We start from the raw sequence: 144,179 nt of genomic DNA, 5'->3' as shown, positions 1-144,179 counted from the left end.
TATAAACAACGATTCATTCATTGATTCTAATAAGAATGTTGGTATTTGTTAAGCGCTTACTATGTGCAGAGCACCGTTCTAAGCGCTGGGGGAGATACAGGGGAATGAGGTTGTCCCAATGTGAGGCTCACAGTCTTCATCCCCATTTTACAGATGAGGGAACTGAGGCACAGAGAAGTGAAGTGACTTGCCCACAGTCACGCAGCTGACAAGGTCTATCGTATTTTTTGAGCCCTTTCTGTTTGCAAAACACTGTACTAAGCGCTTGGGAGAGTACGGTATAACAACAATCGGGCACATTCCTCCCCTCAACGAGCTCATCACAATCAGTCCTAGTTACGGAGCGTTTTCTGTGTGCACAGCACTGTTTTAAGCGCTTGGGAGAGTATAATATAAAAAGGTTGGTAGACACGTTCACTGCTCACAAGGAGGTTACAGTTTAGAGGAGCTGCTAGTACTAGTAACATTGCAGAATATTTTTTATTTTTTGCTTGTCACTCGGGCTATAGTAGTGTGCAAATACGTGAGTACTGAATTTCGATTTAAAAACATTCTGACGACTTTACTTAAAATCACCATACTGATAGTCAGTCGTATTTATTGAGCGCTTACTCTGTGCAGAGCACTGTACTGAGCGCTTGGGAGTCTACCTTATAACAATATAACAGACACATTCCCTGCCCACAACGAGCTTACAGTCTAGAGAATGAGCTACAATAATCTATTTCACTGTCAGTCAAACAGTGGTATTTGTTGAATGCTTATTGTGTGTAGATCACTGTACTAAGCGGTTGGGAGAGTACAATAGCATAGAGGTAGTACGATCCCTGCTTACAAAGAGTTTACAGCTATGGTCTACTAACCAATTAACAGATGGATTTTATTGAGTGGTTATTCTGCAGAGAACACTGTACTAAACGCTTGTGCAGAGGTTTGCTAGTGCATTAGAAAATCCTGAAGCACTCAAATATTCATCCTGCCAAAGGGCTATAGAGAGAATTTGCTCTGAAAAGGTTTGGGGAGGATGGGTGGGTGGCTGGAGACAGATCTAGAGATCTTTAGGAAAGGTGGCTTAGTAGTAATAATGTCGGAATTTGTTAAGCACTTACTATGTGCAGACCACTGTTTTAATTAATTAATTCATTCATTCAATAGTATTTATTGAGCGCTTACTATGTGCAGAGCACTGTACTAAGCGCTTGGAATGAATAAGTCGGCAACAGGTAGAGACAGTCCCTGCCGTTTGACGGGCTTACAGTCTAATCTGGGGAGACGGACAGACAAGAACAATGGCAATAAATAGAGTCAAGGGGAAGAACATCTCATAAAAACAATGGCAACTAAATAGAATCAAGGCGATGTACATTTCATTAACAAAATAAGCGCTGGGGTAGATACGGGGTCATCAGGTTGTCCCACGTGAGGCTCACAGTTAATCCCCATTTTACAGATGAGGTAACTGAGGCACAGAGAAGTGAAGGGACTTGCCCACAGTCACACAGCTGACAAGTGGTGGAGCCGGGATTCTTAGTAGATAGAGCATGGGCCTGGGAGTCAGAAGGACCTGGATTCTAATCCCGGCGCTGCCACCTGTCTGCTGCGTAACCTTGGGCAAGCCACTGAACTTCTGTGGGCCTCAGTTACCCCATCTGTAAAATGAGGATTAAGAGTATGAGCCCCATGTGGGACAGGGACGGTGTCCAACCTGACTAACTTGTATATACCCTAGTGCTTAGAACAGAGCTTGGCACATAGTAAATGCTTAACAAGTACCATAATAATAATTATTATTATTATTAAGTTAGGGTGAGCCTCTTACCAGATCCCCACAGGGCCAGACCTCTCAGGCTACCTTATTGTCAACTCGGGTAAGTTCATTCATTCATTAAATCATATGTTTTCATTCATTCATTTATTCGATCGTATTTATTGAGGACTTACTATTTGCAGAGCACTGTACTAAGTGCTTGGGAGAGTACAATACAAACAATAAACAGACACATTCCCTGCCCACATGATCTAAGAGTCGGGGGGTGGGGTAGACATTAACATAAATAAATAAATAAATAAATAAATAAATACATAAATACATAAATAAATGACATATAAATGACAAAAGGAGCAAGTCAGGGAGATGCAGAAGGGAGTGGAAAAGTGAAATTCTGTTGCTGAATTGTACATTCCAAATGCCTAGTACAGTGCTCTGCACACAGTAAGTGCTCAATAAATATGAATGAATGAATGGATGAATGAAAAAGAGGAAAGGAGGGCTTAGTCAGAGAAGGCCTCTTGCCTGAGATGTGCCTTCAATAAGACTTTGAAAGCGGGGAGAGCGATTGTCGGATTGGAGGAGGGAATGCATTTCAGGCCAGAGGCAGGACGTGGGCGAGGAGTCGGCAGTGAGAGAGATGAGACAGACGAGATGGAGGCACAGTGAGAAGGTGAGCATTAGAGGAGCAAAGTGTGCTAGTTGTGCTTTATCAGGAGAGTAGCGAGGTGAGGTTGGAGCAGGCAAGGTGATTAAGTGCTTCGAAGCCAATGGTGAGGAGTTTCTGTTTGATGCAGAGGTGGATGGGCAACCACTGGAGTATTTTGCAGATGGGGTGACACGTCCTGAACGTTTCTGTAGAATAATGATTCGCGCAGCAGAGTAAAAGTATGGACTGGAATGGGGAGAGACTGAAGGCTGAGAGGACAGCAAGGAGGCTGATACAGTAATCCAGGAGGGATAGGAGGAGTGACGGTATTAATGTAATAGCGGTTTGGGTGTCTCTTCACTTGTTTGTGTCTCCGTTTCCTTATCTGTCAAATGGGGATTCAATACCTAATCTCTCTCTTACTTAGACTGTGAGCTCCATGTGGGACCTGATTATCACGTATCTACCCCAGCATTTAGTACAGTGCTTGGCATTCAATAAGCACTTAACAAATATCCCAATTATTATTATTGTTATTCACCCAACTGACAGGTGTGTCATTAAAGCATTCATAACCTTTTTTCCCTCATCACTCCAATCAACAAATCAGTCAATCACTCACACTTATTGAGCACCTACTGGTAGAGAATTTTTGTGGTATTTATAAAGCGCTTATTGTGTGTCAAACCCTGTGCTAAGCTCTGGAATAGATACAAATTAATCAGGCTGGATAGAGTCCCTGTCTCACAGGGGGCTCACAGTCTAAGCAATGCTTCACGACATCGCTAAAATCCGCCCTTTCCTCTCCAACCAAACTCAGTACAGTCACTCCTCCTATCCCACCTGGATTACTTCACCAGCCTCCTTGCTATGTCTTCTCAGCCTCCTGTCTCTCCCCATTCCAGTCCATATTTCACTCTGCTGTCTGGATCGTTTTTCTACACAAACATTCAGGCCAGGTTTCCCCACTCCTCAAGACCCTCCTGTGGTTACTCACCCACCTCCACATCAAACAGAAACTCCTCACCATTGGCTTTAAAGCAATCACCTTGCCCCCTCTTACCTCCCTTCACTTCTGTCCTTCTACAACCCGGCCCACACACTTCGCTCCTCTAATGCTAACCTTCTCACTGTGCCTCCATCTCGTTTATTTCGCTGCTGACCCCTCGCCTCAGGTGAGGTGACCTGAAAGGCCCTCCCTCTTCATATTCGATAGACAGTTACTCTCCCCCCATTCAAAGCTATACTTGCCTGGCAGGGGAGACACTATGATAATGTAGGTGGTTTTTCAGTACGTCATGGGTTCTATTCCTAGCTCCGCCACTTGTCTTCTGGGTGACCTTGGGCAAATCACTTCACTTCTCTGTGGCTCAGTTATCACATCTGTAAAATGGAAGTTGAGACTTTGAGCCCCACATGAGATAGGGACTGTGTCCAACGTGATGCGCTTGTATTCATCCCAGTGCCAGGACACAATAAGCGCTTAAAAAATACCATTAATAGGAATAATAAGAGTAATAATAATAAAGGGACATCTCTTCCAAGAGCCCTTCCCTGACTGAGCTCTCTTTCCTTTTCTTCCACTCCCTTCTGCATCACCCTGACTTTCTCTTTTTATTCATTCCCCCTCCCAGCCCCACAGCACTAATGTCCATATCTGTAACTTTATTTATTCCTCTTAATGTCTGTCTTCCTCTCTAGACTGTAAGCTTGTCGAGGGCAGAGAATGTATCTGCTACATTGTTATATTGTACTCTTCCAAACCCTTAGTATAGTGTTCTGCACATAGTAAGTGCTTAATAAATATGATTGACTGCCTGACTGGCTGACCGAGGGTCGGGGGGGGGACAAGTACTGAAAACTCATTTTGCAAATTGAGGAAATTGAGGCACAGAGAAGTTAAGTGATCTACCCAAGGTCACACAACAGGATTAGAACACAGGTCCTCTGGCTCTCAGGCCCATGCTTTTAACCACTACACCGTGCTGCACTTGGTAGAATACAACCGAGTAGGTGACATGGGCCCCGTTCTACAGAAATTTACAGGCCGATCATTTACAAGTACTGAGTTGCTGATAACAAAAGTCCAGAAAATAAATAAGTTTAAGTCAATCAACTAAGCAATCAATGGTATTTATTGAGCACTTACTATGTGTGGAGCACTGTATTAAGTATTGGAAAAGTACCGTACAACAGAGTTAGCAGACACGTTCCCTGCCCGCAGTGAATTTACAGTCTAGAGGAGGAGTCAGACATTAATAAAAATAAATAGATTTAGGGTTAGGGTAAAGGCTAGGGCTGAGATCAGGGTTAGAGTTAGGGTTAGGAAGGATTCCGGCTAGGTTTAGGATGTTGTAAAACGCAGGGATGATGCTTCTGAACAATATCAGGCTATCAGAAAATTGAGGCGCAATAACCATTAATTGCATGAGTTAGGAGACAGGTGGTTCAGAGACACCATTAATTAATTAATTCATTCATTCAATAGTATTTATTGAGCGCTTACTATGTGCAGAGCACTGTACTAAATGCTTGGAATGTACAATTTGGCAACAGATAGAGTAATACAAATTCCTATGTTACTGTTAGGTCCACCACTAGAAGAATATGCTATACATCTTTACCCCTCGTTGTTATTCTAGTTTATCAAATACCTTAAAGTTGCAAACGCAAAGGAAAACACACAAGTCGTTATGTGACACAGTACTGTACAACCTGTTTGAAGAGTTTGGACAGGAATGGGAAGAGAAAGATGATTCAGAGAGATCCAGGGAAGGCTTTTCTACTTCAGGGGAGAGTTCAGCCTGCAAAATTCATTCCTCTCAATCTCACCTACTCACTATGCCTTCTTCTCAACACTCCCACTTCTGAAGTAGAGGCTGGGAAGTCTAGCAGTATCACATCTTGACCCTTGGTCTCTAATGCTGCACATAGTAAGCGCTCAATAAATACTATTGAATGAATGAATAATGCCACGCAAGGTTAGCATCCACGGTAACTGCCGCCTTTCCTCCCACCCCAGAGGGTCCCTGCTCCCAGCATGGTCTATGCCTACTGGGCTGGGCATAAAAGCTGCTCGCCATGCTCGACATGCGGTTCATGGACTGCGTCTAGCCTGGTTAGGTTGGATCTACCCCCTGCTTAGTATGGTATCTGGAACACAGTAAGCACTTAACAAATACTACTTTTTTAAAAAAAGACACATTTCCTTCCCTCATAAAGCTTATTGTCTAGTAGGGAAATAGGGGGAAGGGTGGGATCAAGAGTTCAGAAGTGGGAGTGTTGAGAAGAAGACACAGTGAGTAGGTGAGATTGAGAGGAATGGATTTTGCAGGCTGAACTGTCCCCTGAAGTAGAAGAGCCTTCCTTGGATGTCTCTGGATCTTCTTTAGGTTCCCATTCCTGTCCAAACTCTTCAAACAGGTTGTATTCACCTGTGGTCATATCTTCTTCTCCAGGTCCCTTCTTGACTCACTGCAATCTGCTTTCTGTTTCCTTCTTTCTCTGAAAATGCACTTCCTTATTGTATATATTAAGCACCCACAACACGCACATTTGTTCATTTTTTAACTCTCATGTGTAGGTGTTTATTATGTATTTCATATTTTGTTTAATCGTCTCCTCCCTCCTGTCTGAAACACTCCCAAGTGCTTCTTGGAGAGCTCTGCGCAGAGTTGGTGTTCAGTAAGTACTATTGATACATTTTGTTTTTAATCATTTGTATCTATTCTCGTACTCTTTAACTATGGTATAATTTGACACTTCATCTCTGCTTGCCTCTTCTAAAGACTGTAAGATCCCCTAGAGCAGGACAGTGTGTGTTCCCAAACATCTCATACAGTTCCCTGCCCACAGGAGATGCCTAATGAATGCTGTTGCTGATGGGGAGGTCACTGAGTCAGCAGCAAGGCCTTGGGAGTCAGAAGGACCTGGGTTCTAATCCCAGCTCCGCCACTTGTCTGCTGTGTGACCTTGGGCAAGTCACTTCACTTCTCTGGGCCTCGGTTGCCTCATCTGTAAAATGGGGATTGAGACTGTGAGCCCCACGTGGGACAATCTGTTTACCTTCTATCTACTCCAGTATTACTCTCGTAGATACTGGGAAAGACACATGTGAAGTCATATTTTTCATGTCAGGCCCATAGATTTGCAGAAGTAAATCTAGGGCCAGCGGAACCTAGAACCTTCATATTCCCTGTCAGGTCACTCCAGACATGGATGCTCCTTCTGAGACCCAGAACACAGAAATGGAGCATAAGCCTGGAAGTCAGGAGACCTGAGTTCTAATCCCTGATATGCCGTTTGCCTGCTCTGTGATCTTGGGAAAGTCACTTCTCTGTTCTTCAATTTCCTCATCTATAAAATGAAGATTAAATTACATTTCCCTTCCTCTTATGTGGGGTAGCTACTGTGTCTCATCTGTTTATATTGTATTCACTCCAGTACTTGGTACAGAGTAAGCACTTAACAAATCCTGCCAGATCACTGTTTATTGCTGTATTGTACTTTCCCAAGAGCGTAGTACAGTGCTCTGCACACAGTAAGTGCCTAATAAATAAGATTGAATGAATGAAGGAATCTGCACCCTTTATTCACCCCTCTGTCAGCCCCACAGCACCTATGTACATTTCCATAATTCATGTATTTATATTAGTGTCTTTCTCCCGCTCTAGGCAGTAAGTTCGTTGTGGGCAGGGAACGGGTCTACCAAAATTCCCAAGCACCTAACCCAGTGCTCTGCACACTGTAAGTGCTCAACAAATATGACTGATAGATTAAGATGGGTGCCGAAAATAAAAATTCTGGATACAAAGGCATCCCGGGGCCCTCAGACATAACATCTCCTTGATTCTATTTATCATGATTATTATGTTGTCTTGTTTTTGTCCGTCTGTCTCCCCCGATTAAACTGTAAGCCCATCATTGGGCAGGGATTGTCTCTATCTATTGCCGAATTGTATATTCCAAGCACTTAGTACAGTGCTCTGCACATAGTAAGCGTTCAACAAATACTATTGAATAATAATAATAATAATAATAATGATGATGGTATTTGTTAAGTGCTTACTATGTGCAGAGCACTGTTCTAAGAGCTGGGGTAGATACAGCGTAATCAGGTCGTCCCACGTGAGGCTCACAGTTAATCCCCATTTTACAGATGGGGTAACTGAGGCACAGAGAAGTTACGTGATTTGCCCACAGTCATACAGCTGCCAAGTGGCAGAGACGGAATTCAAACCCATGACCTCTGACTCCCAAGCCTGGGCTCTTTCCACTGAGCCATGCTGCTTCTCTATTGAATGAATGAATGATTGAATGAACTGACTGAATGAATCAATCAGTCTGAACATCATATCATAGCAGGACAGATCAGCTAGAAACTGCAATATCTGGCATAAATCCGGATATCTGGCGATGGTGATATCTAGCTTGTGGGTTCAGCTCTCTTTGTAGGCTCAGAGGATCTTCTCTCCTCTGGAAGCAATAGGATGGTGAGCTGAAATGGTCCAGAGTATGGGCTGAGGGATGAAACACTCCCTATCAAATGGGCTCACTGGTAAGGTTGCAGGTGCATGTTTCGAGGCTGAGCTGGAAGTATGAGGCTTCCTTACGTTTGATTGGCTGGTTAATAATAATAATTGTGGTATTATTAAGCGTTTACTCTGTGCCAGGTACTGTGCTAAACTCTGGGGTGGATACAAACAAATTAGGTTAAACACAGTCCTTATCCCAAATAATAATAATAATAATGATTTTGGTATTTGTTAAGCACTTACTATACAATCAAATCCGGTTGGACACAGTCCCTGTCCCACACTGGGTTCATGGTCTTAATCCCCATTTTACAGATGAGGTAATTGAGGCCCAGAGAAGTGAAGTGACTCGCCCAAGATCGCAAAGCAGGCAAGTGGTGGAGCTGGGATTAGAACCCAGGACTTTCTGACTCCCAGGCCTGGGCTCTATCCACTAGGCCATGCTGTTTCTCTACTGGAATTTAGTGGAATTTAGTGTGAGCCTGCTGGGTGTGTGGGGAGGAGGAGGAGGAGAGAGAGAGAGAGAGAGAGAGAGAGAAAAGTTCCATCCTCTTGTAGGGAGAGGGTTAAGAGAGTTCATTCATTCAATCGTATTTATTGAGTGCTCACTGTGTGCAGAGCACTGTACTAAATGCTTGGAAAGTACAATTCAGCAATGGAGACAATCCCTGCCCACAACAGACTTACAGTATTGTGGGGAGGAGAGGCATCGATATAAATAAATAGAATTATAGATATATACATAATTGCTGTATGGCTGGGGCGAAGAGCAAAGGGAGTGAGTCCAGGTGATGCGGAAAGGAGGGGGAGCTGAAGAAAAAGGGGCTTAGTCTGGGAAGGCCTCTTGGAGGAAGTGTGCCTTCAGTAGGGCTTTGAATTGGGGAAGAGTGATTGTTTGGCAGATTTAATAATAATAATAATGTTGGTATTTGTTAAGCCCTTATTATATGCAGAACACTGTTCTAAGCGCTGGGGTAGATACAGGGAAAACAGGTTATGAGGCTCACAGTCTTAATCCCCATTTTACAGATGAGGTAACTGAGGCACTGAGAAGTTAAGTGACTTGCCCACAGTCACACAGCTGACAAGTGGCAGAGTCGGGATTCAGACCCATGATCTCTGACTCCCAAGCCCGCGCTCTTTCCACTGAGCCATGCGGATTTGAGGAGGGAGGGCGTTCCAGGCCAGAGGTAGGATGTGGGCCAGGGGTCGAGGGCAAAACGGGCGAGATCGAGGTCCAGTGAGAAGGTTAGCACCATAGGGGCGGAGTCTGCAGGGTTGTGGAAGGAGAGAAGAGAGGTGAGGTAGGAGGGGGCAAGGGGATGGACAGCTTTGAAGTCAATAGTGAAGAGTTTTTGCTTTTTGAGATTTTTGAAGAGGGGTTGCCGTGGCCTGAACATTTCTGTAGAAAGATAATCCAGGCAGCATAGTGCAGTATAGACTGAAGTGGAGGGAGGCAGGAGTTTGGGAGGTCAGAAAGAAGCTGATGCAGTCATCCAGTGGGGATAGGATGAGTGACTGTATTAACATGGTAGCGGTTTGGATGGAGAGGAAAGGGCGCATCTTGGCAACGTTATGAAGGTGACACCGGCAGGTTTTGGTGACGGATCGGATGTGTCGAGTGAATGAGAGAGTGGAGTTGGATGGGATCGCTTAATTGCTAACTTTTTGTCCAATAATACATCAAGTTGTCCTCTTAAATTAGATCAAAAAATCATATACGAGAAGCAAGGGAATAGAAATCAGAAATCCTTTGAGAGGCAGGTTTTCCCCCTTTCAGGATGTCCCCATCAATACTGATGGTACAGTCTGAAGCTCAATCCCAGTCCTGCTCCCTGCCCTTGGCTGACTCCACCCAAAAGAAGTGCTGGAGTGTGGCCGCTGTGTGGCCGCGACCCTTTGCCCTTCGCCCTTCTTGGCGCAGCCGACTCCCTAGTGGGTCAGTGACTGTCCAGGCTGAACTCATGAATGGGTTTTTCATGATTGAAAAAGAAAAAAATCCCCTGCTGGGATTCTGGGGCAATGGGTGAGTGAGAATGGCTGATAGGGAGCTTCAAACATCAATCAATCAATTCATAATAATAGTTGTGGTATTTGTTAAGTGGTTACTAAGTGCCAGGCACTGTAGTAAGCTCTGGGGAGGATACAAGCAAATCGGATTGGACCCAGTTCCTGTCCCACATGGGGCTCACAGTCTTCATCCCTATTTTACAGATGAGATAACTGAGGGACAGAGAAGTGAAGTGACTTGCTCTAAGTCACACAGCAGACAAGTGGTGGAGCCCGCATTAGAACTCATGACCTTCTGACTTCCAGGCCCGGGCTCTATCCACTAGGCCACGCTATGTCCAACTTGTTTAACTTGTATCTACCCCAGCACTTAGTACAGTGTCTGGCACATAGTCAGAGCTTAACATATCCCACAATCATTACTGTTCCCGAAAACTTGCCTCACTCAGTTTTGGTGGTCACAGCAGGGCATAAGCCTTTGAGATCTCAAATTGCCGGAGTAGGAAAAAGAAATTCTCCCCTCGGGGTTTTTGTAGTGATTAGGAGGAATCAAGGGAAGCACGAGAGTAGCAGTACAAAACTCAGAGGAAAATTTGACCCAGATATGCTGGAAGGTTCTTGAATCGGATTTGAGTTTTAAGTTTCCCAGGAACTCAGAGTGAAGCCTACCCTCACCTCTTTGGTTTTGAATTTCATTTCATGGCAAAGAGGTGGAAATATCTTACAGAAAAATACCATCTATCAAACCCTTACTGAAAATGGTAATTAAAAAATGAAAATAATTAGGACAGGTTGGCTAGGTACTAAGAAAAAAAGGGATTCATTCTATCGTATTTACTGAGCATTTACTGTGTGCAAAGTGCTGGGATAGGAAGTGACAGAGATTTCTCAATGCTTGTTAGTTTTAGGAATGTCCCAGTTGGATGAAATTCAACTTGTACATGAAGAAAAGTGTATCTATGAGGAGAAGGAAAGATTAGTGACAATGATTATTATTAGCAAAGCTATTTCGAGTTTCAAAATGCCCATAGAGAAACAGCGTTGCCTAGTAGATTTGGCATGGACTTGGAAGACAGAAGGACCTGGTTTCTAATTCCTGCTCTTCCAATTGTCTGCTGTGTGACCTTGGGCAAGCCATTTAACTTCTCTGTGCCTCAGTTACCTGACATGAAAATGGGGATTAAGATTGAGCCCCACATGGGACTTGGACTATGTCTAACCTGATTCGCTTGTATCTATTCCAAAGGTTACTACAGTGCCTGGCGTATAGTAAGCACATAAATACCACAAAAAGTAAGGTGCCATGTAGTAAATTAGTAATCTTCAGCAAGGGTTCCTAAACCTTTTGGTTTACAGCTTCTTCTGATTGGTACCTCTGCCTTCCCAGGGATGAAGTTAGCCAGAGAAAGGAGAGGGGTGGGATTCTGGATTCAGGTTTTTTTGATTTGTGGGCAGTAATACTTCAGTTAACACACTAGAAACAGGACAGAAGGGAGAAGCAAATTACAGTTCGGTTCAGAATCGCAACAAGCCTGTAGCACTGAAGAATGTTGTCGGTAGCTCCACTGGCTTGTTTACACAATAAATTGTGCTCTCTTTCCCATCTATCTTAGGCTGGTGCCTCTCCTGCTCCTGGTGTCATTCATTCATTCCTTTATTCAATCATATTTATTGAACGCTTGTGCAGAGCACTGCACTAAGGGCTTGGGAGAGTACAATATAACAATAAACAGACACATTTCCTGCCCACAACGAGCTTATAGTTCCCAGACATTAATATAAATAAATAAATTACAGATATGTGTATAAGTGCAGAGGGGCTGGGAGGGAGGAAGAGAAAAGGGAGAAAGTCACGGTGACACAGGAGGGAGTGGGAGAAGAGGAAAGGAGGGCTTAGCCAGGGAAGGCCTCATGGAGGAGATGGGCCTTCAGTAAGGCTTTGAAAAGGGGGAGAGTAATTTTCTGTTGGATTGGAGGAGGGAGGGCGTTTCCAGGCCAGAGGCAGGACGTGGGGCAGGGCTCGTCAGTGAGATAGATGAGATCAAGGCACAGTGAAAAGATTAGCATTAGAGGAACGAAGTGTGCGATCTGGATTGTAGAAGGAAAATAGCAAGGCGAGGTAGGAGGAGGCAAGGTGACGAACTGCTTTAAAGCCAATGGTGAGGAGTTTTTGTTTGATGAGGAGGTGGATGGGCAGCCTCTAGAGGTTTTTTTGAGGAGCAGGGTGATATGTCCTGAACCTTTCTGTAGAAAAATGATCTGGACAGCAGAGTGAAGTATGGACTGGAGTGGGAAGAGACAGGAGGCGGGGAGGTCAGAAAGGAGGCTGATGCATTCATCCAGGAAGGATAAGATGAGTGATTTCACTAATGTGGTAGCGGTTTGGATGGAGAGGAAAGGGCAGATTTTAGTGATGTTGTGAAGCCAGGATTGACAAGTTTTAATGATGGATTGAATATGTGGGTTGAAAGACAGAGAGGAGTCAAGGATAACACCCAGGTTATGGGCTTGTGAGACAGAAAGGATGGTATCTTTCTCATCTACAGTGATGGGAAAGTCAGAGGCATGGGTGGGAAGATTTGGACATGTTAAGTTTAAGGTGACGGGAGGAAATCCAAGTAGAAATGTCTTGAAGGCAAGAGGAGATGTGAGACTAGAGAGATGGAGAGAGATCAGGGCTGGAGATGTAGACCTGGGTATCATCCGCATAGATATGGTAGCTGAAGCCATGGGAGCGAATGCGTTCTCTCAGGGAGTGGGTGTAGATGGAGAATAGAAGAGGATGGAGAACTGAACCTTGAGGGACCCCCACAGTTAGGGGATGGAAGCCAGAAAGGAAAGCTGTGAGGGAGACTGAGAATGAATGACCAGAGAGATAATGACCAGGAGAGGACAGAGTCAGTGAAGTCAAAGTTAAATAACATTTCCAGGAGAAGGGGATGGTGCACAATGTCAAAGGCAGTTGAGGGGTCGAGGAGGATTAGGATGGAGTAGAGGTCATTGGATTTGGCAAGAAGGAGGTTATTGGTGACCTTGGAGAGGGTGGTTTCTGTGGAGAGAAGGGTTGGAAGCCAGTTTGGAGGGGGTCAAGGAGAGAATTGGAGAAGAGGAACTTGAGACAGCAGGTGTAGACAACTCGCGCAAGGAGTTTGGAGAGGAATGGTAGGCGGGAGATGGGGCGACAGCGGGAGGGAGTTGCGGGGTCAAAGGAGTGTCAACCACTTTTAGTTCTCAGATCAACAAAAATGGTATGGAGAGCAAAGTAATTTCAACAGTATTAAAAGAGCAAATCAAATGCTAACCCCTTTTTAACGTACAGACCACAAGTGCCCAAGTATAAGTAAATTTTTTTTTCCACTTTATCTGAGGGATAACCAGTATAAGCAACCCTTTTACAAAATGAATGACCTTTTGACAGTGATTACACTAAGTATTATTACTATATTGTTTATTGGAGGAATCTATACACCGATAAAGGTGAAAAAAGGATGAAGTAGTTTAGAAAATATACATTTATTGAACAGGAGATTAAGTTTTTGAAAACTATATGAAAACAGACTGGGAAGCAGTGACATAGGGTAGGGGTGTCAATCTGGTTTTTAAACAACTCAGATTCCAGTGCATAAATTGTGATGTATTAAGTGGGAAATGTTCAGATTAGGGGATATTTCTAGTCCGATTAAACTATCAATCAATCAGTCAATCAATCAATCGAATTTACTGAGCACTTACTATGTGCACAGCACTGTACTTAGTAGTTGGGAGAGTATGACAGAATTAGCAGACATGTTTCCTGCCCATGATGAGCTTACAGCCCAGTGAGCATTCTAGGTTATAGAAAAAGTTGTTGTCGAACTGACCAAACTTAATATTACAGTAGCAGAGTTTTATGTGCATATTTTAATGGCTGCCTTCTCCTCTAGACAGTCAGCTTCTTATGGGCAGGGAACATGTCTACCAATTCTGTTGTACTCTCCCAAGTGCTTAGTACAGTGCCCTGAACACAGTAAACACTCCATAAATAGGACTGATTGATTGACTGATTGAGGGGTGGGCTGATTGAGGGGTGGACTCAGGAGCAGCATGGCTCAGTGGAAAGAGCATGGGCTTTGGAGTCAGGGCTCATGAGTTCGAATCCCAGCTCTGCCACTTGTCGGCTGTGTGACTGTGGGCAAGTCACTTAACTTCTCTGTGCCTCAGTTCCCTCATCTGTAAAATGGGGATTAAGACTGTGAGCCCCACGTGGGACAACCTGATTCCCCTATGTCTACCCCAGTGCTTAGAACAGTGCTCGGCACATAGTAAGCGCTTAACAAATACCAACATTATTATTATTATTAGGAGTGAGAATTTGTATGTGGATTATTTCATATTTGTTAACCCAAAGTCAAATTTTTTCAGTAGGGGGTGGGGAGGTGTCTATCAAGTGCGATATCCAGGATTATGGGGTCTACCCTATTTGGGAGTGCCCTCCGGGGTTGGGAGGTACTCAATAGAAGGATAGTTCCTTTTCTCCCCTTCTTTCTCTGACAGTTCCCCTTTGATCTACATATATTTGTGTTTTTAGGGGACCACCCCTGTTATTCATTCATTCATTCAATCGTATTTACTGAGCACTTACTGTGTGCAGAGCACTGTACTAAGAGCTTGGAATGTACAATTCGGCAACAGATAGAGACTATCCCTGCCCAACAACGAGCTCACAGTCTAAAAGGGGGAGACAGACAGCAAAACAAAACAAGTAGACAGGCATCACTACCATCAATATAAAGAAATAGAATAGTAGATATGTACATATCATTAATAAAACAGAGTAATAAATAATATACATAAATATATATAAGTGCTGTGGGAAGGGGAAGGGGGTAGAGCAGAAGGGGGAGTAGGGGCAATGGGGGGAGGAGGGGCAGAGGGAAAGGGAGGGCTCAGTCTGGGAAGGCCTCCTGGAGGAGGTGAGCTCTCAGTAGGGTTTTGAAGAGGGGAAGAGAGTTAGTTTGGCAGATGTGAGGAGGGAGGGTATTCCAGGACACCTTGAGGACGTGGGCCAGGGGTCGACGGGATAGGCGCGAACGGGGACCGTGAAGAGGTGAGAGTCAGAGGAGCGGAGTGTACAGGCTGGGCTGTAGAAGGAAAGACGTGAGGTGAGAAGCAGCGTGGCGTACTGGAAAGCACATGGGCCTGGGAGTCAGAAGGTCATAGGTTCTAATCCTGACTCTGCTACTTGTCTGTTGTGTGACCTTGGGCAAGTCACTTCACTTCTCTAGGCCTCATTTACCTCATCTGTAAAATGGGGATCAAGATTGTGAGCCCCATGTGGGATAGGGATTGTGTGTCCAACCCAATCTGCTTGTATCCACCCCAGCACTTAGTACAGTGCCTGGCACATAGTTAAGTTGTTAACAGATGTCATTATTGTTATCATTATGATTATTATTATTAATACCTCTAAAGCCTCATGAAAGCTCAATTCAAACGTAATGTATTGCCATACTAATTTTAAAACAATTCCTTCCCATTTCTCAGACTATACAAACTTCCAAGAGTATATTTCTGTCAGTTTAATTTTTTTTAACATTTTTTAAATCACAAATTGTTTAATTCGAATAAGAATATGTTCAGCTGATTAGTAAACTGTTCAAACTACAATTTTACAGGCCTTCAGAATTCTACAAAAGACAGTAGAAAAAAGGCTTCAGTGGATAAGGGGATAAGGTAAGAGGTACATTCCACAATTTTTTCTAAAGATTTCTAGCAGAATATGTGAAAATGTATCACTTCTGGTACTAATCTGGGGTATAGACTTTCCTAGAAGATCTCGCCTCCCAATATTTTATGTGAAATGGATCAAATTTCTCTCTAGTGTTTTTTGTGAAGGTTAGTAAAACTAAGAATACCTAGAAATAAGTGCACGATATAAGTGCACTAATTGTGTTGGGGATGAATTCTTCTGAATTTAAATCTTTCAAACATTCAAGTTGACCTAATATGTTTACAGAACCAAGGAATCTGATTTCCCTATCTTTTGGGCTGGAGAGATGATTCAGGCAAACTTGTCTGGAGGGAGGAGAGATGTGAAGATTCTTCCTCCGGGAACAGAAACCACGTTGAGGGTTTGGCTAGCACAAGTCTGTAAAATGTCTGTAAAACGTGTTTTTCTAGGTGTTCAGAGCCCCAGTGCTGGCTGAAGCACATTAGCACGGTGTTCTACCAAGTGTGACCTGGTGGTGTTCTTCTGTCCATGCACAGTGAAGGTGGTAGATTTCGAAAGCAAAATTTTCTTTTTCTAGATTAGAGTCTGAAAGAAGTGGTGACTATGAGAGGGAGGCTAAAGAGAGGACCAAATTTATTGAAAAATGAGTTCAGTAAATGAGAGTTTGTTAAAGACAAGGAAGGAATTTCAGTTTGCAATTTAACACCCATCAACTACAAAATTCTTAAGCTACTGTTACTTCAAGTTTTGTTGTTTCTTTTAATCCTAGGATTCAAAAATCAAAGCATTGAAAAGGAAAATGAAATAGTATATGCTTCTATTGTTTACAGCACTACAATATCTAAAGAAGTTAAGAAAGTGTCAAGCTCTGATATCATATATGCATCTATCAAATTCTAACATGATTATACTACTTGGTAATTTTATCAGAATAAGGAAATTGTCTCCCTTCAAAAGGGGGTTTTCTTGTTATTGCATAAATATCCAGGAGTTTGTTTTTCAGGAACTTTCAGCCTAGTTAGGAAAAAAGCAAAGGTTTCAATTCATTGTAATAATGTTTTATTTAATTGTTTTGCTTAACTTTATTTACATGATCTGTAATTATCAAAAAAGTAAAAAATTGAAATATCTGGCTGTTGAATTTTGAAAAGGGTTATGTGCTGGTTGTTATTGTATAAGCCATTGTTCAAATGATTCCTTCTTTCCAGAAAATAAAAGATATTTGGTCAGTAAAGCGCTTAGTACAGTGCTATGCACATAATAAGTGTTCAATAAATACGACTGAATGAATTAATAAAGCAACATCTTTTGTCATACCAGAATCTTGTCTAAAATGTTATTCTTTAAACCTTAATAACCAGAAATTCCTTATTTTTAATTTTTAGTTTGTAGTGCTTTATATTTTCTGTCTATAAAAATGGAAGTACCCATAATAATAACAATAATAATGATAATGTTGGTGTTTGTTAAGCGCTTACTATGTGCCAAGCACTGTTCTAAGCGCTGGAGTAGATACAGGGTAATCAGCTTGTCCCACGTGGGGCTCACAGTCTTAATCCCCATTTGCAGTTGAGGTAACTGAGGCACCAAGAAGTGAAGTGACTTGCCCAAAGTCACACAGCTGACAGGTAGTGGAGCCAGGATTAGAACCCATGACCTCTGACTCCTGAGCCCGTGCTCTTTCCACTGAGCCACAATGCTTCTCTAGGCAATGGTTAATTAGTTATTAAAGGAAAAATAATTTTTAACTAGGTTCTCTCTATTTAAATCATTTAAAAAATGTCTATCTCTGCCTACTAAAGTCTTTTTAAATAGTAAAAAACAATAATTGATAAATTGACACTTCATATGTGGAGAACATTAGGCATGATTTAGAGGGGGAAATTAGCCATAACCTCACAAGCTCAAGATGCCTTGCAAACTGAGTGCGGCAGTAATTTAAGCACTAAACTATTTATTCATACTTCGTGAGTCATAGTTTTGTGGTTTGCAGAGCTCAGTTTCAGTACTTATGTGGTCACCTACTACTGCTTCTCTGACTAAAACATGTTGTGCCCCTTCAGCCCAAATAATTGACCTCCCAGGTGTAAAGGGAGTCAAATTTTAAATGAAAAGTGGGGGTTCCTTGATGCTCCAAATGCTTTTTCAAATTTTTTAATGCTTTAGTGGCCTGACGGGGTCTGGGACCTAATTCTCACCTTTTCTTCATGTTCCAAAACACTTTTTTAAATTTTTTTAATGCTTTAGTGGCCTGATTGGGTCTGGAACCTAATTCTCACCTTTTTCTTCATGAAAAATGGATGGTAGGAAAGCCCAGGAACCACACTGTTTTTTTCTGAGTAAAACTCCATTTGCTTCTTGTATCCATCCATACTTCATTCAGTAGTACCGTAGGTTTACTGTTCAAGGCACTTGGCAGAATGGAATAAAAAAAAAAGTTCTCTACACTCTAGGATTACAATCTAATACAATATGCAGACATTTACGTTTATAATTTTACAGTCTGAAAGAGTCTGGAACCTAACCCTCTTTTTCGGTGGATTTGCTTTGCATTGGGTTTTCTCAGAAATCCAATCCGGTGTAAAATAAGGGAAATGTGGTTATGGGTGACATTTTAATTTAGAAGAATTAATCAAAGTTGAACAGGAGGATGGTAGAACTAATTTTGTCTTTGACCTCAGTCTGAACTACACAGGAAAGCAGTGTGGTGTGGTAGAAAACACTCAGGGCTAGAAGTCAGGGTACCTGAGTTCTAATCCCATTTGCACCTTTGGTGCTGTGTAATTTTGGTAAGTCTCTTAACTTCTCTTGGCTTCCGTTTCCTCATCTATAGAATGAGGAAATAGAGAACCTATTCTCCTTCCTGCTTAGATTGGGAGAACCTTGTGTGGGGCAGGGACTGTATCTGATCTGCTTACACTGTTTTTACTCCAGGACAGTGCTTGGCATATAGTAAGTGCTTAATTACCACAATGATTATTATTATTCCCGATAGCCATAACCTTTTGTTATTCTAGCAAAATTGACCTTGGTGGACTTCTACCCTCCCCCGCCAGCTAACTCCGCCCCCACAACTCATTTTTTCACTTGATAGAAATTCATTCTTTATCTTTAACTTTTTTCTTTTCCTGTTCCCCCTCACCACACACTTTATTACAGATAAATGAAAGTTGTGACTTGGGCCATCCGTGTTTACGTGATGAAGTAAATGCTATTATTTGGAATTTACTTAATGCTTCTGAAAGTGCCTATTAAATACTTTCCATTAAGATGGAATTAAGGCTTAGAATTATTTCTTAATGCAGTTGGACGGACTCCCACTGAAATGATGCATGGGGGTTCAATTTATGTAGTTTCTCATAAGGCAGAAGGTTGTCAAACAACGCGTATGAGGAAGGGTTCAGTCAGTCAATCAGTGGTATTTATTGAGTGCTTAATGTGTGTAAAGAACCATATTAAGCTCTTAGGAGAGCACAATATAACAGCTGGTAGACACGTTCCCTGCCCACAATAAGCCTACAGTCTAACGTCATAGGCTTGTGTGGCACCCAGTTAGTGCTCTTGACCTTTACTGGACTACTAGAGAGGCAGGGTGGCTTACTGGAAAGAGGACGGGCTTGGGAGTCAGAGGTCGTGGGTTCTAATCCTGGCCCCGCCCCTTGTCAGCTGTGTGGCTTTGGGCAAATCACTTAACTTCTCTGTGCCTCAGTTACCTCATCTGTAAAACAGAGATTAAGACTGTGAGCCCCACGTAGGACAACCTGATTACCTCGTGTCTACCCCATTGCTTAAAACAGTGCTTGGCACATAGTAAGTACTTAACAAATACTATCAATATTATTACTCCCACTAGCGCAATATTCTATTATTAGTGGAGGGCAACCATGGGTGTAGGTTTTCAGTCTGGGTTTCATGCCGTGGTCTTTGGACTCAGATCCTCCTACAATAGCCGCACCTGGGACAGGATAAATGGCATCTGAATGTTCATTCAGGCCCTCAAGGAGCTTACTTTCAAATTCCACTTAGGAAACCACCTCTATCCTAAACACTCCCCTTACCCTCCTCATCCCCAAGAGTTTAAAAACAATTTCCAACTCAGCTTTCCTCTCTTCAACTGTTCACTTCCAATGGTCTCTTCCCCTCTGCTTTCAAACATGCTCATGTCTCCCCCCTCCTAAACTGCATCCCCTGTTGACCTCTCGACTGCCTCTAGTTAAAGTTCCATCACCCTAACTACTGGCCTTTCTTATCCTGGTTGTAACACAGGCACGCAGGCTTCTAATTATGCCCATTTTGTAACTTTGAGATCCAATCTCTTCTCTCCCTAATTTCATTTTCTCATGCCACATAGTTCTTCCTCCTGGTTGGACCAAGCTCATTGCGGGCAGGGAATGTGTCTGTTTATTCTTCTATTTTACTCTCCCAAGCACTTAGTACAGTGCTCTGCACACAGTAAATGCTCAATAATACGATTAATTGACTGACTGATCACATCCCTTCCACCATTCCTCTCCAAACTCCTCGAGTGAGTTGTCTTCACCCACTGTATCCACTTCCTCTCCTCCAAGTCTCTCCTTGACTTCTTGCGACCTGGATTTTACCCCCTTCACTCCACAGAAACTCCCCCCACCCCCAGCCAAGATCACCAATGACCTCCTTCTCTATTCCATCCTAATCCTCCTCAACCTCTGAGTTGCCTTCGATACTGTGGAACACCACCTTCCCCTGGAAACATTATCTAAACTTGGCTCAGTTTTTTTCTTTTTAAATGGTATATGTTAGGTGCTTACTATGTGCCAGGCACTATTCTATGCACTGGAGTAGACAAAAGTTAATCAGGTTGGACACAGTCCATGTCTCTCATGGGCTCACAGTCTTAATCTCCATTTTACAGTTGAGGTAACTGGGGCACAGTGAAGTAAAGTGACTTCTCCGAGGTCACAACGGCAGATAAGTGGTGGAACCGAGATTAGAACTCAGGTCCTTCTGACTCCCAGGCCTGTGCCCTTTCCACTAGGCCATGCTGCTTCTTTTTAGTAGTTTCCTCTGCTGCCTCCCACTCTCTATCTATGGGAATCCCTCAGGTCTCAGACTTCTAATCTTCCATTTGCACTCACTTCTTTGGAGAACTCATTCACTCCCACAGCTTCAACGACCATCTCTACATAGATGATTCCTGAATTTACCCCTCCAGCCCCAGTCTTTTACCATCTCTGCAGTCTTGCACTTGCTCCTGCCTTCAGGACATCTCTACCTGGATGTCCCACTAACACCTTAAACTAAACAGAACTCCTTGTCTCCCCCGCCAGATCCTGTCCTCCCCTCTCTTTCCAATAACTGTAGACAGTACCACTATCCTTCCAGTCTCACAAGTCCATAACCCAGTCGATGTGTCCTGTAGGTTCTACCTTCACATCACTAAAATCTATTCTTTCCAATCCATCCTTGGTGTTTCAATCAATCAGTGGTTTTTATTGAGTGCCTACCGTGTGCAGAGTATAATATTAAGTGCTTTGGAGGGTACAATTTAAGAGTTAGTAGGCAGGATCCCCACCCACAAGAAGCTTTGACTAAAGCATCAGCCCTCTTACTCTATCTCCTATCTTCCTGTCTCTCCCTCATCCAATCCATACTTCACTCTGCTGCCTGGATCATTTTCCAAACAAAACAAAAGAAAAAAAAGCTCCCCCCAGACCATCTAGTCCATGTTTCCCCACTCCTCAAGAACCCTCAGTGGATGTCCATCCACCTCCACATCAAACAGAAACCTCTTGCTATTGGCTTTAAAGCATTCAATCAGCTTGCCCCCTCCTACTTTATTTTGCTGAATTCCTACTACATTGCAGCCCAATCACTTCTCTCCTCTAATTCCAAACTACTCACCGTACCTAGGTCTCATCTATCTCGCTGCCGACCCTTTGCCCACATCCTCCTTCTGGCCAGGAACTCTCTCCCCCTTCATATACAACAGACCACCATTCTCCCCACTTTCAAAGCCTTATTAAAATTACATCTACCCCAAAAGTCCCTCCCTAAGCCCTCATTTCCCGCACCCCTTCTCAACTTCTGCATCCCGAGTGCAGTTGGATCTTTAACTTATAAACACTTGCTATTCACCTCACTCTCAGCCCCTCAGCACTTACACGCATATCTATAATTTATTTTAATGCCCGCCTCCCCCTCTAGACTGTAAGCTCCTTGGTAGCAGAGAACAGATTAATAACTTGATTGGACTCTCCCAAGCTCTTAGAACAATGCTCTGCCCACAGCAAGTGCTTAATAAATACCACTGATTTATTGATTGATCTACCCCAATCTTTAATTCAGGACTTGACAAATAGCGCAATCACTATAATAATCCAAGTCTTCTCCCTAACTGTTTTTAAGCTAACTTTGTAGATAGATTTGAAACGTGAAGGTTTGTCAAGTGATAAGTGTGAAGACTGTTACATAACTCTTCAAGGTTGATCCTTTTGATAGCCTTTCTCACTTTCCATACCCATATTCAGCTATCCATACTTACCATCTCCTCTGATTCTTTTAGTAGCCTTCGACATTAATGCTTCTCATAATTTTCATATATAAATTGTCATCGTACAAAACCCACCCCATTCCTCAAATCTCAGGGGAAAGAAAAATCCTAAATAGAGTAATTGTGTTTTTTTTCAAGGGCTTACCATGTGCCAAGCACTGTACTAAGTGTTGGAGTAGATGTAGAATATGCAGATTGGACACATTCTCTTTCCCACAGAGGACTTAAGTAGGAGGAAGAGCAGGTATTGAAGACGTGTTTTCCAGATGAGCAAACAGAGGCACAGAGAAGTGAAGTGATTTGCTCAAGTTGTCACGCAGCAGGCCATGGCAGATTCAGAATTAGAAGCCAGGTCTTCAGCCTTCTGGGTCCATCCTCTTTCCACGAGGCATTTGAAAACGAAAAGGAGGCCAGTCTCATCCTCTCCTTGTTCGACACCCTGAAAAGTATAGATTTGGGTGGTACTACAAATGTAGGAAGAAAAGGATTAGGGAATTGCTGCTCCAAATTGCTACAGCCAACAAACTCCCAACCCACACCAGGGCTCTGTCAGGAGAAAAGGTGAAAATTTTAAGCCCACATTAGGGGAGGATTTTTTTCCCATTTTTCAGTCAAGTTAATTAGGTGTTCTCTGACTCCGGACCTCCAGGGGAGGAATAGCAGGAGCCTCGGTTCCCCTCTGTGAATTCCTAGACTGCAGTCAGGTGCCGATGCCTAATTTATTTGGCCAATTTGTAAGGCTACTTCTGTGCCCTCTGAAATTCCAAGCAGGGCCAAGTTCACTCCTTCTGGCCCCAGAGGAACCTTTACTCTCCCTGGCAAATAAATGAGAGCTAACAGGAAAGGCGATACTAGTGCTGTGGATTCAGAATTCCCATGAAGATATCTGCCACAGTGACGGCACTTGCCTCAAGAGAATTCCGTTTGGGGCAAAACTCTTAGCAAATTCTTTGAAAGAATAATTTCCTGGTGTCGGGTGTCATTCATCCTAAATGCATTTCAAAAATGATGGTTCATTTGTAACTTCTTTCTTAAACATTAAAATCGCTTGTTTCCTTCTGTGAATTCCTAGTGATTAAAGTGATTGGGTTCATTTCCTTGACAGTGTTGACTGTTTAAAAAAAACACCTATCTAGCAGGTAGTATATGCCATAAAAGAAGCACTAGACTCATCCGTCTCTCTCCCTGTGAAGTCACATCCAGTGATCCCCCCAAAACTCTCTGACTTTGTGAGAGATAAGAATTCCGGTAGTCATTTAGTGCTTAGTATGTGTCAAGCACCGTTGTAAATGCTGGGGTAGACACCAGTTAATCAGATTGGATACAGTCCTGTTTTTTACAGATGAGGTAACTAAGGCCCACATAGGAGACAAGTGGTGGAACCCATGACCTTCTGACTCCCAGGCCCCTGCTCCATCCAATACACCATGCTGTTTCGGATAATGAGAGATGAGACTTACTCTTGCCCCTTACCCAGTTCCCCCAACCTCCCAGAGAGGATTACTGCAGCCCCCGGCAGCTAAAGGGAGCAAGGTTTACAGCCGCCTCTGTGCAATCTGATGCAATCTGAATATTCGAAACCCTGGAATGGAAGTGCTTGATGTTCAGCCTGGTGAAGTCCTTCAAGATGACTGGATAGCCAGCTATGGTTTCTCACCCCTCCTTCACCTCTGGTCTGCCCTAATAATAATAATAATAATAATGATGATGATGATGGTATTTGCTAAGCACTCACTATGTGCCAAGCGCCGTTCTAAGCGCTGGGGTGGATACAAGGTAATCAGGTTGTCCCTAGAGAAGCAGCGTGGCTCAGTGGAAAGAGCCTGGGCTTTGGAGTCAGAGGTGATGAGTTCGAATCCCAGCTCTGCCACTTGTCAGCTGTGTGACTGTGGGCAAGTCACTTAACTTCTCTGTGCCTCAGTTCCCTCATCTGTAAAATGGGGATGAAAACTGTGAGCCCCACGTGGGACAACCTGATTCCCCTGTGTCTACCCCAGCGCTTAGAACAGTGCTCTGCACATAGTAAGCGCTTAACAAAAATACCATGTGGGGCTCCCAGTCTTAATCCCCATTTTACAGATGAGGTAACTGAGAAGTGAAACCACTTGCCCAAGGTCACACAGCAGAGAAGTGGCAGAGCCGGGATTAGAACCCATGTCTCCTGACTCCCAAGCCTGTGCTCTTGCCACTAGGCCGTGCTGCTTCTACTGAGGGGCAGTGGCAGTGATGGGGATGTGGCCACCCCCTGTCCTCTCGGGGGAGGTTTCCTGTGCCTCTTTCTCTGTCCCCTGGAGGAGCAGCGATAGTGGAGGCACAACAACCCAGAGCCCTCCTCCGCATCTCCTCTCTCTCTCTCCTCCGGAGGGACGGGGTCAGCGTCAGAGTCTTGTAGGCCTCCTCTGCCTCCCCTCTGTCCTCTGGAGGAGCGGCTGGTGTGTCAGTCAGTCCTTCCTATTTATTGAGCGCTTACTCTGTGCAGAGCACTGTACCAAGCACTTAGGAAGGTACAATAGACTAATATAACAGATGTGTTTCCTGCCCACAACGAGCTAACAGTCGGAGGGGCAGGTAGACATTAATAGAAATAAATACAATCACAGATATAGACATAGGCGCCGTGGAGCTGGGAGGAGGGATGAATAAAGAAGGAAGCAAGTCAGGGCGATGCAGAAGAGAGTGGGAGAAAAGGAGGATTTAGGGAAGGTCTCGTGGAAGGGGTGAGTGGGGCTGGGTGCTTGGGCAGTGGGGAAGGATCCCCCAAATTTAGATTTTTTCAGAAGCATTCTCTCCATCTCTCAATCTCCGTGTCCCATTCTGCTTTCACCGCATCGGAAGCCTGGCAGATCTACCGATCAATCAGATCCTGTCTACTGGAACCAATCCGAGGACATGGTTGGTGAGCTTGTTGTAAACCAACCCCCTTCAACTGGGTGGAGGGAGATCGGATAGCTAGATGGCCAGGGATAGCCATAAGCCAAATAAAATCTAGATCATTTGTACCCATATCATGTACCCGGGCTGGGGAGTAGAGGGACGTTAAGTCTAACCCAGGGGCAGATTAGTGAGGGAATTAAGTGTACAGAATTCCTAGTGACTTCAGTTATTTCTGAAGCTCGCTTTGGGCAGGGAATGTGACTGTTTGTTGTTGTACCCTCCCAAGCATTTAGTACAGTGCTCTGCACACGGTAAGCACTCAATAAATACGATCGACTGACTGACCGACCGATTCGTGGAGACACTGGATTCTCCCATCCCCGCAATTGATTTCAGGATTATTTCTAAGTAAGAAATAAATCAATCAAATCAAATCAGCTCAGTGTGAAGTTTTACTTGGGATTTAATTTTGAAAGGAGAAGGCCTCCAGCAGGGAAAGGAACTTAGAGTGGAAGAAGCCCACAGAGATTTATGGGTTGAACTAAAAGTTAGAAATCCAGAAAAGGTATTATTTCCTTGCTCTCTGAATAAGCGCGCCTAGAAACAAGAAGAGAAAAACAGGATATCGTGGGAGCAGACAAACTTAATGGAATGTCAAATGAACTGATACAACAGAAATGTCCTGCTCACCATCAGAGGAAAGAAATTATGATGAGCCTCCAGAGAAGTCACGAAGACCAACGGAAATCCAGGTTAACTGGAGGAGTAAACATTTCCCATGAATTCAAAAGATGGGTTAGAGGAATCTTAAAAGATGCGCATTAGGTCAGAAGAGTCAAGAGCAAACTAAACTTTCTGTTTAGGCAGCTTGATTCATCTTTGAGTCGCTTTAAGGAGGTCCTTGACAACCTTTTTCCTTTACAGGGCGTGATTTCTTTCCTCTTTGATGCCTAACACAGAACCAGGTCTACAGATATTGCTGGAAGGATGAGTGTGCATAGTTCTTTCTTCCCTGGCATGCAGAGTACGAAGCAGTGTGGTCTAGTGGGAAGAGCGTGGGCTTAGGAGTCAGAGGACCTGGGTTCTAATCCCAACTTCACTACTTATCTGTTATGGGACCTTGGGCAAGTCACTTAAGTGGCTAGAGCCTGGACCTGGGAGTCAGAAGGTCATGGGTTCTAATCTCAGCTCCTCCACTTTGCTGTGGAATCTTAGGCAAGTCACTTCACTTAGAGAAGCAGCGTGGCTCAGTGGAAAGAGCCCGGGCTTGGGAGTCAGAGGTCGTGGGTTCTAATCTCGGCTCTGCCACTTGTCAGCTGTGTGACTTTGGGCAGGTCACTTAACTTCTCTGGGCTTGTTACCTCATCTGTAAAATGGGGATGAAGACTGTGAGCCCCACGTGGGACAACCTGATCACCTTGTATCTCCCCCAGCGCTTAGAACAGTGCTTTGCACATAGTAAGCGCTTAACAAATACCACCATTATTATTCTCTGTGCCTCAATTGCCTCATCTGTAAAATGAGGAATAAGACTGTGAGCCCTATGAAGGACAGGGGCTGTGTCCAACCCGATTTGCTCGTATCTGCCCCAGTGCTTAGGACAGTGCCTGGCACATAGTAAGCGCTTAACGAATACCATGATGATGATGATGATGAACTTCTCTGTTCCTCAGTTACCTCATTGGTAAAATGGGGATTAAATCCTCCCTCCGAGTTAGGCTATGAGCCCCATGTGGGACAAGGAGTCTGTCCAACCTGATCATTTTGAATCTACCACAGTGCCTGGCACATAATAAGCACTTAACAAGTACCATAAGAAAAGTGGGGAGAAGGGCTCACCCAGGTATCACTTTCATACCCTCTTCAGTGCTGGGGGGTAGTTGGAGGAATTGTTTGGAGCAGGGAGTCAGTTTACATCACCACTCCTGGTTCAAATCAATGAATCAATGAAATAACCATTGGTATTTACTGAGAGCTTACTGTGTGAGAGTACTGGGAGGGTAAAAGAGTTGGTAGACATGATCCCTGCTCTCAAGGAGCTTACAATCTAGTGGGGGAGGCAGACATAAAGATAAATTACAGATAGGAAAAGCAGCTAGGGATCAGGGCTTACAGGGCCCATGGGGCACAGAGAAGTTAAATGAGTTTCCCAAGTCACACAGCGGGCAAGAGACAGAGCCAGGAATAGAACCGGGTCTCCTCACTCCCTATCCTGGCTCTTTCTTCTAGGTCATGTTGCTTCTACAATTGATCAGTGTAATAAAATCCCTGGGAAGGGATTTATATTTTAACAATAAGGAAATTTCAATCAATCATATCCATTGAGCTCTTAACTGTACGCAGAGCACTATACTAAGCACTTGGGAAAGTACAATACAGCGGAGTTGATGGAGACATTCCCTCCCTGGACTGGAAGCTCATTGTGGGCAGGGAATGTGTCTGTTGTATTCTTATATTTTACTCTTCTGAGAACTTAGAACAGTGCTCTGCAGACAGTTAAGAGCTCAATAGATATGACTGACTGACTGGCTATCCACATTAACAACTGTTATTGAATTTGTTTTAAGACGATTGGTTACAAGAGACAATAGGGAGAGGCCTGAGAAAAGGAAGAGAAGACGAGCATTAGTCTTGAAAATGTTTGCAAGAAGGAAATACTGATGTGATTAAACGTAAACCTTAAGGAAGGCAGAATGACAGGTCGGTTTCTCCAAATAAAAATAGCTTTTGTGCCTTGATGACGAACCCTTGAGAACAATGATGACATTTTGCAGAGAGCAATGAACAGATTTTGTTGATGTATAGACTGAATTCGTTATAAATGTTCAGTACTCCGGAGAGTGGCCGGTCTTCCAAGTGATTTAAATGGACTGAGGTTACAAGCATTTTAAGGAAGATGGTCTTATTTAATTGAAAACCTAAAATGGGATGATTAAAGAATACTAACTAAATAAAAAAAATACTAAACAAGTCTCTGAAAACTCAGATTAAAAATTTGGAATACAATCAATGTCCACTTTTCTTAACTATGTTGCTAAGACCTTAAACAATAACAAAGTTAAATGGAGCAACATGGCCTAGTGGATAGAGGATGGGCCTGGGGGCAGATCCCAGCTCCGTCACTTGTCTGCTGTGTGACCTTGGTAGAGTCATTTAACTTCTTTGTGCCTCAGTTACCTCATCTGGGGTAAAATGAGGATTAAGACTCTGAGCCCCATGTGGACTATATCCACCCTGATTAGCTTGTATCTACCCCAGTGCTTGGAACATAATAAGTGCCTAACAAATACCACAAAAAATGAAAATAACCTATACCAGCTTTTATTTTTATTTAAATGAAAAGAGAGCCCTTAATGAGGTCTCACTCCATTTAAAGTGACTGCACTTGGAACAAACCCATGAAAAGAAACCTCTGAAATCAATCAATGATCAATCAATGGTATTTACTGAGCACTTAGTGTGTGCGGAGCACTATATTAAGCGATTGGGAGAGTACAATTTAACAGAGTTGGTGGACATGATCCTTGCCCACAAGAAGCAGGGCGGCTTAGTGAGAAGCAGTGTGGATTAGTGGATAGAGAACAGTCCTGGGAGTCAGACATGAACTCTAATCCTGGCTCGGCCACGTGTCTGCTGTGTGACCTTAGGCAAGTCACTTAACTTCCCTGTGCCTCAGTTTCCTCATCTGTTAAATGGGGGATAAGACTGTGAGCCCTGTGTGGGACAGGGACTCTGTCCAACCTCAATAACTCTTAGTTATCCTAGTGCTTAGTATAGTGCCTGGCACATAGTAAGTTCTTACCGTCGAAGGGCAGGGACTGTCTCTTTCTGTTGCCGATTTGTACGTTCCAAGCGCTTAGTACAGTGCTCCGCACATAGTAAGCGCTCAATAAATACTATTGAATGAATGAACAAATACCATTTTTTTAAAAAAAGGCATTTACAGTTTTGGGGGGTGGGGGGCTAGACATTAATATAAATCAAACAGTCATTTTGAGCACTTTATACTGAGCACTGTACGAAGCTCTTGGGAGAATACAATATAACAGAGTTGGTAGACACGTTCTCTCTCCCCAGGGAGCTTCCAGCCACTTGACCTGTCATTAGGTCTAGAGAGTGGGCTGGCGATTCCTTCCACCAGTGCCATGCTCACAGCTCAGCTCAGAAGGAGTTTAAAAAAAAAATACGGTATCTGTTAAGCGCATACTACGCACCAGGCACTGTACTGAGCACTAGGGTGGATACAAGTAAATCAGGTTAGACACAGTCCCTGTCCCATGTGGGGCTCACAGTCTCAATCCCCATTTTCCAGATGAGGGAACTGAGGCCCAGAGAAGCAAAGTGACTTGCTCAAAGTCACACAGCAGACAAGCGATGGAGTTGGGATTAGAACCCATAACCTTCTGACTCTCAGGCCTGTGCTCCAGCCACTAAGCCATGCTGCTTCATTACCTTCCCTGACTTGCCATTTCCTCTTCTCCCGCTCCCTTCTGCGTCCCCCTTCCACTTTGATTTGCACCCTTCGTTCACCCCTTCTCTGCCCCATGATCCTATGTACATATCTGTAATTTTAGTTTTTTATATTAATGTCTGTCTTCCCCTCTAGACTGTGAGCTCGTCGTGGGCAGGGAATGCGCCTGTTATATTGTTGTGTTGTACTCTCCCAAGCGCTTAGTACAGTGCTCTGCACACAGTAAGTGCTCAACAAGTAGGACCGATTGATGGATCAGTCAAATTGATCAGACCGGTGTGGTCCTTGGAAAATGAGTCTACCCTTTTCCCATCTCCAAGGCTTGCCTGACCATTGGAACGTCTAGGAATTTACCAGGGGATGGGTCTAATTATTCATTAATTAATTCACTCACTCATTCAGTTGTATTTATTGAGCGCTTACTGTGTGCAGAACACTGTACTAAGCACTCAGGAAAGTGCAATACAAGAATAGATAGATACATTCCCTACCCACAACGAGCTTCCAGTCTAGAGTAGGGGAGACAGACATCAGTACAAATAAATAAATGACAGATATGTACACAATTACATTAAGAGCTGTGGGGCAGAAAATGGATATAGTCCTGGCCTGGGAGTCAGAAGGACTTGGGTTCTAATCCCGGCTCCGCCACATGGCTGGTCTGTGACCACGGCCAAGTCACTTCACTTCTCAGGGCCTCAGGTACCTCATCTGTAAAATGGGGACTGAGAGTGTGATCTCCATGTGGGACAGGAACGGTGTCCAATCTGATTAAGTTGTACCTGTTCCAGTGATTAGAACAGTGCTTGGCACATAGTAAGTGCTTAAAAAGCACCACAAATATTATAATCAGTATTATTATGAGGATGGGATAAATAGGAATAATAATAATAATGATGATGTTGGTATTTGTTAAGTGCCTACTATGTGCAGACCACTGTTCTAAGCACTGGGGTAGATACAGGGTAATCAGGTTGTCCCACGTGAGGCTCACAGTGAATCCCCACTTTACAGATGAGGTAACTGAGGCACAGAGAAGTGCAGTGACTTGCCCACAGTCACATAGCTGCCAAGTGACAGAGCTGGGATTCGAACCCATGACCTCTGACTCCCCAGCCCGGGCTCTTTCCACTGAGCCACGCTGCTTCTCTAGTAAGTGCTCAAAGGGTAGGGATCCCAGGGAATACACGATGAAATGAGGTTCGTTCATTCATTCACTGTATTTATTGAGTGCTTACCGTGTGCAAAGCACTGTATTAAGCGCTTGGGAGAGTACAATATAACAACGGATCGACGCGTTCCCTGCCTACTGGCTAATTCGCAATTAAGATGTGTGAGTAGATCTTCGGCGCTGCGGGTTTATGAAATATTATCCAGCTAGCAACTGTTTCTGTGAACTGTTCTTCCTCAGGAAGTCTTGTTTCGCTCAGCGCTGCGATCCTGAGAGTGAGCTCAAGTGAGCTAAGTGTAAACAGGGAGGGCGGAAGAAATGCTTTAAAGACATACCGCAGTATCATCTGGCGTAGTTGAGAATCTACAGCAGAAGGAAGATCAACCCGGTTGCAGCAGTGAGAAGTGAGATGACTGTCCTGGCTCCGGGAAGATCATGACCCTAAGAAGAGAACCCAAAACTGGCCCAGGTCAGAGTGGATAATAAACCGAAGGAGCCATCTTTACCCATCTGTGAAGTGGAAGGGATTGTTGGACTTGCACTGGTGTTAGTGTCCTCCTCAGTACTTACACTTATCTGTGTTATCTTTGGGGAAGCAGCCGTGGCTCAGCGAAAGAGCCCGGGCTTGGGAGTCAGCGGTCATGGGTTCGAATCCCAGCTCTGCCACTTGGCAGCTGTGTGACTGTGCGCAAGTCACTTCGCTTCTCTGGGTCTCAGTTACTTCATCTGTAAGATGGGGATTAACTGTGAGCCTCACGTGGGACAACCCGATTACCCTGTATCTCCCCCAGCGCTTAGAACAGTGCTCTGCACATAGTAAGCGTTTAACAAATACCAACGTTATTATTATTCGTTCCTCTCCCACTTTCCGTCGACTCACATGAGTTGCTCCTCTCAAACCTCCCGTCTCTCCCCACTTCAGTCTCTACTCTGCTGCCCGGATTGTCTTTCTACAGAAACGCTCTGGGCACGTCACCCCCCTCCTCAAAAATCTCCAGCGGTTGCCTATCGATCTCTGTGAGCCTCACGTGGGACAACCCGATTAACCTGTATCTACCCCAGCGCTTAGAACAGTGCTCTGCATATAGTAAGCGCTTAACAAATACCAACATTATAATTATTATCTCCGTAACAAGCAAAAACTCCTCACTCTTGGCTTCAAAGCTCTCCAACACTGTCCCCCCCCCTCCTACCTCACCTTGCTTCTCTTCTTCTACATCCCAGCCTGAACTCTCGGCTCCGCTGCCGCTGCTAACCTTCTCATTGTGCCTCGATCTCGCCTGTCCTACCGTCGACCCCTGGGCCACGTCCTACCTCTGGCCTGGAACGCCCTCCCTCCTCAAATCCACCAAACAATCACACTTCCCCCCTTCAAAGCCCTACTGAAGGCTCACCTCCTCCAAGAGGCCTTCCCAGACTAACCCCCCTCCCCTTTCTTCAGCTTCCCCTCCCCACTGCATCACCCCAACTCATTCTCTTTGCTCTACCCCCCTCTCCCTGAACCACAGCACTTGTGTATATATATACATATCTATAATCTAGAAGCAGCATGGCTCAGTGGAAAGAGCCCGGGCTTGGAAGTCAGAGGTCAGGGCTTCAAATCCCTGCTCTGCCACTCGTCAGCTGTGTGACTTTGGGCAAGTCACTTAATTTCTCTGTGCCTCAGTTACCTCATCTGTAAAATGAGGATGAAGACTGTGAGCCTCATGTGGGACAAGCTGATGACCCTGTATCTCCCCCAGGGCTTAGAACAGTGCTCTGCACATAGTAAGCGCTTAACAAATACCAACATCATCATCTATTTATTTACATTAAGACCCGTTTACTTGTTTTGATGTCTGACTCCCTCCTTCTAGACTGTCAGTCCGGTATGGGTAGGGGTTGTCTCTCTTTACTGCTTAATTGTACTTTCCAAGCGCTTAGTACAGTGCTCTGCACACAGTAAGCGCTCAATAAATACGATTGAATGAATGAATAAATGAAAAAGCCAACCTACACACTCTGTGGAGGTATGTTTCATTCTCACCTCTCGCTATCCACCCCTTACTAATATCTTCCTTCCGGCCTGGAGCGCGCTCCGCCTTCTTACCTGACAGACCACCACCACTCTCCCCATGTTCAGAATCCTTGGGAAATCCTATCTTCTCTAGGAGGCCTAATAATAATTATGAGCAATTACCATGTGCCAAACACCGGAGTAGATAAGCGCTTAGTACAGGGTTCTGCACAGAGTAAACACTCAACTAAACGTCATTGACTGCTACAAGATGATCAGATGGGAAGTGATGAGGGAGAGGTGGGGAGTAATCAAAGAGGAAAGAGGAGATGGGATCAGAGGCAGGAAGAGGGTGGAGAATCTGAGAGCAGGAGGAAGATTTCCAGAAAAAAGGAGAGGAAATTTAGGATAGCGGCTTGAGAAGCGATAGGAGGGCTTGAGGAAGTTCTATTTTACTAAGAAAGAAGCCCCCTTTCAAGAATTCACCTGCAGTTTCCAGTCCTCTGCCAGTCTCGGCTATGGGAGGGAGAGTCAAGCCGAGGCCTGTCCATCCCATTCTTAGCTCGGCCAGTGGCTAGCGAGTGGACGGCCATCAGCTAAAAGTCAAAACTCACCTGTGCTGGGCAGCAGCGGTATGGGAGAGAGTCGAGGGCGGAGGCTCAAGTTGACTGCGTAGAAGGAGGCGGTGGGAAATCACTTCCAAATTTTTACCAAGAAAACTCCGCGGATCCACTACCAGAATAATTGCGAGATGGAGGTGGGGCGTTCTGGGAGAGATGTGTCCCTGGTGTCGCTATGGGTCGGAGACGACTCAGCCTAAGCCAAGGCAAGAAAGAAGCAGCGTGGCCTAGGGGACAGAGTATGGCCCTGGGAGTCAGAGGACCTGGGTTCTAAACTCGGCTCTGCCCATCACTTGCAGGATGACCTTGGGCAAAAGCCACTTCATTTCTCTGTGGCTCAACTGTAAAGTGGGGATTAGAGAAGCAGCGTGGCTCAGTGGAAAGAGCATGGGCTTGGGAGTCAGAGGTTATGGGTTCGAATGCCGGCTCCACCACTTGTCAGCTGTGAGACTGTGGGCACGTCACTTAACTTCTCTGTGCCTCAGTGACCTCATCTGTAAAATGGGGATTAAGACTGTGAGCCCCACGTGGGAAAACCTGATTCCCTTACGTCTACTTAGAACAGTGCTCTGCACATAGTAAGTGCTTAACAAATACCAACATTATTATTATTATTTTTAAATATCTGTTCTCCTATCTACTTAGACTGGGTCCCCCATGTGGGACACGGACTGGAATCAACAGGTCCCTTCCCCAGTGCTTAGAACAGCGTTTAACACATAGTAAGTGCTTAAATTCCATTAAAACGTTGAGGAGGTCATCAAAAATGAAGGAAAGAGGCAGAGGGGTTTCAGTTGGGAGGTAGAGGTTTGGACTAGTTGAATGTGGGAGCTAGAAAGGGAGGAAGAGAAGCGTGGCTGAGCAGAAGGGAAGCATGATGGAATTTGATGTTGTAGGCATCCACACAATCCAAGTGCTTAATACAGTGCTCTGCACATAATAAGCACTCAATAAATACTATTGAATGAATGAATCCAAACTCCTTTACTTCAACCTACACTAATCTACATAATTTCTCCTATCTGTAAATTATTTTAATGTCTGTTTCCCAGGTAAGACCATAATCTCCTTGAAGGCAGGGATCCTATCTACTAGACTGCAATCTTCGAAGTGCTTAGTACAGTGCCTTATGTCCTCCCACTTGGATTTGCATCCTCCCTCAGCCCCATGGCACTTAGGTACATATGCATATTTTATTTATTTATATTAATATCTGAGTCCTTCTGTAGAACGTAAACTCGCTGTGGGCAGGGAACGTGTCTAATGGCTGTTAGGTTGTACTCTCCCAAACACTTTATGCAGTGTTCTGCAGGTGGTAAGCACTCAATAAATACGATTCATTCATTCAATCGTATTTATTGAGCACTTACTGTGTGCAGAAGCACTGTACCAAGCACTTGGAATGTACAATTCGGCAACAGAGACGATCCCTGCCCAACGACGGGCACCCGGTCTAAAAGGGGGAGACAGATTGTACATGGTAATCTGTCAATATTATGGTGTTTGCACAACTGGGCCAGGACTGTGGATCCCACATGCACCTGAATGAAATAATTACGGTACTTGTTAAGCATATACTATGTGCCAAGCACTGTACTAAGCCCTGGGGTAGATACAAATGAATCAGGTTGGACGCAGTCCCTGTCGGACACGGGGCTCAAACACTCTTAATCCCCATTTTACAGATGAGGCAACTGAAGCCCAGAGAAGTGAAATGACTTGGCCAAGGTCACAGAGCAGACACTTGACAGAGCTGGGATTAAAATTTAGGTCCTTCAGATTCCCAGGCCTGGGCTTTATCCACTAAACCTCGCTGCTTTTCACCCAAACCGCCCTCCTGGGTGAATTTCCAATCAGTGGTGCATCTTCAATTTCGAAGGACAATTATATAACAACAACTACAACAAAGATGGTGTTTATTAAGCGCTTACTATGTGCCAAGCACCGTTTTAAGCGTTGGGGAAGATACAAGGTAATCAGGTTGTCCCACGTGGGGCTCACAGTCTTAATCCCCATTTTCCAGGTGAGGTAACTGAGGCACAGAGAAGTGACTTGCCCCATGTCACAAGCTGATAAGTGGCAGAGCCGGAATTAGAACCCACAGCCTCTGACTCCCAAGCCCGGGTTCTTGCCACTAAGCCACACTGATTGTTTGACAGTGAGATACGCTAGCAAGGGAGAGGCTGAGGGCATGGAGTTAATCATCAAGACTGTGAGCTCGTTGTGGGCGGGAATGTGTTGGATGATCTCTTGCACTCTCCCAAGTGCTTAGTACAGCGCCCTGCACACAGTAAGTGCTCAATAAATACGATTAATAATAACCAAAGGAAGAGAGAGTACGATAACCCTACAGGTCTGGGGTCTGAAGATCCCAGTGTTGATTGGGGTGAGGAGAGAGTTTGGGAGTGCGGCTGACCGTCGGAAGGTGAGACTGTTCATCCGTTCAATCCTGTTTATTGAGCACCTGCTGTGTGCAGAGCGCTGTACTAAGTGCTATTGTTTTAATGAGATGTTCATCCCCTTGATTCTATTTATTGCTATTTTGTCCGTCCGTCTCCCCCGATTAGACTGTAAGCCTGTCGGAGGGCAGGGACTGTCTCTGTTACCGATTTGTACATTCCAAGCGCTTAGTACAGTGCTCTGCACATAGTAAGCACTCAATAAATACTATTGAATGAATGAAATACTATTGAATGGAAGTGCTTGGGGGGGCTAGAGTATTCCCTGCCCAGAGAGCTTGCAGTCTACAGACTAGAAGGGAGTAATTGGACAGTGGTAGGTCACGGTTGGCAGAGGTGAGAGAGGGGCAGTCTGGAGAAGATGCCGCTTACGCGGCTGAGCTTGGTGAAGCAAGAGGGCAGCAGAACTGAGTTTTCCGCAGGAGTGGGCGGCCGAGACCCATCACCATGGAAGCCCAAGTCCCCTAGGGTGAAAGTGAACCAGCGCGGCTCAGTGGCTAGAGCCCGGGTCTGGGAGTCAGAAGGTCATGGGTTCTAATCCTCCAGTTGACTGCTGTGGGACTTTGGGCAAGTCACTTCACTTCTCTGGGCCTCTGTTCCCTCATCTGTAAAATGGGGACTAAGACTGCTGGCCCCGTGGGAAAAAGGAGTGTGTCCAGCTGATTAGAGCGTATCGACCCCTGCACTTAGAATAGTGGTTGACACGGTGTAAGCACTTAATACCATAAGAAAAAAAAAAGTGGGAAAAAGGTTGACTCCAGGAAGCCTTCCCTGACTACTTTCTCAACTCTCCATCCTATTTTCCTTCCCTACTTTGTCTGTATTTAGCACCCTCTCTCCCCCTGCCCAGATATGTTCACTTTTCAGGTCTCTCTCTTATCTAGAATTAATTTTAATCCCTGGTAGATGGTAAACGTGTCTACTTACTCTATTGTACTCCCTGAAGTGATTAGTACAGAGTTTTACACAAGTTTAGCATTGAAACTGTTAATTCTGTTGGAACTGTACTCACCTAAGCGCTTAGTACAATGCCCTGCACATAAATAATAATAATAGTACTTGTTGAACACTCACTATGTTAGAGAAGCAGCGTGGCTCAATGGAAAGAGTCCAGGCTTGGGAGTCAGAGTTCATGGGTTTGAATCCCGGCTCTGCCACTTGTCAGCTGTGTGACTGTGGACAAGTCACTTAACTTCTCTGTGCCTCAGTTCCCTCATCTGTAAACTGGGGATTAACTGTGAGTCTCACGTGGGACGACCTGATTACTCTGTATCTACCCCAGCGCTTAGAACAGTGCTCTGCACATAGTAAGCGCTTGACAAATACCAACATTATTATTCAAGCACTGTTCTAAGCCCTGGGATAAACAGAAGTTAATCAGGTAGGACACAGTCCCTGTCCCACATGGGGCTCACACTCATCCCCCTTTTAGAGAGGGGGTAACTGAGACACAGAGAACTACAGTGACTTACCCAAGGTCACACAGTAGACACAAAATAAGTGTTCAGTAAATACAGCTCCCTGCCCACAAGGAGCTTACAATTTACACAGGAGACCTTTGACACTGTCGACCATCCCCTCCTCCTCCGTACCTTATCTCACCTTGGCTTCACGGACTCTGTCCTCTCCTGGTTCTCCTCTTACCTCTCTGGCCGATCATTCTCGGTCTCCTACGCTGGAGCCTCCTCCCCCTCCCATCCTTTAACTGTTGGAGTTCCTCAAGGGTCAGTTCTTGGCCCTCTTCTGTTCTCCATTTACACTCACTCCCTCGGTGAACTCATTCGCTCTCACGGCTTTGACTACCATCTCTACGCAGATGACACGCAGATCTACATCTCCGCCCGTCCTCTCCCCCTCCCTTCAGGCTCGCATCTCCTCCTGCCTCCGGGACGTCTCCACCTGGATGTCTGCCCGCCACCTAAAACTCAACATGAGCAAGACTGAGCTCCTCATCTTCCCTCCCAAGCCCGGTCCGCTCCCAGACTTCTCCATCACCGTGGATGGCACGACCATCCTTCCCGTCCCGCAGGCCCGCAATCTCGGTGTCATCCTTGACTCGTCCCTCTCGTTCACCCCACACATCCTATCCGTTACCAAGACCTGCCGGTTTCACCTCTACAATATCGCCAAGATCCGCCCTTTCCTCTCCACCCAAACGGCTACCTTACTATTACGGGCTCTCGTTATATCCCGGCTAGACTACTGTGTCAGCCTTCTCTCTGACCTCCCTTCCTCCTCTCTCGCCCCGCTCCGGTCTATTCTTCACTCCGCTGCCCGGCTCATCTTCCTGCAGAAACGATCTGGGCATGTCACTCCCCTTCTTAAACAACTCCAGTGGTTGCCTATCGACCTCCGCTCCAAACAAAAACTCCTCACTCTAGGCTTCGAGGCTCTCCATCACCTTGCCCCTTCCTACCTCTCCTCCCTTCTCTCTTTCTACCGCCCACCCCGCACGCTCCGCTCCTCTGCCGCCCACCTCCTCGCCGTCCCTCAGTCTCGCCTATCCCGCCGTCGACCCCTGGGTCACGTCCTCCCGCGGTCCTGGAACGCCCTCCCTCCTCACCTCCGCCAAACTGATTCTCTTTCCCTCTTCAAAACCTTACTTAAAAATCACCTCCTCCAAGAGGCCTTCCCAGACTGAGCTCCTCTTCCCCCTCTACTCCCTCTGCCATCCCCCCTTTACCTCTCCGCAGCTAAAGCCTCATTTTCCCCTTTTCCCTCTGCTCCTCCACCTCTCCCTTCCCATCCCCACAGCACTGTACCCGTCCGCTCAACTGTATATATTTTCGTTACCCTATTTATTTTGTTAATGAATTGTACATCGCCTTGATTCTATTTAGTTGCCATCGGTTTTTACGAGATGTTCTTCCCCTTGACGCTGTTTAGTGCCATCGTTCTTGTCTGTCCGTCTCCCCCGATTAGACTGTAAGCCCGTCAAACGGCAGGGACTGTCTCTATCTGTTGCCGACTTGTTCATCCCAAGCGCTTAGTACAGTGCTCTGCACATAGTAAGCGCTCAATAAATACTATTGAATGAATGAATTAAAATAGATTAGGGACAGTGGCTATAAGTAGAAGATAGGAGTATTTACATATGTAATTTTGTAAGCTTCTTGTGGGCAGGAAATGGGTGTTTGTTGTTTCACTGGACCTTCCTAAGAGCTTAGTAGAGTGCTCTGCACACAGTACGCGTTCAATAAATATGACTGACTCGTGATTGATTAACCGGGGTATCAAAGTCATTACACATTTTACCATTAAAGCGTGAACTCCTTGTGGGGAGGGAACTTGTCTTGGGCTGAACTTCAAGTGCTTCATACAGCGCTCTGTCTTCAGCAGCTGCTTAATAAACACCACAACTACTTAACTACCATTCCTACCACTAAATGTTTTTCTAAGTCTCTCTGCCTCTGTTTACGTGCCTACTGAACTCTAATAGGATCCCTGAATTCAATTACCAAAGGTGAAAAATCAGTATAAGAAATATAGTCTATAGGGAGAATTTCACCTTCGGGAAAAGAAACAAAAGTTCCACTGCAATAAATGGTCAGGAACAAAAATCACGGGATTTAGTAAACATTTTTTAGGTTGGTTGTCCACATTTCGGGACGTCCCAAAGCAAAATTTCCCTGCCTCCAATCAAGTTAGCTGAGCCCGATGTGGGACAGAGATGGTGTCTGACCTGATTATCCTGTATATACCCCAGTGCCCGTCACACAGAAAGCACGTAACGAAGACCCCATTTATTTTTATTATTTTTTCCACAGTGCTTCTCAGTGAAAGAAACTAAGGGTCCGGATAGCCGTTTCTATCAATCGCCAATCACACCTACTTGAGACCAAGCAATCACATGATGGAAAGATTTTTTCAGAATCCAGGTTTAAGAGCTAAATCGAAAGCAGACTTATTAGTCAAGAAATGATTTGGTGGGCTTCGACTGGTACTTCTGGTCACAACTCAGAGAAGCAGCACGGCGTAGCGGATACAGCACGGGCCTGGGAGTCGGAAGGTGATGAGTTCTAATTCGGGCTCTGCCACTTGTCCGCTGCGTGACCCTGGGAAAGGCACTTCACTTCTCTGGTCCTGTTACCTCGTCGGTGAAACGGGGATCGAGCCAGTGAGCCCCACATGGGACAGGGACCGCATCCAACTCGAATTGCTTGTATCCACCCCGGCACTTAGCACAGTGCCTGGCACATAGCAAGTGCTTAACAAATTCCATTATTATTATTATTAACTTGGGAGAAAGAGGCTAGAGATCACTAGTTGGAAGTCCTGCAGCCTTTTCCAGGTAAGATTATGTCCTCCATCACTTGTCTGGATTTGTCCTGAAGTCCACTTGGGGTCCGACACCACTTGGAGGGCTGAGAGCACGGGGCGGCTTTTCTTATTTTTGATAGGCGATTTGGCTTCTCAGAGTAGCCTTGTGGTGCCTGGGATGGCAACAGAACGGGGGACTGAAGGGGACCCAAGAGCTGCTTGTCAATGAGGTGGGGAGGCGGTCGCTGGTGACAGGCTTTGGGGTCTACTGTCTGCCTAAGAGGACCGTCCTGTACTTACGGAGGGGCAGGTGGAAGGAGAAGAGCGAGGATGAAAAGCAGAGGGACAAAGTGAGATGATGGAAGGCTTGGTGGGGGGTTAGGGTGAATGAACGACTGGGGAACTTTTTCACTAGCTTGTTTCTCACTCATAATGACAGTGGTATTTTGTTAGGTGCTCACTGAGGCCTGGGGAAGATACAAGGTAATCAGGTCAGACAGTCCCTCGTCCACCTGGGGCCTAAAATCTAAGTAGGAGGGAGACTGGTGTTGAATCTCCATTTTACTGATGAGGTCACTGAGGCACAGAGACACCAAGTGACTGTTACAGGTGTCACAGCAAGGACATGGAGTTAGGATTAGAGGCCTTCCCAGACTAAGCCCCCCTTTTCCTCAGTTCCCCCTCTCCTCGCCGTCACCCCGACCCACTCCCTTTCCTCTACCCCCACTTCCCCGCCCCACAGCAATTGTGTACATATGGGCATATCTATAATTCTATTTATTTATATGGACTGTTTACTTGTTTTGATGTCTGTCTCCCCCATTCTAGACTGTAAACAGTGTGGGCAGGGATTGTCTCTATTGCTGAACTGTACTTTCTAGGTGCTTAGTACAGTGCTCTGCAAACAGTAAACATTCAATAAATACGATTCAATGATTCAATTAGAACCCAAGTTCTCTGACTCCCAGGTTCAGGTTGTTTCCACTAGGCCAAGCTACTTCTACAATACTGAGCCTTCGTTCACTCCTTTAGCCCTCACATCTGGTAGACCACTGCTCTCCCCATCTAAAAATCACAACTCCAGGAATAAGAATAATTCATACTAATAATAAAGGTATTTGTTAAGCACTTACTATGTGCCAGGTACTTTACTAAGTGCCGGAGTAGATATAAGCAGACTGGGTTGGACACAGTCCCTGTCCCACATGAGGCACACAGCCTGATTCCCCATTTTACAGATGAGGTAACTGAGGCCCCAGAGCAGGGAAGTGACTTGCCCCAGGTCACACACGAGGCAGGTGATGGAGCCGGGAATCGAGCCCAGGTCCTCTGACTCCCAGGCCCCTGCTCTTTCCGCTATGGCACACTGCTCCTTAATTATACTCTGCTGTCCTTATAGCCTTCTAATCCACCGGATTAATCTTTCATTTCCTCACGCTATTTTCCTACTCTTCTGCATCAATCTTGTATTTAGGTCCATACCCCTTAAGCACGGACCCAAACTCCATCCCCACAACACTCACGTACACATCCTCATTTCATTTTTAATGACATTTAAGTGCTTACTACGTTTACACTATGTGCCGCACTCTGTGATCAGGATAATCCGGCTGGACACAGTCCACGTCCCACCTGGGGCTCACAGTTTTAATTCCCATTTCCCAGATGAGCAATGAATAATGATAATTATGGTATTTAAGCACTTACTACGTATCAAGACCTATTCTAAGCACTGGGGTAGATACAAGGTTAATCAGGTTGTCTCACGTGGAGATCCCAGTTTTAATCCCCATTTTACAGATGAGGTAACTGAGGCACAGAGGAGTGAAGCGGCTTGCCCAAGGTCACACAGCAGACAAGTGGCGGATCCGGGACTAGAACCCATGACCTTCTAACTCCCAGGCCCGTGCTGTAACCGCTACGCCATGATGTTATACGCCACATGGAACCCCCAACTAAAGGCCAAGGAATGGGAAGACAGTGATGAGAGAGGCATTTGAATAATTTAAAAATACAAGAAATCTTACAAAGCAAGTGTTGGGAAACATTTTATAATTTATATAGAAATCTCAGTAAGAAACCATGTAAAATGACAGAAATATCCACCTTACAGTAAGAGTCCCCCCAAAAAAATCAAACACAGAATGTAAATTTTAATTATAAAACATAGGAATATGAACAAAACATATTAAAATCATCCCAGATTATTTGGCAACTGATCGCATCATTGCAAGAGACAAATTTGATCTTAAGAACAGTTTAATCTTATGAAAAACTAAACTTGGACATTTTGCTCTCATGGGAATTAAGACATGGTAAAAAAAAGACCGGCGTTAACACCAGCTCCATCTTTGAAATACCTGTGTAGAAAACATAACATAAAATGCGGAAGCTGTACAAATGTGAGAAGAAACGGTTTCAACGTCCAATGGATTGCTCTTCTTCGAAAAGGACAAATACTGAAAGAACAATTAAGTAAATTTCAACCTAACAGGGAGCAGGAGGTCAAACGTCCAGTAAGAGAAGTTTTTGCCAGAAGTGAGTTGAGTCAGCTAACTAAACTAGAACTATTTCTTTTTCTGAGGCTGGTAATAAAGTTACAGATGCAAATATAATCTAAAAACAAGTTACAGTTTTCATTTAATATAGTCACAATTGTGAACAGAAAAGAAACTGAATTCCTTTCTTTAGCTAATCTACTCTACTTAAATACATGCGAAAAAGCTCCTCCTGCCAGATCAGATTCGGAGAATTTCAAGACAGACAGAATCCTGGAAATTATTCCCTACTGATGACTGCATAGCATTTAAAACCATCTTCATAAAAAAAAAAATAATAAACTGAGATATATAGTAAAGGTCACAGATAAGTCCTCTGTAAAATAAATAAAGTGTTCATCATTGATTAGCATCATACACAGAGTAAAATACAACCTATTTTTACATGTTTATATACTGTACAAAGATTATCAGTTTAGGCTCCTTGGTGCCTTGTGGCCTGGAAGCTTTTGCATTAGCGATGTGTCACATTGGGAAATCCCAATTTTGAGTGTTAAAATATACAACTACTTTGTTTAATTCTGATACAAAGTAAACTTACTTTTTTTTTTATCTGAAATAAATGTACACAATATTCGATATAAACAATACTTTATAAAGCTGTTTAAAACAGAAAAAGAAAAAGCTTGCATTTATTAACTTGAGCACATGCATATCCCTTTTCTTTCAAAAAAAACCAAACAACAAAAAACAAGGAGAAACAAAAAAACAAAAAACAAAGAAAAAAAAAAGCCTATGACCAGAGAGACTCCTCCCTTGCAACTCCACCTTTTCTCAAACCAGGGGAGAGCAAGTGCTGGGCTTTACCGCTTCGCTTTCTTCCCTGGGGTTTCTTCACCTTTCTGCTGGCCTCTCGTGCGGATCGCCGGCGGGCTGGGCTCTCGTTTGCGTTTGGAGGGGGACAGCTGTGCCTTTGGCCTGGATGATGAACAGATGAAAAATGTCTCTAAGAATTATGGTCACATCTGTTGATCGTTCATTCATTCATTCAATCGTATTTACTGAGGGCTTACTGTGTGCAGAACACTGTACCAAGCGCTTGGAAAGTACAGTTCGGCAACAGATACACTCCCTACCCAACAATGGGCTCACAGTCTAGAAGGTGGGAGACGGACAACAAAAGAAGTAGACAGGCATCAATCGCATCACTTGATGCGATTGAGAATTGAGATTGAGAAGCAGCGTGGCTCAGTGGAAAGAGTACGGGCTTTGGAGTCAGAGGTCATGAGTTCGAATCCTGGCGCTACCACTTGTCAGCTGTCAGCTGTGTGACTGTGGGCTAGTCACTTCACTTCTCTGTGCCTCAGTCACCTCATCTGTCAAATGGGGATTAAGACTGTGAGCCCCACGTGGGACAACCTGATTCCCCTGTGTCTACCCCAGCGCTTAGAACAGTGCTCTGCACATAGTAAGCACTTAACAAATACCAACATTATTATTATTATTATTACCAATCTAAATAAACAGGATTATAGATATATACATCATTAATAAAATAAATACGATGATCAATACGCACATTGCTACACATATTGCTGTGGGAGGGGGCGTAGAGCAGAGGGAGGGAGAGGGGGCAACGGGGAGGGAGGGAGGAGCAGAGGAAAAGGGGGACTCGTCGTGGGATGCAAGCGGCACAGGTCCTCTACCCCATCTCTTACTGTAAAATGAGAATTCAAATGTCCGTTTTCCCTCCTACTTAGACTGTGGACCCCTTGTGACACAGGGTCTGTTTCTCACTGAATTACCTAATTCATACTTTGTATGGTGTTTGGTACATAGTAATCATTTAATACCACATTTATTATTATTATCGCTCTGACTAAACACTCTTCTTCCCACCCGATTCTCCCTCCCTTCAATATACGCTTTTATCAGTTGCCCGTAAGCACTCTGATACTCACCCCAACCTCTTAGCACTTATATATACACACATATCCAAATACTCTGCTGCTTTCTCTACCCGTAATAGACTTTAATGTGGCTTCTCAACTAGACTGAAGCCCACTGAGAGCACTGAGCAAGCACTCAGTACAGTGCTCTACACACAGTAAGCACTCAATAGATGCTTATGACTGATTAATTTGTACGGCAACAAGCACAGTAAAAGGCTGAAAAGCTCCTAAATTCATTCAAGAAGGCAGCATCTGCACAGAAAAATGAATATCCTTCACAGAACAGAAGTCAAACATAAGCTGTGTCCATTTACTTTGAGACTTACCTTCCTAATGGGGGAGATTTACTAACTTTTTCGGTGGTGGACAACTTCTCCTTTGATAATTTTTGGCGATTTCGAGGAGATGCTGTTTCTGGGCTACTAAGTTTAGAAGCTGCACGTGTAGTTGGTTTGCTCGGCTGCCTTCTGAAATAAATTGAAAATAAAAATTGAGTGCAGTGTGTGTACTGAAGGGATACAGTTTACTTACTATTCCAGGGAATCTAACCATTTTAACAATAAAAAACGGAAATTCTCGCCAACAGCCTTATTTCAAATCCCGAAACAAGTCCGGGGAATTCTGTAATAGGCACGAGAAGTAACGGCATGTGTCTTTACAGAAAAACATCAGGCCAGGAAAATTTGATCATTTTCTCGCAGAATTACAAAATCAGATAAAATGAAGATGAAATGAATTTGATGCCAAACAGAATCGCTAGTGATTTTCACAGACTTAGCAAAAATCAGATTTTTTAGAGTCAAATGAGTTCAAATCACATGACCCAGGCGCGGTCACAGACTAAAAGACACGAAGGCTCTTTGATCTGAAGGGCATCAAATCCAATGTGTGCTCTGTGACTTGATTTTACATCTTCAAGTGAAAGGCAGTACCGAAGTCCACACATAAATTACCACTTTTTAATATTTGAAATGCAATTTTGACAAATCATGGGTGGGGGGAGGGAGGTTTGAGGTGGGGAGGGTCCTGGGAGTAATGTCACTGGCGACGGAACGGAAAATCTGCTTGTTAAATCGAACGATCACACCAAGGTAGCTAGGGACAGCAGCTGGCAGCCCCGTCAAGCAATCCCAAGTCCTGGCTGGTGGCTGAAGCGATAGCGTGCTGGGAGACAGCATTGTCTAGTAGAAAGAGCACGGGCCTGGGAGTCAGGAGACATGGATTCAAATTCTGCTCTGCCGCTTGCTTGCTGTGCGACCTTGGGTAAGTCACTAAAGCTCCATGAGGATTAAACACCTGAACTCCCTCCCTTTCAGAGTCTGAGTCCCACGTGGTTCTGGATCTGTGTACAATCTAATAATAGTAACAATAATGGTTTTTGTTAAGTGCTTACTGTGAGCCAGGCACTGTACTAAGCACTGGGGTGGATACCCACAAATCCGGTTGGACACATTTCCTGTCTCACATGGGGCTCCCAGTCTCAATCCCCGTTTCACAGATGAGGTAAATGAGGCACTGAGAATAATCATAATAATGATGATGGCATTTGTTAAGCATTTACTATGTGCAAAGCACTGTTCTAAGTGCTGGGGAAGATATAAGGTTATCAGGGTGTTCCATGTAGGGATCACAGGCTTCATCCCCATTTTACATATGAGGGAACTGAGGCCCAGAGAAGTTAAGTGATTCCAAGGTCACGCAGCTAAGTGGCAGAAGTGGGATTAGAACCCATGACCTCTGACTCCCAAGCCCGGGCTCTTTCGACTGAGCCACAATGCTTCTCCAAGTGAAGTGACTTGCCCAAGGTCACACAGCAGACAAGTGGCTGAGCCGGGGTTACAACCCACAACCTTCTGACTCCCAGACCTGTGTTCTATCCTTATTCTGGTATCTCCCCCAGCACTCAGCAAAGTCCTTAGAACTCCATAGGCGCTTAATTAATGTCATCATCGTTACTAGATTTACAAGCATAGATGAGATGACTTGAAGGATGAATGATGGGGGAAATAACTGACTACGTATAAGAACAGCTGAAAGCAATCTCAGAGACAAAACGACATCTGCATCAGTTTGCTATCTCTCCGGCTGCATAAACAGAGAGGGTATAGCATGCAGGAACGGCAAGATGATTCTACCACTGATCCCATCTCCTAATAGACGATTACGATTAGTTCTGGGTATAGCATTCACTCAACAGTATCCACTGCAGGTGGAACACTCTGCCACGGGGAATTAGAAACAAACTAGGCTCAATTCCCATTCTCAGGGTTTTAAAAATTTAATGGGGGGAGCAGGATTACACCCACGTCCATCCATCAAGTAGACGAGAGAGACAAGAATCAGAGATAAGAATAGAGAATGAGGAATTACTGCAGTATCGCAAGGACATAAACCCACACTCATTCGTACTACCCATCCGCATCTACACGAATCTAGTGGGGCCTGACATTCCAAGACAGTCAATGGACTGAGAAATTAACGGAGTTACAGCCCCACTGGATACAAAGAGAGGACCCACGGCTTGCCTGCTGTGAAGAGTTCTCAGGCTAGGCCTGTACATGATGCTCTAGGTGTTGATATTCAAAGAGGAAATATTATTATTATGAATAATGGTAATTGCCAAGTGCTCACTATATGCCAGGCACTATACTAAGCAGTGGGGCAGAGAAAAGTTAACCAGGTTGGACACAGTCCATGTCTCACCTGGGGCTCACAGTCCTTATCGCCATTTTACAGATGAGGTTATTGAGGCCCAGAGAAATGAACTCACTTGTCCAAGGTCACAGATCAAAGGGTGGGGCCAGGATTAGAACCCAGGTCCTCTGACTCCCAGGCCTCTGCTCTTTCCACTAGGCTTTGCTGCTTCTCTCAAGCTATAAAGTATTGGGGGAATGCCTGGAAGGCTCAATCTTCTGTGTTAACCTGGGAAGGCCCAGTGGAAGAAGAGAGTTTTGAAGAGGAGGGATGAAATCTGATGGAGAACGGGCAGGAGGGAAGGTGCCTGGGATGGTGAAACTTGGTTAGCATGGCTAGTACAGGAAGGCAAGGAAAGAAATGAAGGAAGAGAGAAAGCCGGTGGAAAGCTTGGAAGCCCAACTTTGGGGTTCTGATTTGATCCAGTTGGCATCTGGACCCACTGAGGATCTCTGGGCAGGCAGGAATACAAGCAGGTTGATCTGATCTTGGCAGTCTCGTATTTCCTCTTGCTTTTATGGCACCTCTACGTGGATGCCCCGCCGACATCTCAAACTGAACATACCCCTAACAGAACTCCGAATCTTCCCATTCAAACCCTGTCCCACCCCTGCATTTCCCACCGCTATAGACAATACCATTAACCTCTCTATCTCACAAGCCCATAACTTCGGCATTATCCTCAACTGATTTCTTTCATGCAAACCACATATTCAATCTGTCACCAAATCTTGTCTATTTCACTTCACGACCCGTTCCTCTCCATTCAGCTACTACGCTGATCCCAGCCCTATCCTATCCCGCCTTGACTACCGCATCTGCCTCTTCGCTGACCTCCCTGCCTCCTGTCTCTCCACACACCAGTACATATTTCACTCTGCTGTCCGGATCATTTTTCTAAGAAAACATTCAGTCCACGTCTCTCCACTCAAGAGCCGCCAGTGACTGCCCTTCCATCTCTGCTTCAAACAGAAAACTCCTTACCACTGGTATTAAAACACTTAATCCACTAACCCCTCCCACCTCACCTCACCCAACCTTGCTCACTTTAGTTTGTTGGCTGCCTTCTCGTGATTTCTCTGCTCTTCAGTGATGTGTATTCTAATCACACATGGGTGGAAATGGGCAGCCTACGTTTTCACCCTGATTTTTCACTCATGGCTGAGGAACAGACAAGAGCATTCATTGAGCCCCTAGACTGAAGAAGGCCTATCCCAAGGGTACACACAGAGACCTGGTGATTCTGTGGACACCACTTAGCAAATTAGTTGCCTCCACTCTCCTCCCTCCCCTTGTTGCCGTTTTTAGCCTCACACTCTCAAATGGCTGTTTCCCCTCTGCTTCAAGTGTGCCAATCACTTCTCCCCTCGCAAAAAACAAAAAAAACTTCTGACCTAAGTGCCTCTTCTAGAAACTCCTTACCATCAGTATTAAGGCTCTCAATCAGTTCTCTTCCTCCTACCTTTTCTCGCTGCTCTCCTACTACAACCCAATCTGATCACTTGGCTCCTTGAATGCCATCTTACTCACTGTATTGTAATCTTGTCTATCTCGCCGCCAACCCTTTGCCCACGTCCTCCCTTTGGCCGTAACTCCCTCCTCCTTCATTTCCGACAGGCCACCTCTTCCACCTTCAAAACCCTCCTAAAAAAAATCACATCTCCTCCAAGAAACCCTCCCTGACTAAGCCCTCATTTCCCTTACCCTCTCCTCTATCTCATCTACCCATTTGGCTCTATACCCCTTACGCACTTTGATACTCCCCGCCAGACCCACAGAACTTACGAACACATTCTTATACTCGCTCCATCTGTAATATAACTATTGCCTCTCCTTGTGGATTATAAACTCCTTGTGGGCAGGGATTGTGTCTACCGTATTGTACTTTCCCAAATGCTTAGTACAATGCTCTGTACACAGTAAGTGCTCAATCAACGCCACTGACTGGTTGATGGATTTGGGAAGAAAGACAACTTGCTCATTTCTAGATTTGTTTCGGCTTCGGGTAGACAGGCCAGGGGGCGGTGGGACATCTGAGTGGGACTAAATGACTGAATGATTGAATGACTGGCACGAGATGGTTCAGAGGTGAGCCCCAAATTGCTCAAGGGCTAGAAGATAGGATCTGAGAGAAAAGGACTTTAAGGTTTCTCATGCAGAGTTAAAGGCAAGTTCTCCACCGCAGATAATACAAGTGGAAATAGACATACACTGTAGCCTATGGAAGGACTGGGATTGTCAAAGCCTTATTACCTTTGAGCTTCTAATCTTGAAGCTGATCTAGTTGTGGCTCTTAAGTGCTTTTCATCATCCTCTTCGTCCTCTTCCTCTTCTTCTTCCTCTCCGGACTCTGGCTCTTTCTTGTCTTCCATTCCCTCGGACACTGACTTTTGGCGTTTCCTTTCTGGCTCCGATGTTTCTGTTTGTAAAAAATCTGCCATGAGTATTGCACATTTCCCAAAGATCCCTCCAAACTCAATCAGTACAGAGAACTCAAAATTGGCTTGCGGCTAGATTAAGTAGTTCTCCGCTTCCTTTATGTTTCAGCACTTGCAATTCACGTTTGTTTAACTTCATTTCTCAAACACATTTAGTACAGTTTATTCATATGGGTCACAGCCAGAATTCAGAAAAATTCACTGGACTCAGAACAACATCTGGGATGCATCAATTTTGACACGATATTGTGGCAATCTGCACATATTTATGGAAAAATATTACTAGTTGTGACCTAGTTTTTTTGTCTCAATGAAAGAAAAGCAAAATAAAACTGATCGTGTAAGAGTGTGCTATGAAAATGTCAACAACTTTCAGTTCATTACAATCAGTTTCTGGGATGCATACCAGTTTCCTCTGACAGAGTGAAAGAACGTCTAGGCTTTCTTCCTCTCCGGCGCACCACCACGACGGTCTTGTCTTCCCCGTCATCCTAGGCATAATTAAATTAAATCAAACTAAAGTGGGTGGGCACATATATGAAAAGTAGATTTTTTTTTTAAATTTACTGGGTTGAGAGTTTTAAGGAAAACTGAAGAAAAAAATGTCACTTACACTGGCCAAGTTTCTTTCTTGAGGGTTTATTTCTTTATGAGAATCATCTTTGGGAAAAGGGAAGGGAAGGAATTACTGCATTAATGATTTAGTAAAGGAAGAGCAAATGCTACACAGGAGTGAGTAATTTAAAATGGCAATAAACCAAATCCGATTAGAGCAATATTATGACTTTTTTGTCAAGAAAAGATAATTCTAATGAAAAGCAAAGTAATCCACCTCTGGCTTCCTTCCTCCTCACTCTCTACATTTAGTTCAAAACACCTTAGCTTTCAAGCTTGTCCATTAGATGTTCTTTTCGGATATTCCCTTCCTCTCTCACCAAGTCCCACTATATCCACAAATCTCCCATCGATTCCCTTTGTTCCTTTCTCCTGCTAGCAATTCCAGAGAGAATGTAAGAGAGCATAAACTCCGGTCTGGAACTGCTTCTGGCATCTCATTCACTTCCTACCTCTTCAATGAAACCCATCTCTACTAACTGGGAAGGCTGGAGGGTGGGTTATCCTCTTCTAAGTCTAACTGAAAAAAAAAATGCCCAAATAAATAGGACCTATCCCAAACGGGTATCACAGCAGCAGAAACTAGGTTTGAAGAGGTTAAAAATCTACATCAAAGTGGGAAAATGTAACCAGAGAGGACATATCTGTAAAGTATAAATTTTGCTTACAGCAGAAGGGGCGAAATCTGACAATATTCCTTCATTTAAGTTAACAACATTCTGATGAGAATTATACTGTTTTATCTACCCTTTTCATTACATTAGAGGAACATCTTTCCTGAAATCTTAATCCCCCCTACCCCCGCCACCAAATTACATTTGTATTAGGGCAGAGGAATACTTCAGGAACCTACCTGTGGCGGTTATCTTCCCTTTACCACCAGATGGAGATTGTTGGGTCTACATTGAAAAAAAGAAAATTTGAACTAGAACATTCTACCAAAATTCCACGCCCAGGGAATAGGTAAATCCGATGAAGGTTTTAGATACTCTAATGAGAATGTTCTCTTGTAAAATGTAAAATGCAATACGCAGATTTTTCATACCAAATTATTTAGCTGAATACCTCTACCCGACAGAAGTGCAGCCAATTTGTTTATAAAGAGACAGACTGGGTTAAAGAATTTAGAGAAACGAGAGAAATGTAACCGCCAAGGTAATGAAGTTGATTTCGAAGCCTGAAAAGTCATAGTTGTAGCTCGTCAAACTTTTGAAGTTCAACTTCCAGACACCTGGAGGCAATGCGAAAGCCTCGGATCAGACTTGAAAGATTCTGTGGCAGTCAGAGTAAGTCGTGGTGGTGGTATAGGGAAAGGGGGAAAATGTTTCTTGGAAATTAGTGTTTGCCCTTATTAACCCATGTTTGATGATAAGGGCCGTCTCACTTGTATTGGCGATGGTCTTTGGACTTCCACTAGAAAGCAATCTCCTTGAGGAGTGGGATTGTGTCTGCTAACTCTATTATACTGTCTGTCGAGCTTAGTACAGTGTTCTGCATAGAGTAAGTGTTCAATAAATAGGATTGTGACTGGGCTCGCTTGCCCATTTCACCTGGTGGAGCTTCTGCAGATTAGTTTTACACAACAAAACCTCAACATCATCATCAATGGTATTTACTGAGTGCTTACTATGTGCAGAACACTGTACTGAGTACTTTCGACCTCCGTCCATCATTTTCCCTCCTGGTTTGGTGCTTGTTTATTCAAATTATGCTAATGTGTTTTAGTTAGGCCCTTCGGTATGCAATTACCGAGGCAAAAAAAAATATGAGAAAATACACCCCAATCAAGCTATCACAACTCCAAGGTTTCCCCTCAAACCCAAAACACTTGCTCGGATTCCTTTCCTGTCCCTCAAAGCTCCTGCTTCATTTCATTTTAGTTTCCCCTTGCAAAAACTCTGCAGTGGCAGCAACTGTTAGATAAGTCTGTACAACTTCTACATCTACTAATGATGTGTGTATATTTATAATTCTATTTATTTATATTGATGCTATCGATGCCTGTCTACTTGTTTTGTTGTCTGTCTCCCCCCTTCTAGACTGTGAGCCCGTTGTTGGGCCGGGATTGCCTCTATCTGTTGCCGAACTGTACTTTCCAAGAGCTTAGTACAGTGCCGATTAGACTGTAAGCCCGTCAAACGGCAGGGACTGTCTCTGTTGCCGACTTGTTCATGCCAAGCACTTAGTAAAGTGCTCTGCACATAGTAAGCGCTCAATAAATACTACTGAATGAATGAATGAATGCTCTGCACACAGTAAGCATTCAATAAATACGACAATGAATGAATGAACTTTTGAAGCCGCCAAACTCATTAGAGAATCAATCAGTGGTCTCTATTGAGTGCTTACCGTGTGCAGAGCACTTCATTAAGCAGTCAAGAGTGTGCAATGATGATGATAGTATCTGTTAAGTGCTTACTATGTTCCAGGCACTGTCCTAAGTGCCGGGTTAGATGCAAGGTAATCAGGTTGGACACGGTCCCTGTTCCACATGGGGCTCACAGTCTTAATCCCCATTTTACAGATGAGGTAACAAGCATAGAAAAGTTAAGTGACTTGTCCAAGGTCACACAGCAGACAAGTGGAGGAGCTGGGATTAGAACCCATGACCTTCTGACTCCCAGGCCCGTGCTGTGGCCACTAGGCCATGCTGCTTCTCTACAATAGAGATGGTAGGCATGATTCCTGCCCTCAAGGCACTTACAGTCTAATGTGAGAGGCAGATACATAAAGAACATGTACATAAGTGCTGTGGGGCTGGGGTGGGAAGAGGCAGAGTCACCGGGAAGGGTTACGCTGGGAAGGCCTCTTTTAGGAGGGCTTTGAAGATGAGGAGAGTGGTGGTCTGTCAGACATGAAAGAGGAGGGAGTTCCAGGCCAGCGAGAGGATGTGGGTAAGGGGTTGATGGAGAGATAGGTGAGATCAAGGTACAGTGAGGTGGCCGGCATTAGGAGCCAAGTCAGAAGTCAGCGCGCTGAGTTGCGGTAGGAAATCGGCAGATAAGATAGGTGGGGGGGGGGGGGGCGAGGCGAATGAGTGCTTTAAAGCCAATGGTAAGGAGTTTCTATAAGGTGGATGGACAACCACTAGAGGTTCTTGAGGAGTCGGGAGACAAGGACTGAACATTTTTTGAAGACTGACCTGGGCAGCAGGGTGAAGTAAGGACTGTAAATGGGAGTAAGTAAGTAAAGACTTGCTTTCTTTTGTTGTCTGTCTCCCCTCTTCTAGACTGTCAGTCCGTTGTCGGGTAGGGATTGTCTCTATCTGTTGCCGAATTGTACTTTCCAAGCGCTTAGTACGGTGCTCCGCACAGAGTAAGCGCTCAATAAATACAATTGAATGAATGAATGAAAGTGGGGACAGACTGGAGGCAGGGAGCTCCCAAGCTGTCTCTCCATCAAAAGAGAAGTTGTTTACCAACTTTTTGGGTGAGAGCTGCATACATTTAAATAGGTTCCGGGTCTTACGTCATGCCTCCTGAACAAGATAAGTGAAAAATGGACTGAACCACAGTGTTATAGTGAGTTCCCACTGCAGAGGATTAGTTTTACTGATTTCTGCAGGGATTTCGCCTGGCAAATTCAAAGACAAATAACGTTAGCTACCTGAAGAAAATATTTTTGAAACACTTACATTTACAACAGCTGCCTCTGTTTTTGAGTCCTCTTCTAAAAGAAAAAATAATTAACTTAGAAAACCAATTTTAACATTCCTTTGGTGGATCTGAAAATAGAGTCTACTTACTAGTTTTCAGGGCATCTTCTAGAGGATATTTGCGAGGTCTTCCTCTTTTCCTTTTAACTATAACAGGCTGATCTTCCTAAAAAGAAGTTCAAGAAAAAAAGCGCTCTTCAAAGCTACCCAAATCATATATATACTCATTTAAGAAAATGATACATCAAAATTCCTTTTATTTATATATGTCAAATGCGAGACATCATTGAATATTTTGAGAAAACTCCCTTTTCAGTCTCCTTTAGGCTGATGGACTTCAATTAAACCCAATCTGATTTCTTGTAACTTTGGACTTGGACGCTGAGCAGCAGCGTGGCTCAGTGAAAAAAGCATGGGCTTGGAAGTCAAAGGTCATGTGTTCTAATCCCAGCTCTGCCACTTATCAGCTGTGTGACTTTAGGCAAGTCACTTAACTTCTCTGTGCCTTGGTTCCCTCATCTGTAAAAAGGGGACTAAGACTGTGAGCCCCACGTGGGACAACCTGATCACCTTATATCTACCCAGTGCTTAAAACAGTGCTTGGCACATAGAGCTTAACCAATACCAGAATTATTATTATTATTAATCAGCTGGGTGGGTATAAACCTCCCATGTTTTGACTCTGGTCAATCTTTAAGGTCTCTGCACCACTGCTAGTAACTGAGAACAACCTACCTCTAGACTGCAAGCTCACTGTGGAGAGGGAATGTGTCTGTTTACTGTTATATTGTACTCTCCTAAGTGTTTAGTACAGCGCTCTGCACACAGTAAGCGCTCAATAAGTCCCTGGTGCAGAGTAAGTGCTTAACAAATACCATTATTATTAATAAACATGATCGAATGAATGGACAACCAGTACACAACAGGTTCCCCAATCAATCGATGCCCTGTACTGAGTGCTTAGTGCATTTAAAGCACCGTAACTTAAGCCTTGGGGGGAAGTCCAATACAATGGAGTTGCTAGACCTAATTCTCGCCCACACGCAGTTTTGTATCCAGAGGAAGACCACGGAGTTAATCTCCAGTTGCACTGAGAATCGCTATTCCCATTTGCCCTTCCATGCCTTCCTCTATTCCCACTGGTTTTCTTGTTCTCCTGCCCTGCCGCATCACCTCTGCAAATTCGGGAATTTTTAACTAGCCATAGCGTCAGCTTCAGTTGGTGCAATTGTGGCTTCCGCTACCCCTTCCCTTCCTGCTTTGTACGCCCAACTTCCTGCCCCAAAGCTCGGGAAGAGAGATGGGGTCCGAGGGGCGGGTGTTGGGATCAGTCACACCTCTCTGTTCAATCCACTCTGTCCCTGTCCCCATTTCTGAGGCTCTGGGCAGGACGGGGAGGTGGGAGACTATGTCGGAAGGAGGGGGAGGTGGCTGTGGTCAGTTTCTGCTAGTGGCCACGTTCAGTTGGCTGAAGCAGTCGCTGGCAGCATTACAGTTAATGGAAAACAAGCAAAAAAATTTCTACTGGAGTAAGGGGTGAAAATCAGGTAAGTAGAGGTTGGAGGGGGTCATGTCTGGGTTGAGGGAATTGACTGATTATAGGACACGGCAGGAAGGCGGGGCAAACCTGAGGAGGTAAATCAGCCAATAGTGCAAGATGTAAGCCTGGGTTGCATGTATTGTGGAGTAGTTATTACCTAGGGAATTCCTGTCCTAACAGTGTCCAAATTTATAATTTTTAATTATGTACTAATCTCTAATTTATTTATTTATATTAATGTATATCTCCCCCTCTAGACGGTAAGCTCATTGTGGGCAGGGAATGTGTCTGTTATATTGTACTCTCCCAACTGCTTAGTACAGTGTTCTCCACACAGTAAGCGCTTAATAAATACGACTGAATGAATGAATAATTTTAAACATCAGAAGCATTATGTTTTCTCTGGAAGACTTCACTTCTGGAATTTGTTGATTATTCTGGTTCAGCACAACCGACGCTTGCTTAATTTCAGATTAAGGTAAACGCCACCTCTCAGTTTTACATATTCATTAGCTTTTTTGGCTCTAATACTTGGAGGGTGTTACACTTGAAGGCAAAATTTAAAAACCCAAATTTGAGGGACTCAGTCTAATAATCAAGGAAGGACAACTGTACTTGCCTCTAGTGCTTTCACACCGGCGTCTTCACTCTGCTCTGCCTTTTCACCAATAGTTTCCATGATGATAAACTCACCTGTAGAAATATACAACTTGGAGATATTACTTCGGTACAAACCTTAACTTGATTTGACTGCTAACCCAAATTAGTACTCAAACTCGGTACTTGCTTCAACGTGTTACGTAAGAAATATCCTGGGGCCTGGATTACACCTAAAATTCGATTTCTTCACTCAGAGGTCCACACTTTTATTAGTGTCATTTTATTTCAAGATGATTTTGCATCCACCCCACTTAGCAGTAGTTTGGATTCTATTGTAAACAATTAAAACAATCTCAAGAGCACTGGAGATCATGTATGCGTGACACTATGGGAAGAAGCAGTGTGGCCTAATGGACAGAGCAACGGGCCTGGGAGTCAGAAAGACCTGGGCTCTAATTCCGGCTCTGCCACTTGTCTGCTGCATGACCTTGGAGGAGTCATTTCACTACTCTGCACCTCAGTTACCTCGTCTGTAAAATGAGATAAAGACCATGAACCTTACGGGGGACATGGACTGTGTCCAACCCGATTTGCTTGTATCTACTTCAGCGTTTAGTGTAGTGCCTGGAACACAGTAAGCGCTTAAATACTGATAAAAATATATATGTATACACACACACTTATACGTATCTCTCTCTATATATACATATCAAAACTCTCTATTAAAATTTACATAGTTCAGAGTGGTGATAAAATGAATAGCTATGGATTGTCCAAGAACCTTTGTTCTCTTAAATTAATTCAAGAATTTAAGACAGAGATAAACATACTCATCTTACCTTTTTCTCCTACAATTTCTGAAACAGTGCTACTTTTCTTTACACTTTCCTGGGAGATTTCTTCTGTATTTTCATAACGTCCTTCCTGTTCGGATTTTAAAAGGAGCAATGAGATCGCACATTTTAAAAAATGGGTTATTTGTAATAATTTAGTTACTTTAATTTTTTCCCCTCTGTTTTGTGATTTCCATTTTGGAAAATTTCAGAGCTTTTCTTTTTCTCCATTTTTGTGTTATATCATCCGCATTAATGAGAATACACAAAACCCACTTGCAAATTCTTTGAGCAAGAAGTTATAGCTTGTAAGCATCAATAGTGTCTAGACCTGGGTTCCATTCTCAGCTCTGTCACTTACCTGTTGTGTGACCTTGGGAAAGTCACTTAACTTCTCGGTATCTCTGTCTCATCTGTGAAATAGGGATTAAATACCTGTTCTCACTCCTATTTAGACTGTGAGCCCCACATGGGACAGGGGCAGTATCCAATCTGCTTATCTTGTTAGTGAAGTGCTTAGTGTAGTGGTTGGAATACAGCAAGAGCTTAAATATCACAATTATTTTTACTATTATCACTAACTACCAGATGAGCAAAGTTTGCCTGAAATGGTCCACCCACTAAGATAAACCAGGCAGCTAATCAGTATTGTTATAAGACAACCAAACCCTGAGTAGTAATTATGTCATTTGTTATGCGCTTAGTTTGTGCCAGGCATTATACTAAGCCCCTCTAGACTGTGAGCTTGTTGTGGGCAGGCAATGTGTCTGATATTACACTGTACTCTCCTAAGCACTTAGTACAGTGCTTTGCACATAGTAAGCACTCAATAGATATGATTGAATGAATGGGGTGGATACAAGCAAATAGGGTCGGGCACAGCCTTATCTGACATGGGGCTCACAATCTCAATCCCCATTTGACAGATGAGGTAACGCGCACACAGACGTTAAGTGACTTGCCCAAGATCACACAGCAGACAAGAGGCAGAGCCAGGATTAGAACCTATGACTTTCTGACTTCCAGGCCCATGCACTATCTATTGCGCCAAATACATACCAATAGGGAGAATGAATCACAGAGTTTGAGGTACAGTCACCTTAAATTTTTTGACTTACAGATGAAGCACACTTTACCTGTGTGCTGCCTGAATGTGCATCATATTTGGCTTCTGCTCTGCCTTACTGCATCAGAGCACTGAAAACACTTGCCCAGTTTGGGTGGTGAAAACTGTAGCGGCTACCGAACTGGCTACTTTGGCAACTGCCTGCTGTCCTATTACAGTAAAGTAATAATAATAATGATGGTATTTAAGCGCTTACTATGTGCAAAGCACATTCTAAGCACTGGGGGGGGGGGGGGGGGGGGATACAAGGTGATCAGGTTGTCCCAGGTGGAACTCACAGTCCTAACTCCCATTTTACAGATGAGGGAACTGAGGCACAGAGAAGTTAAGTGACTTGCCCAAAATCACACGGCTGACAAGCGGCGGAGCCGGGAATAGAACTCATGACCTCTGACTCCCAAGCCCGTGCTCTTTCCACTGAGCCACGCTGCACGCACTAGGCCACGCTGCTTCTCATTTTCACTCGAATCTGTGACCTTGGGACATTTAATATTCGCCCCATCCCCACAGCACTTACATAGATTATCTTTAAATTATATATTATAAATTACTTATTTGCTGATGTTAATGTCTGTCCGTCTCCCCCTTTAGACTCATTATGGAAAGGGATCGTGTCTGCTAATTCCCAAGTGCTTCGTACAGTGCTCTGCATACAGTAAGCGTTCAATAAATACAACTGATTGACGGATTGATAGTAAGAGAAGTCTGAGAAGCAGCACGGCCTCATGAAAAAAGCATGGGCCTAGGAGACACAGTACCTGGGTTCTAAGCCTGGCATCGCCACTTACCTGCTGTGTGACGCTGAGAAAGTCACTTAACCTCTCAGTGCCTGTTTCCTCATCTATAAAATGGAGATTCCAAAACTGTTCTACCTCCTGCTTAAACTGTGGGTCCCATGTGGGATAGGGACTGCATCCAACTTGATTATCTTGTATCGACCGTATCACTTACGACAGTGTTTGGGACATAGTTGACACAAGATAATCAGACTGCACAGCCCCTGTACATGTGGGGTTCGGAATCTAAGAGGGAGGCAGAACAGGCATCTAATCCCCTTTTTACATGAAGAAACTGTAGCATAGAGAAGTGACCTTCCCAAGATCACCTGACATATGTAGCACAGCTGGGCTAGAACCCAGGTGGGCTGACTCCCATTCTTCTTTGCAGTAAGCTATGCTACCTCCCCCTAAATTCTCATTTGACTATATTGAAAAAAGACAGGGTATCAGTTTTATATTCAGGAAAATACCCCAAAAGGGGAAAACTCCCCAAACCAAACTGGGGATAGGTTAAGGAAGATAACCTAAGATGTGCAGTCATTATTCAAGGCCCAACTGCCTAATTTATTGGGCCACCTCTTGACACAGCAATGGTGACTTTACTAGTATTCACTCATTCAAGTGTATTTATTGAGCACTTACTGTGTGAACACTGTACTAAGCACTTGGGAGGGTAAAATTCAACCATAAACAGACACATTCCCTGCCACAATGAACTTACAGTCTGTGGTGGTGGGGGGAGGGGAAACACATCAATACAAACAAATAAATTACAAACATCTAAGTAGGTGCTGTGTGCTGCGGGGTTAGTGGGGGAGAAGAACAAGGGGACTAAGTCAGGGCGAAACCAAAGGGAGTGGGAGAAGAAGAAAAGGGGGCTTAGCTTAGGAAGGCCTCTTGGAGATGTGCCTTCAATAAGCCTTTCAAGAGAGCGAGAGTAATTGTCGCATTTGAGGAGGGAGGGCGTTTGAGGCCAGAGGTAGGATGTTGGCCGGAGTCAGCGGCGAGACAGGCGAGATGGAGGCACAGTGAGAAAGTCAGCACTAGAGGAGCGAAGTGTGCGGACTGGGTTGTAGAAGGAGAGTAGAGAATGACACAGTTGGAAATGAAAGAAAAGAGGTAGGTGGTATGGTTTTTGAACCACCAACAATTGTTTAAGTATGGGGATGGCTTCAGCATATGATAAAGGAGCAGGGTGGTTTCAGGTCTACCGGAAAAGAAGTGGGAGGGCATTTCACCACCTTCACCCTCTCTCCAAGAACTAAATGGAACTCAGTCTTCATTCATTTATCCTGGAGAAGAAATGTTAAGGGTTCCCAATGATGGCCCCGAGGCAACCCAAGTGGCGGAAAACAGATAGTGTGTAGAGAATACCTGTAAAACCTGCGGGCTTCCTTCAGAGCAATGACTTTGTCTATCTTCTCTCTTCGAGTCAGGGACCTCTGCAAGAAAGTTGGTAGGATGAGGCCAATCCTCCACCCGGGCTCGTTTTCCCATAAGCTTGCGTTGTCCCGGCCAGCAACAAATACACCCTGGAGCCCAGCGGGCCCACTTGGCTTCCTCTCCATGTGGGGTGTCTAGAGGTGGTCATGGATGGGCATGGGTGGACAAGGAGCCAGAGAGGGCATACAGACCTTCCTTGTATCTTGCAAGTGTTCTCTGACTGTCTTTGCCTAGGTGCACGTGTTCCTCTGAGCTCACAAAATATGAAGCTGCAAATTCTTTTGTGGGCCACTGTCACAGAGCCAAGGGTTCGGTTGCTGCGAGGGGGACCAGCATATTCTCCAACCACTCCTGGGAGAGTCTAGGAGAGGTGGGAATGCAGGGAGGGGTGCGGCAGGTTCGAAAGACGTGGGGGTGACAGGGGAGGTGAAACGGCCAGGAGGAGGGAGCATGTGCCGGGCCTAGGCCATCCCGGGTGATTGCTTCTAGAAGGCACCTCGCACCGGGGGACAGGTCTGGCAGGAATTATGAAACCTCTTACCGAATTGGGTGGCAAAGGCTGCAGCGACTACTGAGGTGGCTACCCTGGCAACTACTTCCTAGTCTATTGTAGTAAAGCAGTAGGAGCTCATGCTGAGGTCACTATGATAATGAGTGGGTTTTATATGGAAGATTTTTGCATGTACTTGGCAGTGCATAGCGCCCCTGTCAGCCAATTTGCTTGTTATCCTCCTTGCCCTAGCAGTAAAGAGAATACGAGCGGTACTGCGCAAACCCTTAGCACGATAATCAATTTCTTTCATAGGTTCTTAAAGTCTTTGAGCCTAGTCTGAGCCTCATCCATTCTTTATTCCCCCCATATCTCTAGTTCAGGTGTCTGCATACAGAATGCTGCTGAGTAAATAATACTGATGATAATGGACCAAGGACAGTCACCAGGAAAATAAAGTAAGGGGCTACCAACTGCATGCATTACCATTATGGTTATCACTGTTTCACTGTTAGTGAAAATTATTGGTCAAGGCATGTGGGCTTGACTTTTCCATAACTCTTTCCTTTAAGATTCTTTTCCAGTTACTGAGACGCAACTGCTGAATTTGACATGTGAATCCAGAAAGGGATTTCTTTAAACAAACAAAACCCCCCCGCAAAACAAAAAACACTCCAAAACTAAGACGACGACAAATAGTCCACTGCAGTTATTTCAATTACCAAAATCATCCTTATCAGAGAGGGTGTGCTTTTTTCTTTTTCTTTCAGGTGGCTGATTTTCTTCTTCCTGGGAGGAAATTTCTACCTGTAATTCACAGAAGAAAAGGAAAGACAGAGATGGAGTAGAGAAGGCTATACTAGACATACCCAAAGGAAAGACAGCATCAAAAATGGATTTTAAATATAGCTGTGAATAATAATGATGATGATAATAATAATGGCATTTGTTAAGCACTTACTATGTTCCAGCCACTGTTTTAAGTGCTGGGGTAGATATAAGATAATCGGGTTGGACACGGTCCCTGTCCCACACGGGAATCAGTCTTGATCTTCATTTGACATATGAGGGAATGGAGGCACAGAGAAGTGACTGGCCCACGGTCATACAGCAGACAAGTGGCGGAGCCAGGACTAGAATCCACGTCCTTCTAATGCCCAGGCTCGTGCTCTTTCCACTGGGACCTGCAGCTTCTTCCAGTACCACATAGGGACTGGGCCCCAAATCCTCCCTCGGGCCTTGAATTGCCTCCCGCTTCGTGTCTGGCAGACCACCATTCTCCCTACTTTCAAACCCTTGTCAAATCCCATCTCCTCCAAGAGGCCTTAAGTTCTTATTTTCCTTAGCTGTCCGCAACTCTGTGTCGACTCTGGACTCGGTTGCGTACCCCTTAAACACTCTGATGCTCAATCCAGCCACACATTCAATCATTCAATAGTATTTGTGCACTTACTATGTGCAGAGCACTGTACTAAGCGCTTGGAATGTACAAATCTGCAACAGATACAGTCCCTGCCCAATGACGGGCTTACAGTCTAATTGGACTTAGTACTTAGGAAACAGTACTTAGGAACGCATGTTGAAACTCGACTATTCCCTGATCTGTAATTCATTTTAATGTCCGTCTTCCCCTGTAGACTCTAAGTTCCCTGTGGGCAGAGATGACATCTACCATCTTATTATTAATCGTATTTATTGAGCGCTTACTGTGTGCAAAGCACTGTACTAAACACTGGGGAGAGTACAATAGTAACATCAAACACAGTCACTGCCCACAATGAGCTCATTGTCTAGAGTGCTGTTGTAGAGAAGCAACCTGGCTTAGTGGATGGAGCATGGGCCTGGGAGTCAGAAGGACCTGAGTTCTAATCCCAGCTCTGCCACTTTTCTGCTGTTTGACCTTGGGCAAATCACTTCACTTCCCTGGGCCTCAGTTACCTCATCCGTAAAATGGGGATTGAGACTGTGAACTCCATGTGGGACCGGGGGGGCTGTTTCCAACCTATTAACTTGGATCTACCCCAGTGCTTAGTATAGTGCTTGGCACATAGTAAAGCGCTTAACAAATACCATTATTATTATTATTACCGTACTTTCCCAAGCCTTTAAGAACATTTCTCTGGATACAGTAAGCACTCAGTATACAACACTGATCGACTGATTATCATTTTTCCCCTGAAATGGATCTGTGTATTACATGAAAAAGAACTGAATGATTTTGGATACATAGTCCAGTTACCCAAATATTTTTTTCTTCTTTTTTTTTTAAAGGCAGATATTTTTCATTGTACATGTCGATCATGCTTTTAAACATTAGATCATTTTTCTAGGTGTGCAAATGAATATATGGATGTGTGGATGGATAGTTGCTAAAATATCTGGCTTGCAATTATAGTCCATATAAGGACACGATGACAGAAATTGAAGAGCAGGTCTGTCAGCATCTACGTCATGTAGTTTTAAAACAGGAAATCTGGTCTCTGTCAACAGTTAGTTAATTTTTGTTTTTGAGGTTCAAAATTTCAATTTGAATGCAAACCTACCTCTTCAAGTTTTCTTTTAGGAGTGGGACATCTTACAGCTTCCTGGATGTGAGTTTTTTTGCAAGGCACATATTCTGAAACATGAATAGACAGAAATGACTAATTACTGCATTTTGAAAAATATTTTATTTGGTGGGTAAAAATGGTTAAGGAGAGGTAGATAATGTAGAATGAATGTAGACTAAAATCAAGTGAAGTTTCATCGAGGCAGAGAATCCAGGCATTTTAGGCATGTTGCATGGAGTAATAATTAAAGCTGTGAAGTGTAAAGTTCATGGAGAGGAATTTCAGAGAATATAATTCTAAGAAATTTTAAGGGCTATTAGCCTGAGAAAGATCCAGTTCATTTTAAAAAGAATGCCAGTGTTGGTTTAACCTAGACTTTAATGACCTATTCAGAAAGAATTACAAAACTTAATTACCTTTGACATCTTGTGAGTCTTCTAGAGATTTGGCTTTTTCCTTGCAACTGTGAATTTCTTCATTTGTTTGTGGGTCTAAGGTTTGAGCCTGAAAGCATGACAGAAACGGATCACAAAGCATTCACAGGCGAAAGGGAAAAACATCTTGCATAACTGCTGGTTGTTTAATGAATACTGATTGACAGGCTAATTGGGCCCCAAGCCTCTTCTACCTCTCTTGACTCTATAGGGCTCTCTGGTGAGGAGAAATAGATTATTACTCTAGAGCATTTCTTCACAATAATTAGCACAAAAAATGATGTAGAATATGGTGCTTTCCTGAGGTCCCTGGATATCTACCCCAGTTTTTCCTTTATCATCTTATACCCTTGAGGTTCTGCCTCACATCCGAGATTCCTCCTATTGCGGATCTTATTTCAACACAACCCTATGACCAATCAATTTCTGTGATTTTCTGTGCTCTAAGATCACCCCTGCAACTAAATGTCAAGAGACAAAAGTTGTGGCAATCATTTTTTAGCCAGGAAGGGAGATGCTCAGAGAAAAGGGCAGTTGGAGATGGTGATAGTGGGGGTGTGATTCAGGGGCCAAAAGAACTTTATTCACAAAGGCGGATTATGAAACACTGTCAAATTGGTCACGGGGAGTGGGGGGGCAGGGGGAGTGAAGGGAAGGTGCAGGTGAAATGCTAGTCTAGCGCTTTCCCAATACTTCAGAAATCTGTTTCATCATCAAAGTTTCAATTCTCAAAACTTTCATGTGTCCTTTTATAATGCTCTATATCACACCCCAATTTATAATCTTAGTGGTGGTAATAAACATATCAGATTTTCTTAAAGGTATCAAATGAGCAACATCATTCTCTTGACTGGATGACATATTACTTTTTGCTCAGTTTGACATCTCAGAAGGCCCAATTAGTCAAAACAAGATTCACAGTCTTTCAAAAGAGACTGAAAATGGCACCAAGCCCAAAGCGTGGAGTGCTCAATTCAGAAGCAATTCTCAGGTCAATAAATACTTCAGGTGATTAAGTTTCCCTACAGAGGATGCAAATTTTAATCTGCACTTGAATGTGAATGCGACCAAAATCTAACATTTCTACAATATAAAAGGTAACGCAAAAGTAAGTAACCTTGTCCCTTCCCATAGACTTTAATTCTAAATAGCTCTACATGCAAACACACAAAATGATCTTACATTTGATTCTTTCACCTCAGCTGGATTCTTCCCTGGTTCTGCTGTGTAAAAACACAAGCGCACACACAAACAAATAAAAACAAGATGAGACAAGGAAAACTAGCATCTTCTCAACTCTTGGAGGTGAACCAAGCCTCAAAGGATTCTGGGTCATAAAACATATATGCTGCAATATAATGTCCATGGGGAGTGGTACTGCAGGGCTAATAATATATGTAGTATAGATGCTGTAGCCCACAACCAAGACTAGTAACTTTATGATGCCTATTTTTAATGCAAATATTTTAAATAGCAACTTAAGAGGTCCACACTCTACATTTATAACCCTAATACTGTTATCCTGGAAAAATGTAAACTACTGTTTGCTGTAAGACCGTTCTCGGTGCTCATTCACTGCCCACTAATACCCAAAAGACCAACTTTCTTCCCATCTTTGAAACCCTGCTAGAATCGCAACTTCTACAAGAAGTCTTCATTAACTAGGTCCTCATTTCTTCTATTTGCTCTTCCTTGTAAGTTATCTATATACTTGGATCTCTTCCTCTTAAGCACTTCATTAGCTACTCCACCCCCAACCCCATAATCCTGACATACATCTTTCTATTCTCCCATTTCCCCTAACAATACATTATTTTCATATCTGTCTTTCCCTCTAGACTGTAAGCACATTGTGGGCAGGGAGTGCGTCTATTATTTTCTTTTTAGCACCTAAAACAGTGTTCAGTACCCAGTAAGTGCTCAATAATGTTGATGGAATGAAGGGTTTTAAACAAAAATAAGACTTCCTTTTCACATCTTCTTCGGTATGGTATTTTTCAATTGGAAAAGTGTAATCAGTTCTTCCATAATATTGTTTAGATGCAACGCTGTTATAGGAATTAGGAACTATATTCTTTTGATACAGTATCTAGCTAGAGAGAGTGACTTTAGGAGAAAGTTATACACGTGTGCACCGGTAATTAAGGTGTGTTTTCTGTTATGTAAGCTTTCTCTCTGTCAAAAACATAAGCTCCATGCTTATAGAAGAATTGAGTGCTTTGTCCCATCACTTACAAAATTTGATCCCATCCCCTCAGACAGTAGTAATCTGTTTATAGTTTAAGAATCTTACACTAGTATGGCTTACGGGTTGCTAGTCATACTTAACATTGACCAAAAATGCATAGTTATTTTAGATATCTCCCTTTTTGTATGAAGATTTCTTCTGAGCAACAGGTATTAAAATCCCACAATGTGTACTAACTTTCTCATTAGTCGCTTACTTTATATATTGAAAGAGTTGAATCAAGTCAGCCTAGATAGTTCTAAAGTTCATTTCAAAAACTGAAGAGTTTGAAACCTTCTGAAAAGCCAGGACTTGAAAATGCCAGGATTGCGAGTCGTGCAGTGAATCCTTAGGCGTGGCCAATTCCTCCTTCTTATGATTGAGTACTAAGAAACCTCACTGCCAAATGTTGAGGAAATTACAAGAAAACCGAGACCTGATCCCTAGCCAACAAGTGGTGGTGGACAATACATAAGCAACATGATAAAATCAAGTTAAAATTCAATGATAAAATAATTAGGACTGAAATGTTCCTCAGATTATTTCTCGTGGGATAGATCTTAACTGTTATCAGAACTGTTCAGTAATGACCCACTGATGAGCAAATGAGGGAAAAGTACAAAGGAATGGGTGACAACCTAAAGGGTGAAGTTCATTTCCAAAGATATTGTATCGTCAAACATTTCTGAAGACATGAATACTTGGCTCAAATCTGGTTTTAAGTCCATGTCCTCATCACTTTTTGAAATTCAATGGTAGCTGTGAGCTTGGGTACTTGGAGAGGATAAAAACTAAAGTATTTAAAGTGGTACAACAATTAGGTTAATCAAAAAACCTTCAGATTTCAAGTTGATGCTTTTGGGCTCGCTTTTACCCCTCAATCAATCATATTTCTTGAATATTTACTATATACAGAGCACTGGACTGAGCACTTGGGAGAGTGCAAAGCAAAAGAGTTGGCAGACACGTTCGTTCTCTGCCCACAAGCAGCTAACAGTCTAGAGATGAATTTTATCTCAGTGGATAAAATTCAAGGAGGGATAAATCCCCAAATGCCAGGATTTTATCTACAAAAATCCTGTGGTAGGTGTGGGTTAATAATACAAATATCCTCACAATAAAATTCTCCCTTTTGAGCTGGTGGGTACTCTTTCAGGAACAAAAATGTAGTCAATTTCAATTTCCCAATTTCTACTGTAACTGAGTAACTGATGGGCCAGACATGACATTTTATCTAGGCAAATCTCTGCCACTGAGATCACGACCTCTTTTCATTTTCCGCAGACTAGCGCACCATTCTTTCAGATGAACTGCATCAGCCCCGTAACATCTCAGCTCTCAGTTACCAGGTGGCAAATACCGCAAATGGCTTAGGTTTAATAAGCAGTGTGGTCTAGTGGCTAGAGCACGGGCCTGGGAGTCAGAAGGACCTGGGTTCTAATCCCAGCTCTGCCAGTTGTCTGCTGTGTGACCTCGAGCAAGTCACTTCGTTTCTCTGGGCCTCAGTTACCTCATCTGGAAAATGGGAATTAAGACTGTGAGCTCCATATGGGGCAGACACTGTGTCCAACTGGATATGCTTGGATCAATCCCAGTTCTTAGAAGTGCCTGGCACAGACGAAGTGCTTAACAAATACCACAATTATTATATTACTTCATAAGAAGCATAGGGAAATTCCTTCCCATTCATGAATTCAAAAAGTTAATATAGCATTTGGACTATTTAAGGGCATTTATCGAGCCCTTGCCGTAGGCCTAGCACCAGTGCTCGGCAAAATATAGTGAAAAACAAATACAGTGGTTCCAGATGTAAAGGTGTTTACAATCTAAAGGGTGTTCCAAATCTGAGGGTTCAAAGGAATGTTGCGGGAACAATAAAGACAGGACACAATAATACCTACTTTCTTGATGGGAAAATTCAGGAATTTAAAAGTTACTGGATCACCCCCCACCAAAAAAAAAGGAATACTTCAGAAATTCTAAAGGGAATTTCCAACTAAAAATATTTCATTGCTTAGTGCAACAGAATCATACTACTCCTTCTAGATATAGGCTAAAGGGAAGCAGCATGGCCTGGTGGCTTAGGAATCAGAAGACCTGGGTTCCAATCCTGGCTCCATGATTTGCTTGCTATATCTTGGCCAAGTCACTTAACTTCTCTGTACCTGTTTCTTTGACTGTTCTTCTCTTACTAAGATTGGGCTTAGTATAAGGATTGGCCCCTTATTAGGACTTATCAAATAATATTATTGTTATTATGGCATTTTTCCTATTCAAAGATGATGTCAACAGTGTTGCTTCCCTCATGACTAAGTTTATTTGAAAGGATTTTTCAATGCTGAATAGTCCCTTTTCTGCATTTAATAAAGAAACTGGTCTAAATATTTGAAAATCTTGAGAGACACTAATTCCACTAAAGGAATAAAGTTATAATTTTGGTATAACCTGTTTATCAATTCCTCTTTCTTGATGTGATTCAAAAGAGGGAATTTTACTCGGGAAAGTGCTCAATTAATTTACGACAAAGGTCATCAACTCTGCTCATCTTTTATGCAAGGAATAGTATCATCTTTTAGTCCCAATTTTAGAAAGTGACTCAAATCAAATATTTATGCCCTACCAATTTCAAAGGGTAAATGGATGATATTTGGAATAAAGTTGCTCTTTGCTACAACTTGGCATGTTGTATTCCAACCTGATATAATGCAACAGCACCAAGCATGTTCAATAAATTATTGACTCTATTAGTCTCTCCCAAGTGCTTAATAGCATAACCTCTACATAGTAAATGATCAATAAATACTATTGGTCAGGGACACCGTTTGGATATGTGGAAGCATCACACTCCAACCCAACACAAGAGAGCCTGTGATATTCAGAGAGGAACAGAATAAGGTTATAAAATTATAGGACCATAAGGTTTCTCTCATGAAGAATTTTAAATGGGAATGAACAATTCGGGAGAATTTCTTCCAAAAAAAGGAGGCGAGCATCAAAAGATGAAGCACCTGCAAAATGCTCCCAAAGGTAAACAACAAGAGGTAAACAACAAGATTACCTAGTGCATTCCCTCTATTTCCACAGAGATCTTCTGGGGGTTCTTCAAAACGGTCTTTCTCCTCTCCTGAAGGCACCGGTGACTAGAGTCAGAAAATAAAAACACTGAATGCATCTGATCTTCCCAAATGGAATTCAGCAGTCTCAATGAAAACAGAAATATCACACTATTTCTTCACAGAGCATAAAACAGCCCGTTTTCCAAAAACGGCAAAAAATCACCATCATGAATACTATTTCAATCTCTATAATATGAATTTATAATGAACATCATTACTGTTAATTATCAAAAATTTATTTTCCCAAGTTCCTCTTCTAGGAGCTGGCTTTGGGGTTCTTTGTTCAGGCTGATTGTAAGGTTGGCTGGCTGATCCCAGACCAACTCCCCTAACCCTGGCGGACACTGATACAGATGTGATCCCCAACCTGAGTGCTAACGACCACCAGAGCTTATTTAAAAGGGAAATGAATAATCCACCGGCGTGACCATTGTAGCTGAGAACCCTCTAGACTACAAGCTTGTCCTCTAGACTTTACACTCGTTGTGGGCAGGGAAAGTTTATACCAACTCTGGTTTACTGTTATAAATTACTCTCCCATGTGCTCAGTACAGTGCTCCGCATACAGTAAACACTCAATAAATATGACTGATTAGAATGCATCTAATTCTGTTGCACTGTAATTATGACAATGGCATTTGTTAAGCACTTACTATGTGCTGAGCACCATTCTAAGCACTGATCCCAAGTGCTTACTACAGTGCTCTGCACATAATAAGCGCTCAATAAATACCATTGATTGGAGCCGCTTGAAGACTTTAGGCTGTCAGTCCATACAGTATTTACTGAGTGACTAGTACTTGACTTAGTAATTTTACTTATAACAACTGATGAGACTTCTTTATTTTCTATACTAAAAAACTCAAAAATTGCTAGAAAATGGATTTTCTTAATTATTTAAGACCTGGAAGGAGGAAATGGTTTAGTTTCAAAAGTAAATTACCAGAGCTATAAAGCTCATTGAACATTTGTTTTTTCTAGAGAGTGAAAACTTCGAGTAGTATGATACAGTACGGGAATCTATTTCCAGTTAAAGATGGTGAACCTATTGTCTTTCTTTGATTTGACAGTGGCTACCTTCCCATCACTGTAGACTTCACCACTTCTGTCCCTATCTCACAAGCCCGTAACCTTGGCGTTATTCTCAACTCATCTCTCTCATTCCACCCACATGATCAATCTGTCACCAAATCCTGTTGGTTCTGTCTTCACAACACTGCTAAAAATCTGCCCTTTCCTCTCCATCCAAACTGCTACCAGGCTGATCCTGACGAGTTTACCGTCTAGAGTTCATGAGCTTACTCCACTCTGCTCCACCAGTCATTTACCCACAAAACATTCGGTTCATTTTCCCCCACTCCTCAAGAACCTCCAACGGCTGGCCATTCACCTCCGCCTCAAACAGAAACTCCTTGCCATTGGCTTTAAAGCACTGAGTCAGATTGCCTCATCCTATCTCGTCTCACTAATCCACTACTACTGGGCATTCTGCTCCTCAAGTGCCAGTTTACTCATTATGTCTGTCTCTTCCGATTAGACTGTGAGCCCGTCATTGGGCAGGGATTGTCTCTGTTGCCGAATTGTACATTCCAAGCACTTAGTATAGTGCTCTGCACATAGTAAGTGCTCAATAAATACTATTGAATGCATGAATCTCACCTATCCTAGCCCGGATCTCTCTCCTCCTCCACACACGCCAAACCACTACTCTCTCCACCCGCAAGGCAATACTAAAGTCCCATCTCCTCCAAGAGGCATTCCCTGAAGAAGCCCTCTTTTCCTCGGTTCGCTCTCCCTTCTGCACTGTCTTTGTGCTTCAATCTGGGATCCTTGGATATTTGATCTTCGCCCTGCCCCCGACTCCACAGCAAAGAACAGTGCTTGGCACATAGTAAGTGCTTAACAGATACCATCATCATTATGTACATATCTTTAAATTACATTTATAAATTACCTGTTTATATTAATGTTTGCCTCCCCATCTACATTGTAAGAATTCATTCATTCAGTCGTAATCATTGAGTGCTTACTGTGTGCAGTCCACTGTATTAAATGCTTGAAAAGTACAATTCAACAATAAAGAGAGTAGCGTGGCTTAGTGGAAAGAAACACGGGCTTGGGAGTCAAAGGTCATGGGCTTTAATTCTGGCTCCGCCACTTGTCAGCTGTGTGACTTTAGGCAAGTCACTTAACTTCTCTGGGCCTCAATTCCCTCATATGTAAAATGATTAAGACTGTGAGTCCCATATGGGACAACCTGATTACCTTGTTTCTACCCTAGCGCTTAGAACAGTGCTTGGCATATAGTAAGCGCTTAACAAATACCATCATTATTACTATTATTAATCCCTTCCCACATCGGACTTACAGTCTAGAAGGAGGGAGACAAGACATCAAAACAAGTAAACAGACATTAGTATAAATAAATACAATTACAGATATACACACATCAAAACATTATGGCCTCATTATGGGCAGGGAATGTGTCAGCTAATTCTGTTTTATTGTCCTCTTCTAAGCGTTTACTACAGTGCTCTGAGCATAGTAAATGCTCAATAAATATGACTGATTGATTGGTACTGCTATCAGTGCCATCTATGAAAGGTAATACCTACCCCCTAAATGGGTACTGAATATTCATGTTCTTATAACATCCTTTTTAGAACTGAGAGAACACAGTGTAAAGTGAAATGTCATAAAATTTCACTTCAGTTTATTGAATTTCTATGAAATATTGGAGAGTGCAATGAATTTTCAAATATAGCAAAGACTGGTGCATTATCATCTAAATTCCAAAGTATCACATGGTAAAACAGCACTTTCACGATTTTCAATTTAGAACTCTACCTCAGTTTTCAAATTAGTTTTCAGTTCCAATTCTTCCAAGCCTTCTGGGAGAGTTTCTTCATTGCCTAATAAAATCCAAAACATTAAATTGATTAAGGAATTTACTTCTGTAACACATCTGGTAGTAAATACAAGTAGAAGAGTGAAATTAACAGGGAGCAAAACATTCTGTTGAAGATTTCCATTTCTCTATCTACGAACATTCTATGTAAAATAAAATTTTGTGAAAGGAACTGGATAAGAGACTATGAAATTATTCAATTTATTTTTCTGCTAAGGATTTTAAAATGATTGCACAGCTCACCACCATAACTATGATCATGTGACGATTTACAGCTTCAAAAATATCACTGATTTATAAACTAGTTCAGTTATGACTGACCGGTTCATTATTTTAAATACCATTCTGGCCTTTGTCAAGAACAGCTAAAATCTGCACCTGAAATGGTAAACTTTTGGACCAGGGTTTTTAGAGTTCTCTGACTCAGTATTGCCACCTTTGCTTGGAGAGTTAACTTAAAAGGCTGTCTGTTTTTCTATTCGATTCACTTTTCTTTTTTTATTTTTTGCTTCCTTCATCTTTTGGGGAGAATCCCAGGAAGTCCTTTAGATTTAGCAGAAGTTACCTTCTTCCTTACCTCAAAACCTATAATAGAGCTACTCTGTGTTTATCAAAGGACTTCCTAAGGGCTCTGTTAGGTAGCCAAATGATATCCCTCCCTAGAGGATAATAATAATGTTGGTATTTGTTAAGCGCTTACTATGTGCCAAGCACTGTTCTAAGCGCTGGGGTAGACATAGGGGAATCAGATTGTCCCAGGTGGGGCTCACAGTCTTAATCCCCATTTTACAGATGAGGGAACTGAGGCACAGAGAAGTTAAGTGACTTGCCCACAGTCACACAGCCGACAAGTGGCAGAGCTGGGATTCGAACTCATGAGCCCTGACTCCAAAGCCCGTGCTCTTTCCACTGCGCCACGCTGCTTCTCTACAAGGCCTCCATGAGCGAGGGTTCAAACCGAAGGTTTTCATCCCAGACAACAACAGAGGAGCAAAGGGCAGATTAGAAACAACAAAATTGTTTAGACAGGTGCAAAAATATGGGGCGGAAGATCTCCTCTTATCTGCCTCTGGGACTGGTGAACCCTGCCTAACCTTTGGATATGGGATTATTATTAGGATAGCAACCCACCTACGAGTCTTGATCTGGAATCTATGATCAATGCTCTTCCAGTTCAACCGAAATGCAGGGTGAGAATCCCCCTGACATATCTCTGTCAGAACAGGAGGGTAGAGCTGTGCTTAGAACAGTGCTTGGCACATAGTAAGTGCTTAACAAATACCGTCATCATCATCGTGTGCTCATTTCCAGGTCAGGCAGTTCAATCAATCAGTGGTATTTACAATGCGCAGGGCACTGAAGTAAACACTTGGCAGAATACCCTACATTGGAATCGGTAGACATTTTCCTTGCTTTACAAGGTGGACTTTGAAAAATTCAGAATCCAATTGAGTCACTATCCTCAAGTCAATAAGCCATCTTGCTCCACTGCCAAGCAAATCTGTTTACTTAATCACCAGTAAATGTACTCTCCCGCCAGACTGTCAGTAAGCTCGTCGTGGGTAGGGAACCTGCCTAACAACCCTGCTGTATCGTACTCTCCCAAGACCTTAATACAGTGCTTTTTACACAGTAAAAGTTCAATAAGTACTACGGATTGATTGTCTGATTACAAAAACAACAGCGTGTTCCCCTGGGGAGGATATGGGGATCAGGGATTTGAGAAACCAGGATTCCAGTCCTTCGTGACCTTGGCAATGCACCCGATCCCTGTGGATCTATTTCATCTACAAACACAGAGATAATATTTGCTTCCTACTAACGTGAAAACGAAGGCATGAGATAATATACGTCAAAACACTTTTTGCTTTGTGCAAACTGATTTTTAAAATCTTCTCTCACCTGCATTACACACAGTGTTTTCGGAAGAAACGTTAATGACTGGGTCTCCTTCCACGCCAACTGATTTCTTTGTGTCATCACTCTTCTGTGGTCCATCAGTACATGAGTCACTCTTTTCTACTGTAGCTTCAAAAATTAAGTTTTCATTATGATCACTATTTACAGTCACCTTGGTCTCACATTCAGAAGTTAATAAAGGTGGCTCATCACCACCTGGAGGGGTCCTACTTCTCCGAGTGTCGATTTGGGGCCCTGAACCACTAGTACGCTTTTCATTTTTGGTGCTTAAGTTTTCGTCGTGCCACGTTTCTTCACAGACAATACTTGAAGGTTCTAGCGAAATTACTTTGGCAACTTGCTCGTCGGCGGCTTTGTCCTCAGCAGAGCTCGCTGCTGCAGAGTGGCAATCGATAAGCACGGAGTCACTCTTTACATTCCCAGAGACTTCCTCTGAACCACTCAGTACTGCCAGTCTGTTTTCCGCTGCTTCAGAACCCGCGGCCGACTCGAGCCTCCCTGAACTACTCGCCTTATGGCCCTCTTTTTTCTCCTCTTTTTTCTCCCCTTCTTCCCCAGGGTCACTTGGGTCCCCTACATTTACAATACCCAATGAGTTATTTTCTCCTCTGCCTGAAAATGGTGTGGCTTTCGAAACGTCTTCGGCCAGCTGCCCACTTTCATCCTTTCCTTCCGAACTCGCAACGGCCAGTTGAGCCTTCTCTCCTGCTGGCGTATAGGTTGAGGGGCCCTCGTTTTCTTCGAGGCTTGCTGAGATCTCAGAACCGCCGCCTCTGTCATCCGTAACTGACCCGGCAGAGTGACCCTCTTCGTTCACGGCAATCACACTGGGCATGGGGATGTCACAGGCCCCGCCTTTCCCGGCAGAGATCGTAGCCCCTTCGTCTTTCTCTTCAGCACCCAGTCCCACGAGCTGGATCGTTTTGCGCCTGTCTACGCTGGTCATGACCGGCGTGCCTTCTTCATTTGTACTCGTGGAGATGACGGAGGCGTCACTGATCTCTTCCATTGTCGTAGCAGCAAGCGGGAGTTCACTCTGTGGCAGAGGGCCCGTCACGATGACCTCACAGTCCCCAGTGGTGCTTGTAGAGATCATGGCGGTGTCATTTGCTTCTTCCCCAGTGGTGGCGGGGAGGTGACCTTCACCCCGTGGGATGGCACTGGATACGGGGCCCTCACAATCTCGCATGGAACTTGTGGAGATCATAGAACTCCCGCCTTTCTCTCCCCGTCCGGTGGCGCGGTACTCCTCTTTACCCTCAGTGACCTCACTAGACACGGGAGCCTCACACTCTTCCACTATACTCGTGGAGATGAGGGCACATTCATCTTTTTCTTCTTTACTGGTGGAAGCAAGTTGACTCTGGAGTTCCGTGACTGCACTAGACATCGGTGCTTCATAATCTTCAGCCTCTTCAGAGAGGGTGTCTCCTTGTACTTCTTCTGTCGTTGCAACCGGAGGTGGCATCTCCTCGTTTTCTAGAGCTGCGCTGGACATAGGCGCCTCGAACTCTTCCACGATGCTGGTGGAAATCATAGCACACTCATCCTTTTCTTTTCCAGCGACACCCAGTTGAGCCTCAGCTTCGGTCGCCGCGCTGGGCGTGGGAACCTCAAATGCTTCGATTTCTACAGAAATCACGGGACCCTCACCACCTCCTTCGGCTCCTGTGCCACTGCAGTGACCCTCCTTCGCTTCTCCGGCCGAACTCAGCAGGGGGACACGATATCCGTCCGCCGTGCTGGTGGAAATCATCAAAGTTTTACCTTTGCTTTCTTTCCCAGGTCCACTTTCGGGGGCTGCGGTGGCCAGGAGACCGCCACCGTCCTTATTTTCTCCAGAAGTTATCGCCTGCTCGTCTTCTTTCCCGTCTGCCGGAATGAGCGGGACTTGACCTTCTGGGGCCGCCTCAGACCGAAGGACGCCGTCGTTTTCCATCAAGCCGGTAGAAATCGTGGCATCTTCCTCTTTCTCCTCAGGAGAGACCTGACTGTCGCTTTTGTCCGTAGTCACGGGGCCTTCGCTCTCTTCCACACCTGCAAGGATCGGCACCCCTTCTGGCTTTTCTGAATCTACCATCAGGGCACTCTCCACTGACGCGCTGGTCACGCTGCTTTCGACAACCTCTTTCGCACTCGAGCAGATCACTCCGGCCCTGACTTCTTTTTCCGCCCCGCTCATGCTATCAACGCTATCGCTTCCATTGATATTTACGGCGGACAGTACGCCCGCCTCGGATTCTACGTGCTCCGCGGCGGTGCCGATCAGGTTTTCGTCTTCTTCGGCACTTAGGCAAGCTAGCGCACCTTCACCCTCTTCGATTCCCACGCAAGTTGAAGCACTTCCGATTTCATTTCCTCGGCCGGTGCTCGACACCATGCCCTCATCTTCCTCATCCTCCTCTTTGGCACCGGTGCTGGTCACAATGCCCTCGTCGTCACAAGGCCCGACGGTGCTCAGAGACAGATTGATGACGTCTTTGACTACCGTGCTGTCCATGGGGCTCTCACCATTTTCTTCCGGTTCGGAGCATACGGCAAAACCTTCGCTGCTCTCTTCCGATCCCGTACAGCTGGTTGTCCCCTCCCCCTCTTCTTCCGTTATGCCGGTGCTGGTCACAGCGCTTTCGCCTTCCGCCCCGTCATTGGTGGAATCTTCACCTTCCTGGTTGGAGCTCGTACCCATTATGGAGTCATCGCCAACCACCGCCACGCTGGCACCGGTAACAGTGTCCTCCCCCTGGGCATCTGCTCCAGTCACTGAACAGATGGCAAAATTACTACTCCTCTCTTCTGCACCCGTACAAGTCACGGCACCTTCCGTTTCTTTCTTCTGGCTGGTTCTAGGTAGGCTTCTCTGACATCCATCCGCATCTTCGCCGCTCAAGGACCCCTCTAGGACCTCGGTCCCGGCGCTTGTTACAGCCCCATCACTTTCTACTTCGCTTACGCAGGTAACGGTTCCGACTACCCCTGAATCTCCGCTTGAAGAGCCCTCGCATTTTTCTTCAGATCCCGCACTAGTCACAGCATCGTCCTTTTCTTCGGTTCCTGCGCTATTTACATCTTCCACGGTGTGGACGCCGCCGGCGTCTTTACTGCTTTCTTCGGTATTGGCCGCGCTACATTCCCCACTTACTCCTTCCTTGGTACTAGTGAGCAAGGTTTCGCTTTCAGCGAATCCTTCAGTGACCCCGCCCCCTTCCTCAGCTGCCGCCACGACGGTAGAGTCGTCGGCTTCCGCTCTGGTGCCCGCGTGGCCGAGTTCGGCACACGAGCCCGTTGTGAAGCCTTCGTCCGCTTCTATGCTCGTGCAAGCTAAGGATACTTCACGCTCTTCTGTGACGGTGGAAGTTGTGGTCGCATCACTTGACTTAACTGCGCACGATCTAAGAGAGTCATCTTTCCCTTCCGTACTGGTGGCTACACCAGCAGTGCTTGCTTTTTCTTCGGAACTAGTGCCTATTGAGGTGTGGCTGGCAGTCTGTTCTCTGGACTGAATTACCGGGACTCCCCCACGTCCTGCACTGGTGCCTACCTCACTGCTTTCATTCCCTTTCTCAATGGCAGCCTCTTCTGTTTTGGTAACAGTGCTCCGTATGGCTTTTTCGGGAAATTCAAGGGGACTGGCCTCTTTCTCGGTGCTGGTGCCTATCACTGACCCTGGGTCACTTTCTTCTTCCTTTTCCTCGGCATCTACATTAGCCCTCATACCTTGCTCGAAACTGATTCCTGGAACGCTGCCATCTTTTGCTTCCTTATCCGATTCCATCGAGACAAATTCCTTAGGGCTCAGAGCCTCATCTTTGGCAACGGTGTCGGCTGTTAAGTTAGCCTCATCTCTTCTTTGATCACAATCTGGAATGCTTCTTACAGGAGCCAGGCTTTCTTTCGCTGGCTTAGCCGTTATGATTCCCTTTCTATTTTCTTCTTTGTTGCTACTCGACTGAATGACTTTATGCTCCTTAATATCAGAGCTCGTCCTGGGGCTCTCAGAGAGGTCTGTGCCTGAGGGGTGGACCGTCTTGCTCTCCAAAGCAGTTTTACTCTCCATCACGCCAGGCTTATCTAAATGACGAGACTCTTTCTGGGGTACAGTAACCTCACGGGCCACGGACTCAGAGGAATTTGTATTTACGGAATGCTTAAGGGCACCTCCTCCTTGATGGAAAGAACTTGACAGGGAGACGCTCTCTTCGCTGGAAATGGCAGGGCTTTTCAAATTTTTCTGAGTTCTGGCATTTTCTGATGGGGTATTAAGTAAACCTCTATTACTAGTGTCACAGCTTAGACTAATTTGAAAAGCTCCTTGCTGAATGGATTCTTTCTCCTTTTTAGATACCGGAACATTAGGTTCCTTAATGGGAACATTTTTATGTTCAGTATTCTTTTCAGAATTACTCTCAGTTCTAAAATGACATTCTGGTTTATGGGCAGAATCTACTACTTGAAAGTCACCTGGATTATTCCTCAACTCACTCCGGGAGATCTGGAGAGATGTTTTTAGTTTCGAAGTATTGTCAGAGTCAACGTCTGGCTTTGGATCACTATTGTTTTTATCTTGGGTTCTAGAAGATGCCGGTGTATTTTCAAAGGCTTGTTCCGCATCAACTTCCATTGGCTCTTGGTCAGGAACTGAAGAATTCTCGCCACTCTTTCGCTGTCTCTGAGTCAAGGGATTCTGAGCAGTCAACACGGAACCCGTTGCTACCTTGTCCTCGGTTTTAATCATTTCTTGTGATGATGGGCTTCCCCTTCGATTTTCACATAAGCGCTTGCTTGACTTCTTTTCCATAACCACACTGTTCCCCTTCACCTTTTCATGGCTAGTGTCTACCTCTTTACTCTCCTTTTCTTCTGATTTGACATTTTCTTCTTTCCTCTTTGTTTCCTTACTACTATGCTTTGAACTTCTGCTCTTATGAGAGTCTACTGACAACTTCCTCTCCACTTTGGAAACACTGAAATCTTTGTCACTCTTGTGTTTGTCTTTGACAAGTGTCTTTTCTCCCGCTGGAAGTTTAACTCGGTAACTGGAATCCTTTTGGGAACTGCATCCTGAGTAGGAAGTGCTTTCAAATTCAGACTCGACACTGGTCTCTTCAGAAGGTTTTTCTTCATTTTTAGGTTTGCGTGGTTTATCTGTGTCACTTTCTTCAACGTTCTTTTCCCTGTCAGACTTCTGAGAAGGCTCCTGTTTTGTGGCACTTTCCTGTAATTCTACATCACCACCTCTTGATGGTTTGCTGTGACTTTTTGATTTAGATTTTAATACACCTTTCTCTTCAAGTAAGCTCTTTGTTCTCCGTCTATCTCTGTGAACGTTATCTTCTGCCTTGAAATGCTCTGAATTAGTTGATTCCGCATCACACTTATCTTCGGAATAACTTTCGCTCCTCCTCTGGGATGTGTAACTGTGCTGCTTTAAACCTTGAGAGTCCTTCTGAACTTTAGAATCACTCGCCCTTCGTGACTTGTGTTCTGACCTGGCCTTTTCAACCGAAAGATGTCTATCTTTCTTGCTATTTTCTTTACGTAAACTCTCTTCGGTTTTCAGAGTGTTTTCAGAAACAGTTTTTCCATCTTTGGTAAGTACTGGTATTTTCTTTTCATTCCTATGTTTACTTTTCTTGTCAGCTTTGTCATCTGAAGAAACTTTAATCTGCTGACTTTGCTTTTGACCACTTTCATCGGCTTTCGAGTTTCTCTCAGAAGGATGGAGTTCGGTTTCATCCCCTATTTTATGTACACTGTCTCCCTTATATTTATGCTTTGTTGACAATTTATCTTCTGAAAGAGTTCTCTCTTTTTCAGATTTCTCTCTGTACGATCTCAGCTCTTTCTTGGGTATGCTTCGTAAATGCATTTCTGAATCATTGTTGTCTTTTTTGGGATGTTTCTCATTTTTAAGAATACTTTTAGGCTTCTGTGTCTCTTCAGGATTGATCTCTGGTCTTTCCATTTGCCTCTTTGCTTCCTTTATATCAGGGTCTGGCTGTGCTCCTTCTAAGGAAGTCGATGCTCGTCTTCTATGCTCTCTTTCCGTTTTTGATTCACTCCTGTTTTCGTCAGTTGTGTGAAGTGATTCCGAAAGCCTTCGGGCAGGTTTACTGGGTTCACTTTTTGCATGGATATGTTTTGGCTCCTTTGAGGTGGGTAGTTTTTCAGAATGCTATAAGAAAAGCAGACAGTTTGCTAAATTAGATATGCTAATAGCACTCACTTGGCATCCTGGTTTGCTCACTATTCTAAATTTTTCAGTTAGGTTATCAATACTGATTTTTTTGGATTCAGTAACATAATGTAAAGTTCAGTGATTAATTAAATTTCCATATTTTTGCAATTCAAATCCTAGGCGTTTCCATTTCTACAACTCCTGCTCATAACTTTTTCGATCTCTATAATTACTACCTGACAATTTCCTATAAGAATCCAGAATTTCATTTCCAAAATAATACAATTAAAATATTTCACAGGTTTTTTTGGGAAATTAAATAATGATGCTTTTAATGACTTTCTGAATTTAGGGCATATTTTAACATGCTGGACATAAGCTTTTATTTCATTTTATACCAAGAGTGCAAGGTCAACCGTTCAATTTTTTCTGATGAACGACAGTTAAAATTTAACTTATTTTGGGACACTATTTATTAATGTACATAAACATGATTAAATTACAATGAAAAGTAGCAGAAATGAAATAGTGAAAACAGACATAAATCAACCAATCCCGCCTCTACTATTTGCCTGCTGGGAGACTTCGGGTAGGTCACGTCACTTCTCTGTGCCTCAGTTTCCTCATCTGTAAAATGGGAATTCAAAACCTGTTCTTCCTCCCCCTTTGTCAGAAAACCTGCTGTGAGATAAACACTGTGACTGACTGGACTATGTTATATCTACAGTCCAGCTTTAAGTTCAGTAAGTGGTACAGAGAAAGTGCTTAAATACCACGATTATCACAGTGAATCAAAATTTACTGAAATCTTAACTTGAGATTCCTTTTATTTATGGAGGGGAAGTCATAGCTTAGGGTGTGCTAAATAATATGAACATAATAAAACACAGATATTAACAGCACATTTTTACACACCTCATTTATTTTCAGTGCTTCCTTGGACTCTTCTTCAGAATGGTATTTCTTTTTACAACTTTCTTCATTAGGCCTAGGAAGATTTCAAATAAGGGAAAAAATGTATTATCAGTGTACTGCCTCAGTTAAACTATGATTCACAGATGGGCAATTTTTTCATGGGAAATTCCTGCCCAGAAATTCTAGTACTCTATATGTATCCAGGTGTTTCCAATTGAAGGAAGGCAACATAAATGCAATTTCTCTTTCACTTGGTCTCAGGAACAGACGTGCATAAGAGTATGATGTCAACGTTAAGGATGTTACCAAAATGCTTGGAAAAATTATACCATGGTCAAAGGCTATATCCTATATACCTGGATCCAAGGAAATTTTTTTTCTCAAAGACTATGCTGAAGATTTAATTTTCTCTTGAATCTACCCAATGACTCAGAGTTAACGCCATTAAATGTGGCAGTCGCAAGTCCAGCTCCCGATAACCTTACCATCTATTACATTAAATTGAAACCATTGGGTCCGAACTCCCCAAAATGTCCTTTTCACTACTCCAGTCCCTACTTTTTAATAGCCACTCTCTGGTCGTTCCTAGCCATCTCTTAAGAGATCTCCTGCATAATTCTGAAATCTACCCTCTGCCTGTGCCTCTGAATCCACCCTTTGACTCGACTCTCTTGTTCACCCCACACATCCAATCCGTTACCAAACCTGCTGGCCGCACCTTTATAATATCGCCAAGATCCGCCCTTTCCTCTCCACCCAAACGGCTATTTTACCGTTACGGGCTCTTGTAATATCCCGGCTAGATTACTGTGTCAATCTTCTCTCTGATCTCCCTTCCTCCTCTCTCTCCCCACTCCAGTCTATTCTTCACTCCGCTACCTGGCTCATCTTCCTGCAGTAACGCTCTGGGCATGTCACTCCCCTTCTTTAAAACTTCCAGTGGTTGCCTATCGACCTCCGCACAAAACAAAAACTTCTCACTCTAGGTTTTGAGGCTCTCCATCACCTCGCCCCCTCCTACCTCTTCTCCCTTCTCTCTTTCTACTGCCCACCCCGCACGCTCCGCTCCTCTGCTGCCCACCTCCTCACCGTCCCTCGGTCTCGCCTATCCCACCGTCGACCCCTGGGCCACGCCCTCCCGCGGTCCTGGAATGCCCTCCCTCCTCACCTCTGCCAAACTCATTCTCTTCCCCTCTTCAAAACCCTACTTAAAACTCACCTCCTCCAAGAGGCCTTCCCAGACTGAGCTCCTCTTCTCCCTCTACTCCCTCTGCCACCCCCCCTTTACCTCTCCGCAGCTAAACCCTCTTTTTCCCCTTTTCCCTCTGCTCCTCCACCTCTCCCTTCCCATCCCCACAGCACTGTACTCGTCCGCTCAACTGTATCTATCTTCATTACCCTATTTATTTTGTTAATGAGATGTACATCACCTTGATTATTTGCTTTTTTTTAATGAGATGTTCTTCCCCTCGACTCTATTTATTGCCACTGTTCTTGTCCGTCCGTCTCCCCCGATTAGACTGTGAGCCCGTCAGAGGGCAGGGACTGTCTCTATCTGTTACCGATTTGTACATTCCAAGCACTCAGTACAGTGCTCTGCACATACTAAGCGCTCAATAAATACTACTGAATGAATGAATGAACCCTTCTTCCCTCCTGGATCACCATCTTTAACCACTCTCTCCCCAGTGATTCCCAAATCTATCTCCTTCCTTCTTTGCAATCCCACATTTTCTCCCGCCTTCAGAACATTATCTACTTGGATGTTCCACCTTCATTTCAACATGTCTAAAAGTAAACTCATCTTCCTCTCAACTTTCCCATCACTGGACACCATGACGGCTGTCTAACAAGTCCATGACCCGGGAAGGAACCTTGACACATTTCTCTCCTTTAACCTGCATATTCGGTCGGTCACCCAAATCCTCGGTCTACCTTCGTAACACTTCCAGAATCTCTTTCTTCCTCTCCATCCACATTGCTACCATGCTGGTCCCGGGTCCACACATTTGTCAAATCCTGCCCCAATTACGCCTAGCTCATCTCCTTACATCTACACTTCAGTCAGCCACCTGGATCATTTTCCACAAAAAATAGTTCTTTGCAGACCTTCCAACTAAGCCCATAAAAACATCCAATGGTTGCCCATCCACCTCCACACCAAGCAGAAACTTCTCAACATCAGTTTTAAGGCACTCGATCAGCTCTCCTCCAACTATTTACCCTCACTTCTCTCCCACTACGATCCAGCCCACACAGCTCTCTCCTCCAACCATCATCCATGGTATTTATTGAGCGCGTACAGTGTCCTACGCACTTGGGGGAGTATAACCTAACAGAGTCAGAAGACAAGTTCCCTACCCATCAGAAGCTTACAGTCTAGTGGGGGAGACAGACATCGATATCAATAAAAGATATGTACATACGTGCTGTGGGGCTGAGTGTGAGGTGAATATCCATTGCTAAAAGGGTACAGATGAAAGTGCGCAGGCGATGCGGATCAGAGAGGGAGTATGGGAAATGAGCAGTTAGTTCTTTGGGGGCAGGGCGCGTGCCTACCAACTGTCATCCCCTCCCAGGTGCCTTAGTTCAAGGCTCTACACACAGTAAGTGCTCAGTTAAGTATGGTTGCTTGATTAGTTGGGGAAAGCTTCCTGGAGATGTGATTTTAAGCAGGAATTGAAGGTGAGGAGAGTGGTCATCTGCTGCATATGAAGGGGAACCTGTTGCTTGTTCCTCCAAGACTGTAAGCTCATTGTGGAAAGGGAACATGTCTACCAACTCTCTTATACTGTACTCTTCTAAGCACTTAGTACAGTGCTCTACACATGGTAAGTGCTCAATAAATACAATCAATTGACAGATTGAGTTCCAAGGCCAAAGGGAGGACATCTCCCAAGCACTCAGTACTGTTCAGCACTCAGTGAGTACATGGATTCACTAATTTTCAGTTTAATGTCTTTGATTCTCATTCCTTTTGTGAGGGTCTGACAGCAATGTTCAGTTAACTCCATCAAACTGCTAGATAATAACAATAATATATTACTATATAACACCTGCTCTCCTTTACCTTATATGGAGCACTCTAGGTGGGACAGGAACTCTGTCCAAACTGATTAACTTGTACCTAACCCAGTTCTTTGTACAGTGGTTGGCCCACAGTAAGTGCTTAACAACAAATACCACAATTACTATTATTTTGCACTTCCAAACCAAAACAGTAAAATACCCCAAATCTTTTCCAATTGCAGCTATGATCTGATATTGCTTCTTTTTTCAAATTAGCCTCTATTACATGATGGCATTACTACACATTTTAATCTGCAATATATATTACTACTACATTACTAGAGCACCTAAAATATGCTAGCACAGTATGGAATAAAATGAATCCATCCCTTAATTTACTGCCGCTGTCATACGACAAGGTTTACGGTACCGAGGGAGCAGCTTTTAGAACGATGGGGTAGCTGAGACCATCGTGACTGTTAAAACTGGGACTCTGAACAGCCCTGAGTATTGAGGAGCCAGAAGCTCTTCTTTTTCATTGGTGGAGCTCTCTTGCACCTTGTCTATTTATCACTGTCCTTGTCTTTGTTTTTGCCTATTTCTGTTTTCTCACTTCATTTTTCCTTATGAAGCAGCTGCCAACACCTCTTCCCACTTAGCCTTGGACTGTGAGCCCCTTGGGGGCCACAGACCATATGTCACTCTCATTTGTGTACTTTTTCCCAGCTCTCAGTACATAGATGCCAACTTTTCATTTTGAGTGCAGCATGAAAAGTGGATGGGGATTTTAGTGGGGATAGAAACAGGCAGTGGTAGGCTTCAAAGAGGCCAACAGGCTGGAAGGCCACCATTTTGCATATTTTTAGGGCCTGATGGGTCAATCAATCATTTACTGAGCACACACTGCATGCAGAACATTGTACTAACGGCTTGGGGAAAGTATAACAGTTCATAGACATGGTCCCTGCCCACAATGAGTTTATAGTCTAGATGAGGAGAGACATTCATGTAAATAAATACATTATGGATATGTTCATAAATGCTGTAAGATTCATTCATTCAATAGTATTTATTGAGCGCTTACTATGTGCAGAGCACTGTACTAAGCGCTTGGGATGAACAAGTCAGCAACAGATAGAGACGGTCCCTGCCGTTTGACGGGCTTACGGTCTAATCGGGGGAGACGGACAGACGAGAACGATGGCAATAAACAGAGTCAAGGGGAAGAACATCTCGTAAAAACAATGGCAACTAAATAGAATCAAGGCGATGTACAATTCATTAAGAAAATAAATAGGGTAATGAAAATATATACAGTTGAGCGGACGAGTACAGTGCTGTGGGGATGGGAGGGGAGAGGTGGAGGAGCAGAGGGAAAAGGGGAAAAAGAGGGTTTAGCTGCGTAGAGGTAAAGGGGGGGTGGCAGAGGGAGTAGAGGGAGAAGAGGAGCTCAGTCTGGGAAGGCCTCTCGGAGGAGGTGAGTTTTAAGTAGGGTTTTGAAGAGGGGAAGAGAATCAATTTGGCGGAGGTGAGGAGGGAGGGTGTTCCGGGACCGCGGGAGGACGTGACCCGGGGGTCGACGGCGGGATAGGCGAGACTGAGGGAGGTGAGGAGGTGGGCGGCGGAGGAGCGGAGCGTGCGGGGTGGGCAGTAGAAAGAGAGAAGGGAGGAGAGGTAGGAAGGGGCAAGGTGATGGAGAGCCTCGAAGCCTAGAGTGAGGAGTTTTTGTTTGGAGCGGAGGTTGATAGGCAACCACTGGAGTTGTTTAAGAAGGGGAGTGACATGCCCAGATCGTTTCTGCAGGAAGATGAGCCGGGCAGCGGAGTGAAGAAAAGACCGGAGCGGGGCGAGAGAGGAGGAAGGGAGGTCAGAGAGAAGGCTGACACGGTAGTCTAGCCGGGATATAACGAGAGCCCGTAACAGTAAGGTAGCCGTTTGGGTGGAGAGGAAAGGGCGGATCTTGGCGACATTGTAGAGGTGAAACCGGCAGGTCTCGGTAACGGATAGGATGCGTGGGGCGAACGAGAGAGACGAGTCAAGGATGACACCGAGATTGCGGGCCCGAGAGACGGGAAGGATGGTCGTGCCATCGACAGTGATAGAGAAGTCTGGGAGAGGACCGGGTTGAGGTTGATTGAGGTTGGGGGGTAAATACAGGGAGCCAAATCAGGGTGATGCAGAAGGGAATAGGAGAAAAGGAAAGGGAGGGCTTAGTCAGGGAAGGCCTCTTGGGAGAGATGTGCCTTCACTATGTCTTTGAAGATGGGGAGAGTCATTGTCTGTCGGATATGAAGACGGAGGGCGTTCCAGGCCAGAGGCAGGATGTGGACGAGAGGTTGGAGGAGATATATACGAAATTGCAGTACAGAGTGTAGGCTGGCATTACAGGAGTGAAATGATGGAGATGTAGATATGTAGATCTGGGTATCATTCACCCCATGGGGCGGGGGGGGGGGGGGGGGGGGAGGCGGGGGCGGCGAATGAGTTCTCCAAAGGAGTGGATGTGGATAGAGAATAGAAGAGGACCCAGAACTGAACCTTGAGGGACTCCCACAGTGGGAGGCAGAGGCGGAGCCCTTGAAAAAAGCTGAAAATGAATGGTCAGAGAGCTAGGAGAAGTAGGAGAGGATGGTGTAAGTGAAATCATGGGTGGAGAATGTTCACTGGAGAAGGGGGTATCCAAAGCAGCTGAGAGGTTGAGGAGGATTTGGGAGGAGTACAGGCCATTGGATCTGGCAAGAAGAAGAACATCTGTCACCTTTGAAATGGCAATTTCTTTGGAATGAAAGGGATGGAAGCCAGATTGGAAGGGGTCAAGGAGAGAATTGGAGGAGAGGGAATTCAGAGAGGAGGTGTAGACACCTAGCTCAAGGAGTCTGAGGAGGAAAGGTCAGAGGGAGAGGGAGCAATAACTGGAGGAAGCTGTGGGGTCAAGAGAGTTTTTTTTTTTTTTAGGAAGAGGGTGACATGAGCATGTTTGAAAGCAGTGGGGAAGAAATCACTGGAGAGCGAACAGCTGACGGTAGCGCCAGGGAGGGAAGCAGGGTGAGGACAAGTGCTCTGATAAGCAGTGAGGAGATGAGGATGGATGCGCAGGTGGAGGGGGTGGATTTTGAGAGATGGCAGATCTTCTCTAGAGATACTGCTGGAAAAGATGAGAGAGTTTATGAAGGGTCAAGAAGTGGGAGATGCTAGAGAGGGAGATTTCAGGGCGATCACAACTGATAGTGTCCATTTTCTCAGTACAGTAGGTGGCCAAGTCAGTAGGAACAAGAGATGGGGGAGGTGTAGGGACAAGGGGATTCAGGAGGGATTTAAATATCCGGAACAACTGGCCAGGGCAATGGGCACAGGTGTCAATAAGGATGGAAAAATACTGTTGCCGGGCAGAGGAGAGGGCAGCAGAGTTAAAGCAGGCATAGATGAACTTAATAATAATGTTAGTATTTGTTAAGCGCTTACTATGTGCCGAGCACTGTTCTAAGCGCTGGGGTAGACATAGGGGAATCAGGTTGTCCCACGTGGGGCTCACAGTCTTAATCCCCATTTTACAGATGAGGGAACTGAGGCACAGAGAAATGAAGTGACTTGCCCACAGTCACACAGCCGACAAGTGGCAGAACTGGGATTCGAACTCATGAGCCCTGACTCCAAAGCCCATGCTCTTTCCACTGAGCCACGCTGCAACTTGAGAAGGACGAGGCTGTCCTGATATCTAGTTTGAGAGCAGCGCCTTGCAGCTCGTGCGCAGGAGTGAAAGCAGCAGACTGTGGAGGTGATCTGGGGCTGTGGGTCAGTAGCATGAGGTTGACACGGGATAGGGGAGCAACTGAGTTGAGTTCGGTAGAAAGGGTGGGGCTGAGGTCGTCAAGGGAAGATAGTTTGGGTATGGAGACTAAATGGGGGACAGTGACTTGTGAAAACTGGGTGAGGTCTCTGTGGGGGAGGTGTTTGGGAGAGAAGGCGGGTACTCTCAGGTCTTGTCAGGGACCCAGGATGAAAAAGGCTGTGGGTCAAGCTTAAACAGTGGTAAGAAGGCGACCGCCCCCACCTCCCTCATGAAGGGTGTAAACTCACTGTGACCACCATCCCCATCTTCCCCATGGAGGCGACCACCCCCCGACTCCACCATGGAGGCCACTCCACGTTTCGCCAGGGCGACCCAGCCCCCCAGAGCTGGCATCTATGCACAGAGGGCATTCAATAAATACGACTGAACATACAGAGTGCAGTTCTTAGGCTCCTCAAACTACACAGAAGAGTATAAAATTAAAAATATTAAAAGGAATTTCACCGTTAAAGTACCTCTCATTCTATATTCCAGTTAATTTGCTTTACATTCCTATTGATGCTTTAAAGGGATAGGAAGTATTTATGAGGGAAAAACTATTACTTGGCTTAAATCAAACACTTACCTTGAATCTTTTTTTCGTTTTTTGCTCAAGGCTACTTTTTTTTCTAAAACCCTTCGCTCTTTAAGCACTTCTTTAGTTCTCGTAGCTTTCGGTTCCAGCAGTTTTCTAGATGACTCTTCCAAATCCACATTATTTTTGCCTAGGGTGAGGCAACACATGCTTCAGAACAGAATTGTTTTTGATTTCTTCACCTTTCAGAAACATTCATCTTAAGCATGGCATTACAGAATGTCTATAACTAGTACTATTGAGTTCCATTTTAGTACGTAAACTCATAAATAGTTTGTGTTAGATACTCCTTTCAATTAGAAACCATCAAATTTTCCAAATATTAATACTTAAATACAAGTTTTATAGCAAAAAAAAAAAAATTCCATACAACCATCCTGGACTCAATTCCCATTGTTTGGTAACAGAAACAATCAACGCACATTTCCCTAATACTGACGGGGCAAGCCAACTGGTTTCGCTGTTTCCTATATAATTTCCAAGGAATGAATTTTTAAGCATTTTAACATCTTTAATACCTTGACTTTTGTTTTTCAAAGATTTGGTTTTATCTGCAGCTTTCTGTTTACGTTTTTCTTCAAGTTTCTCTCTGTTAACCTGCCTCCTTAAAAGTCGTTCTTCCTTCTCTCTGGCCTAAAAACACAAAATATTCACAAACATCTTGCAATTCATCAAGTACAAAGAAGCTGAATGTAAAACAATGGATCTGTTTTGAACTAGAAGTGGACAAAGATTTTTAAAAATAATTTGAGGAAAAAGAACAAGACCTTATGGGTTACTATTAAAAATGACTATATTCTTACAGTTGTACATAATGGAGATTTTGGGTCAAGTTTCACCTTACGTTGGAGGAACATTTGGAGACCCATGCATTCCTTTTGAAAGTAGGATTCCATTTAATTCAAAGGGGCAAAAACCGAATACGCCACACTGTTAAAACAGAAATGAAGGATCGCTAAACCCAGGATTTACTAACTGAACAGTAACCGTAAATGAAATCACACTTACGATAGATTGGCGGTGTTGTTCTACAGTCAACTCATCGTCAGAATCACTGTAGTACTTGGAATAGAGATAAGGTTTGTGGACATAAGCTTGCCGCACATTTTTTGCTTTTCCTTCACCGGGTTCAACAGCTTGAGGTTTTGCTTTTTGAGTATCCTTCTCTTCATCTAGAAGTCAAGAAAAAGCAGAGAGCTTCTGTAAATTAATTTTAAACATCAACATCAAACTGAACAACTGTCAAAAACTGGCACTTTAACATAAATCTAGACACAGCGTGGCCTAGTGGAAAGAGCACGGGACTGGGCAACTCACTGTGTGACCCTGAGCAAGTCACTTCAGTCTCTGTGCCTCAGTTACCTCATCTGTAAAATGGAGACTGTGAGCCCCACGCGGGGCAGGGACTGTACCCAACCTGATTATCTTGTATCTAACCCCAGCACTTAGTTCGATGTCTGGCACATAGTAGTTGCATAGCAGATACCATTAAAAAGAAAGGGAAGTGTCAGTCACCTTTCCGCCCCACCCCTGGCAAAACAGAAATCTCAAGGTTCATAAAAATTAATGTTTTCCTTAGTACAAGGTATGCAGGATTTAAAAAATGCTGACTTTACTTCTTTCATAGCCTGAGGAAAGACGGTACTGTTGAAAGGAAGGGAATCCATTATGCAAACATATTCTTTCTAGCACTACTCCATCATGCAGAAAATGCCTTCTGCCTCTCACTGGACAGAATCTGTGGCCTCTCAGTACTCCATAGCTCTAGGAGTTTCCGTGGCCAAGACCTGAGACCCTAACCTCTCCTTCAGGTGCAGGGTAAATGCTGGGTTTTAGGATGAATTCCTGCTGCCGGGCTAAGAGAGGAGGAAGAAAGTCTAAAAAGTTGTAGGAAGAAACTGAAAAAGACTGAGAAGAACAGTCAAAGAAGTAGCTGAAGGTGACAAAATTTCTCCCCTCTTTGCTTGTTCTTCTCCACCCCCACTTTCTCAGGATTTACTCACTTTCACTGCCTCCTTTTTTCCTTTCGTCATTCTTCCTTTCCTCTTTCTTCTCTTCTTCCACCTCTAAGTCTTATGGGGATGAACTGCCCTAATTACATTTATATTTTTTAACCTATGCCCTTTTGTTAAACACTAAGGAGATGATTTAACTGCATATAAAAACATATAATTTATGAGACAAAAACTTCACAGCATAGATATCAACTGGTTTTTTAAATTTTTTTTTTACCATCTGATGTGATCTCTCCTTCTTCAGTACTTTCTGAAACTACAGGTTCCTCTTCACTCTCTTCATCAAATGATGAGAGGTCACTTGTATGGACAGAGCTAACAGTGATATCTGTGAGTCCATCCATATCTGAGTCGATCAAAGAAAGGTCTTCAAAAAAAAATTACAGGAAATAAATAACCTCGACACACAAAGAATACTCAGACCTTGTCTTCCAAATCACATTCTTGATTTGTTTTAAATCTACAATGTTTGTTTGGAAAGGCAATTTTAACCACATCATCCTTATCACTGAATAGGACACTAGTAATGTTATAGGTTGCAAGGTATGAAAGGATTACACGCTAATTTGTAAACTGAATAAAATCTCACACATTAAAAACATGAGGACTGGAAAGGTAGGGCTTGAATAGAAATATTGAACTTTTTTCACACATAAAACCACCTTCCAAACATCTAGTTTACCGACAAAAGAGCTGTTACTTTCAATTATGTACTGTTTTGAACACTGCGGAGGATAAGTCAGAAGCAACAAATAAACACTTTTTACATTAGTTGAGTAAGAACAAAATGTCAGCTTTTAGGGCTGGGAAATCCAGGAGCTCTCTCAAATACCCAACTAATTGGTAATGAAGCAGAATTCTATCATACATACAATGTCATTTTCCTGCAAATTGTGAGTGTTGGGGTGGGGGCAGGGGGAGGGAAGAATTTTTAAATACCTTCTTTTGTTCCTTCAATTGTCCTAGATTTATTACTGTTCTTCTCAGAAGGCAACTGCTTCACAGAATCAGCCTCCCTGTCTTTCACCTGTTTGTCATCTTTTGCTCTTTGTAAGTCCTCATTCCTCTTTGAGTGATCAGATTTCTTCTCACTCTTTTCCTTCTTGTCTTTTTTCCTCTCTGCTTTTTCGCTACTGTCTGGTTTCTTTTCACCTTTGTCCATCAGTTTAGTTTTTTGGTCATTGCTTTCCTGTATATTATTGTCTTTAGTTGGCAAAACCAAACTGCCACCGTCTTTTGCGGTAGTCTTGACTTCTTCAATCGCATTAGGGATCTCTCCAGTGTCTTCTGATTTGGGAACTGTTTCAGGACCCTCACCTAAGAGATCAGAAGTGGGTTTTTCTTTGTCAGACACATCTTCTGAATTCCGGTCTCTCTCACTTGAGTCGATACTCTGCTGAGACATGAGTCTTTTCGCTACTCTTTCCGTATTCTTGGGATTTGGCGTCTCCGTTGAAGCCCTGGCAGCACTTGCTTCTTGATTAAGAGAAGTGATGGTTTCCAAAATGGACATTGCATCGTTAGCTACATTAGCACTGGGTCCGGCAGCAGAAACGCCTTAAAAAGAAAGAAAAGTTTATGGCCAAGTTGCCTGTTGGCATCAACGTGAGCAATCGTTTCACCCTGAATCCAAAGGAACAAAAAACTATATATTCACGTGTAACCCAATTCTCTCCCCTAAGACAATTTACATCATTTTCTTTTGTTTGATCCTCAGTGATTGCCTTATGGGGGTGATGCCACCGGGAAAGAAACATCCCATTGGAAAAAGCACGGGCCTGGGAGTCAGCAGGACTTGAGTTCTAATCCTGGCTCTGCTCCTTGTCTATGTGACCCTGGGCAAGTCACTTCACTTCTCTCTGCCTCCGTTACCTCCTCTGGAAAATGGGGAATAAGACTATGAGCCCCATGTGGGACAGGGACCGTGTCCAACCTGATTAGCTTGCCTCTTCCCCAGTGCTTAGAACAGTGTTTGACACAGGTTTCCCTCTTTTCTGGTGCGATCCTAGGCCTCCAGTGGGTGTGGGAGAGGCCCAAGGACTTGCCACTCCTTCCCTTCACTTTGGCGTGATCCTAGGTTCCCTGCCGGTCGAGGGAAAGGGGGTGTGGAGACCCCCTCCTTGGCTTGGTCCTTGGCCTCTGGCATGCCGAGGGGGCCCGATCCTAGGCCTCCAGAGGAATCCTAGGAGTCCTTCTGGTGTGGCCCCAAAGTCCACCCCCACGATTCGGCAAACCTTCCGTTTTGGATGACGGTCTGGAGGGGCTGCCCCACTTCAGACCTCTGGCGCCACTGCTACTTCATTCACTCAATCGTAATTATTGAGCGCTTACTATGTGCAGTGCACTGGACTAAGCGCTTGGAATGTACAATTCGGCAACAGCTAGAGACCATCCCTGCCCAATGACGGGCTCACGGTCTAAACGGGGGAGACAGCAGAGCAAAAGAGAAAGACACAAAAACAAGACATCATCAAGATAAATAGAATCAAGGAGATGTACGCCACATTAACTAAAATAAATAGGGTGATAAATAATATATACAAATGAGCACAGTGCTGAGGGGAAGGGGGAAGAGCAGAGGGTGTGGGGGAGGGGAGAGGGAACAGAGGGAAAGGGGGGCTCAGTCTGGGAAGGCCTCCTGGAGGAGGTGAGCTCACGGTCCTAGTGCCGTCACTGCCGCCTTGGAGAAATTATTTCAAGAGATGATTCCTATTATTTTCAGTAAAGAATAGTACATAACAAATAGTAATACACACCATTTAAATACTTTCCCAGAATCACCGTGCTAGGACAGTTCTTGAGAGACTATCTGACCCCAAGTGAATGACTAAATCGTCTAAATGAGAATCTTCTTCTGCAGCTGTCCACAACTTCCTCAGGTAACCGGTGGATGATATATTAAGAACAGGCTAAGCTTCTTCTTTGTGTGTAACCCAATTCTCTCCCCTAAGGCATGTGAAATCATTTTCTTTCGTTTGATCCTCAGTGACTGCCTTATAAAAAGCTTTTATATATTTGCTTTTTTGGGTTAAACGACTCAATTCTTTTAACCGGCTTTCAGAGGACCTAATTCCCACCCAATCGTTTCCATTATTATTCCCTGAACCCTCCACAGTTTAGAGCAGAGATCGTGTCTACCCACTGTACTGTACTCCGCCAAGCGTTTAGAACAACCCTCAGCACCAAGGGCTCAGTAAATATTATTAATTCTCCATAACACTTTTGAAATGCAAACCAAGTGCAATCTCCCGTTAGAATGAAAGCTCCTTGTGCACAAGTAAACACATCACTTTACTCTGCACCTTCCACCTGTCTACTACAGCGCACTGCGTCGAATGAGCGCTTAAGCGCTGCTACTAATGATATTTATTAACAATAATAATACTGGTATTTGTTGAGTGCTTACTACGTGCCAAGCACTCTTCTAAGCACTGGGGAGGATACAAGGTAATCGGGTTGTCCCATATGGAGCTCACAGTCTGAATCCCCATTTTCCAGATGAAGGAACTGAGGCAGAGAGAAGTGAAGTGACTTGCCCAAAGTCACACAGCCAAGTGGTGGAGCAGGGATTAGGATCCATGACCTCTGACTCCCAAGCCCGTGCTCTTTCCATTGAGTCACATCAATCTCTTCCCCAAGCCCGCGCTCTTTCCATCAGCACATTATAAATTCAGTGCCGAGCACTGTGCTGGGGCAGATACGAGCATCTACTATGTGTAACACAGTGCACTAGATGTTGGGGCATGCAGAAAATAATCAGGTTGGGCAAGGCTCCCATGGGACTCAAAGTCACAATCAATCAATCAATCAGAGGTATTTAAGGAGCACTCACTTCCACAGAGCGCTGTACTGAGCACCTGGGAGAGAACGATACCACAGAGTCGGTAGACGCATTCCCTGGCCACAACGAGTTTACAGTTTCAGAGGGAGGGATGAGAGGTAGAGAAGTGGCTCAGTGGAAAGAGCCCGGGCTTGGGAGTCAGAGGTCATGGGTTTGAATCCCAGCTCTGCCATTTGTCAGCTGTGTGACTGTGGGCAAGTCACTTCACTTCTCTGGGCCTCAGTTACCTCATCTGTAAAATGGGGATTAATACTGTGAGCCTCACGTGGGACAACACGATTACCCTGTATCTACCCCAGCGCTTAGCAGAGTGCTCTGCACATAGTAAGCACTTAACAAATACCAACATTATTATTATTAAGTTCCTCACCCCCCTTTTACAGGTGAGAAAACGGAGGCACAGGGAAGCTGAATGACTTGCCCAAGGTCTCACAGCGGACAAGTGGTGGAGCCAGGACCAGAACGGCGGCTCCCGACTCCCAGCCCTGTGGACTTTCCACTAAGTTGGGCTGCCTCCCAAGCAACGGCTCTTGGATGACGTACTTCTCTTGGACGACGTACCCCTCCCGTTAAAACGCTTGAGAATCATACGGGCTTTTCAAATGACGACACTATACCGGTTCCACGTGCGCCTTTCGATCTGTGATGTCCAAATCTTTTTCTGCTCAAGTATGGCCTACCTAATCCTTCCTATTCCCGTATCTCTGTTCTTTGTACTGCCTTGTCCTCGCTTCTGTGGAATTTCACTCTGATTTTGTAGGTTCGGTTTCAAAATGTAGTTACTGTCTTTCAAAGGGTAACCAACGCAGCCAACTAATGCCCGCCTCAAGCTTGAGGAGCTTCCTCCTACGTGAAGGTATTGAACGGCACCATTCGTTCTCCTGACGGACACCATTCAACAGATACCCTTCCTTCTTTCTCCATTAGATTACGATCGATTTGGTCAGTTAGGAACAGAACGTCAACCGGTGCCTGTATAGGGATAGGTCTGGGAAAACAACACTCCCAGCTGCACGCTGAGGCTCACCAGAGAATTTAGAGAGTAGCCCACCTTGCGTGGTGATGGAAGAATCTGGTCTCTCCTCATCTGGAACTGTATTGGCACTCGCTTCCTCTTTGTGATTTAACGTGGCCAAAAACTCGTGAACAGCCTTTTCCACTTGAGGTCTGAATGTGTGGTTGATCTTTGGATCCACAACCTGAGATATGATTCGGTCAATACCAGACTCTAACATTCCTGACCTGAAACAGAGAACGACGGAAACAAAAGATCAAAAAAAGTTGTTTTGCAAGGTCAGTTTGATTCGTTTAAATGACCGCGTTGTCACAAGCCTTTTCCACACACTATTTCTCCTCTGTTGAATATGATTAGACCTTACACTCACTCCCTCGGTGAACTCATTCGCTCTCACGGCTTTGACTACCATCTCTACGCAGACGACACGCAGATCTACATCTCCGCCCCTGTCCCCTCCCCCTCCCTTCGGCCTCGCATCTCCTCCCGCCTCCGGGACGCCTCCACCTGGATGTCGGCCCGCCACCTAAAACTCAACATGAGCGAGACTGAGCTCCTCATCTTCCCTCCCAAACCCGGTCCTCTCCCAGACTTCTCTATCACCGTGGATGGCACGACCATCCTTCCCGTCTCTCGGGCCCGCAATCTCGGTGTCATCCTTGACTCGTCTCTCTCGTTCACCCCACACATCCTATCCGTTACCGAGACCTGCCGGTTTCACCTCTACAATATCGCCAAGATCCGCCCTTTCCTCTCCACCCAAATGGCTACCTTACTGCTATGGGCTCTCGTTATATCCCGGCTAGACGACTGTGTCAGCCTTCTCTCTGACCTCCCTTCCTCCTCTCTCGCCCCGCTCCGGTCTATTCTTCACTCCGCCGCCCGGCTCATCTTCCTGCAGAAACGATCTGGGCATGTCACTCCCCTTCTTAAACAACTCCAGTGGTTGCCTATCGACCTCCGCTCCAAACAAAAACTCCTCACTCTAGGCTTCGAGGCTCTCCAACACCTCGCCCCTTCCTACCTCTCCTCCCTTCTCTCTTTCTACCTCCCACCTCGCACGCTCCGCTCCTCCGCCGCCCACCTCCTCGCCGTCCCTCGGTCTCACCCATCCTGCCGTCGACCCCCGGGCCACGTCCTCCCGCGGTCCCGGAACGCCCTCCCTCCTCACCTCCGCCAAACTGATTCTCTTCCCCTCTTCAAAACCCTACTTAAAACTCACCTCCTCCAAGAGGCCTTCCCAGACTGAGCTCCTCTTCTCCCTCTACCCCCTCTGCCACCCCCCCCTTTACCGCTCCGCAGCTAAAGCCTCATTTTCCCCTTTTCCCTCTGCTCCTCCACCTCTCCCTTCCCATCCCCACAGCACTGTACTCGTCCGCTCAACTGTATATATTTTCGTTACCCTATTTATTTTGTTAATGAATTGTACATCGCCTCGATTCTATTTAGTTGCCATTGTTTTTACGAGATGTTCTTCCCCTCGACTCTATTTATTGCCATCGTTCTCGTCTGTCCGTCTCCCCCGATTAGACCGTAAGCCCGTCAAAGGGCAGGGACTGTCTCTATCTGTTGCCGACTTGTTCATCCCAAGTGCTTAGTACAGTGCTCTGCACATAGTAAGCGCTCAATAAATACTATTGAATGAATGAATGAATTTCCCCATTAACTCCCTGGCATCCATTCATTCTTTCGTATTTATTAAGCGCTTAATGTGTGCAGAGCACTGTACTAAGTGCTTGGGAAAGGACGGTACAGCAGTAAAGAGTGACAGTCCCTGCCCAAAATGAGCTCACAGTCTAGAGTCTATAATTTTACACTATTGTTTCTTATCCTGTATTCTTAAGCAGTCATTTTTCATTAATCTAGACTACCCCCGCACCACATGCCAGCAAACATCCCATGTGCCATCCGAGTCTCTGGGAGGGAATTGTCACGGGGAGGGGAAACAGGGAGCCGCAAAGCATCTGAGGAGGACGTACTGAAATATTACCGAGGTCAACTGGTCTTCTCTGGATTTCATATATTTCCCTGCAGAACTCTGGATATGTCAGTCAGTCAGTCAATCGTATTTCTTAAGCGCTTACTGTGTGCCGAGCACTATACTAAGCCCTTGGGAGAGAACAATATAATAAACACATTCCCTGCGCACAAGGAGATTACAGTCCGGGGGGTGGGGAGACGGATATTGATATAAAGGCATGACAGATATCTACCTAAGTGCTGTGGGGCTGGGAGCGGGGATGAATCAAGGGAGCAAGTCAGGGCAACACAGAAGGGAGTGGAAGAAAAGGAAAAGCGGACTTAGGCAGGGAAAGCCTCTTGGAGAAGATGTGCCTTCAATAAGGCTTTGTAGGGCGGGAGAAGAGGAACCGTCTGTCGGAGGAGGAAGGACCTTCCAGGCCAGAGGCGGGACGTGGGCGAAAGGTCGGCGGTGAGCCTGATGAGATCGAGGTTCGGTGAGAAGGTTAGCATTAGAAGAGCCGAGGGAGGAGGCTGGGTGGTAGTAAGAGAGTAGCGAGGTGAAATAGGAGGGGGCAAGGTGATTGAGTGCTTCAAAGACAGTGGTGAGGAGTTTCTGATTGATGCAGAGACGGCCGGGCAAGCACTGGAGGTTCTTGAGAAGTGGGGAAACGTGGCCTGAACATCTTTTGCGGAGAAATGATCCGGGCAGTAGAGGGAAGTATGGACTGGGGTGGGGAGAGGCAGGAGGCTGGGAGGTCGGCAAGGAGGCTGATACGGTAATCAGGCCAGAATAGGATAAGTGGATTAACATGGTAATGCTAACGTAGTGATGCTGAATACGCTAAATTTGCAAGCAGGGGCTGTAACTTCCAAACTGCACGGGGAAACTGAAGAACTCATCCAGAAAGTTTAAGGGAAACCAAGCAAAATGAAATCTCTAGGCAACCTGGAATTAAACTTAAGGCTCCCGGCTTCCTTTTTAGCGGCTCTCAAAATTAGATCATCTATATTTGTAGGAAAAAAGGTCAGTTGGAGATGTTAGGCAAAGTATAGCCGCTTATCTTTCTGGGATAGTTTGAAGGTAAGTCTGCCTAGAGATAGGATCCCTCCAGTCCTAAGATTCTAGTTATGTGGGTCAGTCACAGAGAAAAATGAGGGAATAGATCATGAAGTAGGTTATATGCTTCTCAAAGGGAATAAAACCAAAAATACTAAATTCTGCCGCTTTTAATTTATGTATTGAAGCTAAAAGACAGAATGTAGCATATGGAAAAAGAAAAGAAGGGCTCTTTGAAGACTCACTCAAACTATTTCGATTCAAGATGCAAGAACAACCTTCCTCGAAAAGGTATGGCGTTAGCATTCTAAAACACATTCACTCCACTTCTCCCGAACATCTCGCCCTTCAACTCTTCCCAGTCTCACGGCTGCTAATCAGTCAGCTCAATCAGCGGGAGCTATCGAGGGCTTGCTGTGTGAGGAGAACTTTACTCCGGGCTTGGGAGAGTATAATACAACAGAGGGGGTAAAGATGTTCTCTGCCCGCAAGGCATTCCCAGTCTAGAGGAGACATTCAAAAAAGCTACAGAGACGTACCTGAGTGCTGTGGGGCTAAGCCCGGGATGACTACCAAGTGTTTTAAGGGTACAGATACAAGTGAACGGGTGACGCAGAAGGGAGAGGGAGTGGAGAAAAAGAGGGCTCGGTCGGGGAAGGCCTCTTGGAGATGTGATTTTAGGAGGGTTTCGAAGGTGGGGAGAATGGTGGTCTGCCGTCTAATGGAGGGGGAGGGAGTTCCAGGCTAGAGGGAGGACGTGGGCAAGGAGAGAAGGGAAGAGGGGCCTTGGCCAAATGCCCTCGGGGAGGACGATGACAGACCCAAGGATCCGGCAGCCAACCTGGCTCTTAGAACATCAGACCGGTCCCGGTCATTCTCCAAGTAACCCAAGTGGCATTTTCTACTACTGACTTTCCAATCAGAGATGACCTTCTCAGGGTTCAGAGCAGCGTGGCCTAGTGGAAAGGGCCCGGGGCTTAGGAGTCGGAGGTCGTGGGTTCTAATCCCAGCTCCGCCGCTCATCAGCTGTGAGACTTTGGGCAAGTGGCTTAACTTCTCTGTGCCTCAGTTACCTCATCTGTAAAATGGGGCTTGAGACTGTGAGCCCCACGTGGAACAAACGTGGGACAGCCTCATTAGCTTGTACCTACCCCAGCGCTTAGAAGAGTGCTTGGCACAGAGCAAGCGCTTAACAAATACCATCGTTCATATGACTGCTCAATCCTGCCCCTTTGCAGTCCCAGTGGGACCAAGATAGATTCCTGAAGTTGAACAGGGATGGGTCGCTGTAAGCGAGGACCCAAACAGACAGACAACATCGAGTCCCTTATCTGTCCCTTGACTCGCTGCACTGTCCGAGAAGTACTGGTTTCTCCCACACTCGAAGAGGGGATAAAGACCCAGTAGCTTTGGAACAGAACATGAGAAAGATGTTTCTTTTTTCTCTGGAAAAATATTTACGTTCAAGTTCACTTAGCTGTCGTTTGTGTTTTGGGCATGTCACTCCCCTCCTTAAAAACCTCCAGTGGTTGCCTATCAACCTCCGCATAAAACAGAAACTCCTCACTCTTGGCTTCAAGGTTCTCCATCACCTTGCCCGCTCCTATCTCACCTCCCTTCTCTCTCGCTACCGCCCACCCCGCACGCTCCGCTCCTCTGCCACCCACCTCCTCAACGTCCCCCGTTCTCGCCTATCCCGCCGCCGACCCCTGGCCCACGTCCTCCCGCTGTCCTGGAGCGCCCTCCCTCCTCACCTCTGCCAAACTAACTCTCTTCCCCTCTACTGAGAGGTCACCCCCTCCAAGAGGCCTTCCCAGACTGAGCTCCCCCTTTTCCCTCTACTCCCCCTCCGCTCCTCCCCTTTCCCCCTTCACCTCCCCTCAGCTAAGCCCCCTTTCCCTCTGCTCCTCCCCGTCCCCTCCCCCAGCACTGAGCTCATTTGTATATATTTTTTATTACCCTATTTATTTTGTTAATGAGGTGTACATCCCCTCGATTCTATTTCTCGTGATGATGTTGTCTTGTTTTTGTTTCGTTCAGTTTTACTCTGCCGTCCGTCTCCCCCGATTAGACTGTGAGCCCGTCACTGGGCAGCGATTGCTTCTATCTGTGGCCGAATTGTACATTCCAAGCTCTTATTACAGTGCTCTGCACACACTAAGCGCTCAATAAATACTACTGAATGAATGTTCAGAGGTTATGCCGTAGCAGGTGATCTTCTTTCTCCTTAAAGTGCTAGATATACATGTTCAAGTACAGTTAGAAGAGTTTTTTTTAACTTGGCCGCTGAATGAGCAGGAATTTCTACAGCTTTTCTACAGCTTCACACTGCCCATGTGAAGGAATCTCCCATCAAGAACGACAGACTAGCTGTAGTTGCGAGCCCTCAGTCAGTCGTATCTATTGAGTGCTTACTGCATGTAGAGCGCTTACTGCGCGCTTGGGAGACTACAATCCAATGGCTGCATTCCCTGCCCACAACGAGGAACATTTTGATAGGCTGGCTAGAAGAAAATGGCAAGGATTAAATAAATCTCCAACTCATCGTATATTATATACGCTGGTGGTTTCGGGCAGTAGCGCTCAGGGGTGCAGGACCCTGTGAAATGAATGCCAAGTTTCTTGGTTTTCGGTTTTTTGTTTTTTTTTTTTTTTTTTTACACCACGTGTTCCGTGTCCACGGCAGATTGCCGATGTTGGGCGGCAGCACCGGAACCAGGCAGATAGTTGCTGCTGCGGTCTCCTTTCCAGTGCTGGGTTCTTTCCACTCTGACCCTGCTCAATATTTCGAGATATGCCACTCTCCCTCCCTTCACAGTGTTATTAAAATCCCATCTCCTCCAAGAGGCCTTTCCCGACCAAGTCCTCATCTCCCCCACTCCCTCTCCCTTTTGCCTCGTCCTTGCACTTGGATTTCACCTGATATTCTCTCCGACTTCAGTCCCACAACACTTCTTATCTAGCCACAGTTTATTTTAATGTTCATCTTCCCCTCTAGACCGAAAGCTCCTTGTGGACAGGGAACACGTTTAGCAACTCGATCGTACTGTGCTCCCCCAAGCCCTCAATACGGTGTTTGGCACACAGTGAGCCCTCAATAAATACCATTGATGGATTGATTGTATACCTAGTAAAACACCAAGATATGACTCTGTGCTGAGCTCTTTTTTTTTTCCTAAGCGCAGAAAACGGTAGCAGCCAACATCTCATATCTTGAGGTAATTACCAGGACTTGACAAAGAAAAGCAAACTCTTTGGCCTAGGAGAATTAAAAAAAAAATATCTTCAAAATGAATGTACAGCAGGGTTAAAAATAGACTTCCTCATATGATACTGGCACACAAAACCTGATGAAATGCTAATATCAACGGATAAACAAATCCATTTTTCCCGATAGAAGAGTAACTACTTGCAAGCAAAAATAGGGTTCTGGCATTGGTTTTTTTTTTTACGAGTTCTTTTACCATTTTAAAAATCCTATGACTTACTTGAGGACTTGCTGTCTGATATTGTTGCGTAACTGGTTTTTGTTGAGGTGAGGACTCCACGTATGAGTTGCTAAGTGATTTGAAACGAAGTTGTCCACACGCTGTCTCAGATTTTGATAGGCTGGCTAGAAGAAAATGGCAAGGATTAAATAAATCTCCAACTCATCATATATTATATTTGATGCACTCAGGCATTTAACCCTTTTAACAGTTTAGGTTTCTTGGGCTCTAAGTGCAAGGTGCCAAATTTTCCCACGAGGTTAAACAAAAGTCTTCCATTCGCCTCATTTTTTTCAACAATAGCACTCAACGGGTGCTCTCGATTTAGCCATTAAACCTCCTCTTTACTCCTGAAATTTTAACTGCCTTTCAGCTTAAATCACTGAGCTGCCTAACCATTTTGAAATGAGAATGAAGATATCGTAGCACCTAACTTTATGAAGTTAGATGAAGTCAGGTGCTACATCTCCTTCAATCTCCTGGTCCCGTCGGAGGCCCTATTCCTCCCCATAACCAGGAACAAAGCCTCAGAGTCATTTAGGATTCCACTTTTCTTGCGCAGGCACCAGTGACCGGCCCCGCCGATTCTTTCCCCGCAAGAATTTTGAAAATTCTCTCTCCCTTTCCCCGATTCCTAGCTCACCCCTAAAACCATACGCCTGCTCTGGTTACTTCTTAACTCTCCCCACGCTCCGTACTTTCAAGAAACTCCAAATATTTCAAACCCAAAGGAAAAATAACTGATTGCTGTACCTACTCCATCTCTTTAATGACGATGCACTGCTACAATAATAATGGCATTTATAAAGCATTGTGTGCCAAGCACTAGAGTAGCTTCCTTCCCTCCCGGCCCCCAAGACTGCGAGGTCATTGCGGGCAGGCAATATCACAGTTTACTGTGGTACTGTGCTTTCCCCAGCGCTTAGAAAAGTGCCCTGCACCAAGTGTTAAAAAGTGAGTGAGAAGCGGCGTGGCTCAGTGGAGAGAGCACGGGCTTGGGAGTCAGAGGTCGTGGGTTCTAATCCCGGCTCGGCCACTTATCAGCTGTGTGACTTTGGGCAAGTCACTTCACTTCTCTGTGCCTCAGTTCCCTCATCTGGAAAACGGAGATTAAAACTGTGAGCCCCACGTGGGACAACCCAATTACCTTGCATCTACCCAGCGCTTAGAACAGTGCTCGGCACATAGTAAGCGCTTAACAAAGACCGAATTAGTATTATTATTACTAAATAAGACCAGATGAATATAAGGTTATGAGCTTGAAAAAGAGTCGCTTTCCTACAGCGGTCTCACCATCTACCTTATCCCCATTTTGAAGCTGAGGAAACAGCCCCAGACAGGCTAAGTGACCGACCTGTCCAAGGTCACACAGCAGATCGAATGGCAGTGCTGGGCCTAGGACACAGCTCTCTACACTCCCAGTTCTGGGCTCTGTCCATTAGGCCAGTTGGCTCCCCGCTTCCCGGGCTCCACATAGATTACATATCCACCGCTGACCCACCCCAAGCTCCTCTTACCGTGGGCAGGGAATGTGTCTGTTTATGGGTGAACTCTACTCGCCCAAGAGCTTAGTAGAGTGCTCTGCACACAGTAAACGCTCAATAAATTCATCTGAATGAATGAGTGCTTGACCTTCTCACAAAGATACCTTTCTTTTACCCGACTACCTTTTTCTTTGATCTTCCTCACAGTGCTCTGCACACAGTAAGCGCTTAATAAATTTGATTGAATGAATGCTTTCCCTTCTTCAGACAGATCCCTTCGTTTTAGGCAATTACCTTTTTCTTGAATCTTCTTCATTCCCCCCCCCCCCCCCGGCCCTGCTACAGTGTTCTCTTTTATTTACCCCTCTATGCCTACGGGTAATTTGGCCTCACCCTGCCCCATCAGTAGGCCCGCCATCCCTCCCCCAAGATGAAGAGCTACCCTGAGTTGCTCCCTCCGGAGGACCCCAAAATGGACAGAGTCAGTGACAGCAGCCTGTGTCTGACCCACCGTTCCTCTCTAGGATACTCCCAAGCCGGTCACCGTGGTATCACCCTCGGTCGCCTCCCCTCTTTCAGGCCGTGGCCACGTCCCCTCTGCCTCCAAATCCTGCCCGACCTTCCTCCTCAACATCTCCAGGATCCGCCCCTTCCTCTCAAGCCAGGCGGCCACCACGCCGCTCCAGGCGCTTCAACCAACCGCCGTTATTTACTGAGCGCTTATTTACCTGTTTGGAACGCTGCGCTAAGGCCTGGGAATGTCCACTAAAATAGAGTTGGGAGACGTGATCCCTGCCCACAACATCCTGGCGTCATCACTTTATCGGCCTCCCCCTCGCCCGTCTCCCCGACTCCACTTCACACATCCTTCGCTGCGGCCCGGCTCAGTTTTCTGAAGTCTCCCGACTTCTCTCTCCCTCCTCTTGATCTACTCATCTCCACTTGAGCCCAGCTCATTCTCTTCATTTTTCTCCAGCCACCTCCTCTCTGTGCCTCCTTCTCGTCTCTCCCACCCTCGGCTTCTCGCTCACGCACTTGCTGCTGACTGGAAGTCCCTCCCCTTCACCTCCGACAGCTCTCCGTGGCTTCAAAGCCCTTCTGAAATCTCACCTTCAGGAAGCCCTGCCTGATTAATTGCTAATCTTCTCACTTTAGATCCCCCTCAACTGCCATTTAATAATAATAATAATAATAATAATGATAATGTTGGTATTTGTTAAGCACTTACTATGGGCAGAGCACGGTTCTAAGTGCTGGGGTAGACAGAGGGTAATCAGGTTGTCCCACGTGAGGCTCACGGTCTTCATCCCCATTTTACAGACGAAGTCACTGAGGCGAAGTGACTCGCCCACAGTCACACAGCTGACAAGGGCAGAGCTGGAATTCGAACCCATGACCCCTGACTCCCAAGCCCGGACTCTTTCCGCCGAGCCATGCTGCTTCCCATAGAAACCCTACTTTATGGGGTTTCCATCTAAACCCTATGGCACCGCCTAAGGAACAAAGTATTTACCACCCGACCCCCGTAACCCTTAGATACCCACCTACTATACTCCATTAATAATAATGGTGGTATTTGTTAAGCGCTTACTAGGTGCAGAGCACTGTTCTAAGCGCTGGGGGGAAGATACCGGCTCATCAGGTTGTCCCACGTGAGGCTCACCGTTAATCCCCATTTTACAGATGAGGGAACTGAGGCCCAGAGAAGTGAAGCGACTCGCCCACAGCCACCCAGCTGACCAGCGGCAGGGCCGGGATTTGAACCCATGACCTCCGGCTCCCAAGCCCGGGCTCTTGCCCCTGAGCCACGCTGGAGGGACTCTCTGCCCCGCTCGACTGGAAGTTCCCTGAGGGCAGGGATCCTGGCTACTAACTTTACTGGCCTCTGTCTCACTCTCCCAAGCACCCAGTCCAGGGCTTCACACACACAGACACGGTGTGTGAAGAAACGCTACTCAATAAAGACTGCCGTCGGACCGAGGTGGCCGAACTTTAACTGTACACCCCTTGGGCGGGGAGCAGGTACAATTCTACGTTCTCCACGACACCCGGCAAATTATCGGCACTCTGTAAATATTTTAAACACCCACGGCGGAGATTCCAGTAACTGGAAGACACGGCCATCCTCCTAATCTCGACCGGACCCTCCACGTTTGGTAACGGCGGCCCTCGGAGAGGAAAACCCACTGCCTCCAGGAGGTGCTTTTTGGGGGAAGGGGCGGTGGAGCTGTCGATCCTCACCAGCGCTGACCTCCGCTAAAGACCCAGTGATTCCAACCCACTTGCCGCTAGAGTCCGAGCAGACGCGCGGACCCCAAATCGCATCAAAGGACCACTCGTTCAACCCCCTTCTGGATCTCCCCCGGCCAGGGAGGTGTGTGGCCTTAGGGAGGTTCCCCGGCAGAGTCATTCATTCCCTCAGTGGTATTTAGCGAGCGCTCACTGTGCGCAGAGCACTGGACGAAGCGCTTGGAAAGTACGATTCGGCAACGGCCAGCGGCGATCGCCGCCCCCCCAAAAAACGGGCTCACAGTCTAGAAGGGGGGGGGGGGATGCCGCCGGTTGACCTCCCTCTCCGAGGGCTCGGGGCCCCCCGCTTCGGCTTGCGTGTTCTTGCCCCTCGCCCTCTCGGCCCACCTTCTCTCTCAAAACCCCCTGCCCCCCCGCCCAGTGACAGTCCCCTCTCCCATCCCTCCACCTGGCCACAGTCCCGTCCCCCTCCCCGGTCCTCGTTTCACCGGTCGGGGAACGACCCCCTCCTCGGCTACCCGGCCCCGGCCTCCCTCCTCCCAGAAGCGGCGGCGGATGGAGCCCGGACCTGGGTTTGACTCCCAGCTCTGCCACCCGTCCACTGCACGAGCTCGGGTACGCCGCTTCGCTTCTCGGGAGCTCAGCCCTCCTGCCCGCCCATTCTAATTATAATATGTTGGCATTTGTTAAGCGCTTACTATGTGCCGAGTACTGTTCTAAGCGCTGGGGTAGATACAGGGTCATCAGGCTGTCCCACGTGAGGCTCACAGTCTTCATCCCCCTTTTCCAGATGAGAGAGCTGAGGCACCGAGAAGTGAAGTGACTCGCTCAAAGTCCCACAGCAGACAGGTGGCGGAGCCGGGATTAGAACCCACGACCACTGACTCCTAAGCCCGGGTTCTTTCCACTGAGCCGCGGCTGAGAACAACCCCCGCCCGGTCTCCTCTCCCCGGGCCCTGGGGAGCCCACCCCGGCACCCCGGCAGCCCTCACTACTCACCCCACCCGACAGACCCTTCTTCACGCCCCCCTGCCGACCACAGGCCCTCTCCTCCTCCTCCTCCTCCTCCTCCTCCTCCTCTCCAAGAAGAAGAGAAGCAGCGCGGCTCAGTGGAAAGAGCCCAGGCTCGGGAGTCAGAGGTCATGGGTTCTAATCCCAGCTCCGCCACTTGTCAGCTGTGTGACTGTGGGCAAGTCACTTCACTTCTCCGGGCCTCGGCGACCTCATCTGGAAAATGGGGATGAAGACTGTGAGCCCCACGGGGGACGACCTGATCACCTTGTATCCCCCCGGCGCTTAGAACAGCGCTCGGCACATAGTAAGCGCTGAAATGCCATCCCAAAAAACCCCATTCTCCTGCCCCCGTCCCCCCGGGAGACCACAGACCCTCTCCCTCTCCTCCTCCCCAACAAGGAGATGCCCCTGTCCCTACCCCCGTGGCAGACCACAGGCCCTCTCCTCCTTCTCCTCCTTCTCGTCCCCCCAACAAGGAGATTTCCCCCTGCCCCTGCTCCTGTCGCACCACAGACCCTCTCCTCCTCCTCCTCCTCCTCCTCCCCCCCAACAAGGAGATCCCCCTGCTCCCGTCCCCCTGGCAGACCCCAGACCTTCTCTCCCTCCTCCTCCTCTTCCCCAACAGGGAGACCCCCCCCTGCCCCTGGCAGACCCCAGACCCTCTCCTCCTCCTTGTCCCCACCAAGGCGGCCCCCCCCCCGCCCCTCTTTGCCCATGGGGGGTGGGGCCCCTGCAGATGCCCCCCACCCCCCTCCTCCTCCCCTCCAGCAGCCCCCCCCGGGGCAAACCCCCTCCTGGGGCCCCCCACCTGGTGCCCCCTTCCTTCCCTCCCTCCTCCTCCCCTTCTGTCCCCAGCCCCCCCGCCCCCTTTCATTCCCTCGACCGTATCTCCTGAGCGCCTACCCCGTGCAGACCCCCGGACCGAGCGCTTGCAACCGACAGGACGGACCGGAAGCGGAGCGAGAGACCCCCCAACAAAACCCAGACCCCAGCGTCAGGATGCGGGGAAGCCTGGAGAGGCCCACACCCCCATAACCAAATGAAAAGGGGAATCACAATCCGCGCAGAGGAGCGGAGTGCTGGGGGGCGGTAGGAGGGGGAGCAGAGGGAAGGGGGGGCGTGGGGGGCCGGTCTGTGCCTCTCTGGGGCCCAACGGCAGTTTCCCAAGCGCTTAGCCCGGCCGGGGCTGCGCAGGCGGCGAGGGCTCCGGAAACGCGCGGCTCGGGGGCTCGGGAGTCGGAGGTCGTGGGTTCGAATCCCGGGCTCCGCCACCCGTCGGCTGGGGGACCGCGGGCCGGTCGCTTCACTTCTCGGGGCCGCCTGAGGGGCCGGCGATGTCCCCCGGCGCTCAGAACGGGGCTCGGCCCCGAGTGGGCGCTTAGCAAATAGCAACGTTATTATAAATAGGAGCGGATGAACGAACGGCCCCCCCCGCCCCCACGCAACCCCAGCAACTCCCTTGGGCAGATCCCCTTCCTCGTCCTCTCTCCCTCGGGCACCTCCCTCTCCTCGCCCCCTCTCCCTCGGGCAGATCCCCCTCCTCGTCCTCTGTACCTCGGGCAGGTCCCCCACCTCGCTCCCTCTCCCTCGGGCAGATCCCCTTCCTCGCCCCCTCTCCCTCGGGCACCTCCCCTTCCTCGTCCTCTGTACCTTGGGCAGGTCTCCCTCGCCCCCTCCCCCTCCTCCGTACCCGGGCTTGGCAGTCCGAGATGGCGAGTTCGAATCCCGGCTCGGCCCCTGGTCAGCTGGGTGACCGTGGGCGAGTCGCTTCACTTCTCGGGGCCTGGGTTCCCCCCCCCTCTGTACAGCGGGGATGAAGAGCGGGAGCCCCACGCGGGCCCACCCGATTCCCCTGCGTCGTCGTCCGTCGTCCCGTCGTGTCCGTCGTCCCCGTCCCGTCCGTCCGTCCCCCCCCGTCCCCCCAGCGCTCAGAACGGCGCTCGGCACCAATACCAACGTTATGCCGATCGCTCCCTCGGGCACCTCCTGCCCCCCGCCCCCCCCGTCCCCCCCGTCCCCCGTGCCTGGGGCACATCCCCTCCCCGTCCCCGGGCACCTTGGTGTCCACGTCGGCCAGACAGTCCCGGCGGAACTGGTCGAAGAGCCCCTGGCTCTTCAGGTGATTGACGATCATGGCCACGAGCTGGGGGTCCCCGCCCGCTCCCGCTCCCGCTCCCGCGGCTCCGGCAGCGGCGGCTCCCGCGGCGGCGGCGGCGGCCCCGTTGGCGGCGGCCCCGTTGGCGGCGGCGGCGGCGGCGGCCCCGTTGGCGTGGTCTCCCCCGCTGTCGGGCGGGGGCGGCGGCGGCGGCGGGGAGGCGGCGGGGGCGGCGGCGGCGGCTGCGGCTGCGGGTTGCTGGCCATGGCGCCCGACGGACGGACCGACGGACCGACGGGCGGGCGGGCGGGCGGACGGACGGGCGGGCGGGCGGGCGGCCCGACGGCGAAGGGGCCCGGGCTGGTGGGAGGCCCCGGCGGGCCCCGCGCGCCCTCTGACCCGGAAGCGGAAGCCCCGGCCCGGAAGGGGCCGCCGGAGGCCGGAAGGAGGCCGGGCGAAGGGCGGGGCCGCCGGAGCCCCTTTCCTCCCTCCCCTCCCCTCCCCTCCCCTCCCCTCCCCTCCCCTCCCCTCCCCTCGCCTCGCCTCCTCCCCGCCCCGCGCCCGCTATCGCCCCCTCGCGGCACCTGCTCCCGTCGCCGCCCCGCCGGGCGCCGCCGCACAGCGCACGCGCAGCCCGCCATTGGTTCAGCCGTTCATTCGGTCGGGCGGTCGGGTGGGCGGTCGGGCGGCCGTTCCGCCGTCCCGTCGTCCCGTCATTCGATCGCTCAGTCAGCTTCATTGTCGTTCATCCAGGCAGTCACTCAGCCAATCATCCGTTCATTCAGGCAGTCAGTCAGTCAGTCAGTCAGTCATTCGGCCACTCAGTCATTCAGTCATTCATTCAATCACTCATTCACTCAGTCATATTCATTCATTCATTCGCTCATTCACTGATTCACTCCGTCATATTCATTCAGTCAGTCATTCATTCAGCCATTCATTCAGCCAATCATCCATCCATTCATTCCGGTCCTTCAGCCATTCATTCGGTCATTCATTCATTCAGTCAGTGGTCACTCATTCAATCGTCACTCATTCATTCAGTCATATTCATTCAGTCAGTCATTCATTCAGCCATTCAGTCAGTCAATCATTCATTCAATCAGCCATTCATTCATTCATTCATTCAACCAATCCATTCAGTCATTTAGCCAGCCATTCAGTCATTCATTCACTCATTCATTCGTATTTATTCAGCCCTTACTGTGTGCAGAGCACTGAACTAAGCGCTTGGAAAGTACGATTCGGCAATAAGGAGAGGCCGTCCCTGCCCACAACGGGCTCACAGTCTAGTGGGGGGGGGAGACAGACAGAAAAACAAGTAAATAGGCACCAGTGGCATCAATATCAATAAATAGAATTATAGATTATATGTATACATCATAACAAGTAAACAGGCATCAATATAAACAAATAGAATTATCGATATGTACATATATACCCAAGTGCTGTGGGCGAGGAGGGCGGGCCGGGTAGATCAAATCCAAGGGGTGAGAACAGAATTCCCTATTCTCCTGTTGGAGAATCCTTATGGACAGGGAGCAGGGAGAAGGAATGTGGCATTCATTCATTCATTCATTCGTATTTATTGAGTGCTTACTGTGTGCAGAGCGCTGTATTAAGTACTTGGAATGTACAATTCGTCAACAGAGAGAGACCGTCCCTGCCCAACAATGGGCTCACAGTCTAGAATGGGGGAGACAGACAACAAACAAAACAAGTAGTCAGGCATCAATATCATCGAAATAGATGAAAAGAATCAAATATATACACATCGTTAATAAAATAGAGTAATAAACAATATATACAAATGTGCACAAGAGCCGTGAGGAGGGGAAGGGGGTAGAGTAGAGGGAGGGAGGAGGGGTGGAGGGAATTAATGATGAGGTTGATGGTATTCGTTAAGCGCTTACTATGGGCCAAGCACTGTGCTAAGTGCCGGGGTCGATTCAAAGTCATCACGCTGTCCCACGTGGGGCTCGCGGTCTTCATCCCCATTTTACAGATGAGGTCACTGAGGCCCAGAGAAGTGAAATGACTTGACCAAAGTCACCCAGCTGATAAGTGGAGGAGGCGGGATGAGAACCCACGACCTCTGACTCTCAAGCCCGGGCTCTTTCCACTGAGCCATGCCGCTTCTGATGATGATGGTATTTGTTGAGCGCTTACTATGTGGCAGCCACTAAACGCTGGGGTGGATACAGGCAAATTGGGTTGGACATAGTCTCAATCCCCATTTTACTGATGAGGAAACTGAGGCCCAGAAAAGCGCAGCGACTTGCTCGAGGTCACACAACAGACAGGAGGCAGAGTTGGGATTAGAACCCAAGACCTTCGATGACAATGATGAGAATAATAATAACAATAACAACAATAATAGCGGCTTCAACTATCATCTCTATGCAGATGACACACAGATCTACATCTCTGCCCCTGTCCTCTCCCCCTCCCTTCAGGCTCGTATCTCCTCCTGCCTCCAAGACGTCTCCACCTGGAAGTGGGCGCGCCACCTAAAACTCAACATGAGCAAGACTGAGCTCCTCATCTTCCCTCCCAAGCCCTGTCCTCTTCCTGACTTCCCTGTCACCGTGGATGGTACGACCATCCTTCCCGTCTCTCAGGCCCGCAATCTCGGAGCATTTGGAGAGATGGAGAGTGTCAGCCTTCTCTCCGATCTCCCTCCCTCCTGTCTCGCCCCGCTCCAGGCTATTCTTCACTCCACTGCCCGGCTCATCTTCCTGCAGAAACGCTCTGGGCCTGTCACTCCCCTTCTCAAAAACCTCCAGTGGTTGCCTATCGACCTCCGCGCGAAACAAAAACTCCTCACTCTTGGCTTCGAGGCTCTCCATCACCTCGCCCCCTCCTACCTCTCCTCCCTTCTCTCTTCCTACCGCCCACCCCGCACGCTCCGCTCCTCTGCCGCCCACCTCCTCACCGTTCCCTGTTCTCGCCTATCCCACCGTCGACCCCCCCGGCCCACGTCCTCCCGCTGTCCCGGAACGCCCTCCCTCCTCACCTCCGCCAAACTAACTCTCTTCCCCTCTTCAAAGCCCTACTGAGAACTCACCTCCTCCAAGAGGCCTTCCCAGACTGAGCTTCCCCTTTTCCCTCTGCTGCCCCTCTACTCCCCCCTTCACCTCCCCTCAGCTAAGCCCCCTTTTCCCCCCCTTCCCTCTCTCCTCCCCCTCTCCCTTCCCCTCCCCTCAGCACTGTGCTCGTTTGTATATATTTTTATTGCCTTATTTATTTTGTTAATGAGCTGTACAACCCCTGGATTCTATTTATTGCTATGGTTTTTGTCTGTCTCCCCTGATTAGACTGAAAGTCCGTCAATGGGCAGGGACTGTCTCTATCTGTTGCCAAATTGTACATTCCAAGCATTTAGTCCAGTGCTCTGCGCAACATAAGCGCTCAATAAATACTATTGAATGAATGAATGATGATGATAACTTTGGTCATTGTTAAGCACTTACTCTGTGCCAAGCGCTGTTCTAAGTGCTGGGGTAGATTTAAGATAATCAGGTTGGACACAGTCCCCATCCCCCATGGGGCTCACGATCCTAATTCGTTCACTCAATCGTATTTATTGAGCACTTATTATATGCAGAGCACTGTACTAAGCGCTTGGAATGGACAATTCGGCCACAGATAGAGCCCATCCCTGCCCAACGACGGGCTCACAGTCTAAGCGGGGGAGACATAATAAAACAAAACAAGTAGCCTGGCATCAATATCATCAAGATAAATAGAATCATAGCTATATACACAACATTAACAAATAAATAGAGTAATAAATGATATACAAATATGCGCAAGTGCTGTGGGGAGGGGAAGGGGGAAGAGCAGAGGGAGGGAGTAGGGGCAATGGGAAGGGGAGGAGGGGCAGAGGGAAAGGGAGGGCTCAGTTCTGGGAAGGCCTCCTGGAGGAGGTGAGCTCTCAGTAGGGCTTGGAAGAGGGGAAGAGAGTTAGTTTGGCAGATGTGAGGAGGAAGGCAGACTGGGTCCAACCTAATTAGCTTGCATCCCCCCCCGCCAGCGCCGAGAGCTGTGCTGGACAGATAGTAAGCGTTGAAGAAATGCTATTATTAGTAGTATTATTACTGCAGATGAGGTAACTGAGGCACAGAGGAGATATGTGGCAAAACCAGAATTAATCCCCACGTCCTCTGACTCCCAGACCTGTGCTTTTCCCACTAGACCATACTACATGGTGGTGATGATGATGTACTTTCCAAGTGCTTAGTACAGAGCTCTGCACATAGTAAGCGCTCAATAGATACTATTGAATGAATGAATGATGATGATTGTTAAGCAGTGTGGCTCGGTGGAAAGAGCCCGGGCTCGGGAGGCAGAGGTCATGGGTTCGAATTCCGCTCTGCCACTCGTCAGCTGTGTGACTGTGGGCAAGTCACTTCACTTCCTCTGGGCCTCAGTTACTACATCTGTAAAATGGGGATGAAGACTGTGAGCCTCACGTGGGGCAGCCTGATGACCCTGTATCTACCCCAGCGCTTAGAACAGTGCTCGGCACATAGTAAGTGCTTAACAAATACCAACATTATTATTATTATTATTATTATTATTCAAGACATCTCTACTTGGGGGCCCGCCTCACCTCGAAATGAACACGTCAATCACAGAGCTCCTCATCTTCCCACCTAAACCCTATCCTTCCCCTGACTTTCCCATCACTGCAGACAGCACCACCATCCTTCCTGTCTCCCAAGCCCATAACCGGGACATTATCCTTGATTCCTCTCCGTCATTCAATCCACATATTCGATCCATCGCTAAATCCTGTCGGTCCCACCTCCACAACGTCACTAAAATCCACTCCTTCCTCTCCATCCAAACCTCTACCACGTTAATAGTCACTCATCCTCTCCCCCCTGGATGACTGCATCAGCCTCCTTCCTGACCCCCCGGCCTCCCGTCTCTCCCCACTCCAGGCCACACTTCACTCTGTTTCCTGGATCATTTTCCTACAGAAACGTTCAGGCCCCGTTTCCCCCACTCAAGAACCTCCAACGGTTGCCCACCACCCTCCACGTCAAACAGAAACTCCTCACCATTGGCTTTAAAGCAAGCGCTCCATCACCTTGCCCCTTCCGCAGCGTGGCTCAGTGGAAAGAGCCCGGGCTGGGGAGGCAGAGGTCATGGGTTCGAATCCCAGCTCTGCCACTTGCCTGCTGTGTGACTGTGGGCAAGTCACTTCACTTCTCTGGGCCTCAGTTCCCTCATCTGTAAAATGGGGATGAAAACTGTGAGCCCCACGGGGGACAACCTGATCATCTTGTATCCCCCAGTGCTTAGAACAGTGCTTTCCACATAGTAAGCGCTTAACAAATACCACCATTATTATTATTATTATTATTATTATTACTTCACCATGTTACTCTCCTACTTCAACCCAGCCCACACATTTCACTCTTCTACTGCTAAACTTCTCACTGTGCCTCCATCTTGTCCATCGACCCCTTGCCCACACTCATCCCACCTCTGGCCTGGAACACGCTCCCTCGCCAAATCGGACGGATAATCACTCTCTCCACCTTCAAAGCCTTCTTGAAAGCACATCTCCTCCAAGAGGCCTTCCCTGACTAGGCCTCCCTTTCCCTTTCTCTCGCTCCCTTCTGTGTCACCCTGACTTGCTCCTTTGTCCATCCCCCCTCCCAGCTCCACAGCACTTATGTACATATCTGTCATTTATTTATTGATATCAATGTCTGTCTCCCCTTCTGGACTGTAAGCTCACTGTGGGCAGGGAACGTGACTGTTTATTAGAGAAGCAGCGTGGCTCAGGGGAAACGGCACGGGCTTGGGAGTCAGAGGTCATGGGTTCGAATCCCTGCTCCGCCGCTTGTCAGCTGGGTGACCGTGGGCAAGTCACTTCACTTCTCTGTGCCTCAGGTACCTCATCTGTAAAATGGGGATCAAGACTGTGAGCCTCACGTGGGACAACCTGATGACCCTGTATCTACCCCAGCGCTTAGAACGGTGCTCTGCATATAGTAAGCGCTTAACAAATGTCAACATTATTATTGCTTTACTGCACTCTCCAAGGGCTTAGTACAGTGCTCCGCACACAGTAAGTGCTCAATAAACATGGATGAATAGAAGTAGGAGGAGGGGGAGGAAGAAGCAGCGTGGCTCAGTGGAAAGAGCCCGGGCTGGGGAGTCAGACGTCATGGGTTCTAATCCCCGCTCCACCACTTGTCAGCTGTGTGACTTTGGGCAAGTCACTTCACTTTTCTGAGCCTCAGTTACCTCATCTGTAAAATGGGAATCGAGACTGTGAGTCCCACGTGGGACAACCTGATCACCTTGTATCCCCCCAGTGCTTAGAACAGTGCTTTGCGCACAGTAAGCGCTTAACAAATGCCATTATTATTCTTATTAAGAAAGAAGGAGGAGAAGGACGAAGGGAGGAGGAGGAGGAAGATGTGAAGAGGAAGAGGGGAGGAGGAAGAGGGGAGGAGGAGAAGGAGGAAGAGGGAAAGAGGAGGAGGAAGAGGAAAGAGCGGGGAGGAGGAAGGAGGGGGGATGAAGGAAGGGGGAGGAAGAGGTGGTAGGATAGTCCCGGCAGGCACAGAGAGACCTCCGGGACAGAGACAGCGGGGGCCGGCGGTCAGGCCGGAATCAGGGGGTTCCTATGACCGGCAGAGGTCAAGCAGAGGGGAGGTGGCGACATAGGGTCAGACCTCAAGCCCTCCTACTGGAGATGGGCGGATTAGATAGGATGGCCAGACCCAGTGGAAACCCAACCAAAGCCTTCTCCTCCACAAGGTAGCCCGGCCGCCGGGCTGGGGTGCCGAGCCGCTGTGCGGCCCGGTTGGTGCCCGTGGCTTTGCCACCGGGTCACGCCAGCCAGGGCCTACAGTTGGCTTTTGCTTCCTCGTGTCTTGTTAGTAGGCGGCTGCAGGGAGAATCTACTGCTTCTTTTTTTTTGGTTCGCGTTGTGTTCGTTAAGCGTTTTTACTATCTGCCAGGTGCTCTTACTAAGCGCTGGGGTAGATTCATTCAATAATATTTATTGAGCGCTTACTATGTGCAGAGCACTGTACTAAGCGCTTGGAACGTGTACAAATCGGTAACGGATAGAGACGGTCCCTGCCCTTTGACGGGCTTACGGTCTAATCGGGGGAGACGGTCAGACGAGAACAATAGCGATAAATAGAATCGAGGGGTTGAACATCTCATTAGAACAATAGCAAATAAATAGAATCAGGGTGATGTACATCTCATTAACAAAATAAATAGGGTAATGAAAATATATACAGTTGAGCGGATGAGTACGGTGCTGAGGGGAGGGGAAGGGAGAGGGGGAGGAGCAGAGGGAAAGGGGGGAGAAGAGGGTTTAGCTACAGAGAGGTGAAGGGGGGGTAGAGGGAGCAGAGGGAAAAGGGGACCTCAGTCTGGGAAGGCCTCTTGGAGGAGGTGAGCTTTAAGTAGGGATTTGAAGAGGAGAAGAGAATCGGTTTGGCGGAGGTGAGGAGGGAGGGCATTCCAGGACCGCGGGAGGATGTGGCCCAGGGGTCGACGGCGGGATAGGCGAGAACAGGGGACCTAATCAGGTCGGACACAGTCCGTGTCCCATCCGGGGCTTACACGTACGTGTTCTGACTTGCTCCCTTTGCTCTTCCCCGCTCCTAGCCCCACAGCATTTATGTACACATCTGTAATTCTATTTATTTATATTTATGTTTGTCTCCCCACCTCTAGACTGTAAACTCGTTGTGAGCAGGGAATGCCACTGTTTATTATTGTACTGTACTTTTCCCAAGGGCTTAATACATTGCTCTGCACACAGTAAGAGCTCAATAAATTTGAATGAACGAATAAATGTGTACATACCTGTGCATCAGGTATGGTGTTGAGGGGACGGATCTCACCGAGTTTTAGGAGGGCCTTTGGTTGAGGAGAGTCCAGTTTTCAGCTGGTCTTTCCCTTGACAGTGTGGCTTAATAGATAGAACACGCTAGGCCTGGGGGCACAGGAGACCTGCGTTCTAATCTTTTTTCATCGGATTTTTTTAAGCCCTTACTATGTGCCAGGCACTGTCCTAAGCAATGGGGTAAATACGAGCTAATCAAGTTGGACACCATCCATGTCCCACATGGAGCTCACAGGAGAAGCAGTGTGGCTTAGTGGAAAGAGCACGGGCTTGGGAGTCAGAGGACATGGGTTCTAATCCCGGCTCTGCCATTTGTCTGCTGTGTGACTGGGGGGGGGGGCAAGCCGCTTCACTTCTCTGGGCCTCAGTGACCTTAAAATGGAGATTAAGACTGTGAGCACCAGGTAGGACAATCTGATCACTTTGTATCCTCCCCAGCATTTAGAACAGTGTTTTGCACATAGTAAGCACTTAACAAATGCCATTATTATCATTATTGTTATTATTACCCTCCTCCAGCGAGAGGAAACTTCAGCTTGGTAGCAATGCAAGTGTTTGCACTGATGGCTCCTTTTCATTCATCAACAGTATTTATTGAGCATCTAGTGTGTATAGAGCCCTGGACTAAGCACTTGGAAGGTAAAACACAATCCTTGCCCTATAATCTTAGGGGAGAAGCCAGGCACGAAATTATAGTTAGGAGGTAAGAGAGAAAGACCCCTCTCAGGGGATCCCTCCCCTCTCACACCTGGAGAGTTTCCAGTATTCTACCAGTCTCGGCTACGGGAGGTAGAGTCAAGCAGAGGCCTGTCCATTCCATTCCTAGCTTGGCCAGTGGCTAGAGAGGCAGGCCATCTGCTACAAGTCTTCTGTTCTCCATTTACACTCACTCCCTCGGTGAACTCATCCGCTCTCACGGCTTTGACTACCATCTCTACGCAGATGACACACAGATCTACATCTCCGCCCCTGTCCTCTCCCCCTCCCTTCAGGCTCGCATCTCCTCCTGCCTCCGGGACGTCTCCACCTGGATGTCGGCCCGCCATCTAAAACTCAACATGAGCAAGACTGAGCTCCTCATCTTCCCTCCCAAACCCGGTCCTCTCCCAGACTTCTCTATCACCGTGGATGGCACGACCATCCTTCCCGTCCCGCAGGCCCGCAATCTCGGTGTCATCCTTGACTCGTCCCTCTCGTTCACCCCACGCATCCTATCCGTTACCGAGACCTGCCGGTTTCACCTCTACAATATCGCCAAGATCCGCCCTTTCCTCTCCACCCAAACGGCTACCTTACTATTACGGGCTCTCGTTATATCCCGGCTAGACTACTGTGTCAGCCTTCTCTCTGACCTCCCTTCCTCCTCTCTCGCCCCGCTCCGGTCTATTCTTCACTCCGCTGCCCGGCTCATCTTCCCGCAGAAACGATCTGGGCATGTCACTCCCCTTCTTAAACAACTCCAGTGGTTGCCTATCGACCTCCGCTCCAAACAAAAACTCCTCACTCTAGGCTTCGAGGCTCTCCGTCACCTTGCCCCTTCCTACCTCTCCTCCCTTCTCTCTTTCTACCGCCCACCCCGCACGCTCCGCTCCTCCGCCGCCCACCTCCTCACCGTCCCTCGGTCTCGCCTATCCCGCCGTCGACCCCCGGGTCACGTCCTCCCGCGGTCCCGGAACGCCCTCCCTCCTCACCTCCGCCAAACTGATTCTCTTTTCCTCTTCAAAACCTTACTTAAAAATCACCTCCTCCAAGAGGCGTTCCCAGACTGAGCTCCTCTTCCCCCTCTACTCCCTCTGCCATCCCCCCTTTACCTCTCCGCAGCTAAAGCCTCATTTTCCCCTTTTCCCTCTGCTCCTCCACCTCTCCCTTCCCATCCCCACAGCACTGTACTCGTCCGCTCAACTGTATATATTTTCGTTACCCTATTTATTTTGTTAATGAATTGTACATCGCCTCGATTCTATTTAGTTGCCATTATTTTTATGAGATGTTCTTCCCCTTGACGCTGTTTAGTGCCATCGTTCTTGTCTGTCCGTCTCCCCCGATTAGACCGTAAGCCCGTCAAACGGCAGGGACTGTCTCTATCTGTTGCTGACTTGTTCATCCCAAGCGCTTAGTACAGTGCTCTGCACATAGTAAGCGCTCAATAAATACTATTGAATGAACAAGTCAAAACTCACCCGTGCCGGGCAGCAGCAGCACAGGAGAGAGTCAAGGGCAGAGACTCGAGTCCGCCGTGCCGAAGGCGGCGATGCTGATCCATTTCTTTATTTTTACCAATTAAACTCTCTGGATCCACCGCCAGAACGATTGCAGATGGAAAGCGGGGCCTTCCAGGAGAGATGTGTCCATGGTGTCTCTATGGGTCGGAAATGATTCGACGGCATAAGACGAGAAAAGAGAATGGACAGATGGATAGATAAATAGGTGCTGACATGGAAGAGTAATGGCAAAAAATAATAACTGTGGTATTTCTTAAGGGCAAGCTTTATACTAAGCCCTCTATTATAAACTTTTATAAGTCGAACAATCAAACTGGGGACAATCCCTGTCCCTCATGGGTCACAGTCTAAGGGGAAGAGAGAAGGGGTATTTAATTCCTATCAATCATTTAATCAATGGTATTTTTCAATCAGTTAATCAATCGATCAATGGTGTTTATTGAGCACTTACTAAGTGTAGAGTACTATATTTTTTTGAGCATTTCTATATGCAGAACATTATGCTAAGTCCTTGGGAGAGTAGAATCACTAAAATTGGTCAATGTAATCCCTACCCTCAAGGAGTTTGCAATCTACTCGGGGAAACAGAAGCTTGATGTTTATGGTTGTATTGTCTTCTCCCAAGCATTTAGTTTAGTGCTCTGCACACAGTAAGCGCTCAGTAAATACGACTGAATGAATGAATGAATGACCAATGGGCTCCTTTGGTCAGCAGACTGGTACTGGACCCTTGGAAGAGTGGTGTGAGTGAGTGAGAGTGTTTATGTGTTTCTCCCTTGCAAGTTGGTAAAAACTAAGTAAAAAACTTTTCACAGTCCCCTCAGTGGTTTGACTCTCTATGTGTCACTGAGGCTACCCCGATCCAAGAAGGCCTTGGTTGGTATGAGCCGGGGGCTCGTGACAATAAACAAATCTACATCTCCAGCCCTGATCTCTCTCCCTCTCTCCAGTCTCTTTCTGTCTTCAAAACATCTCTACTTGGATGATCTCCCATCACCTCAAACTTAACATGTCCAAAACAGAACGCCACCCAAACCCTGTCCTCCCCTGATACTCCCATCACTGTAAATGGCACCAGCATCCTTCCTGCCTCACAAGCCCTTAACCTTGTTGAAAGCCTTGATTCCTCTCTCTCATTCAACCCATCACCAAATCCCGTCAGTCCCACCTTCATTCATTCATTCAATAGTATTTATTGAGTGCTTACTATGTGCAGAGCACTGGACTAAGAGCTTGGAATGAACAAGTCGGCAACAGAGACAGTCCCTGCCTTTGACGGGCTTATAGTCTAATCGGGGGAGACGGGCAGACGAGAACGATGGCAATAAATAGAGTCAAGGGGAAGAACATCTCGTAAAAACAATGGCAACTAAATAGAATCAAGGCGATGTACATCTCATTAACAAAATAAATAGGGTAATGAAAATATATACAGTTGAGCGGACGAGTACAGTGCCGAGGGGATGGGAAGGGAGAGGGGGAGGAGCAGAGGGAAATGGGGGGAAAAGAGGGTTTAGCTGCGGAGAGGTGAAGGGGGGGTGGTAGAGGGAGTAGAGGGAGAAGGGGAGCTCAGTCTGGGAAGGCCTCTTGGAGGAGGTGAGTTTTAAGTAAGGTTTTGAAGAGGGGAAGAGAATCAGTTTGGCGGAGGTGAGGAGGGAGGGCGTGACCGCGGGAGGACGTGGCCCGGGGGTCGACGGCGGGATAGGCGAGACCGAGGGACGGTGAGGAGGTGGGCGGCGGAGGAGCGGAGGTGCGAGGTGGGTGGTAGAAAGAGAGAAGGGAGGAGAAGTAGGAAGGGGCAAGGTGATGGAGAGCTTCGAAGCCTAGAGTGAGGAGCTGTTGGTTGGAGCGGAGGTCGATAGGTAACCACTGGAGGTGTCTAAGAAGGGGAGTGACAGGCCCAGATCGTTTCTGCAGGAAGATGAGCCGGGCAGCGGAGTGAAGAATAGACTGGAGCCTCACAACATTGCTAGAATCTGCCCTTTTCTCTCCATCCAAACTGCTACTGCCTTAATCTATTCACTCATCCTATCTCTCCCAGAATACTACATGAGCCTCCTTGCTGACCTCCCAACCTCCTGTCTCTCCCCACTCCAGTCCGTACGTCACTCTGCTGCCCGGATCATTTTTCTCCAAAAACTTTCTGGACATATCAACGCCCCCCTCCTCAAAAAACAGACGTAGAGTGGGAGAAGCAGCAATAGCAGTAATAGCAATAACAGAGGCAGGTATATATCTCCTTGATTCTATTTATCTTGCTGATGTTGTCTTGTTTTTGTTTCGTTCTGTTTTGCTCTGCTGTCCGTCTCCCCCGTTTAGACTGTGAGCCCGTCGTTGGGCAGGGATTGTTTCTATCTGTTGCAGAATGGTGCATTCCAAGCGGTTAGTACAGTGCTCTGCACATAGTAAGTGTTCGATAAATACGATTGATTGAATGAATGAATAAGAGTAGTTATAGTGGTAATAGAAGTAATAGGAAAAGCAGTTACTGAGTGTCCACTTCTTGCAGTGGGGGACACCATAGCTTAGCCATTTGCTAACCCACAACTCTCCCAACAAATGATAGTTTCCCAGGTCACTTTTGTTGTTCTGATTCTTCCAGTTAATACTGGTTTGGGATCTTCTCCTTCCGCCCCGTTCTCTATTTACCCAAAGCAGGGTCCGAGCGGTGGCGTATGGGCCTGGTGAGTGTTTGACGTGATCGGATTCGTGGGAAGATTTGCTCGTTGAGCCTCCCTTACCGGCGATTCAATCCCTTCTGGATTTAATGGGGGAGAGTATGTCAATCAATTAGAGAAGCAGCGTGGCTCTAGTGGAAAGAGCCCGGGCTTGGGAGTCAGAGGTCATGGGTTCTAATCCCCGCTCCGCCACTTGTCAGCGAGTTGACTTTGGGCAAGTGACTTCACTTCTCTGGGCCTCAGTTACCTCATCTGGAAAATGGGGATTAAGACTGTGAGCCCCATGTGGGACAACCTGATGACCTTGTCCCCCTCCCCAGCGCTTAGAACAGTGTTTGGCACATAGCAAGCCCTTAATACATGCCATCATTATTATTATTTATTAATTAATCAGCCTTTCCCTCAAGGAACTTACAGTCTAGTGGGAGGTGCAGACATTAAAATAAATTAGGGGTTAGGGTTGCAAGCAAGGAAAAAGGACACTTAGCATCCACTGTCTCTCGCTTGGCCCTGCGCTCTTTCCACAGCACGTCTCCTCCTCATATCCGCCAAACGAGCTCTCTTCCCCTCTTCAAAGCCCTACTGAGAGGTCACCGCCTCCAGGAGGCCTTCCCACACTGAGCTCCCCTTTTCCATCTGCTCCTCCTTCCCCCGCAACCCTCTGCTCTTCCCCCTTCCCCTCCCACTGTGCTCGTTTGTATGTTATCACTCTATTTATTTTGTTAATGAGGTGTATATCTCCTTGATTCTATTTATCTTGATGCTATTGCCTTGTTTTTGTTTTGCTTTGCTGTCTGTCTCCCCCGTTTAGACTGTGAGCCCATCGTTGAGCAGGAATTGTCTCCATCCGTTGCCAAATTGTACATTCCAAGCACTTAGTACAGTGCTCTGCACATAGTAAGCGCTCAGTGAATACTATTGAGTCTCCTCCAAGAGGCCTTCCCTGACTGAACCGTCATTTTCTCTTCTCCCTGTCCCTTCTGCCCCACCCTCATTTGCTCCCGTTATTCACCACCCATCAGCCCCCCCAGCGCTTATGTATACGCCCGTAATCTATTTATCTCCCTTACCGTCTCTCTCCCCCTCTAGACTGTAAGCTCACTGTGGGCAGGGAGTGTGTTTGTTATATTGTACCCTTTCCAAATGCTTAGTAGAGTGCTCTGCATACAGCATTCAGGGAATACTACTGCTTGATCAGTTGACAGCTTTTAGTCTTTGGGTATGTCAAGTGGCGGCCTTCCCGGGGCAAGGGACAGGGTAAAAGGGAAACAGATCAGGGGTCCTCTTGATCATTTCCAGCCTATAATACTATAATCTTTATATCAGCTGGAGAACGATGTCTCCCCTTACTGTGCTTTACAGTGGCATTAAGGAGCAACGATTCTTGAATTTTCTTATGTCCAGAGGTAAACAGTCTGACCTTTAAGCAGAAACGGCTCCCAGAGCTGTTCCTTTGCTTAATGAGCTTGCAGTGTGTTCACAGCTCCAGGGGGAGGACAAACCCTGGTTTGAGGGCACAGTCTGAAGCAAAATTTCAATGAAGAGACTGAGCAGTAGAATTCTGGAAACCACCCCGGTGGAGAGACCATCTTGGAATTCAAGATAATAATGATAATGATTGAGGTATTTGTTCGCATTTACTATGTGCCAAGACCTGTCCTAAGAGCTGGGGTAGGTTACGAACTAATCAGATAGGATGCAGTCCCACGTGGGGCTCATGGTCTGATAGGGAGGGAGAAAAGGTTTTCAATTCCCATTTTACAGATGAGGAAACTGAGGCACAGATCAGTTGCCCAAAGTGACACATCAGGCGAGCGGCTGGATTAGAACCCAGGTCCTCTGACTCCCAGGCCTGTGCTCTTCCCGTTAGGCTGTGTTGAATCAGAAATGGGTGGTTCATTTTGAACAGAGGCACTGGAGCAGGTCTGGTTGAGGACAGAGGTTTGGACTGATCAGGCCCAGGTCCAGAAGGATACATTTAGGGGGTTGGTAAATTTGCAGGTCTCTTCCTGTCTCTTTCTGCTGCCCCTTCCTCCTTCCTCTCGCTAGTGAATCTCACAGCTCTTCTTGCCTCCACTTGGATGATTCACTATGTCCAAAGCCGAAATTTTCTCATCTCCTCCTAAACCCTCCACCTCTGTCAATTACACCTTCCTCCTTCCTTCCTCCTCCTTCCTTCCTTCCTTCCTTCCTTCCTTCCTTCCTCTCCTTCCTTCCTTCCTTCCTTCCTTCCTTCCTTCCTTCCTTCCTTCCTTCCTTCCTTCCTTCCTTCCTTCCTTCCTTCCTTCCTTCCTTCCTTCCTTCTCCTTCCTTCCTTCCTTCCTTCCTTCCTTCCTTCCTTCCTTCCTTCCTTCCTTCCTTCCTTCCTTCCTTCCTCCTCCCTCCCTCCCTCCCTCCCTCCCTCCCTCCCTCCCTCCCTCCCTCCCTCCCTCCCTCCCTCCCTTCTTTCTTTATTGTATGCTTACTGTGTGCAGAGCATTGTACTAAGCACTTAGAAAGTACGATTCGGCAACAGAGACGATCCCTACCCAACAATGAGCTCGAAAGTCTAGAAGGCGGAGACGGACAACAAAACAAACCAAAAAAACCCAAGTAGACAAGAGTCAGTAACATCAATATAAATAAATAGGATTATAGATATAATAATGATAATGTTGGTATTTGTTAATCGCTTACTATACGCAGAGCACCGTTCTAAGAGCTGGGGTAGATACAGGGTAATCAGGTTGTCCCCCGTGAGGCTCACAGTCTTAATCCCCATTTTACAGATGAGGGAACTGAGGCACCGAGAAGTGAAGTGACTTGCCCACAGTCACACAGCTGACACGTGGCAGAGCCGGGATTCAAACCCATGACCTCTGACTCCCAAGCCCGGTCTCGTTCAACTGAGCCACGCTGCTATACACATCCTTAATAAAATAAATAGAATAATAAATATGGACCTATATACACAACTGATGTGGGTCAGAGAGAGGGGGGTAGAGCAAAGGGAATGAGTTGGAGTGACAGAGGGGAGGGGAAGCTGAGGAAAGGGGGGGCTTAGTCTGGGAAGGCCTCCTGGAGGAGGTGAGCTTTCAGGAGGGCTTTGAAGGGGGGAAGTGTGCTTGTTTGGCAGATGAGAGGAAGGAGGGCATTCCAGGCTAGAGGTAGGACGTGGGGCAGGGGTCGATGGTGGGACAGGCGAGAACGAGGCACAGTGAGGAGATTAGCAGCAGCAGAGGAGTGGAGTGTGCAGGCTGGGATGTAGAAGGAGAGAAGGGAGGTGAGGTAAGAGGAGACAAGGCGATGGACAGCTTTGAAGATGATAGTGAGGAGTTTTTACTTGATCCCCATCCCTCCTTGCCCCCAAAGCCCATGGTATTTGCATCATCCTTTCATTCAATCGTATTTATTGAGTGCTTACTATGTGCAGAGCTCTGTTCTAAGCGCTTGGGAGAGTATAATACTACAATAAACAGACACATTCAGGAACATGTCTTTCAATTCTGTTACACTGTACTCTGCCAAGCGCTTAGGACAGTGCTCTGTACACAGTAAGTGCTCAGTAAATAGCACTGATTGATTGGTTCACCGCCTTTCACTTCTCACATTCAGTCAGTTTCTAAATCCTATCAATTCTTCCCCCAAACATCTTCCAGATCTTCTCCCTCTTTTCCCCTCAAACAATAAAGGCTCTGATTCAAGACACGCTGTATCGAGGGTGGGGTACTGTATTAGCCTTATCACCGGTCTCTTTCTAGCCTCACTCTCTTCCCGAAGCCTCACTCAGCACATGCCTCTCTCCATTATTCAAAACGTCCAGGGGCAGCCCATCTCCCTCAGCATCAAATGAAAACAACTTATTATTCAGGTTCTCCATCAACTTTCTCCACCTACGATTTCTTTGCTCTTCCCAAGTTGACCTCCAAACTGAACTCTACTCTCAGCTCTCCCAACCTCCAACTCTTTACTCAAGTTATTTCTCTGGCTTAGGGCTCCCTCTGCTTCTAAATCCATTATCTATCTATCTATCTATCTATCTATCTATCTATCTATCTATCTATCTATCTATCTATCTATCTATCTATCTATCTATCTCTCTCTCTCTCTCTCTATCATCTATCTATCTATCTATCTATCTATCTATCTATCTATCTATCTATCTATCTATCTATCCATTCATTTATTTTAATGTCTGTCTCCCCCTCTAGACTGTAAGCTCACTGTGGGCAGGGAATGTGTCTGTTCCTTGTTATATTGTACTCTCCCAAGCGCTTAATACAACGAATCACACACCGTAAACGTTCAATAAATACGACTGAATGAGAAAATGAATAAGCCTCAAGTCTCTAAACCCGCCTAAACTCTCATTTCCTCCAGAAAGCTTTCCCTAATTCCCAACATTCCAAGTGGCACGAACCCAACAGTCATTCCCATCCTCAGAACTTATGTAGAGGTCTATTCACTGGACATTGTATTATTCATTCTGATTCATTCTGGTGACGGCTTCCTGGCAAATTCATTTTACTCTTTATGTGATCCTTGTTCCTTCTACTTCTCCACCATCTGTAAATATTTTGTGTGTCTGCCTTCCCTTCTGAGATTACAGGATGCTGTCATTCACTTCCCTTTTTTTTCCAGACCTTGGTTCAGTCCATTTCATTCGATAGGTGCTCAAGAATTACTGCTGCTGCTCTCCCCCATTAAAACTCCTATTCCTCGCGCTGCGATTGAGTGGGATCAATCAATTAATAGTATTTGCTGAGCACTTACTGAGTGCCCAGCACTCTAGTAAGTCCTTCCTAATAATAATAATAAGAATAATAACCATCACATTTGTTAAGTGTTTACCATGTGCCAGGCCCGGTACTAGGTGCTGGGATAGAGCCAGGATAATTGGGTCAGACTCAGTCTCTGTCCCACATGGGGCTCACAGTCTTAATACCCATTTTACGGATGAGGTAACTGAGGCAAAGAGAAGTGAGGCAACTTGCCCACGATCATAGGGAAGCAGCATGGCTCAGTGGAAAGAGCCTGGGCTTAGGAGTCAGAGGTCATGGGTTCTAATCTCCGCTCTACCACCTGTCAGCTCTGTGACTTTGGGCAAGTCACTTCACTTCTCTGTGCCTCAGTTACCTCATCTGTAAAATGGGGATTAGGACTGTGAGCCTCACATGGGACAAGCTGATTACCCTGTATCTATCCCAGTGCTTAAAACAGTGCTCAGCACATAGTAAGCACTTAACAAATACCAACATCATTAACAAATACCAACATCGTTATTATTATTATTATCACACAGCAGACAAGTGTCAGATCTGGGATTAGAACTCAGGTCCTCTGATTCCCAAGCCCGTGACGCTTGGGAGAGTACGATACGATAGAGTTGATAGCTACGTTTCCCGCCACAAGGTGCTTACAGTCTAGAGGGAGAGACAAACCTGAAATGAAGTTGCAGATAGGGGAAATGGTAGAGTATAAGGATAAGTGCTGTGGGGCCGAGGGTGAGATAAATATCAAGTGCTTAATCAATCAATCAATCAATCAATCAATCAACCGGATTTCGGGGGCTTCTTGGGGTTTACAAACCCAAGAGCATAGATGATGCAGGTTTGTGTTTGGGAGGGTGATAGATAGAGAGATGCTGGGGTGAGGGGACAACGACTGGATGTTGGAGAGTCTTCACGTGGAACCAGTGTTTACTGGCCTTCATCACCCAGCAGGAAGGGTGAGTGGATACACAGTCCTCATTATCCCCAGCAGCATGGCTGGGGCCACTCTCGCTCGGGCAAGCCGGCCAGATGGGGACCGGTCAATTTAGACCCTGCAGCTTGGGGAAAGCTGAGACCTGTCACATTCCAGTCTGCAGGGAGGATGAGGAGGAATCAGTGAGGGGGAAGGAGAAGGAAGGACAGATGGAATCGGAAGGGGAGAAGATGGCAGTGATGGAAGAAGACCCTGAGGAGACGAGATGCTCTCTTGGATGTCGTGGAGGGGAGGGGGCTTAGCCCGTGCCACCTTAGCCCGTCTCACCGTTCAGGGTGGAGGGGTTTAGGTGACAGGGATGGCAATGCCAAGGCCCAGGAGTGGAAAATTCCCCCATCTGCCTTTGTAGCTAGCGATCTTTCTATCTGCCCATCTGGGAAGGGCAGCCTGGGCCCTCAGCCTCAGTCTCAGTCAATCGTATTTATTGAGCACTTCCTGTGTGCAGAGCGCTGTCCCAAGCATTTGAAAGAATACGACATAACAATGAACTGACAAATTCCCTGCCAACAATGAGCTCGCAGTCCAAAGGCGAGACAGACATTAATAGGAATAAATGAATTAGAGATATGTACATAAGTGTTGTGGCTCTGGGGGGGATGAATAAAGGGAGCAAGTCAGGGTGACGCAGAAGAGAGCGAGAGAAGAGGAAAGGAGGGTTTAGTCAGGGAAGGTCTCTTGGAGGAGATGCATCTTCGTTAAGGTTTTGAAGAGGGGGATGGTCACTGTTTACCACGTATGAGGAGGGAGGACGTTTCAGGCCAGGGGCAGGATGTGGACGAGAGGTCGGCGGCGAGATACACGAGATCGAGGTACGTTGAGAAGGTTAGGACTAGAGGAGCGAAGTGTGCGGGCTGGGTTGTAGTGGGAGAGTAGTGAGGCGAGGTAGGAGGGGGCAAGGGGATTGAGGCCTTTAAAGCCAATGGTGAGGAGCTTCTGTTTGATGCGGAGATAGGTGGGCGACCACTGGAGGTTCTTGAGGAGTGGGGAAACATGGCCTGTAGAAAAATGATCGGGGCAGCAGAATAAAGTAGGGACTGGAGTGGGGAGAGACAGGAGGCAGGGAGGTCAGCAAGGAGATCTCTGGGAGACATGAAGACAAGGCTCCTTGTCCAGACTTGCTTTATTCTGGAGGCAGCAATGGCCACAGAGGACTCTCAGTCAAACCCGGGTGGTGGTTATCATTAGGAGGGACATCTCCCATCACTGGCACTTACTGAGCACCTACTACTTGCAGAGCGCAGTACTAAGCACTTGGGAGAGCACTATAAGGTTAGTAGATAAGAACTCCGCTATCGGGGACTTCACCGTCTAGCCGGGAAGACACCAGGAAATAAATTACAGGTAGGGGGAAGGAACAGAGTTCAAAAACATGCACAAAGTGCATTGTGAAGATGTGACCTGAAGGGTTTAGATGAGGCAGTAGAGCTGAAGCAGCAGCTGTGGGGATGTAAAGTAGGGAGTTGAAAGATTAATCGGGGAAGGCCCCCTGGAAGAGATGTAACTTCAGAAGGTCCTTGAAGAGGGGGAGAGCAGTGTCCTGTCAGACGTGAAGTGGGAAGGAGTTCCAGGCGGAAACGAGTATGAGATTCACAATGAGATGAGAACAAAATGTGTAGGTGGAGAAATTTATTTATTTTGAATTCCTGAATTAATAACATTTATTGAACGCTTATTCTGTGCAGAGCACTCTACTAGATGCTGGGGATAGTCCAATAAATGCTGGTAGGCATGATCCCTGGCCTCAAGAAACATGATCTATCTGGGGGAAACAGACAGTAATAATAATAATAATAATGATAATAATTCTGGTATTTGTTAAGTGCTTACTATGCCAGGCACTGTACTGCGTGCTGAGGTAGATACAAGCAAGAGGTAGATTTAAAAACTTGCAGGTGCTGAAACTTATCACAGCAAAGGGCCGGTCTTTCCATGCACACAGTGTGGAATGGAGGGTCAGGTGTGAACCATGAAGAGGCTCTCGTTATTCAGACCGTTGTCTTCGAATGCAAAAGGCTGTTCTCCCTCTCTCTTCTTCATTCTCTCTTCCTTTCCCTGTCCCTCTGTCTCTCTCATTCTTTCCTTTCATTCAGTTTGGCCAAACATTGACTAGCCGGAAGCTGAGCCATCATGACCCAGTGGACTGGGATCCAGGAGAACTGAGGTGGAGTCCCAGATCTGCCATTTGTTTGCTGGGTGACCTTGGGTAAACGGCTTAATCTCTTTGGGCCTCAGTTTGCTCATCTGTGAAATGGGAGGGTGCTAGATTACGAAAACTGTGTGGGGCAGGAACTTAGCTGAGCTCATCGCCATGAATCTACCCTTAATACAGTGCTCGGCCCATAGAAAGTGCTTAATCGGTATTATCATTATCATTCTTATGATGGAATGGAGATGTCTGTCCTCTTCTGCCTCCTGTTCTACTACCTCATCATGGAGAAGATGGACAGCCAAGACCCTGAATCCTTTAGCAATCTCATTTCAGGTTAAGGAATGGACAATAGCAAGTGAAGACGGTGGTAGATCCGGTAGACATTTGGTGGCATACTGACAGCATCGTTTCAGTGGTATGTCGACTCTGTCCAGTTACTTATTTGGACATTTTTCTGCAAAAGAGAAGGTGGTTTTTGGTAAGGGGAGCAGAAGGGATGGATCAGATCTCTATGAAACTTTCTTTCTTCATTCGATCGTAGGTTTCACGTAAAAACGGCCTTTGCCTCGTAAAGCTTGGGAAGGGGATACGGAAGGGTTTCCCAGAAGGTGTTTGCCACAAGCCTGCTTATTTTAGCTGGACCGGTTTCCTTATCTTGAATCTGGTCAGTGCTATTCGTCCTCAAAAAATTGTGTTTTTGAAATTCTATATGCCAAAATCACATAGTTCTAATCTGGGCTCCACTACTTGTCTGCTGTGTGACCTTGGGCAACTCACTTCACTTCTCTGGGCCTCAGTTACCTCATCTGTGATATGGGGATTGAGATTGTGAGCCCCACGTGGGACAACAGACTGTGTCCAACCTGATTTGCTGTACCCATCCCAGCGCTTAGTACAATGCCTGGCACATAGGAAGCACTTAAATACCATGATAGTAATAATAAAAATAATAATAATAGCAGTAAGGTCACGTAAAGTCCCTGTCACACAAGGGGCAGAAAGAACAGGTATTAATCCCCATTTTTCAGATGAGGAAACTGAAGCTCAGAACTGCCAGAAGACTTGCTCGTGGACCCACAGCAGGCAAGTGACTGAGCTGGAATTAGAACCCAGGTCTCCTGACTCCCAGTCCTGTGCTCTACCCACGTGGGCACACACAGAACTTTTCATCCAGTGGTTCCAAACTTGCCTGGGAGGGGGATGAGATTCTTAAATAGGGCTGTGGACACTGAATAATCAAGACTGTAAGATCACCTGTATCCTGTAAGCTCCTTATGGGCAGGGAATGTGCCTGTTTATTGTTATATTGTACTCTCCCAAGTGCTCAGTATTGTGCTTTGCACACAGTAAGCGCTCAGTAAATACAGTTGAATAAAAATGAATGAGTGAAGGAATGAATAACTGTTCGACAACGGTTGGGACCCAGCAGATCAATCAACAATCAACCACTGGTACTTATTAAGCGCTTAGTTTGTGCAGAGTTTTAATCAATCAGCGGTATTTACTGAATACTTAGTACAGTGCGGAGCAGTGAACTACACTAAGTATTTGGAAGAGTATGGTAGAATAGAGTGGGTAGACACATCCCCTGCTCCTGAGAAGTTGACAGAGCACTGTTCTAAGCCCTTGGGAAAGTACAATAATCATGATCTCTGTCCTCTAGGATTTTGGAATCTAGAAGGGAGACTGACCTTTAAATAAATTATAGGTAAGGAGAAGAAAACATAATTTAAAGATCCATCTGTATGTCACTGGGTGGGTGGGGGGTAAGGAGGAAGATGGAGGGAGGAGTATTCAAGTGCTCAGGTGATACGGAAGTGGTGGAGTGGAGGGGGAATAGGCTGGGGAGATGAGACATTAATCAGGGAAGGGCTCCTGGAGGTGATGTGATCTTTAGCAGGGCATTGATAATGGGGACAACATGGTCTATCGGATAGGAAGGCAGGAGGGAGGACATCAGCAAGAGGGTGAAAGAGAAGAATGAGATACTGTTGGCTTCCGAGGAGAGAATTCGAAATGGGATGGGACCAAGGATAAGCAGCGGGGAAAGGTCTGATTGAGTGCCTTTAATGGTAGCGTGACCTAATTTAATGAGCCTGGAAGTCTGGAAACCCAGAATCTAGTCCCACTTTTGCCACTGGCTTATTGGTTATCCTACTGGAGAGAGCAGGGGCCTGGGAGTCAGAAGGGTCTGGGTTCTAATCCCCTCTCCCTCACATTTTTTTTTTTAGGGTATTTGTTAAGCACATACTATGTGTCAGGCACTGTTCTAAACATGGAAAGCAGCGTGGCTCAGTGGAAAGAGCACGGACTTGGGAGTCAGAGGTCGTGGGTTCTAATTCTGGCTCCACTGCTTGTCTGCTGTGTGACTTTGGGCAAGTCACTTAACTTCTTTGTGCCTCAGTTACCTCATCTGTAAAAAGGAGATTAAGACTGTGAGCCCCACATGAAACAACCTGATAAACTTGTATCTACCTCAGCACTTAGAACAGTGCTTGGCACATAATAAGCGCTTAACAAATACTATTATTATTATTATTGTTACTGGAGTAGATACAAATTATTCAGTTTGGACACAGTCCTTGTGCCTCATGAGGCTCACAGTCTTAATCCCCATTTTACAGATGAGGGAACTGATGTTCAGAGAAGTGACGTGACTTGCCCAAGGTCTCACAGCAGACAAGTGGCAGAGCTGGGATTAGAATGCAGGTCCTTCTGTCTACCAGGCCCAGACTCTATCCACTGGACCATGCTGCTTCCCCATTGGGCAAATCACTTCACCTCTCAATTCCTTCGTTCCCTCATCTGTAAAATGGGGATTAAGACTGTGAGCCCCATGTGGATCATGGACTGCGTCCAACCTGATGAACCTGTATCTACTCCAGTGTTTAGTACAGTGGCTGGAACATAGTAAGTGCTTCACAAATACCATTAAAACAACACAAAACAACAAAAAACACCTGCCCAAGTCCCTTACATCTCTGGGCTTCAGTTTCCTCATCTATAAAATGGGCCCAAGATGCCTGTCTACTCTACTTCTTAGCTTACATTCTCCTTTGGGATAAAGTCTAATTGATCTGATTATCTTGTATATTGCACAGTGCTTGGCATGGAATAAGCACTCAATAAATAGCAACAATTTCAGGGAGAGAACAGAGAGGCCTTGTCATAGGCCCTGTCCCATATTCTTTCAGTCAGGAAGTTGTATTTATTGAGCACCTACTATGTGCGGAGCACTGCACTATGACCTGAGAGAAAATACAATAGAGGTAGAAGGACTTCATCTTCTAGAGGAGGATCTTACAATATAACGGTGGGGTTGAATCCAGCCTCCCCTCCTCCCTGCCTGCTTTCTCTGGACTGGAAACTCGTTGTGGGCAGGGGACATACCTGTTAATTGTTGTACTGGACTCTCCCAGGTGCTTAGTACAGAGCTCTGTGCACAGTGAGTGCTCAGTAAATACAATAGAATGAATTTTCACCCATCCAAGAGACAGCCAACCGTTTTGTGGCTGTAGATCAATCACAGGCACCCAAGTGCAAATGATGTCTACCCATAAATCCGTAGAGCAGGTAGAGGCAGTGGAGAGACAGTCATTCCTTCATTCAATCGTATTTATTGAGTGCTTACTGTGTGCAGAGCACTGTACTAAGTGCTTGGAAAGTATACAGTACTCTGCACAGTGTAAGTGCTCAGTAAAAATAATTGAATGAAAGTACAATTCGGCAACAGATAGAGACAATCCCTGCCCAACAACGGGCTCACAGTCTAGAATGGAGAGATAGAAGATAAAACAAAACAAGTAGACAGGCAACAATAGCATCAAAATAGATAAACAGAATTACAGATATATACACATCATGAATAAAATAGAGTAGTAAATATCTACAAATATACACAAGTGCTAAGGAAGGGAAGTGGGAGGAGCAGAGGGAGGGAGTCGGGGCGATGGGGAGGGGAGGAAGAGCAGAGGAAAAAATGGAGGGGCTCAGTCTGGGAAGGCCTCCTGGTGGAGGTGAGCTCTCAGTAGGGCTTTGAAGGGGGGAAGAGAGTTTGCAAGATGGGAGGAGGGAGGGCATTCCAGGACAGCGGGAGGATGTGGGCCAGGGGTCGACGGCGGGACAGGAAAGAATGGGGCATTGTGAGGAGGGTAGCGGTGACAGAGGAGCAGAGTGTGTGGGCTGGGCTGGAGAAGGAGAGAAGGGAGGTCGGGGGGGGAAGGGGATGGACAGCTTTGAAGCCAATGGTGAGGAGATTTTGCTTCATGCAAAGGTTGATAGGCAGCCACTGGAGATTTTTGAGTAGAGGAGTGACATGCCCTGAGCATTTCTGTAGAAAGATAATCCAGGCAGCAGAGTGAACAGTATTACCAAGAAGAAAGAGGAGGGGACTGGGAGTCAGAACACCTGGGTTCTTATCCCAACTCTGCCACTGATCTACTGTGAGACCTTGGGCCTCGTTTTCCTCATCTATAAAATGGGGATATGGTAGATCGTGAGTCCCGGGTGTGGCAGGGACTATGCCCGATCTGATAACCTTGTCTGTACCCCAATGTTTGGCACATAGTAAGTGCATTATAAATGTCCTAATAACGTTAATATTCATTCAATCATATTTATTGAGCACTTACTTTGTGCAGAGCACTGAACTAAGCTCTTGGAAAATACAAGACCATCCCTGCCCACAATGGGCTTACACTCTAGAAGGGGAGAGACAGACATCAAAACAAGTAAGCAGGCATCGATAGCATCAATATAAATAGAATTATAGTTATATACATGAGTAAAACAGGCATTAATATAAATAAATAGAATTATAGATATGGCACTGGAGAATATGTAGATTTTGACTGTAAATTCATTGTAGGTGGGGAATGTGAGAAGCAGCATGGCTCAGTGGAAAGAGCACGGGCTTGGGAGTCAGAGGTCATGGGTTCGAATTCCGACTCTACCACATAGCTGTGTGACTGTGGGCAAGTCACTTCACTTCTCTGTGCCTCATCTGGAAAATGGGGATGAAGACTGTGAGCCTCACGTGGGACAACCTGATTACCCTGTATCTACCCCAGCGCTTAGAACAGTGCTCGGCACATAGTAAGCACTTAAATACCAACATTATTATCATTATTGTTGCATCATACTCTCCCAAATGCTTAGTACAGTGCTCTGTACATAGTAAGCGCTCAATAAAGCCATTCATATCAGTTCAGGCCCAGATTTTAAAAACGGAGCAGGTGCACATTCAGTTCTGAGAGGCCAGAGATTAGTTTTTTCCCTACGCAGTATCAGATCCCAAGGAATCGGGTTCAATGTATTTCCATTTCTCCAGTTTGCCCTGCTTGTTCTCCTAAAGACTGCTCTGCTTTGGTCAGTTCATCTGGGGAAGGAATTTGAAATATTTGGAATGGGTCTCTGACTGCATTTTATTTATGGTATTTGTTAAGTGCTTACTATGTTCCAGGGACTGTACCAAGTGCTGGTAGATACAAGTTATAGAGGTTGGACACAGTCCTTGTCCCACATGGGGCTCACAGTGTTAATCCCCATTTTATGGATGAGTTAACTGAGGCTCAGAGAAGGGAAGTGAATTGCTCAGGGTCACACAGGGATTGGAACCCAGGTCCTCTGACTCCTAGGCCCATGATCTATCCACTACTTAGAGAAGCAGTGTGAACTAGTGGACAGAGCACAGGCCTGGGAGTCAGAAGGGTTCTCTTCCCAGCTCTGCCACTTGTCTGCTGTGTGACCTTGGGCAAATCACTTCACTTCTCTGTGACTCAGTTCCCATATACGTAAAATGGGGATTAAAACTGTGAGCCCCATGAGGGACTAGGACGGTGTCCAACCTGATTTTCTTGTATCCACCCCAGCTCTGAGTACAGTGCCTGGCAAGTAGTAAGCGCTTAACAAATACCACTAATGTTATCATTATTACTGGGCCACACTGCTTCTCATTGCAACTATTATTAATAATAATGTTGGGATTTGTTAAGCGCTCACACTTAATCCCCATTTTACAGATGAGGTAACTGAGGCACAGAGAAGTGAAGTGACTTGCCCACAGTCACACAGCTGACAAGTGGCAGAGCCGGGAGTCGAACCCATGACCTCTGACTCCGAAGCCCAGGCTCTTTCCACTGAGACACGGAGAGTAACCAGAATACACGGTCCCCGTAATTTACCATACTGAACTCCCTCTCTAATTTCAGGCTTTTCAATTTATCCAGAATAGTCACATATTTACACGATTTTTAGATACAAGTAGGGCTCTTTGGTGGAAAATGAGTTGACATTGCTTTTTTGATTTTGAATCGAAGTGCACGGGGAGCATTTTGCCGCTGAGCTGTGTCTATTTGAAATCTCTTCCTATTCGCTGCAGAGCTACCACTGCCAGAAGGAATGTCACCAGCAGAAAGAATCCCATAATTTCTTCCCACAAGACACAGGCAATAACTTCTGGCCAATAATATGCTCCAGTGGCACAAAAGTGACTTCTTCTCTGCCTTGGGTGCCTGTAAACTCTCACTTTAATGTCCCCATAAACCTGTACTCAGTAATAATAATGGTATTTATTAAGCCCTTACTACACGACAAACTTTGGTGTAGATCATCAGATCAGAAACAATCCCTGTCCCACATGGGGCTCATCAGCTAAGAAGTTGGGAGAACAGGTATCTTGTCTCCATTTTACAGATGAGGAAATTGGAGTCCAGAGAAATTAAGGGGGTTGTCCCAAATCGATGGATCAATCAGTCAATCAGTATTTATTGAGCACTTACTGTATGCAGAGCACTGTACTAAGCGCTTGGGTGAGTGCAATATAACAGAGTCGGTAGACAGGTTCCCTCCCCACAACGAGACCTGGGTTCTGGTCCCGGCTCTGCCACGTGTCTGCTGTGTGACCCTGGGCAAGTTCCTTAACTTTTCTGCGTCTCAGTTACCTCATTTGTAAAATGGGGATTATGGCTGTGAGCTCCGAGGGGGACAACCCGATTACCTTGTATCTACCTCAGTGCTTAGTACAGTGCCCGGCACATAGTAAGCGCTTAACGAATATCATTTATAAAAATGAGCTAACAGTTTTGAGCTCAATTAACAGGTCAGAATCCTGGACTCCTGACTCTTGGGACCATTCTCTTTCCGCTAGGCCACACTGCCTGCCTAGTTATCAATAGTTCGTTCATTCATTCATTCAATAGTATTTATTGAGCACTTACTATGTGCCGAGCACTGTACTGAGCGCTTGGAATGTACAAATCGGTAACAGAGACAGTCCCTGCCGTTTGACGGGCTTACAGTCTAATCGGGGGAGACAGACAGACAAGAACAATAGCAATAAATAGAATCAAGGCGATGAACATCTCAGCAAAACAATAGCAAATAAATAAAATCAAGATAGTTCTTTCTCACCAGCCGCCACTGCTTACAGCTTTCGTCTTGAGGAGATGTAGGAGGGCAGGGAGAAGGGAGAAAGTAGGGCAAGGCCTTTTCTTCTCCAAGATGTGGTGGCCACAGCTCAAACAGCATGGCGTAGTGGATAGAACGTGGGTGTGGAAGCCAGAAGGGTTCTAATCCCGGCTCCGCTGCTCGTCTGCTGTGTGACCGTGGGCAAATCACTTCACTTATCTGGGCCTCAGTTACCTCATCTGCTAAATGGGGATTGAGACTCTGAGCCCCACATGGGACTGGGACTGTGTTCGACTTGATTTGCCTGTATCCACCCCAGGGCCTGGTACAGTGCCTGGCACATAGTAAGCGCTTAACAAGTACCACAGTTATTATTAGCTCTCTAGTCCCGCTCCTCCCATCGCTTCCATTGCATTCGCTCTCCATCCCTGACGGACACCATCCCCTCTTTTCAGGGGGTCCCAAAGGAAAGCTCAAATTTCACATTAAAAGCAACTTTCATTGTTTCATCTCTGCTTTGACCCGTTTCAGGTCTGTGGATTTATTGCAGGTCTGTGGAAGCAGCAGGGCGTACCCGATAGAGCACAGACCTGGGAGTCAGAAGGCCGTGGCTTCTGATCCCAGGCCCGCCACTTTCCTGCTGGGGAAGTTACTTTACTTCTCTGTACCTCAGTTACCTCCTCTGTAAAATGGGGATTGAGGCTGTGAGCCCGACATAGGATAGGTACTGTGTTCAACCCGATTTGCTTGTACCTACCCTAGCGCTTAGTACAGTGCCTGGCACAATGTAAGTGCTTAGCAAATACCATAATTATTATTATTATTGCCCTCCATGAGAGCATCCTGTTTTCCCGAAGGTCAATTTTCTTTGTCCACTCTGAAGATGTATGGAAGAGAAAAAAATGGGAAATATGGAAAATGGCTAGGAATAAAGTTCTGCCGAGAACCTGCCCAACTGCATATCAAACGGGATTACAGGAAATCAACTCCGGACTCTTATTACCAAAATTCCTAATGCATTAATGTTTGACTAGGCAGTTCTGCAGAATTTCCCTTCTCGACATTTTTAGTCCTAAATATTGATGCAGTCTTTTTTCTCTAAAACTGTGGGATGAATATAAAATATCAGAAATACTTTTGTATATATAAAATATATGTGTGTACACAGTGTTGACACAAACCCACGATAAACACAATTTATGGTCTTGAATGATTAAGGAATCTTAATGCTATCACTTCGTGAGTCTGCCTTAATGGGATAATGTAGGACTCTTTTTCCTTACCCCAGAGGCTGTACCATTTGTTTTGAAGACCTAGGGTATTGAATGTTTTTGTTGTTCTTGCCATTTAACATTCACTGGATGTTCAAAATTTTCCAGAGCACAATGTGGAATTTAAGGCACTGCATCTTTCTCACCAGAGATATTGAATATAATCTTTTTTCTCTCCTGATGATTACTTCTCCATTGATTATTTCCACACTGGTAACTGATTCAGAAATTTCATGGCTTAGGGAACTGCAGCGACGATGAAATAGTAATAAGCAGCATGGCTTAGTGGAAAGAGCACAGGCTTGGGAGTCAGAGCACCTGGGTTCTAATCTCAGCTTTGTCATGTCTGCTGTATGACCTTGGGCAGGTCACTTAACTTCTCTGTGCCTCAGCTGCCTCATCCGTAAAATGGGGATTAAGACTGTGAGCCCCATGTGGGACAGGGATTGTATCCAACTTGATTAACTTGTATCTACCCCAGAACTTAGAACAGCGCCTGGCACATACTAAACACTTAATAATAATGATAATAATAATCCATTCATTCATCCATTCAATAGTATTTGAGCGCTTACTATGTGCAGAGCACTGTACTAAGCGCTTGGAATATACAAATCGGCAACAGATAGAGACGGTCCCTGCCCTTTGACGGGCTTACAGTCTAATCGGGGGAGACGGGCAGACAACAACAATGGCAATAAATAGAGTCAAGGGGAAGAACATCTCATAAAAACAATGAACAATGGCAAATAGAATCAGGGTGATGTGCATCTCATTAAACAAAATAAATAGGGTGATGAAGATATATACAGTTGAGCGGACGAGTACAGGGCTGAGGGGGTGGGACGGGAGAGGGGGAGGAGGAGAGGGAAAGTGGGGAGAAGGGGGTTTAGCTGCGGAGAGGTGAAGGGGGGTAGAGGGAGCAAACTGTGAGTCCTGACACACCTGATAAGCTCATATCTACTCCAGCACTTAGAACAGTGTCTGCAAGTAGCAAACACTTAACAAATACCATTAAAAAATTGTGGCATTTGTAAAACACTTATGATGTGCCAAGCACTTTATTGCAGATAGATAGTAAGTGCCAAGCACTTTATTGCAGGTAGATAATGAATCATCAGATTCGATGCAGTCCCTGTCCCAAGTGGGGCTCGTGGTCTAAATAAGAGGGAGAAAAGAAATTGAATCCCCATTTTACAGATGAGGAAATGGTGGAGGTCCAGAGAATCTAAGTGGTTTAACCAAGATCATACAGGAGGCTAATGGCAGTCAATATTAGAATCCAGGGCCCCTGACTTTCCAGGACCACGCTCGTTCCACCTGGCCACGCTGCTTACTAGAGGAAAGAAATCCCTTTTTCAAATGTACTCTCTCAAGAGCATAGCATTCAGCCCATAGTGGGTGCTCAATACATGGTATTAATTGGTCGATGGAAGGTCAGCTCTGTGGTGGAATATTAGACAGCAGGGGCCAGGTGGTAGAGAGGATTTGGGGGTGAGTCACCCATCCAATTTCACTCTTCTGCCACCTTAAAGAAGTTATATGCTGTACTAAGTGCTTGGGAAAGTACAGTGCAACAATAAAAAAAAATGTTGGTATTTGTTAAGCGGTTACTATGTGCGGAGCACTGTTCTAAGCCCTGGGGGAGACACAGGGTAAACAGGTTGTCCCACGTGAGGCTCACAGTTAATCCCCATTTTACAGATGAGGTCACTGAGGCCCAGAGGGTGAAGTGACTTGCCCACAGTCACACAGCTGACAAGTGGCAGAGCCGGGAGTCGTCGAACCCATGACCTCTGACTCCGAAGCCCAGGCTCTTTCCACTGAGCCACGCTGCTTCCAATCTTATTCCAAGTGAATAAACAGTGATATTCCCTGTCCACAATGAGCTTACAGTCTTGGCAGGGCGGTGGTGGTGGGGAACAGACATGAATATAAATAAATAAAATTACAGATATGTACACATAAGTGCTGTGGGACCTGGGAGGGGGGAAGAGCAAAGGGAGCAAGTCAAGGTCACTGTAATCACTCAGTAAATATGATTGAATAAATTGAATGAATGTACCGGACTCTTTCCCATAAAACCATGTAAAGGTAGCCCTGTTTCCTGACCTTCCCAATATAATAATAATGTTGGTATTTGTTAAGCGCTTACTATGTGCCGAGCACTGTTCTAAGTGCTGGGGTAGACACAGGGGATCAGGTTGTCCCACGTGGGGCTCACAGTCTTCATCCCCATTTTACAGATGAGGTAACTGAGGCACCGAGAAGTGAAGTGACTTGCCCAAAGTCACACAGCTGACAAGTGGCCGAGCCGGGATTCGAACCCACGACCTCTGACTCCCAAGCCCGTGCTCCTTCCACTGAGCCACGCTATGGGCAAGAGGAGTTTAGGAGAACAGAATGAGAGTAACAGTATTCATTCAGAGCATACTATCTTGTGCTAAGCACTGTACTGAGTACTGGGGTAGATAGATGATCTAAGCAGGATGGACGTCGTCCATCTTACCACTGGGGACAGTGCAATGTAACACTCTAACAGTCACATTCTTGTCTGTCCGTCTCCCCCGATTAGACTGTAAGCCCGTCCAAGGGCAGGGACTGTCTCTATCTGTTACCGATCTGTACATTCTAAGCGCTTAGTACAGTGCCCTGCACATAGTAAGTGCTCAATAAATACTATTGAATGAATGAATGCACATTCCCTGACCACAATGAGCTTACAGTCTAGAGGGTACAGCAGGAAGGTCCTTCATGGTAGAACTGCAGAAAAAAAGTTAAACAGTAGATTTAGTCAAGAGAGAGAAAACAGGGAAACTGGTAAGATGGAAGGGGTACGTTTGGGGTACAAGGAGAGGGGCCAGGAAACTCATGGGAATGGTGACCTCTGGCCAAGAATAGTAATAATAAATTACACTTATGGGAAATAGTCTAAGTGTTTAATATAATAATGATGGTATTTGTCAAGTGCTTACTATGTTGCCAAGTACTGTTCTAAGCGCTGGGGTAGATACAAGGTAATCAGGTCATCCCATGTGGGACTCACAGTCTTAATCCCCATTTTACAGATGAGGTAACTGAGGAGCAGAGAAGTTAAGTAATTTGCCCAAGGTCACACGGCTGCTAAGTGGTGGAGCTGGGATTAGAACCCATGACCTCTGGCTCCCTAGGCAGTGCCCTTTCCACTAAGCCACGCTGCTTCCCTAAGGAAGGAGAGGCAGCATGGTCTAGTAGAAAGAGCACAGGCTTGGGACTCAGGAGATCTGGCCGCTAATTCTGTCTCCACCGCTGGTCTGCTGGGTGACTTTGGGCATGTTGCTTAGCTTCTCTGGGCCTCAGTTTCCTCATCTGTCAAACGGGGATTACAAACGTGTTCTTTCTCGCCCTTACGAGTGCCCTGTGGAATGGGAAATGTATTGGATAGTCTTGTGTTTTATCTACCCCAATGCTTAATGCAGCGTTTGGTATGTAGTGAAATAATAATAAATCACACTTCTTTAGCGCTTACTACGTGCCAAGCACTGTTCTAAGTACTAGGGTAGACACAGGTTAACCAGGTTGGACACAGTCCTTGTCCCACATGGGGGCTCACACTTTTAATCCCCATTTTACAGATGAGGTAACTGAGCCCCAGAGAAGTGAAGTGATTTTCCCAAGGTCATGAAGCAGACGTGTGGCAGAGCTGGGATTAAAACTCAAGTCCTTCTGCCTCCCAGGCCCGTACTCAATCCACTAAGCCACGCTGCTTCTCTAGCTTAATAAATACCACAATTTTTATTGTTTTCTTGAGATGATAGGCCTACTTCCTTGGCAACTGTGTTGAAGTCTGTAACCAACCTGCTTCTTTGGAATCATCTCTCTAGATTGTAAGGTCGTTGTGAGTGGTAATGTGCCTGCCAACTCTGTTGTATCGTGTTCTCCCAAGTGCTTAATACAGTGCTCTGTAAATACCATTGATTGACTGATGGATTGATTGATCTACCCTAGGCCTTGTATTTGGCACACAGTAAGCACTTAACGAGCGCCATAAAAAAGTGAGATTTAATTTGTAATCAATTCAAGAGGAAGTAATTTCTGCCTGATTGCCGTGGAACCCTTCTGTGATATTTGGGAATTTTTTGACGGCTGTTCCGGTCATATTCATGATCCCCAGATTCCCTAGAGGGCTGACTTGTGGAAACAGAGAACAGAAAATGGTGCCCAAGTTCTTGAGGTTTGGCCTAGTGAAGTGTGCACTGCACTGGAAATTGGGAGAGCAACATTTTAGTCACGGTTCTGCTACTTTCCAGCTTAACTCCTTAGACAAGTCGCTTAACCACTCTGTGCTTCCGTTTCCTCATCTGTAAAATGGGGATAAAGTATCCATTTTTCCTCTCATACTGTGAGCTCCTTGAGAAACAGGGACTATCCAATCTGATTATCTCTTTTCTATCAGTGCTTGTCGCATAATAAATGCCTAATAAATACCACCATTATAATTAGTATTAAAGATGGGGCTTGTAAGTCAGGGAGTGGAATGAAGAAGGAAAGAATCGGAGGACTTAATGCAAATGATGAACGTAACAGCAATTGAGAGATCTATTCTGAAGAGTTGATTGCATAAGTTTAAGTAGTTTTGAGGAGGGTGTAATTTAATTTAGTAGTTCGCACTTACAGGCGATAATTCAGTCTCTCCCTGACCTTGGCAATATTACCAGGATAATATCTTCTCAAGAATGAACTCTTCTTTACCTGTCTTCATTACTTTGAGCACAAACCTGATTCTGATCAACAGCTGGCAAGCTGAAGCTATTAAAAAACCACGATGTTGACATTTATTCTAACCAATCCATGAACACATCCCCTCGCCCTTCTGTGGGTGGTGTGTGGGTGTTTGCGTTTCTTTGCCCTTTCAGAGAACATTAAAGCCGTGAAGCAGTAGACTCTTAGGCATTCCTGTGTGCTTAATAGCATCTCAGTGGCATTGGACTCTGTCTTCTGCCATATCATCTTCTGACGTTCAACGAAAATCGTAAACACTTTCTCTGCACCCTGAAAGCCCTCAGTGAATATCGATTGATTGACTGAAAGTCCGGGACAAAAATCCTGCAAAGGATGTTGAGGCAGTAGATATTATAAGAAGTTGCAAACTGGAAATGAAAAGCAGTGTGGTCTAGTGGATAGAGCCCGGGCTTGAGTGTCAGAAGACTGTGAGCCCATTGTGGGCAGGGATTGTCTCTCTTTATTGCTACATTATACTTTCCGAGCGCTTAGTACAGTGCTCTGCACAGAATAAGTGCTCAATAAATATGACTGACTGAATGAATGACCGGGATTCTAATCCTTGCTCTCGTAATTGTGTTGCTGTGTGACCTTGGACAAATACTTAATCTCTCTGTGTCACAGCTACCTCATCTGTAAAATGGGGATGAAGACTGTGAGCCTCACATGGGACATGAACTGTGTCCAACCTGATTAGCTTGTATCTATTCCAGTGCTTAATACAGTGCCTGGGACATATTAAGTGCTTATAAGACATCTTCAAAAAAATAACAGCAGGAGAACCAGAATAAATAGGCCAGGTTCAGGCAATTTTATTAAGATTGGTTGTGACTCCAACCTGTTATTGACCACTGTACTCAAACTGTGAAAGGAGGCTAAATAATCAACTCAGATTTTAACAGTTCATATTTTGAAATGGTATATGCATTTCATTTGTCTCCAACAAGAAAATGCAGTGAGCTCTTTTCTTTTTTGTAGAGAGAGGTATTTGTTGAGCGCTTACTATGTGTCAGAAACCATTAATGATAATGATAATGTTGGTATTCGTTAAGCACTTACCATGTGCAGAGCGCTGTTCTAAGCGCTGGGGTAGATACAGGGTAATCAGGTTGTCCCACATGAAGCTCACAGTCTTAATCCCCATTTTACAGATGAGGTAACTGAGGCACAGAGAAATTAAGTGACTTACCCACATTCACACAGCTGACAGATGGCAGAGCAGGGAGTTGAACCCATGACCTCTGGGCCCACGCCCGTGCTCTTTCCACTGAGCCACACTGCTTCCATTCGAAGCACTGGGGTAGGTACATGTTAGGTTGGACACAGTCCCTGTCCCACATGGGACTCACAGTCTAAGTAGGAGGGAGAACAGGTATTTAACCCCCATCTTGCAGTTGAGAGAACTGAGGCACAGGGAAGTTCAACGACTTGCCCATG

General features: G+C 46.0%; 1 protein-coding gene across 1 annotated transcript; it reads right to left on the bottom strand.

Annotated features, from left to right (window-relative positions):
* Window positions 1-42,089: 42,089 nt before the first annotated feature.
* On the bottom strand, window positions 42,090-108,881 carry BOD1L1 (biorientation of chromosomes in cell division 1 like 1). The gene is given in 28 exon segments (XM_029063285.1): window positions 42,090-43,530; window positions 44,831-44,971; window positions 49,452-49,617; window positions 50,043-50,127; window positions 50,250-50,296; window positions 51,105-51,150; window positions 53,886-53,920; window positions 53,997-54,072; window positions 56,066-56,139; window positions 56,886-56,970; window positions 60,159-60,226; window positions 61,440-61,524; window positions 63,261-63,334; window positions 63,683-63,770; window positions 64,883-64,923; window positions 68,986-69,067; window positions 71,891-71,955; window positions 73,854-80,043; window positions 80,962-81,034; window positions 88,386-88,524; window positions 88,913-89,027; window positions 89,403-89,566; window positions 90,627-90,776; window positions 91,349-91,966; window positions 95,302-95,492; window positions 101,773-101,897; window positions 108,577-108,747; window positions 108,750-108,881. Coding segments are annotated over 28 exon segments (9,441 nt in total). The 3' UTR covers window positions 42,090-43,415.
* Between the last annotated feature and the right edge of the window lie 35,298 nt (window positions 108,882-144,179).

The sequence above is a fragment of the Ornithorhynchus anatinus genome, chromosome 4, assembly GCF_004115215.2.
Source record: "Ornithorhynchus anatinus isolate Pmale09 chromosome 4, mOrnAna1.pri.v4, whole genome shotgun sequence".
Taxonomy (NCBI): Eukaryota; Metazoa; Chordata; class Mammalia; order Monotremata; family Ornithorhynchidae; genus Ornithorhynchus; species Ornithorhynchus anatinus.
This window is presented reverse-complemented; position numbering and strand designations above follow the sequence as displayed.